The 144,179-nt window shown below is 45.7% G+C and overlaps 1 pseudogene; it reads left to right on the plus strand.

The window, feature by feature from the left end:
* Positions 1-18,847: 18,847 nt before the first annotated feature.
* LOC138844808 (small ribosomal subunit protein uS5 pseudogene) lies at positions 18,848-85,385 on the plus strand (annotated as a pseudogene).
* The last annotated feature ends 58,794 nt before the right edge of the window (positions 85,386-144,179 follow it).

Genomic DNA, 144,179 nt, shown 5'->3' on the forward strand with positions numbered 1-144,179 from the left:
AAATGCTAATTTTACCAGAAAGTAGAAAAAATCTTTAGAAACCAAAACTAAGAAAATGCTGGAATTTAAAGTGGTCAGGGCTAAAAAAGGGAATGATTTAATGAAATTAACAACTAATTTAAAGAAAGACAAGTTAAAGCTAAATTACTGGACACAGATAATATTAGTCTGGGTGGGATTTATTTAAGTTAAAGTCTGCTAAAACCCTGGATTGTTCAAGAGGTAGGTATTGAGGAAGGTAAGATTTTACATTTCATGTGTATGTTACAGTTTCAGAGTAATCACCAAAACAGTAGGAACTGAGTGCAAAGCTTTCATATTAGTAAAGAAAAAGAAAGAAAAAAACTCAATTAATCCACAAGTGGATAAAAAGGAATAATAATAATGACAATAAAACAAAAGAAAGCAAACATAGAAAATACAAAATAAAATCAGTATTAACTCACTATTGATCCCAATAACTGTGACTGGAGTGTATGACACATTTAAAAGATAAGTCCTGAGATTTAAAAATAGTCCAGCCACTTTTGCTTACGAGAGATGCACTTAAAATAAAGTCGACTCCACCTGTGAGAGAGAGCATGCAGTGTTTGGCTTATTTCATGCAACCTGACGCCTTCCAGTTCCAGCTGCACGGCTGCTGTGTAGGGAAGTGGAAGAGAGGAGCCGACGAGCTCCAAGCACAAGAAACGACAAGGAATTGGAAATGCTCACTGCTCGGTTTGGTCAGTTTATGCTGAACACCTGTGTTGTAATATTGCCTGGTGCCCCATCAAAATGCGCAAGTATTAGGTGCTAAGAAAAACCTTTAGAAAATTAGCAAGCTTGAAAGAAAATAGAGTTGAAAGTAAAAGAGCAGGGAAAGCTATTCCAGGTAAACATTAACCATCTATAGAGGAAGCTGTCTCAGACACAATAGATTTTCAGCCAAAGCATTAATGAAGACAAAAAAGATGACAACATAATGGTAGAAAGTTCAAATTATGAGGACAATGGTGAAATTCAAACCTTGGAAGCCCACCATAAAATAACCTCATAATATATGAAAAAAAAGTGAACCGAAGGACATGGAAGAATAAATGAATTGATCATGATGGTGAGAGATTTTAACACACTTCTCTCAATAACAGGGAAAGTGAGTTTGCAGCTCAGCAAGGATGTGGAAGCCGTGAACAACGCCGTTAGCAAGCTGCCTGTAACTCAGGCAGATGGAGCCCTGTATCCAACTGCAGGAGTGCATTATGGGAGAACTGACCTCATACTAGGTCAGCACGGCTCGCTCAGAGCTTTGTGCAGCAGTGGAACTGTTCTACAGTTGGAATCTAATACGGAAGGCACCGACACATAGCCAGTGAGCAACGGAAATATGTCAGTCAATGGAGAAGCTGAGTTTTGCATTTATTTAATATTCATTAATTTACAAACATTAATTTAAATAGCCATTGTGTCTAGTAGTTAACGTATTGAACAGGGCAATATTGAACCACAAGAACAACTTCCAGCACATTTTTGTTTATTGTTTTAAAGATTTATTTATTTATTTGAAAGTCAGGGTTACACAGAGAAAGAAGGAGAGGCAGAGAGAGAGAGAGGGAGAGAGAGAGAGAGGTCTTCCATCCGCCGGTTCACTCCCTGAACGGCCCTATCCAAAGCCAGGATCCAGGAGTTTCTTCTGGGTCTCCTATGTGGGTGCAGTAGCCCAAGGACTTGGGCCATCTTGTACTGCTTTCCCAGGCCATAGCAGAGAGCCGGATCGGAAGTGGAGCAGCCGGGACTCGAACAGGCGCCCACATGGGATACCGGCCTGCAGGCAGCTACAACACAGTGCCGGCTGCAGCATGTTTTTAAAGATAAGATCATGTTCTCTGACTTATAATAAAACCGAAGTTCAAAATCAGCATGAAAAGATTGCTACGTATCTCATCCGTTTGGAAATTAAGATCACCCTGAAATACTTCAGCGTGAAAAGAGGAAAACAGATTGGAAACTCGAATGTACATGGAATTGATCAATAAGAAAAGTGCTGCCTGTCAGAACTTGCGTTACCTGTAGACACGCTGGTGGGGAAATGTGAGGCCTTAGGTACTCATTCACGGGTGGACGTGTAGCCTCGTGTTCGAGCTGTTGGCTGCGGTGCCTGGCTTTGAGCTGTGGCTTTGCTCTGGGTTTCAGCTTCCTGCTAATGAGTGAAGGTGAAGGTGAAGGTGGTTGTGGCCAGGCCGCCTGCCTGGGAGACCTGCAGGGAGGTCCTGGCTCCCAGCTTCAGCCCGGTGCAGCCCTGGCTGACGCAGGCACTCGGGGAGGGAGTGAACCGGTGCATGGAAGCGCCTCCTGTCTCTCTGTCTCTGTCTCTTTGTGTGTGTGTGTGTCTCTCTCTGCTTCTCAAATACACTTTAAAAACAAAATACGTGTACAAGAAAAAAACCAAAGACTACAAATTAATGGCCCAAGTCATAACCTAAGTGATTCTAGGTAAATTAGATGAAACCAATTAAATGAAAACAAACTAAATTCCCAAAAGGAAAATATTAAAAGATAAAAATAATTTAAATAGGAGATGAAAATATAACAGAGAATGAGCAAAATGAACATTTTTTATTTGAATGGATTAATCATATTAATAAACTTATGGCAATTCGATCCAATAAAAAAGATGGTTCAGCTTAACCATGGTCAAAGCGCGGCTGCATATCCGTTCATGGTTAAAATCCCTGTCATGAGGCGGTGCGGTGGCGTAGCGGGCTAAGCCTCTGCCTGCAGCACCAGCATCCCACATGGGCACCAATTCTAGTCCCGGCTGCTTCACTTCTGATCCAGCTCTCTGCTGTGGCTTGGGAGGGCAGTAGAAAATGGCCCAAGTGCTTGGGCCCCTGCACCCACATGGGAGACCCGGAAGAAGCTCCTGGCTCCTGGCTTTGGATAAGCCCAGCTCTGGCCGTTGCGGCCAACTGGGGAATGAACCAGTGGGTGGAAGACCTCTCTCTCCGTCTCTCCCTCTCTTTGTCTGTAACTCTACCTCTCAAATAAAATAAAATAAAGTCTTTAAAAAACTCTGTCATGACATTTTGAGATTCAATAATTGGTTACAGCCCTTGTCTCTACTGTAGAGCAGCAGTGTTTTTTTCTTCATACTATTTGCTGAATCCTTACTTAGTGTAGGGTTAATCTTATGAGTATAAAATAAACTGGAAATAGATCTTTGTAAATATTAAGAGTGGGCATAGGAGAGGGAGAAGGAGGAAGGTGGGAACGTGGGCAGGAGGGAGAGTAGGGTGGGAAGTATCACTGTGTTCCTAAAAATGTATATATGAAATATATCAAAATTTCACATGTAATAATAATAATAAATTTCATATATAAATTTGTATATATGAAAAACATGAAATTTACATACCTTAAATTAAAAAAATCTCTGTCATGAGATACAGGTATGAATTACTGTGTACTGCTTTTAAAAACTTGGGAAAATGGGCAAATTACTAGAAGCATCTAATTTGTAGAAATTGACTTAAGAAAAATGGAAAACATAAATTATTCTATGACCACTAAAGATGGGAATCAGTACTTTAAAAAATTTTCCCCTTTCTAGGTGGGTTCTAACATGTGATGGATGGTTTTGGTCTCACACAACATATCCCATCACACACACACACACACACACACACAAATGTTCTCCCACTCATTCAATGAAGCATGTATAACATTGATATCACAACCAGACGAGGACAGTTCAAAAGAGGAAAACGTCAATCAAATTAGTGTAACTCAGAAATAATGAACAAAAAATCAGGCATGCTGGATCTGGTGATGTAACAGTAGTAGTAATACATCTAGGCCCAATTATCCCAGGAAATAGAAGCATAGCTCAATATTAGACAATCTATTCATGCAATCTGCTGCACTCACTGATTAGAGCAGAGAAACATATGATAACTTCAACAGATGTAGGAAAACCATGTGAAGATCAGGCATTCATGCATGGTGAACTTTTAACAGCTAGAGATAAGAGGCTACTTTCTCACTCAGAGTATCAATGAAGAAGCTATTACAGGGACAAGAGTTTGGTCAAACGGTGAAGACACCAGTGTCCCACACAGGAGTGCCTGGGTTTGATATCTGGCTTGGGCTCCTGACTCTGGTTTCCTGCTAACATGGACACTAGCAGGCACCAGTGATGTCTCTAGGGGTTGGGTTCCTGTCCCACATGACATATGGGACACTAGGTTTGCCTGCCTGGCTCCTGGCTTTGGCTTAGGCCCAGTCCTGGCCATTGCAGGCATTTGGGGAGTGAACCCAGGGCATGGGGGCTGCCCCTTGCCCCTCAAAGTCTCTGGCAAAGATGAATAAAACATTAGTTCTGTCTTCATAAAGCTCTCCATCAAGGGGCGATCGAAGCAGAAGTTGATACAGCCATGAATCACAAAATCATTTTTTTTTTTTTTGACAGGCAGAGTGGATAGTGAGAGAGAGAGACAGAGAGAAAGGTCTTCCTTTGCCGTTGGTTCACCCTCCAATGGCCGCCGCGGCCGGCGCACTGCGGCCGGGGCACCGCGCTGATCAGATGGCAGGAGCCAGGAGCCAGGTGCTTTTCCTGGTCTCCCATGGGGTGCAGGGCCCAAGCACCTGGGCCATCCTCCACTGCACTCCCGGGCCACAGCAGAGAGCTGGCCTGGAAGAGGGGCAACCGGGACAGAATCTGGCGCCCCGACCGGGACTAGAACCTGGTGTGCCGGCGCCGCTAGGCGGAGGATTAGCCTAGTGAGCCGCGGCGCCGGCTCACAAAATCATTTTTAAAGTTCTTCTAACCAAGGAAAAAAATGAAGGTAACACCAATAAGTTGGACCATCATATTGTAGCTGCTTGTTCTATAACAATACTGCTCAATAACAGTTCAACCTTCCTACTCATATTGCAACATTTTGTCTGTACTTATCTCCTACAGGAGAGTTTTTGGATCTTCCATTACAATCAAGCTGTACTGTGGGAATGCCAGTCACTTTGTCTGCAACACATTTTGGTCCAGTTTTTCTGTTTTTCATTCTGGGGTGGATTTGGACTTGACTTTAGAACATTAGCATGTATGTTCTTTGTGTTGCTAACTAGCACAGGTTCAGGCACACCGTCTGAGCACATCGTGGCTTCACCCAGAGAGTAAGGAGGCGCGTGAATGGGGAGAGAAATGGGATAAAGATTAAGAATGGGGTAGAAGGGAATTCAAGAGCAGAGGAGTCGGGGATTTACTGTGACCTTTATTTAGCAGTAACAAACTTGGTAGTGTCATGTTCTTTTGTTTAATTGATAAATACGAATGCCAAACTCTCTACTCCGATGGCTCAGTTTCAGTTCATTCTTGGGTACACCATCCTCAGAAATATAAATAAGCCTTAGAGTTGAGTCTTTTGAGCACACTAGTTGATAATCAAATTCTTAAGCTTTTTTGAATAGCTTTTAAAAACATCATATTAAGTCACTTAACTGTTTTTGCCCCCCAAAAGTGTCAGTCTTTCATTGATTTGGGCACACACACACGAAGTTCTTCACCATGGAGTTTGAGAAACTCATCAAAAGGTGCCGAGAAGTGCTATTCATAAAAGGACACTCTAACAAGTGAAGAGAGAAGCAACACAATGGAAAAAGATGTTTGCGGCACGTGTCACTGACAAAGATCTAGCATCCAAAATCAAGAACTCATTCACAACTATCAGAAAAATGGAAAAAAAAAGGCCTTGAAGAGACACTTCATATAAAAATAAAATCAAACGTGCTATACACATGCATACCCTTTCACCCCGTTACTCATCAGGGAGGTGAAAATGAAAACCACACACACAGTCACCAGATTGGCAAGACGCTTAAGGGCGTCACAAGTCCAAATGTTGATAGGGATCCTGACCTCTCAAGCGTCTCTCACTCATTGGAGTGAACGTCGGTTCAACGACTGGGGAAAACTTGTTGGCAGAACCCGCCAAAGTCGAAGATATACGTGTCGTACAATCCGGCCATTCCTAAGGATACAACAGAGCTGCGTTTCCTATGTGGGCCATAGGCTACGTCCACGGATATCCGTGGGACCGTTATTGATAACAGCCTCCAAATGAAAACAACCCGGATGTCTAGAACGGTCTCACACAACGCAAGACCCTCCAGCTGTCATTCTCAAAGCATAGACTGTGGGCCATCAGCTTCAGTATCATCGGGGAACTTGAATGACAAGCGGATGCTTCAGTCCCAGGGAATCAGAAATTCCGGGGGTGGGGGGTGTGGGAGGCTCAGCACTTACAAATGCCTTCAGATGACTGATGTGCGTTAACCGCTGAGAATAGAATTTCTTTCTACAGGGATTAAAGAAATGAATGAGCGATAGCTTTGGCCACCAACGTGAATGAGTCTCACACACACACACACACTGTGGTCCTAGGGTTTTTCATGGTTCTCTTAAGGGATCAGGAGAACAATTCAGGGGACTAACTCTTTGGAAAATCCAGAAATGTCCCCGTATGGGATAATCCTCATTTGGAGAGTCAGCCTCACCTCGGGACCAAAGCTATCATGACAGGGAGCCGAGACTGGGATGTAGGGGAGTTGGTTTCAGAGAAACGTTCATGAAGTCCATTGTCAAGGCTGGGGCTGAAATCACAGCATCGTTGGGGGGTCTTTGACCTAGGGTCACCCAGGCCTGCGGGTGGTTCACGAGAGTAAGCTTTGCTGCTGGAATGTCCTGCCTGAGTGCACAGGTTTATGGGGGCCAGAGACTGGCAGAGGTGCAGGGTTGGCAGGGTGGGCTCGGCTTACCCTCGGCTCTGGGTCTCTCTGCTGCTTCCAGTCATTGCTCGGGTGCCGCTGCTAAGAGGACTTGGCCCAGATCAGAGCTGTTGGAAAATTTCTTCATGGTTGGTTGCTGTTCTTGGCTGTGTACCCTGGTGTTGCCTTCGCTGAGGCCATGGGAGTTCTTAAAGTTCTTGCTCCCTTCACTTGCATCACATTTTCTCCAAGCATTTCTTGAAATTTAACAGTATTCCTTTTTTTTTTAAATAAAGGATTTATGTAATTATTTTGACAGGTTCATAGTCCCTTCCTTCTCCAAGCTCCAGGTGCCGACCAGCTATTGGCCACTATTCGCTACTTCTCCCTTTTCTAAATTGGGACATTCTCCCTCCACTGGCTTCTCACCCCTTCCACGTTGTAAAAATACGCCTGTCCTCTCGTCTCCTCCATCCCTTAGTTAAAATTATGCTACAGCCTCCCAGTAGACTTTAATAAGATCCAAATTTCTTAATGGGGTGTGGGATGGGACCTAGACCCTGCCCACTGCTTCAGCCTTCTCTGCTACTTCCTTTCCCCTAGTTCAAGCCACGCTGACCCTTCTGTCCTTTCTCAAGTTGGAACACACTCATTCTCACTCCACGGCCTTTACCTTGGGTCATGTTTTCCGTTGGAATTTCTCCCTCCACACCCCGGATGAACACATGCTACTGTCCTTCATTTGTGTCTCTGCTCAGATGTCACCTCCTATGTTATCTAAAATAGCACCTCCTCCCACCTCTTGCCTCCAGCTCCTTACACTGCAGTATTTTCTTTCTAGCATCTACTATCCAAACGTCATTCATTCTCAAGTTCTCATTGCAAGATGATGAAGGTGTTGGCAGGAATATAAGGCCAGGGAAGCAACGTGTATCAGAAACATTGGCTGGGTCATATTCTTTCAACAAAACATTTGCAGGTCCAGCTCCATACCAGGGGCCAGAGTTAGACATGGTCCTTACTTCATGAAGCCCAGAGTCTAGTGCAATGAGAGGTATTTTCTAGAAAGCTTGGGACCACAGGAAGTGGTGTGTCTTGTGGGTATGGGAGACCATAGAGGAAGTTTCATCATTTGGTGAGTGATTATATTTGGGGAAGAGGGATATGGAAATTTGGGAATCAACATGTAGGTTCTGAGCTGGCAGGACTGTGGAACCAACCCTCCAGGACCAGAGGAGGGCTGGCTCTCCCATGACAACCCCCAGTGTTTTCAAAACTCCCCGGCCAGAATCCAAGGTGGTTGTTGGTGTGCCCAGGACACAAACGATGATCAGTCAACACAAGGAAGGCACAAAGAAAACCTGTGCTTGTGATGAGCTCTGAAGAGGGAGAGAGGCAGGCTATCTCCTGGGATGGGCGGGATTGCTGCATCCCAGGGGCTCTTGGGTTTCCTGACCACTTGTGTTCCTTTTTCTGTGCTTGTCAGCCCTGGCCTCCCAGCACCCAGCAGCCAGACCCTTCTCCAGGAAGTCCCAGAGCTGAGCTAGGAGTTAACCAGGAGGACATAGAATGGCCGATGCTCTTGAGCGTTGACTTTCCTTACTTTTCAAGCTACAGGTGCTTTATTCTGCTGGATGCTTCTGCATTGTATCAGTTAGTTTCTGGAAGCTGAAAGTTTCGTATAACACAGGGCTCTTGTCGTGGGAGAAGGGTGCACCCTACTCGGTACTGGGCATGCACACATAACTGAGCTCTACCCAGAACCTGGTGTGCTGTTTGCTGAGGCCTTGGTCCACAGCAGCCTTGTAGGTGCATTGTGGGTAAACAGGACAACATGCAAATCCCACCTCTCCCTCACCCCTGCATTTCACCCATTTTTAACAAAGTCAGGCAAACTGGAGCAGGAATTTCAACACACAATTCAGGCTCAGTATATGGTTCTTTCTAAACACAATGACCATTTCTGGGGATGGCTTGAGTCAAAAGTTTGTTTTCCCGATGAATGGCTAAGAAACTTTACATCCTAACCAAGATGATAGTCTCAGGAAATATTAGCATGCAGTATGCTCCTCAATTAAGCATAAAATCCAAGAGAGACAGATGCTCACGAAACAGTTTCATTTTATCCACATCAGCCATTTATAGCCTAGCTTCATAAAGAACAAACTATGTTTCCTGCCTGCTAAGAAGGTGTGCAGCATGGCTTCTCAGTACTACCTTGCTAAGGAGTGTGCCAGATGACTTAGCATTCTCAGGCTCACTTTTTCCGACTGCAATGTCCTGTGCCGTAGAGTTTATATTTTAGCCTAAATGTGTATTCTAGATTTTTGCTTCTGTGACATTTAACGTTCAGTTTAACTACTTTACTTACCCATTCACAATAAGTGGCTAATGATCTTAAAGCAGAGTCAGTTTTAGTTTCAGACATACGTGGAGTCTTCAAAAAGTTTACAGCAAATGTGTACCAGGAAAAAATATGCACAGATTTAAAAAAAACTGCACCAAGAATAAACTTAACCTCCTAAGTCAACTTTCCACCAACTTTTTGAGATATGCTTATATGTTAGTTATGATATATGCTTCATATAGCTTTCTTTTTTTTTAAAAAAAAGATTTATTTATTTATTTTAAAGTCAGAGTTACACAGAGAGAGGCAGAGAGAGAGAGAGAGAGAGAGAGAGAGAGAGAGAGGTCTTCCACCCACTGGTTCACTCCCCAATTGGCTGCAATGGCCAGAGCTGTGCTGATCCAAAGCTAGGAGCCAGGAGCTTCTTCCAGGTCTCCCACATGGGTGCAGGGGCCCAAGTACTTGGGCCATCTTCTACTGCTTTCCCAGGCCACAGCAGAGAGCTGGATTGGAAGTGGAGCAGCTGGGATTCGAACTGTCACCCACATTTGGTGCTGGCACTGCAGGCAGTGGCTTTACCCACTACGCCATAGTGCGAGCCCCTGTTTTCTGAAAACACACATGTTTACTAGGGCACAATCTGCAGAATAAAGTTCCATTAGGACAGCTAAATATTGGTTTGAAAGCTAAATATTGGTTCCCTTGAGTTTATAAGAGGACACAAAAGCTACAGAGGGCAGTAACCACCTGTTTATTTAGTTTCAAAAGTACCTGCTTTGATGGAGAGGCAACTTGGCAGTTTTCCAGGAATGAATAAGTTGGAACATGTGAGAAGGAGGAAGTAGTAATATGGTCATCTTTTTTTAAAGTGTTTATTCTTTTTTTATTCATTTGAAAGGCAGAGAGCGAGTGAGAGCGAGCCAGATAGCTCTTTCTTCTGGTGGTTCATTCCTCAAATGCCTGTAACATCCAGGACTGGGCCAGACCGCAGCTCGCCTGGGAGGGTCCGTGCTTTAGCTTTCAGTCCACGGACACTCACCACGTACATCTTCACGCAGCGTGTGCTGTTCTCCTGCCCAGCGTCAGCAGTGACTTCACTGTGATCTCAGCACCAAGTTCCTGCTCTTTAGAGCACTGTTCCCCTAGGACGTGGTCCCAACCTTGTGTTTCATCCTTGTCCTCCATCCCACAATTTCCTGAAAGTAACGGACTTCGCTCCTAAGCTCTGCTCTTACCTCCCTCAACCTCGGGCCACTCCTCCTTCTTAGCACCCTTCTCCCTGCTCAGCTTGTTAAAGTCTCACTCGTTTGCGGGGTGAGTCCTGGCTCAGCGGGCTAAAGCCCGGCTTGGGGTGCCGGTGTCCCCTGTGGGAGTGCCTGTTTGAGTCCTGGCTACTCCGCTTCTGATCCAGCTCCTTGCTAACGCACCTGGGAGGCAGCAGATCATGGTCCAAGCACTTGGATTTCTACCACTCACAGAAGGCATCTGAATGGAGTTTCTGGCTCAGCCTGACAGTTTTTTTTTTTTTTTTAATTTTTTTTAATTTATTTGAAAGTCAGAGTTACACAGAGAGAGAAGGAGAGGTAGAGAGAGAGAGGTCTTCCATTCGCTGGTTCACTCCCCAATTGGCTGCAATGGCTGGAGCTGTGCCGATCCGAAGCCAGGAGCCAGAAGCTTCCTCCAGGTCTCCCACATGGGGGAAGGGGCCCAAGGACTTGGACCATCTTCTACTGCTTTCCCAGGCCACAGCAGAGAGCTGGATTGGAAGTGGAGCAGCCGGGACTCGAACCGGTGTCCATATGGGATATTGGCACTGCAGGCGGCGGCTTTACTCTGTATGCCACAGCACTGGCCCCAGCCCAGCCCTGACAGTTTTAAGAGTGTAATGATTTTTCCTACCCTACCCTCTCGCCTCCCTCACTCCTACCCTTCATCCTCCTTCTTTTCTTATTTTTCTTCTAATTTTTACAATGACCTACTTCCAGTTTTCTTTATACTCCCAAGATTATCCCACCACTAAACAAAGAATTCAGTATGTGGTAAGTAAACCGCTGTTCCTCAAGTATAGACAATAAATAATAATCAAATTTTAAATGCCAATTTCACTCCTACGCATTACATTTTTTGTACTCTATTAGTTCTCTGTTTCTCATTCTCTATCCCTCTCTCTGTCATGCTGCCTTCCAAGCAAACAAATAAATAAACACTAAGGTCTTCATCATCCCTCAAGTTTTTTTTTTTTTTTTTTTTTTTTTGACAAGCAGAGTGGACAGTGAGACAGAGAGACAGACAGAGAGAAAGGTCTTCCTTTTGCCGTTGGTTCACCCTCCAATGGCCACCGCGGCTGGCGCACGGCGCTGATTCGATGGCAGGAGCCAGGTACTTATCCTGGTCTCCCATGGGGTGCAGGGCCCAAGCACTTGGGCCATCCTCCACTGCACTCCCGGGCCACAGCAGAGAGCTGGCCTGGAAGAGTGGCAACTGGGACAGAATCCGGCGCCCCAACTGGGACTAGAACCCGGTGTGCCGGTGCTGCAAGGCGGAGGATTAGCCTAGTGAGCCGCGGCACCTGTGAAATAACCAGGTTTCCTTCAGCCTCCCTGCTCCAACCTCTACCCCAAGAAGCTTTGCCTCGTGTGTGCCTCCATGGTTCTTTTTTGCTCTTAGTGACTTTGATCTTTGTTGAGTTCTTCCTGCCTTTATCTTAGCCGCTTGGGGGAAAGGATGAACTGTCAGTCATCCTGGTGTCCCCACAGATCCTGGCCACCCTGTCCTACCCACAGTGGGGGCTCAGTTACCAGTGTTGCAAAATGAGGAGCCGACAAGTCTGTGTTTTCAAGGCATGGTCCTACTCTGGATATTTTTCCCTCAGCAGTACTATCGCCCAGTGTGTCAGTACAAGGACACATTTCAATGCAGCGGTCTTAATTATAGAAGTGGGTTTTGTGGGGGGTCCAGCGTTGTGTGGCAGGGTTAAGCTTCTACTTATAACACCAGCATCCTGTATCCGAGTGCCAGTTCACGTCCTGGTTACTCCATTCCTGATCCAGCTCCCTGCTGATGCACTTGGGAGACAACAGATGATGGCTCAAATGCTTGGGCCTCTGCCACCCACGTGGGAGACCTGGTTGGAATTCCTGGCTCCTGGCTTTGGCCTGGACCAGCCCCAATTGTTGTGGCCATTTAGGGAGTGAACGGGCTAATGGAAGATCTCTCTCTCTCTTTCTCTCTCTGTTGGTCTGCCTTTCAGTTAAATATATCCTTAAAAAAAGTGAGTTTTTTTGAAAACAGGAAAGGGTAAAGTCTGGGCAACATGACCCAATAAAGTATTGTATGTTGCTGCTAGCCTACTTTTTATTTTCCATTTTAATTTATTTGTTTTCTCAGAGGGGAAAATGTGAGTTTGAGGCCAGTTTCCCTCCTTTGAAATGTGCCAAAAATGACCAATTTGGGATTATGTTACAGTTCTCTTGAATCTATGCAATAAATTCTCTCTGGAAAGTCCTAAAATCCAGACTTTAATATGATCCATGGACTGTTGTTCATTACAATAAAAATACTGAAGTCATTACTGTATGACTATATATCTCCAGTTACTATATAATTATATATTATAATGGAAAAGTGTCACTCCCAGTTTTTTTTCCAATGTATCTTGAATTAGAACAGTGTGAGATATAATTTCGATGTAAGTAAAAATAGATTTTAAAGTCCATTTGACAAAAGCTAAAAATGATTCTTCTCCATCGTAGCAATGGGAAAGCTGTAATTGAAGTCAGATCAGCAGATGGGAGCCGCGTGTCCAGCATGTGTGGATCCTGAGTATGTTTTTAGCATGTGATCCGAGGCCGTGGCTCCAGACTTCAGAGAACAATACATAATTCATTACCGTCCTCGTTTTCCCAGAAACCATGTTTTTGAAGCTTTTCCTTGGGCCTGGGGCTGTCTTAGCTGTTTCAGAATTTGGATGCGCAGATTGAGTGATAATTTTAGGCTTCTAAAATCAGTCTATGTCCCCTCAGTCACATGATGTCATAGGCAGCTGGTGTTGCCTTGGCAACTTGACAGAAGAAAAGTGCTGCTTTTGGTAAAACTTCGGGTCATGTGACCCAGCACTGTAGCTAGGGAAGACGACACAAAATTAATACCTGACTTCGCCACCAAAACAAACCCAGATTCGCATAAGAAAAAAACAAATCCCGAACTCAAAGTCTCCTGTGAGTTAATCACCCATCTTGCCGTCATCTGAAAGCCAAGTTGGTTTGACTTTGTCATTTCCACATGCGCCTCTCCCTGGCATACTCGGAGACTTGCTCTTTCTGTCCCCTCCTGCTCCCCGCCCTGACCCAGGAAAGTGCGTGTGTTTCCAAGAAGATAGCAAGCCCAGGAGACGTGACACAGCCAATGAACACAGAGGACTTTGCACTATCCAATCTCCATCCCCGGCTTCTAGCGCCCGTTGCGGTGTGGGGCTCACCATGGCCACCACGTGGCTCTGACACGCTGGGAGAGCGAGCTGGATCTTCCTCCTGGGTAAGACCCCACTCCTCCCAGGCAGGGAGCATAACCCTCAGGAAATCGTGGTGTCCTTCAACACGTGAGTAAATTCGTCATCTCTAGAGTGCAAGTATCCAACAATCATTGCTTAGACACTCACTTTACATAACCGTTTGAAAAGCAAATTAATTTAGTTTTTAAAAACTGACTATAAGCAGCACATTTTAAGAGACTATTTGAAAACAGAAAGTAGTACGCAGAACCAGGGTGGGTGTTCTGGCACAGAGGGTTAAGTGGCTGCTTGGGACACATGGGTTTTATATTGGAGCGCCTGAACTTGAGTCCGGCCTCTGCTTCCAATCCGCCTTCCTGCTAACGAGCATCCTGGGAGGCCATTGATAATGGCCAAGTCCTTTGGTCCCTGACACTTCTGTAGGACACTTGGATGGTATTCCTGGCTCCTGGCTCCAGCTTGGCCCAACCTCAGCCATTGCAGGAATTCGAGGAGTGAGCCAGCAGATGGAAGACCTCTCTCTTTGTCTCTCTCTATATATTTCATTGTCACTCTGCTTTCCAAAAAACAATTACATAATACTTTTTAAAAATATAAAGCAACAGATGTAGCATAATTCTAGCATTCAGGGACTATCACTGTACATTTTAGATAATTTTCTTTCATTTAAAAAAAGATTATTTATTTGAGAGGTAGAGTTTCAGACAGAGGGAGAGACAAGAGAGAAAGGTCTTCTATCTGCTGGTTCACTCCTCAGGTGGCGGCAAGGGCCACAGCTGCGCTGATCTGAAGCCAGGAACCAGGATCCTCTTCTGGGTCTCCCATGTGATGCGTGGGTCCAAGCACCTGGGCCATCTTCTACTGCTTTCCCAGGTCACAGCAGAGAGCTGGACAGAAGAGCAGCCGGGACACGAACCAGCGCCCATATGGGATGCTGGCGCCACAGGCAGAGGCTTAACCACAGCACCGGACCCTCCTCTCATTCTTAAACACGGCTCCACTTAAACAAATTATAACATATATTTCTTTCTTTCTTTCTTTTTTTTTTTTTGGACAAGCGGAGTTAGACAGTGAGAGAGAGAGCGACAGAGAAAGGTCTTCCTTCTGTTGGTTCACCCCCCAAATGGCTGCTACGGCCAGCGTGCTGTGCCAATCCGAAGCCAGGAGCCAGGTGCTTCTCCTGGTCTCCCATGGGGTGCAGGGCCCAGGCATTTGGGCCATCCTCCACTGCACTCCCGGGCCATAGCAGAGAGCTGGACTGGAAGAGGAGCAACCGGGACAGAACCGGCGCCCCAACCGGGACTAGAACTGGGGGTGCCAGCGCTGCAGGCGGAGGATTAGCCTAGTGAGCCGCGGTGCCAGCCATAATGTATATTTCAATTTAACAAGTGGTATGAGGGGAAATAAATACAAGAGTACTTCCAAAAGTTATTTTGGTGCAAAATTTTTGAAATCCATGTGTAGGTTTGTCAAAATGTGCATTTTTCAAAAAAAAATCTTTATACATATGAATATAATTTTTGCACCAAAGCAAAATTATTAATTTTCTTTTATTATTAGTTTTAATGATGATTTATTTGAAAGAATTACAGAGAGAGAGGGTGGGAGAGAAAGAGAGACAGAATCTTCCATCCAGTGGTTCAGTCTCCAAATAGCTGTAAAGGCCAGGGCTGGGCCAGGTCAGAGCCAGGAGCCAGGAACTCCATCCAGTTCTCCTGTATGGATGGCAGGGGTAGAGGCACTTGGGCCATCCTCTGCTGCTTTCCCAGGCTCATTAGCAGGGAGCTGGATTGGAAACAAAATAGTCTGGGCTTGAATCAATGCTTCCATATGGTATGCTGGCTAAATGTACTGTGTCACAATGCTGGCCCCCAAACAAAAGAATTTCTGATTTTATTTTCCAAGAATTCTTCGAAGCACCATCACATCTATGTCATCTACATATAGATAGATAATTACTGTTCCTCATTCACAGACAACCGTTTCTCCATGGCACCCACAAATGTGCTTATCTTTTTCGCCACCTTATACAACAAATAATTTAAAATGCTTTAAATGGACCTTTTCATGATTATTTTTAAAAATTTAGCCATTTCCATATTGCTTGGCTTTTCTAATATTGTGCTATTACAAGAACATGGGAAAAACTTTTCATTGACAGTAGAGTGTCAGATATGTGAATATACCATCACAATTTATAAAAAAATTAAGACCCAAAATGTATTTAAAAATTGCTTTCTCAGAAAAATTGTATCATTTGCTCCTTCACTGGTAGTAGGTAAAAGTGCCAATTAAAAACATGCAAAGTACGGAGTATGTTACTTTTATTATTGCTATTTATTTGTTTGAAGAGGCAGAGAGAGAGAGAGAGAAAGAGTGAGAAAGTTCCCATTCTCTGGTTCATTCTCCAAAATGCTTGCAAAGACCAGGGCTGGGCTGGGGCCAGAGCCAGGAGCCAAAACTCTCACCGTAGGTCTCCCACACGGGTGGCAGGAATCTACTTGGAGCATCATTTCCCAGGTGTGCATTGGCAGGAAGCTGGATTCAGGAGCTGGAGCCGGGAATCAAACGAAGGTACTCCAGCTGGAGCCTGGCCATCTTAACTGCAGGGCTGAACACTCACTCATGAAAACTCCCATTTAAACCTGTTCTTATCATCCTTGAAACATGAGATGTTTTAAAGTTAATTTAACACCTAGTGCCCAGATCCTGGTGTGTAGTACTGTTTTCCAACTGAATGAACCAGGGCTCCTTAGAAAAAGGGCTGATTCTAGACGGAGGCAGGAAATAGGAATGTATTTTGGGACTTTCCAAAGCCCAGGGAAAATGCAATTAAAGGATTTGCTTAGGAGCAGAGGTTTAGACTGACCATTAAGCTGCCTGCATCCCATTTCAGAGTAGCTGGGTTCAATTCCTGCCTCAGGCTCCTGACTCCAGTTCCCTGCCATTGCAAGTCCGGGGAGGCAGTGACGATAACTCAAGTTGCTGTGTTGCCTCCCATCTTGGAAACCCTGACTGTATTCCTAGCTGCTGGCTTTGGCCCTGGCCCAGGGTTGTCCACAGTGGGCATTTGGGGCGTGAACAAGTGGGCTGCAGCTCTGTCTTTCCATCTGTTCCTCTCATTCTGATCTTCACATGTAAAAATTTAATGAAAGGTAAGTTTCTTTTGGTACAAAAAATTTTGGAACCCTTGCATATTTTTTTTTTCACAGTAGGGTCAAAAAGTAAGGGGGTGCTCAATAAAAACCCCCAAAATTCCAAAAGTAATGGAATTGTGTCAGTGTCACTGGAATCAAATAAAAGAGTTCCCTTTGGCCGAAGTGGGGACAATTTGATCAGCACAATACATATAATAGTATTGAATAATAACCCAAAGATTGAAATCAATATTGATGTGCCATACAGATGTAAATAATTCCCAGATAAACAAATAAATGCGAGAGAACAGGCAAGTCCCCCATGCAGAAGAATTCCAAGTAATTCACCTAGACACTTTGGGCTCCCCTTGAGTAGGGGGAGAGTGACCTCCTGCTCCTTCAACATGAGCTGCACATGGTGACTTCCTTCCAAAGAGTATGGTAAGGAAATGAGGAATAAACAGTAGATTTAGGAATTGACCCATCAGCATAGTGCATTAAGCTACTGTTTGCCACAAAGGCATCTCATTTTGGAGCGCTGGTTCAAGTCCCAGCTACTCCGCTTTTGATCCAATTTCCTGTTTACGTTCCTGGGAAGGCAGCAGATGATGGCCCAAGTGTTTGGGCCCTTGCCACTCATGTGGGAGACCATGATGGAGTTCCTGGCTTCTGGCTTCAGCCTGGCTAGATCTGGTCGTTGAGACTATTTGGGGAGTGAACCAATGAATGGATTATCTCTCTCTCTCAGTTTCTCTGCCTTCAAAATAAATAAATATATATTTTTATTCTCTTATTTTAGTTTATTTCTTTAAAGATTTACTTTTATTTATTTGAAAGGCACAATTATAGAGAGGGATAGAGAGAGAGAGAGAGAGAGAGAGAGAGGAGATCTTCTATCCACTGGTTCACTCCCCAAATGACCCCTATGGCCAGGGTGGGCCAGGCTGAAGCCAGGATCCAGGAGCTTCATCTGGGTCTCCTAATGGGTGCAGAGGCCCAAGGAGTTGGGAGCTGGCTTGGAAGTGGAGCAGCTGGGACATGAACTTGTACCCATGTGGGATGTCAGCATTGTAGGCGGTGGCTTAAGCTGTTATGCCACAATGCCGGCACCATGAATATATATTTTTAAAAAGAGAAATTTGACAGTGGAACAACCTAGTTAAGATCAACAGTGATAAGTTGATTTCATGTCACAACTTGGCCTGATGTGATAAGAATGGCACTTGACATCTGTGATCTTCCCCAAAATATAGCTCCCTTTTAATTCTGAGAATGACATCAGACAAATCCAAAAGGAAGAACTTTCTATGAAATACTTTTTTAAAACAACAACACATTTCTTTTTATTTATTTATTTATTTATTTATTTATTTATTTTTAAAGATTTATTACTTTATTTGAAAGTCAGAATTATACAGAGAAAGGAGAGGCAGAGAGAGAGAGAGAGAGAGGTCTTCCATTCAATGGTTCACTCCCCAGTTGGCCGCAATGGCTGGAGCTGTTGCCGATCCAAAGCCAGGAGCTCAGAGGTTCCTCTGGGTCTCCCATGTGGGTGCAGGAGACCAAGGACTTGGGCCATCTTCTACTGCTTTCCCAGGCCATAGCAGAGAGCTGGATCGGAAGAGGAGCAGCCGGGTCTCGAACTGGTGCCCATATGGGATGCTGGTGCTGCAGGCCAGGGCGTCAACCCGCTGCGCCATAGCACCAGCCCCTTTATTTTATTTATTTGAAAGACAGAGTCACGGAGAGAAGTAGAGCCGGCCAGAGCTGCGCCCATCCAAAGCCAGGAGCCAGGAGCTTCTTCCGGGTCTCCTATGTGGGTGCAGGGGTCCAAGGACTTGGGCCATCTTCTACTGTTTCCCAGGCCACAGCAGGGAGCTGGATTGGAATTGAAGCAGCCGGGACCAGAACCAGCGTCCATATGGGATGCCGACACGGCAGGCAGCAGCTTTACCTGCCACGCCTCAGCGCCGTGCCCTGTCAAGGAACTACATTTGATGGGGAAAGAAGGGAAAGAAGCCACTAAGTCGGTAAATACAAAAATTTCAGATAAAGAAAGCAAAATAGAGTTAGATAGACAGAGAATGCCTACAGCGAGGGAGTTTGGGGAAGATGTCTGGAGACTTCGGCACAAAGGAGCTGGTGGTCGGGCACTGGGGTCAGAGCGCCCAGGCACAGCTCGTGGTGCTGAAGGGAGAAGCAGTTGATCAAGCATTGCTCACCACAGGTAAGGACTGGGACAGTGGCTCTGCGGATGGAGGGCAGGGAATGACAGAGGCAGTACGGAGGCTGAGCTACAGGAAATACAAAGACCAGGAGCATCTCCGGAGTTTTGGCTATACTTACTGGGTTGATGAATTTACCATTTACTGTGAGATTGAGTAGATTTGGGGGGCCATATCAAATGTGAGCTGCCAAAGGCACGTTTGGATGTGTGCTGTGGTTATTGACCTTCAGACAACATCAAAATAAGAGAACTGGATGGGGGCTGGCACTGTGATGTAGTGGGCTAAGCCTCCGCCTGCAGCACCGGCATCCCATATGGGCGCTGGTACGAGTCCCAGCTGCTCCTCTTCTGATCCAGTTCTCTGCTCATGTGCCCGGGAAAGCAGTGAAAGATGGCCCAAGTGCTTGGACCCCTACACTCGTGTGAGAGAGCGGGATGAAGCTCCTGGCTTTGGATTGGCCCAGCCCTGGCCGTTGGGAACATGTGGGGAGTGAACCAGCAGATGTAACATTCCTCTCTCTCTCTACCTCTGCCTCTCCCTCTGTGTAACTGTGTCTTCCAGATAAATAAATCCTGCAAAAATATTATAAAAAAAAGAGAAATGGATGAAATTGCTGAGGGAGGTTTCATAGATACAGAAGAAAAAGAGGAGCAGAATCAAGTCTCAGTTTTAAAAGTTTTACAGTTTCAGGTTTTTGAACAGAATTTTCTGTGTGATAGGGAATATAATATAATATATTATATTATATATAATAAACTATATATAAACAATATATAATACATTAAATATAATGTATATAATATAATATTATATATAATATTATATATATTAGAAATAACTTTAATTGAGGAAGTGAGAAGTCTAAGCACTAAAAACTATAAACCATTGAAGAAAGAAATTGAAGCAGATACAAATGAATAGAAACATATCCTATTGTCATGGATCAGAGGATTTTTTTTTTTTGACAGGCAGAGTGGACAGTGAGAGAGAGACAGAGAGAAAGGTCTTCCTTTTGCCGTTGGTTCACCCTCCAATGGCCGCCGCGGCCGGCGCACTGCAGTCGGCGCACCGCGCTGATCCGAAGGCAGGAGCCAGGTGCTTCTCCTGGTCTCCCATGGGGTGCAGGGCCCAAGCACTTGGGCCATCCTCCACTGCACTCCCTGGCCACAGCAGAGAGCTGGCCTGGAAGAGGGGCAACCAGGACAGAATCCGGCGCCCTGACCAGGACTAGAACCTGATGTGCCGGTGCTGCAAGGCGGAGGATTAGCCTAGTGAGCTGCGGCGCCGGCCAGGAAAACAATCTTAAAATGCACATGGAACAAAAGGCCCAAAACAGCTACAAAAAAGCAGAGGCATCACACTTTCTGGTTCAGTTATTTAATTAATAATTAATAGTATTTAATTAATAATTCAATAATTTAATTAATAATTATATAATTCGTATATAATATGTATAAATTATATATTGTTTATATATAGTTTATTATATATATTATATTATATATTATATTATATTCCCTATCACACAGAAAATTCTGTTCAAAAATCTGAAACTGTAATATAATATATTATATATAATATATATAATATAATATAATATATAATATTATAATGGAATATATTATACATAATATATGTTATATTACATTATGTATTACATAATATATAATGTAATATAATATACAATTATATTATTAATTTATATTAAATATATAATTATATGCTATATATAATTATATATTATGGCATATTATATAATTATAAATATTATATATTATATAGTATACTATATAATGTATTTTATATTTTATAATTTAAATATAATATTATATATTATTATATAACATGTATTGTATTATATACTATATAATATATTAATATAATATATAGTTTAAATTATATATTATATATACTACATATATAATATTACACATTATATTATATTATATATATTCCCCCAGATATCATTTGTTGAAGAGGCTTTTCTTCTTTTCCCATTGTGTATTCTTGGCAACTTTGTTGACAATTAGTTGACCTTATATGTGTGGATTCACTCCTAGGAATTCTATTCAGTTCTGTTGGTTTAAGTATCTGCTCTTATGCCAGCATTACATGCTTTCGAACACTATGGTTTTATAATTTACCTTAAAACCAGAAAGTGTGATGCCTCTGCTTTTTTGTAGCTGTTTTGGGCCTTTTGTTCCATGTGCATTTTAAGATTGTTTTCCTATTTTTATGAAAAATGCCATTGAAATTTTGGTAGAGAAAATGTAGATTGAGGTAATATGAGTGTTTTGGCAATATTAATCCTCTGATCCATGACAATAGGATATGTTTCTATTCATTTGTGTCTGCTTCAATTTCTTTCTTCAATGGTTTATAGTTTTTAGTGTCTAGACTTCTCACTTCCTCAATGAAAGTTATTCCTAAGGTGTTCTGTTATCTTTGATACTATTGTAATTGGTAATTGCTTTCTTAATTTTTTGCAATAGTTTGTTATTTTTGTACAAAAATGCAACTGACTTTTGTAGGTTGGCTGTCTTCCTTACTTTTCCCAGGCACATCAGCAGGAAGTTGGATTGGAAGCAGAACACCTAGGTCTTGAACCAGTGCTCTGATCTGGGATGCTGGCATCACTAATGATGGCTTGATTCACTGTGTTACAATGTTGGTCTTCCCTTAGTATTTTCTTACACTAATGCCCTAAGAATCAGACTCTTGAATTAGAGTTTGAGAACAATTTTAGAGGTTTTTAGGTATACTCGAATAATCAAAGTGCTCTTTAGACAGGTATGTCAGCTGTGCATGAGAGCCTCGGTTTCCTCAGAGTCACCAGCAATGAATATTATTACTCTTTTTCATTTTATCAAGCTAATAAGGAAATATTAACTCACTTTTAATTTTAATTTACCTTGATCACTAGTAAAATTTATGAATAATAAATGGGTTTGATATTATAATTTATCCTTTGATCATACTTCTTTTAGGTGTTCATTTAAACTATTTTCATATACATTGCAAATATTTTCTGTTTTTTTATAATTATGACAGCACATTGTTTTTCTTAATGTGAAAAAAATCTTAAAATTTCTGTGTTTAAATCTCTCCTTTAGGTGTCAGGCTTTCAAAGAGTTTTTCTGCCCCAAGATTACATAAATACCTATAGTTGATTCTGATTTTCATTTAAAACATTTACATGATTTTTAAATGATCTGTATTATAAAGAAAGGATTTATTAAAGTATAATATAATATCTCAGTTTACATGAAGTTGTTTTTACCTCTGTTTTAAATTTGTTTCCATTCTGTATTTTTATTTTGGTGCTTCTTGTTCTATTGTCTGATCATTTTTCTACTGGATTTTCCGAATTTAAAATATTGGAAAGCATTTTAAAGAGCTTAAGATTCAGATAATAAATTTGTTCTCCATAAGCAATTACAAACTCATACTTTTTTTTTGGCTCTGTGTTTTGTTTCTTTATTAAGTAGTTTTATTGTTGGATCTTTTATATCATTTGAAATATATAAAATTCTATTTCTATTATTGATTACATTTAAACATGTAAAAATCTTTATATTTCACAAATTATCACACTTGAGGGATGTAGTCTCACTTGATTTCAGAGAGAAATTTATAAACTTTTTTGTCAATTAGTCATAATTTCCTTCAATTGAGTGGAACCAATGACAATGTAATATCTAAATATTTCCTTTGTGGTTATAAGATAATAATTACATTCATTTAGACTCTAAGCCATTTCTTCTCAACAGTTTATTCCTGCACAGGAATAATTATGCAGACTGCAATGCAAATAATTATACATTACACATTACCACAGATCAGGAAAAACATATGGTATTTGCCTTTTTGGGACTGGTTTATTTCACTAAGAATAATGATTTCCAGTTGCATCCATTTTGTTGTGAAAAACAGAGTTTCATTCTTTTTACATCTGAGTAATATTCCCTCGTGTATATATACCACATTCTTTTTTCCGTCAAGGTTGGTGTGCATCTGGGTTGATTCCGTATCTTAGCTGCTGTGAATTGAGCTGCAATAAACATGGAGGTATAGAGGACTCTTTCATATGCTGACTTCCTTTAGGTTGGGTAAAGTTCCAGGAGTGGGATGGATGGGCCGTATGGTAGATGTATTTTTAGCTTTCTGAGGAATCTCTATTTTGTCTTCCATAGTAGCTGCACCAGTTTACTTTCCCAACAACCATGGATTTGGGAACCTTCCCCCCCACATCAATGTGGTACAATGAGAAGGCGAGAAGGTCATGCCAAGATGGCTGCTGACAACAGAAACTGCCTGGCAACAGGCTGTGATTGGATGGTTTCAGAAACTGCCTGGCAATAGAGCCTGACTGGCAACAGGCTGTGATTGGATGGCTTTGGAAACTGCCTGGCAACAGGCTGTGATTGGTTAGGGCATAGACCGCCCCTTGACTGGATTGGTTGCCTTGGCTATATAAGCAGCTGTAGCAACTGAAATAAAGGAATCTGTAGGATGCTTGCCTCAGGCCTGCTTTCACCCGACTCCTGGGGTCTGTGTGGTGACTCCCTGCCTCATGCCCCCACCACACTCTTCCTCTCAGAAACAAATCCACAACAACACCAGTGTTTATTGTTTTTTGATTTCTGTATGAGAGCCATTCTAACTGGGCTGAGGTGATACATAATTGTGATTCTGATTTGCATTTCCCTGATGGCTAGTGAATCTGAACATTTTTTATATGTCTTCTGGCCATTTGAATTTCATCCCTTGAAAAATGCCTGTTCATTTCCTTTGCCCATTTCTTAACTGAATTGTTTGTTTTGCAATTGTTGAGTTTCTTGAGCTCTTTGTAGATTCTGGATATTAATCCTTTATCAGTTGCATAGCTTGTAAACATTTCCTCCCATTCTGTTGGTTTCCTTTTCACTTTGTTGTGTGTTTCCTTTACAGTGCAGAAGCTTCTCAGCTTGATGTAATCCCATTTGTCTATTTTGACTTTCAATGCCTGTGCTTCTGTTTTTTTCCCCAAGAAGTCTTTGCCTATGCCAATGTCTTGCAGAGTTTCCCCATTGTTCTCTCTAGTAATTTGATAGTATTAGATCATAGATTTATATCCTTGATCCATTTTGAGTTGATTTTTGTATAAAGTGTAAGATGGGGGTCTTGTTTCATACTTCTGTGTGTGGAGATCCAATGTCTCCAGCACCATTTGTTGAAGGGACTGTCCTTTCTCTAGATATTGGTTTTTCCTTCTTTGTCAAAGATTAGTTGGTTGTAGATGTGTGGATTGATTTCTGGAGATTCTATTCTGTTCCATTGGTCTACATGTTTATTTCTGTACAGTGTCAGGCTGTTTTGATTATAATTGCCCTATAATATGCATTGAAATCTGGTGTTGTGATGCCTCTTGCTTTGTTTTTATTGTTTCAGATTGCTTTAGCTATTTGGGATCTCTTTTGTTTCCATATGAATTTTTTTTTTTTTTGACAGGCAGAGTGGACAGTGAGAGAGAGAGGAGAGAGACAGAGAGAGAAAGGTCTTCCTTTGCCGTTGGTTCACCCTCCAATGGCCGCCGCTGCAGCCGGCGCACCGCGCTGATCCTGGCAGGAGCCAGGAGCCAGGTGCTTTTCCTGGTCTCCCATGGGGTGCAGGGCCCAAGCACCTGGGCCATCCTCCACTGCACTCCCTGGCCATAGCAGAGAGCTGGCCTGGAAGAGGGGCAACCGGGACAGAATCCGGCGCCCCGACCGGGACTAGAACCCAGGGTGCCGGCGCCGCAAGGTGGAGGATTAGCCTATTGAGCCACGGCGCCGGCTTCCATATGAATTTTAGTATCATTTTTTCTAGATCTGAGAAGAATGTCATTGGTCGTTTGATTGGGATCACATTGAATCCATAAATCGCTTTCAGTATTGTGGACATTTTGATGATATTAATTCTTCCAACCCATGAACATGGAAGATTTTTCCATTTTTTGTGTCTTCTTCTATTTCTTTTTAAAAAGTTTTATAATTTTCATCATAGAGATTTTTTTACCTCTTAGGTTAAATTTATTCCAAGGTATTTAAAATTTTTTGTAGCTATTGTGAATGAGATTGATCTTACAAGTTCTTTCTCAGCCATTGTGTATACAATGTGTATACAAAGGCTGTTGATTTTTGTGTGTTGATTTAGAAATTTAAAAACATTGACTTTACTGCATTCTATTCCCACTTCTTAATCTTTCTTTAAAAATATCTGAAATTTCTCACTTTTTTAAAAAAAAGATTTATCTTCATTTATTTGAAAGTAGAGTTACGGAGAGAAGGTGAGACACAGAGACACAGAGAGAAAGAGAGACAGAGAGATCTGCTCTCCACTGGTTCACCTCCCCCCCAAAATAGCTGCAAAGGTGCGGGCTCCCCCAAGCGGAAATCCCTTCTGGGTCTTCCACATGGGTGACAGGGTTCCAAGCACTTGGGCCATTCTGCTGCTTTCTCAGATACGTAGGCAGGGAGCTGGATTGGAAGTGAAGTGGCCAGGACTTGAACTGGTGTCAACACAGGGTACCAGTGTTGAGGGCTGTGGCTTAATCTCCTGTGCCACAATGCTGGCCCCTGAAATTTCTCTTTTAAAAATGATTTATTTAGATATTAGGATTAGAGAAAGAAAGAGAAAGGAGAGAGGAGAGAGAGGGAGGGAGGGAGGGAGGGAGGGAAAAGAGAAAGAGCGAGAACACGCACTTCCATCCTCAAAAGCCTGCAGCAGCCAGGGTGGGGCCAGGCTGAATCCAGGAATCAGGAACTCCATCCAGGTCTCCCGTGGGAGTGGCAGGGGACCAAGTCCTTGGGCCATCATCAGCTGCTTCCCAAGAGCATTTGCAGGGAGCTGGAATGGAAGCAGAGTAGCCGGGATTGGAACTGACACCCTGACAAGGGATGTGGGTGTCCCAAGTGGTGACTTAACCCACTGTGCCACAACACCCATCTTGCCATGTCCTGATTATTATTATCCAGCTGCTATTTTTGTACAATATTTTTCCCCCAGAAATTTTTTTGTTCTTTGCCTTTTAATTTAGATTCATGACAAGTGTTTAGTCTTTCTTTGGTCTGTGTGATTTTGGGGTTCACTGTCATTTCTTTTTTTTTTTATTTTCGACAGGCAGAGTGGACAGTGAGAGAGAGAGACAGAGAGAAAGGTCTTCCTTTGCTGTTGGTTCACCCTCCAATGGCCGCTGCGGCCGGTGCACTGCGGCCAGCGCACCGCGCTGATCCGATGGCAGGAGCCAGGAGCCAGGTGCTTTTCCTGGTCTCCCATGGGGTGCAGGGCCCAAGCACTTGGGCCATCCTCCACTGCACTCCCTGGCCACAGCAGAGAGCTGGCCTGGAAGAGGGGCAACCGGGACAGAATTTGGCACCCCGACCGGGACTAGAACCCGGTGTGCCGGTGCTGCAAGGCGGAGGATGAGCCTATTGAGCCGTGGTGCCGGCTGCCATTTTGTTTTTATAGCAGGGCTTTCCTGAACCTCAGATTTCACATTCATTTCTCAGTCAGCAGGAAAACACTGGAGAGGCTGTATTCACGGTGGCCTCGCTGGAGCCCTTAACTGTCCCAGGCAGTTTTCTATCCCTTTGACAGCTGACAAACGTAATCCTTGCGTCACATCCCTTACCCTTAGAGCTCTGTGGCTGTTCATCTTTGTCTTTGGCATTTAAAGATGCAAAGAAGAGAGAAGAACCGTTGACTTTGTTTCTGTTCCTTTTAAGAAAACTCGTCTCTCTTTGCTTGTCTTCTTGGATTATTTTCTTTATTTCTGGCATCGAATTTTTTTTCCTGATTATCTCTGGTGTCGGTTCCCAAGTAACTTTAGTCTGAAATGTGGTGGGATGGACCTCTCCCATCCACCCATATTTGGTGCCCTTTTATGCGAAATCCAGTTGCCCTTGTGACTTTCTTGTCCGAAGACAGGACTAAAGCAGATAGGTGCCCTTCCAGGGGGAAGTTGGGGACGGACGCTTTTTTTTTTTTTTTTTTTTTGACAGGCAGAGTGGACAGTGAGAGAGAGAGAGAGAGAGAGAAAGGTCTTCCTTTGCCGTTGGTTCACCCTCCAATGGCTGCCGCGGCCGGCGCACCGCACTGATCCGATGGCAGGAGCCAGGAGCCAGGTGCTTCTCCTGGTCTCCCATGGGGTTCAGGGCCCAAGCACCTGGGCCATCCTCCACTGCACTCCCTGGCCACAGCAGAGGGCTGGCCTGGAAGAGGGGCAACCGGGACAGAATCCGGCGCCCCGACCGGGACTAGAACCCGGTGTGCCGGCGCCGCTAGGCGGAGGATTAGCCTAGTGAGCCGCGGCGCCGGCCGGGACGGACGCTTTCTTAGCTGTGCTCTCTCTGCCACGGTGGCTGCAAATTTCCCAAGCAGGTGCAGTTTTATCTTTCCTTGCTGTAGGCCACGGTGATTTGGAGGCATTTGCCACCACCGTGTGACCAGGCTGATTGTGAGGTACAGGTGTGACGGACTTGCAGATCCAACTGACACTCAGAGCAGTTCTTCTTGGACTCACGCTTAGCCATTACTGGGGACCTTCCTCTCCAGACTTTGGTTTGTATGGGAATGAGCTTAACAAAATTTGCCACATTCAGAATAAAAACTGAGAATTTGCAGGCACTGATTAATTCACCCAATATAATAATATACCCGTTATATCTTAACAGAAACAGGAGACTTTTATGAAAATAGCTAATTAGCCCCCCTAAAAAATTGAGTGAGAAGAATACTTCATATGTTTGCAATCTCTGTAAGAAAGATTAGGTAAACAAACTGAAATTCTCTCGTCTGCTTCTTCCACTTTGTGGCATTGTCTTGTTTTGATGAACATAGATGAAGAAAATCGTTAGCAGCTACAGAGTTTTAAGGGTAAATCCAGCACCAGACAGCTATATAATTAGAGACAGAGGGTTGTCTTTTAAAAGTCTGTCTGGATAATGAGGACATTTTTCTTCCATATTGCATCAAAACTTGGCAAGTGGTGAGTTGCTATGTGGTTATGAAGTCATATTCATGGTCTGTTTGTTCCATGCTGCAGTATGATCCCTTGGCCTTGGGGCAGGCAGGTATATAGCACAGTGGTTAGGAGGTAGCTTGGGGCCTCCGCATTCCACACTGGAGTGTCCGAGTTGGCATCCCAGCTCCACTCCTGATTCTAGCTTCTTGCTAGTGCTGGAATCACCTGGAAGGCAGCAGGCACTGGCCTGAGTGATTAGTTCTCTGCTGGCCACATGGGAGGACTGGACTGAATTCCAATCTCTCTGCTTCAGTGTGGCTCAGGTCCAGCTGTTACTGGCATTCAAGGAGTGAACCAATGGGTGGGAGATCTCTGTCTCTCTTTGCCCTTCAAGTAAATGATATAAATAAATAAATAAATTTATAAAACTAAATCAATTGGCTGTCTTGCCACTTGAATGGCTCCTTTGTGACATCATGTATTAATCATTTGGAAAACATTGATTGGCTTAGTTTTGTAACTCTTCCAAATCTAGCACATCTCATTGTACTATATGAAAGAAATCACATTAGTTAATAGGGCCAATGGTTTTTTCATTCGAAAAATACTTTATGTATTGGAAAACTGTCAGATTCTTGTTGCTAAATACACATTTTCAAAATTTTACTTTCCATTTAGTAGCCCAAATGTTATCCTTGACAGCAAATGCTGCCACTTATCCTTAAAGTGACTGGTTCCTGTTGCTCATATTTGAGAAAAATTTCTGCCTCATGACCACAGTTTATCAGTTACTCATTCAGTAAAAATGCTGATTCATGAAAAATGTGGCTAGCTCCCCTAAAGCTATCTTGACGTAACAACTAAATTTTGCTGTGTCATAGGGTTTTATGCTTATCTGTTTAACAGTTTTTCCCAGATTTAGCAATTTTACCCCAAAATAAATATTATCTTGCAGCGCTTCTGCAGGCCGGGTATCCAGGGTCAGTTTAACTGGGTTGATCTGGCATGGAACTTATCATAAAACTGTGGTCAGGATGTTGGATGGTGCTGCTGTCATCCGAAGGCGTGACTGAGGCCGGAAGACTCACTTCCAAGATGGCTGAGCCACAGGGCTGGCAAGGTGGTGCAAGGAACTGGGAGTAGGTTTCAGCTCCTCTCCATAGGGCCTGCTTCACAGGGCTTTCCAAGTGTCTCTGTGACACGGCACTTGGCTTCCCGAAGACAAAGAGATCTAGAGGGGCATGAGATTTTTTTAAAGATTTATTTATTTATTTGAGAGTCAGAGTTACACAGAGAGAGGAGAGGCAGAGAGAGAGAGAGAGCGAGAGAGAGAGAGAGAGAGAGAGGTCTTCCATCCAATGGTTCACTCCCCAATTGGCCGCAATGGCCAGAGCTGTGCCGATCCGAAGCCTGGAGCCAGGAGCTTCCTCCAGGTCTCCCACATAGGTGCAGGGGTCCAGGGACTTGGGCCATCTTCCACTGCTTTCCCAGGCCATAGCAGAGAGCTGGATTGGAAGTGTAGCAGCCAGGTCTCGAACCGGCGCCCATATGGGATGCTGGCACTTAAGGCCAGGGCGTTAACCCGCTGCACCACAGCGTCGGCCCCAAGAGATTTTTTTTTTATGATGTAGCCATGGAAGTCACACAGCATTATTTCTGTGATATCTCGTTGGTTCCACAAGTGATGACTGGTTAGGCAGGGGTAAGACTACCCGAGAGTGTGAATTCTAGGAGAAGAGGCTCACAGGGAATGTCTTGGAGGTTGCCTACATGGTGAATTTATCACACTGAAGATGAAAGTACAAGTGAAGAGAGATTTTAAATTCATGCATAGCTTTTTCATATTATACTTTTTCCACATATTGTGAAAAAGATTTTTGGGACCAACATATTTTTTTCAGCAAAAACTTTAAAAAATTTTTTATTTGAGAGGTAGAGAGATGGAGTGAGATGAGAGAGAGAGAGAGAGAGAGAGCTCTCCATATGCTCGCTCATGCCTACAATGGCCAGAGCCTGGGCCAGGCTGAAGTCAGGAGTCAGACACACGTCATCCAGGTCTTCTGTGTGGGAGACAGAAACCGGATTCCACCAGCCACGACTGCTGTCTCCCAGGATCTACTTTGGCCAGAAGCTGGAGTCAGAAGCCGGAGCCAGAAATCAAACCCGGGTACTCAGTGTGGGATGCAGGTGTCTTAACTGCTAGGCTGAACACCTGACCCCAGTTCAGACTTTTCATTCCATTTTCCCTGAACTTTCTTGTACATTTTTTAAAAGATGCTGTAAAAATCCATTTGGTGTTTCAGCAAGGGCATTCTTAAGTCAAATTAATATTTTTAGAAACAAAATACTTGGAGGTGACAAATATAGTGACCACGGCCACAGTTTGGTACCACTCCCTTGATCTGAGCTGTGGTGCTAAGGTATTTACCAGTCATTGCCCCTGGGCGATCAGCGCAGATACCAACACAAGGTCAGCGCGGAACGATGCCGCTGTCCTGGTAGGAAAGTGGCTGTGAGTCTGTGAACTCACGGAAGGTGTCTGAGATCCCCGAACTTTTGCAGAACTCACGCAGAGCATCCCTGATGGGTCCCCGAGGGCACGTTTCCTGTTTCCTGTGGTGTGTTAGCCCGAGTCTCCATGCATGTTCAGACATTTCTATGGGTATGTCCCAGCACGGTCCTTTTATACATCGTTTTCCCTTTTATCATTTTTCGTCTACTCATCACTTTCCTTTAAACCTGAGAGTGATTATCTAGTTGTTTTCCACGTAACTGACTGCATTTTCTGCACCATCAACTTTGGCATTTACCATCTGCAAGGAGAATCTTCACTCCTTTTAGGTGTTTTTTCCTCCTGCCTTCCGTTAATCCTTACTCTATCTCTTGTCATTGTTTCTCCTCCTTCAGCTCTGCTTTGCTGAAACAGGGTCCTCACTGGTCCCTGAGAAGCTGTACCAACTGGGTCTACACGAAAATACCTGGCCATGCACTTTTGGGGTTATTCCTCCCTCCCCAGCAAGCTCTACTTAGGGAACTGCTCCAGCTCAGGGGGTGCTATGGCGGTCACTTTATTATGGCTGCCTTGAAAATGTATCTGCCTTGCTGCCCAGTCTTTTTTTATTTATCTAATTTATTTTTTATGTATTTGAGAGGTAGAGATAGACATAGAGATAGAGAGATATAGATAGATAGATAGATAGATAAATAGATAGATGGGTGGATAGATAGATGAATAGATAGATAGATGGATAAATAGATGGATAGATAGATGGATAAATAGATGGATAGATAGATAGATGAATAGATAGATGGATAGATAGATAGATAGATAGATGGATAGATAGGATATGAATGAGCTCTCATCTGCTGGATTACTCCCTAGCTGTCTGTAATGCGCAAAACTAAAGCTGGCAGCTAGGAGCACGTTCCAGGTCTCCCTCGTGAGTGGCAGGAACCCAATCTCTTGGGCCGTCACCAATGCCTCCCTAAGTCTGCTAGCAGGAAGCTGGAGTCAGGAGTCGGGGCTGGGTAAAAAACCCAGAGACCTCATTTGGGACACAGTGTGTTGGCCGCTAGGCCAAATGCTTGCCCCTTGCTGCTCAGTCTTGAGTTTTGGAGAGACACTGTGTCTTTGAATCAGGCAATGGGAGACGTAATACTCACTTGCATTTTTTCCAAGTTGGGCCACTTCATGAGGGATGGCCAGGGTTTTTGATGAAGTAGAGCGTGGAGCTGCTTTTCCCAGTTCACCTTCCTCTGCCTTGCAGTTATCAGAAATCCCTTCTGTATTTTGGCACTAGTGTGTCTGCTAGACCTTGGTTTTTGGTGGAATTTTATACATTTATTTAGCAAAGTCATAGCAGGGATGAAAACTACAGGGCTAACATTTTGTTTCCAAGATTTTTGCTCCTGAAGGCACTTGAAAGATTATGAGGATTTATTTGGGTTATAAAAGCAGCATAAAACAATCACAGCATATTTTAAAATAGATTGGAGGTTTAAGGGAGGCCCCAATCATAAGCTCATAGCATAATCTCTTCTAACTCTTCAGGGTATTCCATTTCTATTGTTTTCTTTGGTGCCAGCTTTTAAAATGGAATTGTAATTATTGTGCACATGCAATGTTGATTTTCAATAGAAGTGTAACTTCTAGGGGTACAACAACTGCTCATAGTTTTCAAACCTTTGAACAAGTCTTGATAACTCATGATAAAATCTACAGAATATTGGAATAAAATTTGTTCATTTGTTCAAATATTAATTGTGGGTATGGGCAGTATGGTTACTAGTTAATTTTCTTCTTTATGTATTTTTATAGTGTTTGAAATTTTCACAAAATTAATGGGTTACTTAAAAACTGCTTATTTGATATATATACAGAGAGAGAGAGAGAGAGAGAGAGATTTAGAGAGAGAGAGAGAGGAACACGGCTCCTATCTGCTAGTTCGCTTCCTAAATTCCAGCAATGGTGCACAGGGCTGGCCCAGGGCTAGGCCAGGCTGACGCTAGGCACCAGGAACCCAATCCAAGTCTCCCAGGTGGGTGTCAGAGACCCAACTCCTTGAGCCATCACCTGCTGCCTCCAGGCTGTGCATGGGCAGGGTGCTGGAACGAGCTAGGGCTCCAGTCCAGGCTCTCTGATACAAGATGACAGGAACCTGAGTGGTGTCTTTACCACTGGATCAGATGCCTGCTTCCCAATTACTTTGTTAGAATTACACAAGGAACACACAGAAACATGTTAGTTGTAAAGAAATCCAACAGATGGATTAATGGATGGATAGATAGATAGAAAGATAGATAGGATATGAATGAGCTCTCATCTGCTGGATTACTCCCCAGCTGTCTGTAATGAAAAGCTGTCTAGAAAGAAAATCGACTGCTTCACTTCCAATCCTCTTTTTAGTCTTCTTGCCTGTGACAGCCATGGTTGAGTTGGTGTGAATCCTTCCAAGTCATTTTCTACTGTGGTGATACTCTTAAGGGAGAGAGGTATGTCTGTTTAAACACCTTACTGGACTGCCCCTTAATTTATGTTCCTTTGTTGACACGTCTTGGGAAGCTTTCGTGTGAGTACCTGTGCATCCAGTCCGCCTCATCCTCCCTCAGCATTAGGTCATTGTCCGTAACAGGGCCACAGCATAACTTGTCAACGATTCCCTTGGCAATTGCATTTTTTTTATTATTTATTTATTTATTTATTTTTGACAGGCAGAGTGGACAGTGAGAGAGAGACAGAGAGAAAGGTCTTCCTTTTGCTGTTGGTTCACCCTCCAATGGCCGTCACGGCCGGCACGCTGCGGCTGGTGTACCGCGCTGATCCAAAGGCAGGAGCCAAGTGCTTCCTCTTGGTCTCCCATGGGGTGCAGGGCCCAAGCACCTGGGCCATCCTCCACTGCACTCCCGGGCCACAGCAGAGAGCTGGCCTGGAAGAGGGGCAACCGGGACAGAATCTGGCGCCCCGACCGGGACTAGAACCCTGTGTGCCGGTGCCGCAAGGCGGAGGATTAGCCTAGTGAGCCGCGGCGCCGGCGGCAATTGCATTTGATTTTCTCCGTGGTTGTGCTATTACCAAGGCTGCTGCCGTGGACATCATCTTTGACCACGAATCATTTTGCGTGGGTGTAAATATTTTTCTGAGCTCAGTCTCTTGAGTATAAAAGGTGGTTCAAAGGGCAGGCGCGCTTCAACAGCTGGAAATTGTGCAGTCTTGCTATTGGGGTTGCAAGAATGGGCCCCCGGGCTCTCATTCCAGCCCTTGGCAGAAAGCCGTGCTGCTCCCCAGTGTGGTAGCCTGTGTAATGAAAACAATATTAGGAGCCGTAGATCACACTTTCGGTACCCACTGAAGGATGGAAGAAGCTGCCTCGAGGACGTGCTGGTGTCCCTTGGCCTCAGCCCACTGAGGACGCTGCTAAGGCCCCCAGCACAGCTTAGGCTCTGATGGACACCGCCGGCGGGGCCGAACTCGGGCACTCCTCCAAATGCATTGGCCTGAGAGAGACGGGTTCTTCCTCTTTATGCTTGCAGAGCTGCTCAGACAGATCAAGAGCGTGGCAGGCAATCAGGGCGCAGAAGAAGGAGGCAGGGGCCGTCTGTGCTGTCGTGTTCACAGCTCTTCTCCGAGCTGATGTGTGATAGAGAGCCATGACTTTGTGAGCGCTACAGTCGGCTTGTCCGCTACGAGGCAATGCTTGGCACAGGGCTTGGCCTTAATCTTTTCCTTCTTTTAAGCACATGATAGAGGCTGAAGCACTTTTGAGTAGTGAGGAGTGTTAGTCTTAACAGTTGAGAAAGGCTTGTCCCTGCTCCACCTCGCCACAAACCCAGCTGGGAGTCTCCGCTGCTTTCCGCTTTGATTCCGTCCTGGGCTGTCATCAAGAAGGGACAGCCCGGGGCCGGCGCCGCAGCTCACTAGGCTAATCCTCCACCTTGCGGCGCTGGCACACCAGGTTCTAGTCCCGGTCGGGGCGCCGGATTCTGTCCCGGTTGCCCCTCTTCCAGGCCAGCTCTCTGCTGTGGCCAGGGAGTGCAGTGGAGGATGGCCCAAGTGCTTGGGCCCTGCACCCGCATGGGAGACCAGGAGAAGCACCTGCCTCCTGCCTTCGGATCAGCGCGGTGTGCTGGCCGCAGCAGCCATTGGAGGGTGAACCAACAGGAGGAAGACCTTTCTCTCTGTCTCTCTCTCTCTCTCACTGTCCACTCTGCCTGTCCAAAAAAAAAAAAAAAAAAAAAAAAGAAAAAGAAAGAAGGAACAGCTCGGGAAGGTGCTGGGAGGGTTAAGACACTTGGGACACCCACATTTTGCCCAACGCCCGTTCGAGTTACAGCTCCTCTACTTCCCTTCCACCTTCATGCTGATCGTGAACCCTGGGAGACGTCAGATGATGGCTCAAGACTGGGGTCCCTGCCACGCACAGAGGAGATGTGAATTGTTTCCCAGCTCCTGGATCTGACCCTGGGCCCAGAGTCGGTGGTTGGAGTTAGTGTTTCTCTCTCTGTATCTGTATCTGTATCTGTATCTATATCTATAGATCTATCTATCTATCTATCTATCTATCTATTAACAGAGAGCTGGGTCAGAAGTGGAGCAGCTGGGACTGGAACGGGCACTCAGACATGGGATGCCGGCATTGCAAGGGGTGCATTAACTTGTCGCTCCACAATCTGGCCCCTCTTTCATGCTTTCTGCTGTTTGTCCTATGCGCAGGTGTATCTTGTAAAATAAGAATTTGAAAACTTGCTCTAAGGTCACGATCACTGGCATATTAGGAGGCACAACACTGTGCAAACGATGAACTCCCGTGCAGCAGGTAGAAGATGGATGGATTCAAGGTGAAAGGGACAGTCTGTGTAGGACGAGAAATACCTGCTGACCTCTATTGATTCAATTATCTATTTAGTGATCTTCATTTTCTTTGAACGCCTCTCTCTCTCTCTCTCTCTCACACACACACACACACACACACAGAGTCTTTCACTTACTGTTTCATTTCCCATCCATGACAGCTAAGGTTCGTCAGGTTAAAGCCGTGAGCCCCAGCCTCAGCCCCTCTCCCCCATGGTGGCGTTGTCACTTCAGCCATTCTCGCTGCCTCGCTGTGTCTGCTCTGGCAGGAGTCTGGAGTAGGGAGATGGAACGAGGAATTGAACCCAGGCACTCTGATTTGGGAAGTGGGCTTTTTAATGGGCCTCTTAACCATTAGGCCAAGAACTTGTCTCTCTCTCTCTTTAAATAACTTTGTTGAGAGGTAACTCACACGCCATGAAATTCACCCTTTAAATATGTTCCGTTCGGTGGTTTGCAAAAAGTATCCATACTGAGTTCTGCAAATATCGTCAGTACCTAACATTGTCATCACCCGAAGAAAAAGCTTCGCATGATAAACAGTTAGTCCTCATTCAAACCTCTTCATCCTTCCCCCAGTCCCTGACAGCTGTCAATCTGCCTTCTACCTTGATGGATTTCCTATTCCGGACAATTCATTTACACGCAATCATCCCACAGGTGATGTGGCCTTTCCTGTCTCGCTTCCTTAAGACATTTGCACAATGTTTTCAAGGTTCTGCCCTGCTGTAGCATGTATTAGCATCTCATTTCATTTCTTTTTATGCTTGAATAGTATTCCATTGCATGGATATACTCATTTTTATCAGTTCGGCAGCGGGGTGCAGATTTGGATGGTTCCACTCTTTTAGCTATTATGAATAATGCTATTATGAATATGCAGTGGCAGGTTGCCAGTAAGATACATATTTTTCTTTTGAATATTGCTTCTGGTCTGAACATTTTTTTTTTTTTTTGCTTTTCCCAAAACTCGTAGTTGAAAGCTGGTAGTCAGTTATGGCTTTTGGAGGTGAGGCCTTGGAGAAGAAATGGGGTCATGAGCGCACAGCCTTTGTGAATGGGATTATTTCCCTTGTAGGGAGGTCCCAGAGGGGCAGGCAGTGTGACACAGCAGGTGAAGCCACCCAGCCCGTACTGCAGTGCAGGTTGGAGTCATGGTCTCTCTGCTTCCGATCCTGTTCCATGCTGATGTACCTGAGAGGCAGCAGAAGACGTGCATAGGCCCCTGCCACTCCTGTGGGAGATCCCGATGGGGTTCTGGCTTCTGGCTTTGGTCTGGTGCAGCCCCAGCTGTTGTGGGCATTTGGGGAATGAATCTGCAGATGGAGTATTTCTCTGTCTCTCTCTCTCTCTCTCTCTCTCAAGCAGAATAAAATAAATAGGCACTAAGAAAAAAGAGGTCCCAGAGAGCTGGCTCATCCCTTTCGTCTTGTGAGGCCACAGCACAGAGACTTGTCTATGAACCTGGAAATGGGCCCTCACCAGAGACTGCTTTTTGCCAGTGCCTTGATTTTGGACTTTCCTACCTTCCGAACTGCGCGAAGGTGAATTCCTGTTATTTATAAGCTAACCAGTTTATGATATTTTGTTGTGGCAGCCTAAAGGGGCTAAGAGAGAGAGATATCCCTTCAGTGGAACTGTTGGTCAAGTGGTGACTCTACGTAGCTGATTTTCAAGGGGCTACACCATTTTTCTTTGTCTCCAGCAATGTGTGGGGATTCTAATTTCTCTCCCTCCTCACGGACAGCTGTTGTTGTCTGTCTTTTTGTTGTCATTCTAGTGGGTGTGAAGTATTTCTTATGTGGCCTTGAGCTGCATGTTCCTCTTGACTGATGATGTATGCTTATGGGCCATTTTATATTTCTGGTGAAGAAATATCTCAGTATTCAAATCTCCAATCATTGGCTTATATTAAAAATGGATCTCGTTAACTTTTTATTGTTTAATTGAAAGCTTTCATTATATGTTCCTGGTCATAGTCATTTTGTAGTTATTTTTGAATATTTTCTTTGATTCTATGGGTTATTTTTTCACTATATTAATTATGTCCCATGTAGCACAACATTTTTAAATTTTGTTGAAGATAAATTTATCTGTTTTCCCCCACTTCGGTCTCTTGTGCTTTGCATGTCTTATCCAAGGATCCTATGTCTAATCCAAGATTAGGAAAGTTTGTTCCTGTTTTCTTCTAAGAATTCTATAGTTTTAGCCCTTACATTCAAGCCTATGATTAACTTAGATTTAATTTTTGTATATGGTGTGAGGTAGGGGTCCATATTTACTTGAATATGGATATAAAATTTTCCCTGGAGCATCTGTTGAAAACACTATTTTTTCCCAATGAATTGGCTCAGCACCTATGTCAAAAACCAGTAGACCTAAGGTAGGAGATTGTTTCTGGACTCTGTTTTATTCCACTGTCTTATATGTCTACCTTTCTGCCAGCATTGCTTGGTCTTGATTACTTTGCAGTAGATATCCACGTGAGGAACTAACTGGGAGCCCTCTAACTTTTTTTGCTTGGAAAACAGATTTGACTTTTCTGAATTCCTTGTATTTGCATATGAATGGCAGGGATAGTTTTTCAATTTCTGAACAAAGGCAGCTGGGCTTTCCACAGCGCTTTATTCTCTTTAAATAAGATGTGCTGCTGCATTGTTTGGATCTTTTTCTTCTAACAAACATATTTCACCAAATCGCTGTTGCTTTGACAAAGTGTGGCTTTGTTGTCATATTTTATGTTAATTCTGTTTTAGTGATTTTTGAAAAGAAAAAAGCATTTTATTGTACATTCTTTGTGAGTAAAATTTTTTTATTTTATTTTATTTTATTTATTATTGCATTGAGTAAAATTTTTTATTTTTATTTTTGTTTTATTTTATTTATTATTGCATTGAGTAAAATTTATTTTATTTTATTTATTATTGCATTGTGTTTGTATTTTTCCCTCACAATTCTGAAGATTTATATTTGTGTTCTGGTGATTATTTTGCAATGATAACGTTGAATTCTTATTTCTATAGTAATATTTTTAAAAAATATTTATTTATTTATTTGAAAGTCAGAGTTACATAGAGAGAGGAGAGGCAGAGAAAGAGAGAGAGGCCTTCCATCCGCTGGTTCACTCCCCAACTGGCCGCAACGGCCAGAGCTGTGCCGATCCAAAGTCAGGAGCCAGAAGCTTCCTCTGGGTCTCCCACACGGGTACAGAGGCCCAAGGACTTGGGCCATCCTCTAATGCTTTCCCAGGCCACAGCAGAGAGCTGGATTGGAAGTGGACCTGCCGGGTCTCGAACTGGCGCCCATATGAGGATGTGGCGCTTCAGGCCAGGGCATTAACCCGCTGCGCCACAGCCCCAGCCCCCTATAGTAATATTAAAATTTGTGTTTTACTCTGTATTTTCCACCCACTCCTCCATTTAACTTCTTTGAATATATATATATATATGTATATATATATATAGTTTACTTTTGTAGCTTTTCGTATCTATTAGCACTATTCATTTTCAAGTTTATAGATGATGAGAAAACATATTATATAATCTTCTATATTTTTCTCTGCTTCCACTCTTGTTGAATTATTATTCTTTTATTACACAGAGAGAGAAAGAAAGAGACTTAGAGGGCTCCCGTGATTGGTTCACTCCACAAATGTGCAGTGGCTGAACTGGACTGGGCCAAACCTGGGAAAAATCCAGGTCTTCCCTGTCGGTAGCAGGGAATCAGTCTCGTGAGACTCTCAGAGTCTAGGGCAGCTTGAAGCTAGACGGGAGCCGCAGCCTGGTTGAGAACCAGAGGCTCTGATATGGGGTGGGGGACTCCCACTGGCTGAGCGCAGATGCTCACCCTTGACTTGTATTTCGTATTTTCAGGGTGTACACCACTCACCACTCACATTTATCTATGTAGCTTTGATCTCTGTATTTTCTTTATTTGTAGTCCAACAGTTAAATGGATAAAATGCCCAATGCCTGTTGTTTCAGTTCAGCTTCTCTCTTTATCACTTGATTTGGTAAGTTTGCTCTGCAGGGGTTTCTCAGGAGGGCCTACAGCTTTCGCACGTGACAGTTTGGCTGAGGTCAGAATTCTCCAGTCACACATCGTTCCTTGAGAACCTGCACAGGCTCTGTCCTACTGCTTTCTTCTTGGGTTGAATCTCCCTGCAGAGAGATCTCAAGTCATTTGATTTTTTTTATAAGATGTTGAACATCTTTCTTTCACCTTTTTTTTTCTTTTAAAGATTTATTTATTTATTTGAAACTCAGAGTTACAGAGACACAGGGAAAGATCTTTCATCTCCTGGGTCACTCCCTATTGGCCAGGGCTGGAGCTGGGCCAGGCCAAAGCTAGGAGCCAGGAGCTTCTTCCTGGTTTCCCACATGCGCCGTGGGGGCCCAGGTACTTGGACCATCTCCTTATGCTTTTCCCAGGCCATTAGCAGAGAGCGGGATTGGAAGTGGAGCAGCTGGGACTGGAACAAATACCCATATGGGATGCAGACGCTGCAGGCAGTGTCCTCACCTGCTATGCCACTATGGCGGCCCCAAGTTTCTTGATTCTTTAAATCTCGTCCTAGTGTGACTTCAAAAAGTGTGTGGGGAAAATGGAATTAAAAGAGAAATGCATTTTGTGAAAGTATTTTTGAAATTCAGGCCTAGTTTTTTCACAATGTATATTTTCTTTTTTTAAAAATTATTTTATTTCTTTGAAAGAGAGTTACAGAGAGAGGTAGAGCCAGAGAGAGAGAGGTCTTCCATCTGCTGGTTCATTCCCCAAGTGACCAGAATGGCCAGAGTTGAGCTGATCTGAAGCTAGGAGCCAGGAGCTTCTTCTGGGTCTCCCACATGGGTGCAGGGGCCCAAGGACTTGGGCCATCTTCTACTGCTTTCCCAGGCCATAGCAGAGAGCTGGATTGGAAGAGGAGCAGCCAGGTCTCGAACCGGTGCCCATATGGGATACCGGCAATGTAGGCTGGGGCTTTAATCCACTATGCCACAGCACCGGCCCCAATGATGTGCATTTTTAAAAAATTTATTTATTTTATTTGAAAGTCAGAGTTACACAGAGAGAAGAGAGAGAGAGAGAGAGAGAGAGGTGTCTTCCATCAGATGGTTCACTCCCCAGATGGCCGCAACAGCCGGAGCTGTGCTGATCTGAAGCCAGGAACCAGGAGCCAGGAGCTTCTTCCGGGTCTCCCGCATGGATGCAGGGGCCCAAGGACTTGGGTCATCCTCTACTTGTTTCCCAGGCCATAGTAGGGAGCTGGATAGGAAGTGGAACAGCTGGGACTCGAACCGGCGCCCATATGGGGTGCTGGCACTTCAGGCCAGGGCATTAATCCACTGTGCCACAGCTCTGGCCTCTGATGTATATTTTCAGTGACCTTTTCCAAGTCCCTTGGTATGCATGGGCTTCAAATACTTTTATACCAAAATCAACTTATCTTTTAATTCCATTTTCTGTGGACTTTTGGAAGGATACTCCTATAGGTAACGTGATCTTTTTATTAAAACAACAAAAATGATCACTTGTCTATGAAAGGAGGGAATTTTACTACAATAGGTATTGACATTGATTTTTTTTGTTAGCTCACACCTTCCTATTGACTACCAGGAAAGAATGTGCCTTTCCAATTCGTGAATTCAAAGTTTCTCCTATTTTTTGGATAATTCTCTAGAAGTGTATTGAAAAACACATCATTTTAAATCCACTTCAGCTCTCCTCCCTGTGCCAATTATTATTATGTTGTATATGCTATGTCTATTTCTCAGTTAAAATGTAAAAAAAAACCTTTTTTCTAAACACTTGGATTGTTTTTATTTCCCCTAATGAATTCTTTTTCCCCGTCTTGTGTTTTGCACCCATTACTATGTTTCCATCAATTCCCCTTCTCCCTTGCATGGCTTTCAGTGTAGACTTTGGGCAATGGTTTATCTGTTTTACTTCTTTCTGAGTTGTCCCAGTTAACAGATCACGCCCTTAGATGATTTTTTTCCCAGAGCTTCTCTAGCTCTTTGTTTCTGCTTTGTGGTCCTGTTTGAAATTATGATTGTTTAAAGTTTTGACAAGTGTGTGACCCTATCCTTGATTCTAATTTTGATTAGCTTGTGGCAACACTTTTTCTACTGAATATTTTTTCTCAGTTGTCTTTCCAGTTTCTTTGTCCATTTTTTTCTTGTGGTGTTTTTGTAGAAATTTAAGAAATTTTTCTACTTAATGTTGAATATAGTGAGTTTTCCCTGCACCAGCTGATTTTAGGAAACTTAAGTGGGGAAGGATCAGGATGGTGTTTCAGGCTAGCAAGATTTCCTCCAGTCCTAATTACTCAGGATGAATTTTTAAAAAAAGATTTGTAAAGCGTACTTGAAAGGCAGGGTTATAGAGGGAGAAGGAGAGAACACAGAGAGGTCTTCCATCTGCTGTGCGTTCTCCAAATGGCCACAATGGCTGGGGTCGAGCCAGGCTGCAGCCAGGAGCTTGGAGCTCCATCTGGGTCTCCCACATGGGTGGCAGGGTCCTAGCCACTTGGACCATCTTCTGCTGCCCTCCCAAGCCTGTTAGCAGGAAAATGGATTCTAAGTGGAGCAGCCAGGACTCTAACTGGCACCCTAATACAGGATGTCATTGTTGCTAGCAGAGGCTTAACTCTATGCACCACAATGCTAGTACCTGGGTGAATTATTTTATGACTCAAGCTGCTACCTGGTCAACAGAACTTGGCAGAAATAGGGCTGCTTGTAATACAGATTTTTATTCCTCAACAATAAATTATTTTCTTCAAATATGGGGAGTATGTGTGTGTGTGTCCAAACTTTGGACATCACATGCATGTTTATACTTTCTTTGTTGTTTTGGGTGATTTCAAAGAGATCAAAGGTGCAAGGCTATTGTTGCTCTGGTATTTAAAATTTAGATGTCTAGAACATGCATGTATGTCAGTAGCTTTTCTCTCTCGAACGTGCACACTGGACGGTAAGGATTTTATCTAGTGTCCTATGAATCCTTTGCTTTGTACATCGTATCCAAACTGCTAAATGTTTGTTTTACCATCATGTAAATACAGAGGACGCATGGAGCTGAGTGAGTACACTTTTGCTCTAGCTGACTCGTCCAGTGCTACTTGAACGCTCCGTCATCTTTAAGTAAGTTCCTCTGCTGTCACTTGCCCGTGTCATGCCGCACAGAGCTCCTCATTGGGAAACGGCCTCGTTGCAAATCAGTTTCTGCTCTTTGGAGCTGACGCTTCCACTGCCTATTTGTTTTCTGGTTCACTGCCTCCTAACGGATTTATTTCTTAATTGGCAGGCACCAGGACATCCCGTTGAGCCTTTGTGTTAGTGCCTTAGGGAGGGTCACCTTTTTCTCAGTTACACTCCTAGGCCACTCAAAGCGAATGTCAGGTGCACCATGTCCTGTGTAACACGCAGTTGAGGATTTCTAATATTGTCTTTCAGTTTGGTGTCATAACAAAGACACCAACAGGTGGAAATTTCATTTTACTTACAGGCGTGTAGGTTGATAGTGGAAAATTGATTACGTTAGAAGACACTGGGACCAGCTGGAATCAGAGTCCCTCCCTGGGACCCAGTTCAGAAGGCAGCATCCGTTTCGGGGGTGTGGTGTTTAGTCTCCCTGTTGCGGATGGAAACAAGGCACAGGACACTAGGCGAGTCTTTGCTAAGTTAATGATTGAATGTCATCAAGGAGCCATCAAAACTGCACGGAATGACTTCCAGCAGCCAGACCGACAACCTGCTCCTAGGCAAGTCGGAAGACGGTCTCCGCTTGTGAAAATTTAAAGGCAGAACAAATTTGAACTCATGCTTCCATGGAATCACCAAGATGATCTTAAAGCAGCTTAGAATATTACAGCTCAAGGGACTTTGGAAGACTTTGATTTATTTTATTCAAGAGATACAAAGACACACACACACAGACAGACAGACAGAGAGACAGAGAGAGACACAGACAGAGACAGAGACAGAGAGCTCTCTGCTGGTTCATCGCCCACGTGCTTGCAACTTTCCAGCTAGACCAGGCCAAAGCTGGGAGCTGGGGTCGCCAACCCGAATTACCACCTGGGTGGCAGGGACTAAACACTTGAGCCATCACCTGCTGCTCCCTGGGTCTGCATTTGGTAAGAAGCTGCATTTAGGAGATGGTGCCTGGTAACAAACTCAGGTACGACCGTAGGGCACACCGCACCGTAACAGCTAGGACAAAAGCCTGCCTTCGACTTTCATTCTCAAAATGAAGTGCAGAGCTTGGAAAAGTAAACACGATTGTGGGGAAGGACTTGCCCAAGGCCTCCCAGCAGAGGTACAGACACCTTTGTCTGAAGCTGCAAGTTAGCCTGAGTGCAAATAAAATATGGTTACCATTTGCATCTCTCAATTCCTTCTCCTTGAATACAATCCCTTGTTTGCTTTCTGGATGTAAATGCTTTCAGGTGGGTTTTAAAAATAGCACTTTGGTAGTTAAGCCTAAGACAAAAAGAGGACTGTACTTCTTTAAATCTCCAGTTTGGCCTCCTCTTCAAACCATGTTCACCCCCCACCCTCCGCCAAGCAATGTCGAGGGTACCATTCAAGAGCATTGCTTCCCTTCTGCACTGAAAATGCCAAATTTACAATAGACCCCAAAGGCTTGGTTGAGAATGAGTTCATGGAATGTTCATATTACTGTGACCCTATAGCTCCTTCCCCTCACTGCTGGAAATTTACACAGGGTCCAGGTCTGCCTCTCTTAACTGGGGCATTTGGTGATCATGTATTCATAACTTCATCTTTATTGGTGTCAGCCCATCTTTTTATTGCCCTGCCATGGTTTTTATTAACAGCAAAGTGCATGTGTTTATTTACACGTAGGCAGGAAATAAGCCGAAGCTTCCTGGTGGTCAGGGTCTCGCCCCAACTCCCCCACTCTGCTTATCTTCATTAGACTCAACACAGATCTGAAGCTTGCACTTCTTTCCTTTTCAAAAAGAGGAATTTCTGGAAAGCACACAAGTAGAATCCTGCGATTATAAAATGAAGACGAAACTCAATTTGTGATGCTTCTAGTTTATGAACTTTTTTTCCGAACAAAAAATTGTGTTTTGATGATTGACACATGGACAATATGCAGCAGCCATGAACTGCTATGCATGAAATAAATTTGTTCAGCAGCATTTTATAATAAGAGGAGTTAGTACTTCTCATATAATTAAATAACATGGCCTCTTCCGTATTAAAGTCTGTAGAGAAGCAAAAAGGTAGCCACAGTCAATTAAAACGGGAACAATGCAATTACTATTTTAAAATGCAACACAACACCAGTGCCTGGTATGGAGACAATGCTAACCAAACTTCAATAGCCGTGCTTGCTTCTTATATGCATTTTCTCATTTTTAACCTCCCTTTTGTAACTTATATGGATCTCTCTATGTGAAGTTCAAACACTGCTCTTGAAGTAAGCTGAGACTCATTAATAAGCAAGCAGGAGTTCTGAGAGATGAAGACAATATGCTCTATCCATTTTTAAAAATGGCCTTTTGAGAGACTAAGGAAGTGACGAGATTTCTCTCGGATCACGAGACTAGTGAGTGGCCACGCTGGGCCTGGACGCACACTACAGACATCAGGCTAGAGCTCTTTGTGCTGTCTCTGCTGGCGGGCGCTCGGTTTTCTCCTCCAGCTTTGCTCATTGCTATCGTGAATCTGGCAGCCAGCTTCTTCTCAGGTTTATGGGCTTCATCACTTGACTTGTGGTGTTAGACACCCACACAACATGCTGAAGACATGGCTGGGTATGCAAAGGAGAAAATAGATCATCTTTCAGATGACTGTAAAGGACAGAATCAGGACAATTGGTTGGGCTTCTGAGTGTTCCAATTCATTAAATATGCATCCATTTATCTAACCATTCTTCCACTCATCCACCTACACATCTACCGAAATAAATCCAACTATCCGTCCATCAGTCCATTCACCCATACTCCCACTCAGTGACATATCCATCTACCCATCTATCCATTCATCCATCCACCCCATCCATCCATTCACCCCCCAACCACCCACCCTATGATACTATTCATTCATTCACCCAAGCATCCCTTGAAACAGCCATCCATCCATCAACTTTTCTATCCATCATCCATCCATCCATCCATCCATCCATCCAACCAGCCAGCCACCCCATCCATCTACTCACCCATCAACCTGTCCCATCCTTCCATTCATCTACCCACCCATCCCATGAAACATGCAACCATCCAGCAACCCATTCATCCATCTATCCATCCAGTCAGCCAGCCACCCCATCCAACCACTCACCCACCCACCCTCCTTGAAATATCTATCAATCCAGCTACCCATCCATCCATTTATCCATCCATCTGAGACATCATTTTCAGGCCTGATGCTAGTTAAAGGATGATAGAATAGTGAACAGAAAGACAAGGTTGTGGCCTTCAAGGTTGGTCCACTTAAGAAAGGACATAGACATTCATCAGACAGCGCAGAAATGCCTGTGACATTATGGAAGGGATTAGCGGTGTGAAGAAAGGAAGACACCATTCTGCGACATGGAGTTTTCCTTGGAAAAAAACTTGATGTGAGTCTGAAGAATGAATGGGTGTGAACTTGGTAAGGTCGGGGTGGGGGTGGGGCTCAGGTGCATTCTCAGCAGAGGGAAGAGCACAAGGAAGAGGAGGAAGGAAGTTGAGCTGAGTGAACAGTGTGATCGGAGCCCAGGGACAGGAAGGGAGGGTGAGTTGTGTACCTGTCATACTGGAGAGAGGAAGGGGAGTGGCCCCGAGAAGCTGTGTAGCCTGTCATCTGGAATTTGACTTTTGCTTTAAAAGCAATGGGAAGATTTTCAACCCTTTAAAGGGGGGTTTAATCAATAAGATTCACATTTGGAAAGGGTCATTTTGGCTGCCACATGGAAAAGGCATTGGCAATAAGCAGGGAGGGAAATAAGAATATGGGTAAGGCATTGTAAGCATTTCAACAAAAAATAATAGAAGCTGAAATAGGGAGTGAAAACGCAGATCCAGAGAGTGGAGAGAATCAGCTTCTACTGAGATGCAAGCAGGACCAGAACTTGATGATGAGTTGATTAGGAGGTTACAAAGGGACACGCCAGTGACCTCTCCCTCGCTCTGGCGTTACAACCGTGTAGGCTGTGAATCCACCACTTGCTAAGAGGAGAACGAACCTAACTTCTCAGTGCCCTCATTTCTTTATTTGTAATAAAGAGCCAATAAAGCACCAATTCCCTGAATTGTTGTGCAAAGTAAGAGATTTATGGAAATCGCTCGTAATATACGTAGCACAGTATTTTTTTTTTTTTTTTGACAGGCAGAGTGGACAGTGAGAAAGAGACAGAAAGAAAGGTCTTCCTTCCGTTGGCTCACCCCACAATGGCCGCTGCGGCCGACGTGCTGTGGCTGGTGCACCGTGCTGATCCGAAGCCAGGAGCCAGGGGCCTCCCCTGGTCTCCCACGCGGGTGCAGGGCCCAAAGACTCGGACCATCCTCCACTGCTTTCCCGAGCCACAGCAGAGAGCTGGCCTGGAAGAGGAGCAACCGGGACAGAATCCGGCGCCCTGACCGGGACTAGAACCCGGGGTGCCGGCACCGCAGGCGGAGGATTAGCCTAGTGAGCCATGGCGCCGGCCCAGTAGCACAGTACTTTCAATATGGCAAATAGAAAGTGTATGTTTGCTATCATCATTATTATTTTTGAAATTCGCTGAGGGAGGGAAAATCAGCAGAGAACCAAGTTTGAAGGGTTGATATTACATTCAGTTTTAGACTCGCTGGACGCAGATTCTCTCAAATGTCCAAGTGGAGATTTAACGTGTTTAATCAGCACACTCCTGAGCTCTGAGCGGTGCTCTGACATTCTGGATGGTCAGGATACCGTGTGCATTGAGACCGCTCAGGGATGGAGAGCCGGGGTCAGAGAGCTGGAGCCTGGAATTGAAACTTTGAGGGAAAGTAAAATAAGCATGAATAGGAACAGGAGTGAGCAAAGAAGTAGGAAAGGCAGAGCTGTGGGCTTCGGAAGATTAGGACAGCTATTGACGGCAGCGGGGCAGGTGACTGTAACACAAGGAAGACTCACCAGCACTGCAGGCCACCGGGGAACGTGAACTCCATGGTGTCCCTGGATTGTTGGAGCGGTGGGCTCATAACCGACTCTAGGGGGTTGGAGAGTGAAGGGAAGATGGGGAAACGGAGAAGCCTTGTTGTGTTGGAGAGGAGACATAACTCATCCAATCCTCCCTGAGTGATGGAGGAATTTACGGCCCCCGGCTCGGTTCCTCTCACTTATTATTATTATTTTTTTTTTTGACAGGCAGAGTGGACAGTGAGAGAGGGAGAGACAGAGAGAAAGGTCTTCCTTTGCCGTTGGTTCACCCTCCAATGGCCGCTGCGGCCAGCGCACCGCGCTGATCCGAAGGCAGGAGCCAGGTGCTTCTCCTGGTCTCCCATGGGGTGCAGGGCCCAAGCACTTGGGTCATCCTCCACTGCACTCCCGGGCCACAGCAGAGAGCTGGTCTGGAAGAGGGGCAGCCGGGACAGAATCCGGCGCCCTGACCGGGACTAGAACCCGGTGTGCCAGTGCCGCAAGGCGGAGGATTAGCCTAGTGAGCTGCGGCGCCGGCCCCTCTCAGTTATTTTTAAATTCATAGTGTGCTCTTGTGCCTTACGAGTGACATTGGCTTACAGCTGAAGAATTCTCACGAGGAGTCGTCTCCCCCCAGCCTGGGAGTCCAGGAGACTTAAAAAGACGGTAACCAAAGAAAACCAACTGGAACCCAACCACTTCCTGACGAGTGTAGGACTGCCCTGGAGATTCTCGCATGTCCTGTGCTTCTTCTACCCTGGACAATCTGCCTCCTGTGCTATCCCTGCTGTTGGTCACAGGGCCCCTCAAGCTGAGAAGGCATGTTTTTTCTTACAGGACTTGGCCCGAACGCTCCTGCCCTGGTAATATTCGCCTGGATAGCCTGTTCTTAGAACTACAGCTTCCCAGGGTTGAGCCTCTATTGAAACTGGTGTAAGTGGGTTCCCATGTGGCCCCCATCTTTCTACAGTAGAGGTGGAAAGAATTAAATGCCCCCTAGAATAATACAACTGAGAACACTGCCGTTGTTTTCTTAGTCTCTTGCAAAACCTCAAAAGATTGGGCTTGGTGAAAGGAGGGGGTTATTCTTAATGCATAGCAACACTTCTTCCAAGTTCTCTCTCTCTCCTGTCTCCTGCATTAAGTGTCCTCCACATGGATACAGCTGTTCCCCTTAAGACAAGGCTTGGCCCTGAACTCTCACGGACATCCTATCTCTTCTGTTGCTCCCCCATTACTTCCCCAAGCCACACCCTATCCCACGCCGGCTTCCTGACCCTCCAGCTGCCAGAGGTCCCTGGACAAGTGTAGCCTATCCCCCATTGGAACCGCCTTTCTCTCCAGAATCCACTATTGTCGCTCCACTTCCAGGTTCCGATCAAGGGAATATTCAATATTTTCTTCAGTAAGTTCATGGGAGAATGTGTATGATAAATGAAATACATGGATTTCAGAACACGTTTGCATCAAAATCAACTTATAATTCCATTTTTCCATGAGCTGTTTATGAAATGGGCTCCTCCATATGGGGCTTTTTAACCGATTCTCTTAAAGACCCCATTTGCTGCTTGCAATGGCCTTGACAATGTGTATGGCAGCATCTGTCTCAGGTGTCGGGAAGAATACTCGAGTTTAAGAAGGGATGGAGAACAGAGATTTTATTCACACGCTGCTGTTGTTTGTTTTGGGGTCAACATGGGCCCATAGCAAAAGTTGGATTTAGGCTCCTGGGATTTGATCGCTGATGTACCAAGTGGTGGTAGAGATTACATAGAAAACAGAGGGAGAGCTTGGGACTGGGCCTAACTGGCACCAGCAGTCTGGAATTCTGCATGGGATCCCATGACTCCTGCCCACTATGAAGGTGGCCCTTGTTGCAAGGTTAGCCTTCAAGTGAAGATCAGCAGGCAGTGCCACCCAGGTCCACCTCGCCCTCCCAGTGTCCTGGCCAATGCAGACAGCCCTAAGGCCCTTCTCCCCTTCTGAATGCCACACAGGAACCATTCAGCAAAGCTCCCTGTTCTCTCCCCTCTGACCAATCAACATCTAATTCCTCCATCTACCTCTTCTGTGTGTCCAAGATCGCACTGGGTTTATTACTACCTGGCCACCCTTGCTGGGTGTCAAGTGTGTTGCTAAGTACTGAAGCTCATTAAATTCATTTTAACAAGCTTAGGAAGTAGCCACCATAATGACCCAAATCCTACTGATAGGAAAAATGGAGGCACGGGGAGGGTACGTAGTTGGTGCAGCATCACTCGGTTAGTAAGCAAACGCTGGAGCCAGCATGGGAATCAAGACGCAGGAGACACGTGAAATGGACACGCAAGGGCCGTCTCAAAGGGATGAAGCTTTGCAAGGTCCTGGGCACCTGTGTTTTGCTCCATAGCAATTACAGACTGAAAAAAAAAAAAAAAAAACCAAACCCTCAGGCTCACAGGGCTTCCTTGACTCGTTCAAGGTCACAGGAGGAGTTGGGGATCACCTGGGCTAAACTAGTGGCCGGCATTAGCTTCGTGGGTCCCTCCGCCCTAGTTAGCCCTTGCTCTACAGAATATTTAAATGAAACCATTCAGCCAAATGCCACAAAAACTCAGAGCTTGTTTCCCAAGTTGTAAGGACAAATTGCAGCGGGCCCCACAGCGCCTGTAATTACTGTGGTCACCAACCGTAAACACGCCGTTAGGTTTTGTCAGTGCACACAGGCAGCCCCGCTCAGACACACTTGGATTCTTTTCATATGTAAAGAATTTTCTGGGACTTCATGCCGCCAGAATGTCAGAAGAGTTAATGGCAGATGTGGTTGTAGAAATGTTCTGTATTTTTAGACAACCTTTAATTAAAACACTTTGTATGTCTCAAAGACCAAATCATATGTTGCCACTTGCAGGCTGTCAGAAGGGGGGGAAAAAAGTAGACAAAGCTTCTAAAAGCAGCTTTGCTTATTTTTATCTGAGATGGAGTGAGGGAGCTTTTGCAGGGACAAAGCGATCTCTTGCTACAAAATTATATGAATTTCGTACATGGGGCAGATATGCCAGTCGTGGGACGCATTCTGATAACTTGCAGAGTCAGTGCAACCTGGGAGGTCAGTCTGAGGACAGTGAGCCCAGCCTGCCTGTCGTACAGACCTTGTGACCTGTGTGATGTGACGGATACATGTCACAGTTGATACAATTGCTGATGGGTGCTCCCGGCACCAAAGCACAAAGTGCTTTGCAAGCCTGCACCGGTGCAGATAACGGGTTTACTGTAGCTGCTTGGGAGCTGCTGTGTTAGAAGGCAAAGATCGTGTTTTGATGGCCCAGGAATATGCACGATAGAATTTCTTGCCGCCACTGCTTTCCCGATCCCCGGCTCCTTTTGTGGTGGCTGCAAAGGATGCTCCTCCATCCTTAAGAGGTGGAGTCTGGCTCCCCTCCCTGCCGTGTGGGCTGCGCTCAGTGACTCATACTGAATGAATCGGCCGGAGCGGAAGCCACGGTGTGCAGTTCCGGAGACGAGGTCGAAACAGGCGTGGGCTCTTCCGGCTTGCTGCTGCCTTCGGACCACCTGCTCTGGGAGAAGCCAGCGGCCACGTCATGAGGACACCCGCAGAGCCCTTGGGAGAGGCCAAGTCCTCCTGCTAACAACACTTGAGCGAGTTCAAGAACCCAGTCAAGGGGCCGGCGCTGTGGCATAGTGGGCAAACCCTCTACCTGTGGCACCAGCATCCCATATGGCTAGCGCTATGGTGCAGGGAGGTAAAGCCCTGGCCTGAAGCACTGGCATCCGATATGGGTGCCGGTTCGAGTCCCAGCTGTTCCACTTCCTATCCAGCTCTCTGCTATGGCCTGGGAAAGCAGTAGAAGATGGCCCAAGTCCGTGGGCCCCTGCACCCACATGGGAGACCTGGAGGAAGCTGTTGGCTTCTGGCTTCAGATTGGCCCAGTTCTGGCCGTTGCAGCCATTTGGAGAGTGAACCAGGGAATGGACGACCTCTCTCCCTGTCTCTGTCTGTAACTCTACCTGTCAAATAAATAAATAAAATATTAAAAAAAAAAACAGTCAAGTCTTCAGATAAATGCCTATCCCTGAGCCTGACTCCCGGAACTTGTGAGACCATGAGTGTTTGTGAGTTTCAGTCGCTAAGCTTTGGAGTAATTTGGGGTTCAGCACCCCAACTTGTCTCCTACCCTTCCTTTAGCTTGGCCTCCTAACCTTACGCCCTACCTGTTCATGGTGCCTTCAGTGAAACAGTGCTCCTGATGGGTGGGTAGGGGTGCAAGGTTGTAGTCCCAGCCCTCGGTGGGAATCATTTATTTAAAACTGTGACTTGGGGTTTATTTTAGGAATTTCTGTCATGTACCTCTGGCAGCCTCCGGGCCTCCACCTTCTGTCTTCACGCTGCTCGTTGGATCAGAGAGACGAATGCTGTGCACATCACATCACAGGTGCACAAAACATTCCGGTCCTTGATTTTTCCCTAGCTGTCTTTATAACGCAGGTCTGCTGGTGTATTGCGGGGCCATGACGCTTGTCCTTGGTTTACTGGTGTCATGTGGTCCTTCTCCACCTGAGCTGCAGGCTTCCCAAGGTCCCTGGGAAGCATCCTTCTGAGTCAGACCCCAACCCTCAAAACATGTGATGTTCTGTTCCCCAAGATAAACTGGAGAGGCACTCCTCAGGCTGGGGCCTCCGGGTGTCCCAGGGAGACGGCCGCTGGGCGCCTTGCCAACACAGCACAGGTATGGTGAGGCTTGGTCACTTACGCGTGAGTGATTCACCTGTTCTTTGTGAATGTGTAACTGAAAGCCCACTCAGCTGCTCCTATTTCCAAACAAGCTTCGAAGACTAAATTGGAAGTCATGGTTCCTAATTAGCCAGTTTTCCATTTAAGACCTATAAGTATTAATACTAGAATGTGTAGCCGATTGGCTCATTGGAGCCCTAGCAAGCTTAAAGAAGCCTTGTTATAGGTGGTGTTTGCTTGCAGGGCATTCGGGCTGAGGGAGCCGACCTGCCCCGGGATGCTGCATCAAGACCAGAAGAGGCCGGCAGCTCACTAGGCTAATCCTCCACCTGCGGCGCTGGCACACTGGGTTCTAGTCCCGGTCAGGGCGCCGGATTCTGTCCCGGTTGCCCCTCTTCCAGGCCAGCTCTCTGCTGTGGCCAGGGAGTGCAGTGGAGGATGGCCCAGGTGCTTGGGCCCTGCACCCCATGGGAGACCAGGAGAAGCACCTGGCTCCTGCCTCTGGATCAGTGCGGTGCGCCAGCCGCAGCGGCCATTGGAGGGTGAACCAACGGCAAAGGAAGACCTTTCTCTCTGTCTCTCTCACTATCCACTCTGCCTGTCAAAAAAAAAAAAAAAAAAAAAAAAAAGACCGGAAGAAATCTCAGTGAAAATGCAAAAGCGGGAAGCCAGGCAACAAGGGAAGGGGTGGAGTGTGGCAAACAGTGGGGTTTTGATCAACTGGTTGGGATTTAGAATGATCAAGGGAGTGGGAAGAAAGATGGAAGAACAGAGAGGCTGGGAGACGGTGGTGAAGGGTTGTAAGAGCTACGCTAAGGGGGTCTGATGCAATTGTAGAGGTATTTGGAAACTATGAAGGGCCTTTGCACAGGGGAGCCAAGCTACCTCTACAACAGTAAGCAGAGAGGTGGGGGTGGAAGGCTTAGGGAGTGGCCCTGAGAAGCGGGAGAAGGTACTAGCAAATACGACGACTTGACGACTCGTAAGTTGTAATAGAAGACTTGCAAGCTACTGGCTGGGTGACTGGGCCCCTCGCAGGTGTCATTAATAGAAACAGAGGAAATAGAAACCAAAGAGACTCTGGGGTCAGGGAGGGTTCAGCCTTGAAGTCAGCGAGTTTGTGACACCAGTGAGGCACTGGGGTGGAGACTGCCTAGCAGGCTCTTGGAAAATCAGGATCAGGCCAAAGGCAGCCAGGGAATGGGGATGCAGGAGTTATTCATGGGGGCAAGTGTTGTGGTGTGGTGGCTAAACGTCACAGCCTGTGACGCTGACATCCTTATGGGCACCAGTTCGAGTCCCGGCTGCTCCACTTCCTATCCAGCTCTCTGCTGTGGCCTGGGAAATCAGTAGAAGATGGCCCAGGTCTTTGGGTTCCTGCACCCACGTGGGAGACCTGGAAGAAGCTCCTGGCTCCTTGCTTTGGATTAGCACAGCTCTGGCCATTGTGGCCAATTGGAGAGTGAACCAGCAGATGGAAGACCTCTCTCTCTCTCTCTCTCTCTCTGCCTCTCCTTCTCTCTCTGTGTAACTCTGCCTTTCAAATAAATAAATAAATAAATAAATCTTTTTTTTTTAAGATAGATGTCATCATGTCCTTTTACAGATCAACAGGGAGAGGCTCAGAGCGACTCAGTAACACTGGCAGAGGACAACGGAGCTACCACTCAAGTTTTGGTCCACAGGAGGCCAACAGTTCTCATTCTCTACACCCAGCATTCTATAAACTAAAAATAGGTTTGAAACCACAAAAAAGGAAAGAGAAAAACTCAGAATAAATAGCCTTTTGAATTGTGTATTTGCAGCAGCATAGGTTTTATATTTGTGTTTGTCATGATCATGGGCTAGGCCAACTGGGAAAAGACTAATGTTGTCTAAAGGCCTGTGGCCAGCACTGTGGTGCAGCAGGTTAAGCCTCTGCCTGTGACGCCAGCATCCCATATGGGCGGGCACTGTTTAAAGTCCCGGTTGTTCCACTTCTGATCCAGCTCCGTGCTAATGTGCCCGGGAAAGCAGCAGATGATGGCCCAAGTGTTTGGAAGACCTGGAGGAAAATCCTGGCTCCTGGATCTGACCTGGCATAGCCTCGGCTCTTGAGGCCATTTGGGAAGTGTACCGGCAGATAAAAGAGTCTCTGTCTAATTCTGCTTTTCAAATATAAAAAAAACCTTTTTTTTCAACTTTTATTTAATAAATACAAATTTCCAAAGTACAACTTTTGAATTATAGCGGCTTTTCCCCCCCAATCTCCCTCCCACCCGCAATCATCCCATTTCCCACTCCTTCTCCCATCCCATTCTTCATCAAGATTCTTTTTCAATTATCTTTGTATACAGAAGATCAACTTAGTTTATACTAAGTAGAGATTTCAACAGACTGCACCCACACAGACACACAAAGCATAAAGTACTGTTTGAGTAGTAGTTTTACTGTTAATTCAAATAGTACAACACATTAAGGACAGAGATCCTACATGGGGAGTAAGTGCACAGTGACTCCTGTTGTTGATTTAACAATTGACACTCTTATTTATGATGTCAGTAATCACTTGAGGCTCTTGTCATGAGCTGCCTGGCTATGGAAGCCTCTTGAGTTCACCAACTCTGATCTTATTTAGACAAGGCCATATTCAAAGTGGAAGCTCTCTCCTCCCTTCAGAGAAAGGTACCTCCTTCTTTGATTGTCCATTCTTTCCACTGGGATCTCACTCACAGAGATCTTTCATTTAGGTAATTTTCTTTTTTCTTGGATATCCAGGCCTGTGAAACACTAATTAGATTTTTAGCCAGATCCGAATGACTTAAGGACTGATTCTGAGGCCAGAGTGCTATTTAGGGCATTTGCCATTCTATGAGTCTGCTGTGTATCCTGCTTCCCATGTAGGACCATTCTCTCCTTTTTAATTCTATCAATTGTTATTTGCAGACACTGGTCTTATTTATGTAATCCCTTTGAGACTTATCCTACCTTTTTGATCAATTATGAACTTAAGCTGATCAATTTTTTTTTTGACAGGCAGAGTTACACAGTGTGAGAGAGAGACAGAGAGAAAGGTCTTCCTTCCGTTGGTTCACCCCTCAAATGGCTGCTATAGCCGGCGCGCTGTGCTGATCCGATGCCAGGAGACAGGTGCCTCCTCCTGGTTTCCCATGGGGTGCAGGGCCCAAGCACTTGGGCCATCCTCCACTGCACTCCCGGGCCACAGCAGAGAGCTGGCCTGGAAGAGGGGCAACTGGGACAGAATCTGGGGCCACAACCGGGACTAGAACCTGGCGTGCCGGCGCCGCAGGTGGAAGATTAGCCTAGTGAGCCGTGGCGCCGGCCAAACTGATCAATTTAACAAGTAAGATGGCATTGGTACGTGCCGCCTTGATGTGATTGAGTTGGAATCCCCTGGCACGTTTCTAGCTCTACCATTAGGGGTAAGTCCGAGTGAACATGTGCCGAGCTGTACATCTCCTCCTTCTCTTATTCCCTCTCTTATATTTATTTTTTATTTTATTTTATTTATTTGTTTTTTCGACAGGCAGAGTGCACCGTGAGAGAGACAGAGAGAAAGGTCCTCCCTTGCCGCCGGTCCACCCTCCAATGGCTGCCGCGGCTGGCGCGCCGCGGCCGGCGCACCACACTGATCCGATGGCAGGAGCCAGGTACCTATCCTGGTCTCCCATGGGGTGCAGGGCCCAAGCACTTGGGCCATCCTCCACTGCACTCCCTGGCCACAGCAGAGAGCTGGCCTAGAAGAGGGGCAACCGGGACAGAATCGAGCGCCGGCCCCACTCTTATATTTAACAAGGATCACTTTTCAGTTAATTTTAAATGCCTAAGAATACTTGTGTGTTAATTAAAGAGTTCAACCAATGGTACTAAGTAGAACAAAAAAAAATACTAAAAGGAATAAAATAGTTAATTGTTCCTTGACAGTCAGGACAAGGGCTGATCAAGACATTGTTTTCTCATAGTGTTCATTTCACTTTACAGGTTTCCTTTTAAGTGCTCAGTTAGTTGTCACTGATCAGGGAGAACATTGGATATTTGTCCCTTTGGGACTGGCTTAATTCACTCATATGATGTTTTCCAGATTCCTCCATTGTGTTGAGAATGACCGGGTTTCATTTTTTTTACTGCTGTATAGTATTCTATAGAATACATATCCCGTAATTTCTTCATCCAGTCTACTGTTGATGGGCATTTGGGTTGGTTCCAGGTCTTAGCTATTGTGAATTGAGCTGCAATAAACATTGAGGTGCAGACAGCTTTTTTGTTTGCCAATTTAATTTCCTTTGAGTAAACTCTAAGGAGTGGGATGGCTGGGTTGTATGGTAGGGTTATATTCAGGTTTCTGAGGAATCTCCAAACTGTCTTCCATAGTGGCATAGTTTGCATTCCCACCAACAGTGGGTTAGTGTCCCTTTTTCCCCACATCCTCTCCAGCATCTGTTGTTAGTTGATTTCTGTATGTGAGCCATTCTCACCGGGGTGAGGTGAAACCTCATTGTGGTTTTGATTTGCATTTCCCTGATGCAAACATTTTTTCATCTGTCTGTTGGCCATTTGGATTTCCTCTTTTGAAAAATGTCTATTGAAGTCCTTGGCCCATCTCTTAAGTGGGTTGTTTGTTTCGTTGTTGTGGAGTTTCTTGATCTCTTTGTAGATTTTGGTTATTAATCTTTTATTGGCTGCACAATTTGTAAATTTTTTTCCCATTCTGTTGGTTGCCTCTTCACTTTCCTGACTATTTCTTTTGCAGTACAGAAATTTCTCAATTTGTTGAAATCCCAATTGTTAATTTTGACTTTGACTGCCTGTGCCTCCAGGGTCTTTTCCAAGAAGTCTTTGCCTGTGCCTATATCTTGCAGGGTTTCTCCAATGTTCTCTAATAATTTGATGGTGTTGGGTCACAGATTTAGATCTTTAATCCATGTTGAGTGGATTTTTGTGTAAGGTGTAAGCTAGGGGTCTTGCTTCATGGAAATCCAGTTTTCCCAGCACCATTTATTGAATAGACTGTCTTTACTCCAGGAATTGTTTTTAGATCCCTGATCAAATATAAGTTGGCTGTAGATGTTTGGATTGATTTCTGGTGTTTCAATTCTGTTCCATTGGTCTATCCATCTGTTTCTGTACCAGTACCATGCTGTTTTGATTACAACTGCCCTGTAGTATGTCCTGAAATCTGGTATTGTGATGCCTCTGGCTTTGTTTTTGTTGTACAAGATTGCTTTAGCTATTCGAGGTCTCCTGTGTCTCCATATAAATTTCAGAATCATTTTTTCCAGATCTGAGAAGAATGTCTTTGGTATTTTGATTGGTATCACATTAAGTCTGTAAATTGCTTTTGGGAGAATGGACATGTTGATGATATTGATTCTTCCAATCCATGAGCATGGAAGATTTTTCCATTTTTTGGTATCCTCTTCTATTTCTTTCTTTAAGACTTTGTAATTCTCATCGTAGAGATCTTTAACGTCCTTGGTTAAGTTTATTCCAAGGTATTTGATTGTTTTTGTAGCTATTGTGAATGGGATTGATCTTAGCAGTTCTTTCTCAGCCGTGGCATTGCCTGTGTATACAAAGACTGTTGATTTTTGTGCATTGATTTTTATATCCTGCTACTTTGCCAAACTCTTCTATGAGTTCCAATAGAAGACCATAAACTCTGTAGTGTTCAGATATGAATGATTTTGAATCCTGACTTTACCACTTACTAACCATGTTCATGAAACTACCCACATCATAGCTTTCTTGTGTGAGAATGGTGATCCCAATCCATCTTGCAAGATTCTGCGATAGCAGATAACTTCTATGAATGCAGCGTGTATTGCAGTAGCTAGCATGTATTAGTTGCTCAGTGAAACATTCTCTCTCCTTTTCCCCCTTCCCAATATCAGATTGTTCAGAAGTCAAAGTGTTTCCTCCTTATTTAGGTGGCTCCTCAGCAAGGTTCAGGGTAGACACTAGCAGTGAAAATGGATGGAAAAAGACAGAAGTATTTTAAGAAAAGATTTACTTATTTATCTGAGAGGCAGAGTTACAGAGAGAGAGAGAGAGGCCTTTCATCTGCTAGTTCACTCCCTAGATGGTTGCAGCAGCCAGCGCTGGGCCAGGCCATAGCCAGGGCTTCATCCGGGCCTCCCGCCTGGGTGGCAAGGGCCCAAACATGTGGGCCATTCGTCAGCTTAACTGGCACTCATATGGGATGCCGGCCTCACAGGCGGTGGCTATACCCACTACTCATGGCAGCGACCCCTGTATGTGAGTTTTAAAACCCGTCTTTTTATCTGGAGAACTCACATCTTATTTCATTTAGCAGCTATAGTTTGACACTGTATTTTGTTGCAAACATGCTACCTCGAGATCTGTGCTGGCTTGAAATTTTAAGGGTCTAGGGGTGATTTTCTGTCCCTTAAGCAATGCTCTGCAACATATGAGGGTCTTTAAAAAAGTTTGGGAAATATGCAGGTAAAAGATAATTTTAGGAGTACATGTTTAACCCAAGGGGCAAGACACCTGTGTCCTACTTTGGAGCACCTGGGTTTCATTCCCAGCTCTGTCTTCTGACTCCAGTTGCCTCTCTCTACAGAGCCTGGGAGGCAGCAGTAATGGCTCAAGTAGTCCAGCTCCTGCCAGTCATGTAGGAGATCCTGGATGGGATTCCTGGCTCCTGACTCTGGTCCTGGGCCAGGCTTGGCTATTGTGGGCTTTGGGAATGCAAACCAGCAGGGAAGGAAGGAATCTCTCTCTCTCTCTCTCTCTCTCTCTCTCTCCCCGCTGTCTTCACTCAAGTGAAGTGAAGGTAATAAAAATTTCCAAAAAGAAAAGTTTACTTTTGTGCAAAAAAATGTTTGCAATCTCTGCATAGTTTATTTATAATACTCATTTTTTTATGAACTTTGCGAAGACTACTGGTAGGCATGAATTTCAAAGATTTCTGGCACCCAAATAAACGTATCTTTTAATTCCATTTGTCACGAGTTTTCTAAAGCCCCCTCAACGTTGTCCCTTCCGCAGGGCACATGGCTTCCACCTGCAGCAGCTGTTAGGAAGGGATCCTCAGCTGGAGAGCGAGGTGGAGACTTGACCGTGGTCGGGATCCAAGATTAGACAACACTGTTGTTTCCATCACGTCCCTAGCTCTAGCTCCTACCTGGGCTTCTGTGATGGCACAGGCAGCCCCACACCACCACTCGTGTCCCACAAGGGGACGCGTTTGCTTCCCCTGAAGGCTGAGTTCCAGGCACCTCTGAGGTTTGAAAAGGGCTCATTGTGTTTGCGGGCTGTTCTTCATCTCAGCACCTGCCTTCCAGCAAAGAGGTGGGCGGTGTAGCACCTGCAGGTGGGGGATGGCGGGAGAGGGGAGGGGATGCAATGCTTGGTGGCCATTGCCTGGGACTTGTTCTGCCGGTGACATCAGGAAGACGTTGGGACTTCTCAATGTTTTCACAACCACTGGATTCCAAGCAATAAAATGTTCTCCAAGAATCTCATAATATCTCCTGCCAAAAAAAGCCCAAATAGGAAAAAAGCACAGACATCAAGAGTAGAAGGAAGTGAAGTAATTTAATCAGATGTCAGAGGAATGAGGGATTTTCATTATATATGGTTTTAATAAAAAAAAAAAAAGATATCCTATTGGAATGTGAATTTTAAGTGTCAAGCCAACAAAACCTAAAGAATTTTTCACTCATTCTCCTTTCTTAGAAAAAAAGTTAGGCAGTTGTATCAATATATATGGTTTTGATTTAAATGGTGTTTGGTTCTAAATTTGCTGCATAAGGGTACTTCAAAGAGTTCAGGGAAAATGGAATTAAAAGATAAGTTTATTTCAGTGTAGAAAAGTTTTTTGAAATCCATACTATTTTTTTTTAACAAAATGCATTGTCCAGAAACTTTTTTGAATGGGTTTCACTTTTTTTTTTCTTTTTTGCACCAAAACAAACTTCTCTTTCAATTCTACGTTCCCTGACTTTTGGAAGGGACCGCTGTCGACTTCTTCCATAAATCTTTTCATTTTTCTTCCTTCTTCTGTCTCTGTCTTGGTTGCATGGGCACTTTGCCCATGGGGGCCAGCTTCTACAGCTCAGCAAGACAAAGAGAAGGTGGGAGAAGGAAGAACCCGGACGACCTCAGGGAAGAGACTTTCTGCGGAGAGGCTGATGGGGGTCCATCCCACCCCAGAAATGGGCTTTATCCCTGTTCGCTTCTCTTCCTTATTTTTTCTGGTGAGCACCAAAGCAATCGCCCCTGCGGGGCCGGTGCGGCGGGGCAGGGAGCCCAGTCTGCCTCTGGCTCACTCTTACCGCAGGGCTGTAGACTTTACATCAGTGTGGCTAGCGGCCGGCGACCTTGGGCAAGTGGCCAGCGGGGCCCGACTACCTCCCTGGGTCTTGGTCTTTTCAGCTGTAGCTTGCTGATTCGGAGCCTGGGAGTCAGCTGTCTCTGTAAGTGAAAAGCAGGCAGGGCCGGCGCCACGGCTCACTAGGCTAATCCTCTGCCTTGCGGCTCTGGCACACCGGGTTCTAGTCCCGGTCGGGGTGCCGGATTCTGTCCCGGTTGCCCCTTTTCCAGGCCAGCTCTCTGCTGTGGCCAGGGAGTGCAGTGGAGGATGGCCCAAGTCCTTGGGCCCTGCACCCCACGGGAGACCAGGAGAAGCACCTGGCTCCTGCCTTCGGATAGGCCACGGCGGCCATTGGAGGGTGAACCAACGGCAAAAGGATGACCTTTCTCTCTGTCTCTCTCTCTCTCACTCTCCACTCTGCCTGTTCAAAAAAAAAAAAAAAAAAAAAAAAAAAAAAAAAAAAAAGGCGGGCGTGGACATAATAATGTTGTCAGGGGTTGCTTTCCTTGTCTTCCAGAAGACATGGAGCCCCTAACCCCCAGTGCACATGATTACATGAGGATGAGGTCATCCGGGTGGGCTCTGATCCAACATGACCAGTATTCTGAAGGAAAGGAAAGAGAATTTGGACTCACACAGATAGGACAAGAGAGATTGGCACTGTGAATGCACAGAGAGAAGCCACTTACACACCAAGGAATCGGTGAGGCCAGCAGAGGCTGGGAGAGGGGCTCCCCACACAGCGCTCAGGGGAAGCCATCCCTACTGGCGCGATCAGACTTGTAACCTCCAGCAGTGAATGACAGCCAATGGACTTCCCTGGGTGAAGCCCAGGTGAGTGTGAGTGGCGCTTTGTTACAGTTGCTCGCAGGAAACCAACACAATGGCTCCATTGAGTGAGTCGGAGGGATGAGTGGGAGTCCCCAGGTGAATAAGGTGGAAAAACACTTGAGAGAGCGTTGAGCGGTTAAGGGCAGAGAGGGTATCCACGCTCCAGCACCGAGGTGGAGTTGGTGAGGTCAGAGCCACAGAATGCCTTGAGGGTGTGGTGGGAGGCAAGGGGCAGGTGCAGCAGGCTTGAGCCAGGTAATAGAAAGCACTTTATTCTGAGGATGATTGGAGGCAACTCGGGAGTTTCTGTGGAGGGAGGAGAGAAGTGGGGCACAGGACCCACGTTACGATGTTTTAGAAAGAGCACATTTGAGGGAGTTCTGATTGGACTAGAAAGAGGGTAGGAAAGAGAGACTGGAGACGGGTGCTGTTATTTGGAGGTGGTTTGCTATACAGGAGGGAGATGACAGGGGCCTATAGAAGGCACTGGCAGAGGTCCTGGAGGGAGGGAGGGAAAGTGAACGGGAACCATGGATTCACAGAATTGGGGAACTGAGATTGGGGGTCAGATTTCTAGCTTGGGATCTGAAGGGAAGCCCTGCCAATCGGTAAAGAAAGGCAAACGCGTTGTGGGAGAACAGGGAACACATTGAGTGTCGTCTACGCAGGTGGAGTTCCTGGTGCCTTTGGGACCCTGGGAAAGAGAGAGTTGTCACCCAAAGGTCTGGAATTCAGAGGGAAGGTTCAGATTGGGGATTTACACATAGAGGTGGCAATTAAAGCCAGACATGTGGATACCTCAACCAGAGAAAACACAGAGAGTGAAAGCAGGGGGGAGCCGAGGACGGATCCCTGATGAATAACAATTTAGAAGAGGTGGGTGGAGCTGGGGATGGGGCTAAGACCCTGGACCAGGCAGAGACCAGAGAAGAAGTTACGTGGAAATGTCATGAATATGAGGGCACCTCAAAAATTCATGGCCAGCGGAACTAACAGATCAGTTTGTTTTGGTACCAAAAAAAATGGGAAATCCACAAATACAAGGAGACTTCAAATAATTTGTGGAACATGCATATGAAGAAAAAAACTACGCATGGATTTGGAAAGTTTTTGCACCAAAAAAAGCTTCATTTTAAATTCCATTTCCATAAATTTTTTTGGAGTATCCCTCACATATATATGTATATATAAATTATTATATTATATATACAATATATATTTAGTATAATATATACAATAATTCAATTGTTATTCATCCATTAAAAGTAAAATTTTCTATGCCAGAAATATATATTTTAGAAAACTTAAAAATATGAAAATGAATAATGGGAAATATGGGGAAGGGAGGGAGAGAGAGAGAGAGGGAAAGAGACACAGAGAGAGAGAGTGCGAGAGAGCAAATACAACCAGAAATCCCCAAAGGTGAAAGACTGGCAGGTGCGGCTGAATTGGATACGCAGGAGGGTGCTGGTGGTTGGAATGAGGGCGATTCCAGAATGAAGTGAGGACAGCCGTGAACTAGGAGAGCTGAGGGAGAGAGACAGGAGACCACGGAGCGGGTTGTGCAGGTTACAGTCTCTGGAGATGTGACTGCACGGGAAAAAGAAGAAAGAAGGCAATCCCAGGAGAGGGAGTCCCGGGGGAAGGGCATGTGCAGAAGAACAGTCCAGAAGCTCGGAGGACGTGCGTCGGCCCCCTCCACGTTGGCTTGCCCAGTTATGTCAAGGACATCAACTCCCTCTCCCTACTTTTGACCATGACATTGCTTCAGCAAGTTTCCCTTTCTGTCTCCTGGGACATCAAGGGGTGCAGAAGGCACCATATGGCATGGAACGTCTTTTGACTTTTGGGGCCCCCATCCCCCAAACTTACTGCATCGTATGGAGTGATTGCTCATATTAGAAGCAGCTTGAATGCCCAGGGCCAGGCTGCCGTCTTTCCTGGGAAAGGATGAAGCCCCTGGTGACCAGCAGGCACTTTGTAGATAATTATAGAGCTACAATGTAGCTGCCAGATTCTTGCTTTCTAAGAGAGCTGCATTGTGTTTGCTGAGTCCTTGACTGTGCGGGGTGGTGGCGCGTGGATACTGCCTGCACAGTGCACCAGCTCCTGGATGACAGGGTTTGTATAGCACGAGGACTGACCTTGCAAAACAGAGACTCCAAATGCCAAGTTTTGACTTTTTCAGTCACCCCCCCTCCCCGATGAATTATAACAATAGCAGACAATTCGTTTCAGAGTTTGATAGCATTAGCCTTAGGAGGGGAGCTGCATTGTCTCATCCCCATATCCTTCCTCTTGCTTCCTCAACTTTCCAATGAAAGAGTGAAATCAATCACTTATTGAAAGCCTACAATTCATTGAATGCCATACTAAGTGCATTTGCATGCGCTGTCTCCTTTGTCGTACCACGTTTGCTTTTGATGTCTCTTCCTCATTATATTTTTTTTTTTTCTGATGAAGTGGTGTCTCAGAGACACTGAGGACTTGGAAGTGAGAGAGCTGGGGTTCCAGCCCAGCTCAGACTCTGTGCTTTCTCCTTCCCAGTGCTTGCTCAGCAGCCTGTGTGTCAAGTTCAGTGCAAGGTTTAGGAAAGGGATTGGCACGCGTGCCTCACGTTGCAGAGCCACAGAGCGAGCTCTGCAGAACCTTCTGCTTTCGTTCGAAGCACTCGGAGGAGATCCCCGGCTCTGTGCATTTCAGGGACACGTTGGGTGGTACCTGTTGCAAATCTTGCAGAAATTCTGATAAAGGGAGGATTTGGGTGAGCTGTGATGACTTCTTGCAAGAGGTGGAACTCAAACTGGCCTTTGGAGGCTGGAGAGAGGGAGAAGGCAAACAGACCATCTTACAGCAGAGGAACATAATTGGCAAATCCAAAGTGAGGCGCAGCAAAAGTTTTCTGCAAGATGTGGAGGAGACTGGCTCGGCCACGGTGAAATGCAACTGTGACTGGAGCTGGGCTACAGTTAGGTCAGCAATCACTGGCTTTAATGCCAAATGGTAGGCAATGGGGGGCTTGTGTAGAACTCAAGCAGGCAGCATTTTCCCAGCATCCATCTGTGCATCCCCCAAGCACTGAACAGGGCCTGTTTATAAGTCTCTGTGTGGAGGGTGGGGATGAAACACAGCCTAAGAGACAGCAATTCTCAGAAGACTGACAGCAAGGAAACCGAAGGGGAAAGTTCCAAAGACAAGACCAAGCATTTTTTTAAAAAAAGATTTATTTATTTATTTGAGAGTCAGAGTTATAGAGAGGCAGAGGCAGGGAGAGAGAGAGAGAGTGAGAGTGAGAGAAAGAGAGAGAGAGAGGTCTTCCATCTGTTGGTTCATTCCCCAGTTGGTTGCAACAGCCGCAGTTGCACCAATCTGAAGCCAGGAGCCAGGAGCTTCTTCCAGGTCTCCCATGCGGGTGGAGGGACCCAAGCACTTGGGCCATCTTCTACTGCTTTCCCAGGCCACAGCAGAGAGCTGGATTAGAAGAGGAGCAGCCAGGACTTGAACTGGTGCCCATATGGGACGCTGACACTGCAGGCGGCGGCTTTACCCGCTCCGCCACAGCGCTGGCCCCATGATGAAGCATTTTTTTGTCTGTCTATTGTACTTTGACCTCCACTTTTAGGGTCTGCCTCCAATGCCACCTCCTCCCGCAGACCCTCAGCCCACCCCGACGGCTGTGGTTTCTTCATCCTTCAAGGACAGCTACTTCAGAACACGTCCCAGCTCCCAGCTGTTCAGCTGAGCTTTGAACTCAGAGAAGACGAAAGACGTGAACAATTTGCACATCTGTGTTTCCAGGAAATGATTTTTGGAGTGTTTGTCAGGCACTGTGCTAGCTGCCAGAGGTATGCATAGATTTTTGTTGGACTGAATTGATAGAGAGAGAGAGAGAGAGCTGGAGGGATGGAAACTCCACCCTTCCTCAGCATCCCATGGATTTGTGATCACTGCTAGACAAGAGAGAGAGGAGCCTTTTAGGGTTAGGGCCACCGAGGAGGCCTAGGAGCACTGGGGCGTGAGATAATACTTGGAGCCATTGCTGCCTCTTGCGCTAGGTGTGGTCAGGAGAGCATTCTATGGAGGAGCCCTCGGGCCACGCTTGGAGGCATCAACGCTTGGCTCTTTGGGAGGCATTCACAGTTCTGTTTTTTTCACTCCCCTTTCTTGTGCACAGGTACCCAAGGCCCCTTGCCTGCTGTGAGCCAGCTCGTTGGAGCGTGGTGCCTGCAAAGTAGAGATGAGCCGGTTACTTTAGTCCTGTCAAGTTTACGGCGCTGCCCTTGGCTCCTCGCAATGCTCTACTGGTTTTGAAAGCATCTGTGAGCGGCCTTGCCTTCGATGCCTCCTGGTCTCTGCATTTATTCTTAGCTGACACACTGATCAATTCTTGTTTAATGCCTCAAAAATACTAGACGTGCCTCTGCAGAGGAGATGCAACGGGGCACAATATCATCCCTCGGGGGGCGTCTTGCTCATCATGAAGTGTTTTGCCTCAGTTTCTTTGGCCATTTACCGGTGTCTGTTGAAATAATCAAGGAAAGAAGCGAACTTCTCAGTCACCAACCATCTGTCCAAGCTATGGATTCCGAGAGGCAACACGGGATTGGAATTTGCTGCCATGCGTGGGCTGAATGCCTCCACAAATTACCATGACCCCGTGCTCTGTCCTGTGTTTGCATGGACCAACATGCATGTTGAACTACAGGGCGCAAACCTCACTTGAGTTTGAGTGCCAGACCGTGTGCATGCATGCTTCTGAAAAGTGGCTAATCCTGCAGATCTCAGGTTAGCAGGGACATAGGCGCTCCCTTGTTGAATGAATACATTAACTCAGGGCGCATTATAAAGCCCCTTTATCTGACTATGGCACCTGTCACCAGGTGTCCTCAATTTGCTTAATTGAAAATTTTTTTTGAGGTCATTTGTTTTCCTTTCGAGGGTTAAAGCCTTGGCACAATTTTCCTTTCTTGTTCACATCTGCGGAGGTGGTTGGGATGCCTGCACATGAACACCGCACGCTCTGTTTTCAAGTCTCAGGTGATTTCCCCCCTGGGGCATCTACAGTTACTTCTTAAGGTCTTGTAGCTCACTGGAAAATGCACATGGACTCCCACTAATAAAATTTTCTTCCAGCTATATATTTTCCTAAATGACATCATCTCATTAAGCACTAGAATCCCTCAAGCTTGGATTCCTCCCAAAGATTGTGGGAAGTTTGTGCCTGGTTCCATGAAATGAGCTCTTATTCTGTGAGTCTAAAAATAGTTGCTGCACACCACAGAAGCCTATTGCTCATGACTTAGATGGACGCCTTTCTCTTGTGTTCAGCAGCTATTAGGGGATGAGGTGGGAAAGGGCTTTGCAATCAGCTGGGCACAAAATCGAGTCCCTGACAGACAAAGCAGTTTGCTCACAGCTCCCAGATCTGACTTGGCTGGACTCCCTGCTATGGAGGACGAAATGTCCAGCTCGGTTGCTTGGCAGATAGGGAGGAGGAAGCCTGAGGACCTGGATGAAAATTTTAGCTGTGTTGACCTCGGAGAATCTCAGCGTGTCCTTGTTATGCTCCGTACTAGTTGTAGACTCCAGAACAAGTAAGTGACATAATCTATGCAAAGCCATTAATGGAATATCTGGTATATTGTCAGTGATTGGGAGGTATCATTCTTATGATTTTATAAAGCATTTCTTTATTTGAAAGGCAGAGCGAGGAGAAAGAAAGAGAGAGGGGGTTGGGGAGAGAGACTTTTTCCATCTGCTGGTTCATTCCCCAAATGACTGGAACAGCCTGGGCTGGGCCAGGTCAAAGCTTTGGGAGAGTAGAACTCCATCCAGGTCTCACATGTCGGGGGCAGGGGTCCACATACTTGAGCCATCACCTGCTGTCCCTCAGGGCGTACATTAGCACAAAGCTGTGTCTGAAGCATTGCAGGTAGGACTCCATTGTACTCTGATATGGGGTGTGGGTTTCCAAGTACCCAGCTTAACCTGCTGTGCTACAACACCTATTCCCTTCTTCCCGTTTCTGTTCATAAAAGCCATCAGTGTAGGATATTTATATTACGAGGATGAAGTGATCTGGGGATCATAAATAAGAACTTGGGAATTGGATAGAAAGACAGAGCTCCCATACACTGGTTCATTCCGCAAATGCCTACAACTGCCACAGGCTCAGTACAGCTCCCCCGTAGAGGAGGTAGGAGCCCTATCATTGGTGCCTTCCAGGTCTGCAATGCAGGAAATTGCAGCCAGGAGCTGTAGCCAACTGTCTACATTCAGGCATTCAGGCATCCTAAGTGGCATGGCAAGTGCTGGGCCAAAGACCCGCCCCCATCCTGCTATTTTGAACTGGCAGAACACGCTTGAAGGTGCCTCACACGCAAAACATCTGATCCTGCAATTAGGGCAAGGTGCCACTAGGTGGCAGTGGTTTCATAGTCATGGTTCTATGGTTACAGCTACCAAATCTGTGATCAAAGGAGAGGTAACTGGAGCAACTTCCTGTCCGTATCCGTGTTAAAGTAAACCTCATCAGCACCCACCTCACACCCACATTTACTAATTGACAGGACTTCGACGTCAGATACGCTTGGGTTGGAAATCCTCCTTCTGCTTCTCGCATCAACACGAGGGGTGCACGTTCTTGTGCAACCAAGTCCCAGATCAATCAATCAAATATTGCCAGCATTCCGGGTGCCTTCCGTGCGTCGGCTGACTCGTCACCTCTCCTCGCCTTCGCACGAGATAACATTCTTCTAACTTCTTTCATCACGGATTTGTGTTTCCGTATTTTTTATTTATTATGCATGAAATCATACAGCGGGCGCTTTGGGGTGTTTGTCTTCTTTTGCTTCATATTGTGCTTTTGAGACTCATCCGGGTTGCTGTGTGGGTCAGTAGTGGGTTCACTTTCCCCTGGAGTGTAGTATCCTATTGCATAATGATATCACTATTTATTTATCCAGTCTGATACTGACGGACATTTGGCTTATTTCTCATTTTGGGTCATTAAAATAATGATACTTGAAATAGTCTCGTAGCATGTTTTGGTGCATATATGTCTGTGCTTTTGTGTGCATACGTAGGAATAGAACTTATGGGTAGGCATTCAGACAACATTAGCACGTACTAGCAGTTTTCTGAAGTAATTGTACCTCTCAGTCTATACTTCCATGAGGTGTCTATGAGAATTTCAGTGCTCAACATCTTTGCCAGTAAGTACAGTTGTTACCTAACATTTTTTTTTTTATGTCCTAAGTGGCATGGCAAGTGCTAGGACAAAGACTAGAGTGATATATCATTGTAGAGTGATATCTCATTGTGTTGTTTTAAGATATTGATTTGAAAGGCAGAGTTATAGAGAGGCAGAGGCAGAGAGAGAGAGAGAGAGAGAGAGAGAGGTCTTCTATCCACTGGTTCACTCTCTAAATGGCTGCGATGGCTGGACTGAGCTGATCCAAAGCCAGGAGCAAGGAGCTTCTTTTGGGTTCCCCACGTGAGTGCAGGGGCCCAAGCACTTGGCCATCTTCTACTGCTTTCCCAGGCCATAGCAGAGAACTGGATCAGAAGTGGAGCAGCCGGGACTAGAACCGGGGCCCATATGGGATGCCAGCAACACAGGCGGAGGATTAACAGACTGTGCCACAGTGCTAGCCTCTCATTGTGTTTTTAATGATCATTGCTCCCTGATGACTAATAATGTGGAGAACATTTTTGCATATGTATTGGCCATTTGGATATGCTCTTTTGTGAAGTCCTTGTTCACGGCTGTTGCCTAGAGTTGAACAGGTTCCTGTTGTCTCTCTTTTAACAGCTAGTAGTTAGAGCTACTTTATACACTGAATGAAAATGCTCTTCTCCCACTTAATGGCTTGCCTTTCAATGTCTTCATGGCATCTTTTGATAAGTCAGGAAATCAATATAATTAAGTTCAATTTGTCAGTCTTTTCCTTTGTGTATGTATGTTTGTGTGCCTTATAATAAATATTAGCTTATGTTTCTTCTCACATTAGGCTATGAAGACTTTGTGTTCTTCTCTGTTATTGAGTTGAGGCTTCATTAGTTTTACCTATTACATTTGACTGTACTGTCCATGTGGAACTGATTTTTTCCTGGTTAACAATGAACGTTCACATATCTTTATTTTTCTGAGTAGCAAATTGACCCAGGAGCATTATTGAAAAGATCAACATTTCCCCACTGTGCTATAATATTGACTTTGTTGTAATTCATGGGAACATAAATATTCACGTATTTCTAGACTCTTCATTCAGTTTCCTGAATTCCTTTTCTCGTCTTGTGCCAGGACTACATAGTCTGGATTTCTGAAGCTTTATGATAAGTTGTAATATTTAAATATCTAAAGGGTGAGTCATTTAAATTTGTTCTTTGTTATCCAATTTGTTTTTGATTGTGTTTGACTTTTTGCATTTCCATATAAATTTTAGGTTCAATTTGTCAATTTCTACACAAAGATATGCTTTAGTTTCATTAAGATTTATACAGAATCTATAGATTAATTTGTGTGAACTGACACTTTGAGACATGGAGTGTTCAAATCCATGGATATAGTATATTCTTCCAATTGTGGTCCATCTGAAATTCCTCTCAGTAACCCTTGTTGTCTTCTATGTGCAGGTCATTCATTCTTTCTTTTTTTTAAAGATTTATTAATTTATTTGAAAGGCAGATTATAGAGAAAGAGGGATGGAGAGACTGAGAAGAAGATAGATAGATAGATAGATAGAGAGCTGCCATCCACTGTTTCACTTCCCAAATGGCCACAACAGCTGGAGCTGGACTGGTCAGAAGCCAGGATCCAGGAGCTTCTTCCTGGTCTCCAATGCAGGTACAGGGGCCCAAGCACTTGGGCTGTCTTCCACTGCCTTCCCAGGCCATAGCAGAGAGCTGGATCAGAAGTGGAGCATCTGGGACACACACTGGTGCCCATATGGGATCCTGGTGTCGCAGGCCACGGCTTTACCTGCTATGCCACAGCGCTTGCCCCATCTACAGGTCTTTCACTTCTTATCTATAGATTATTTAAGTGTGGTGTCATGTATGCATATTGATAATTATTTCCAATACTTTTCTCAATTCTTTGAACATTTTTTATGGCTTTGTTTTATTTACTAGAATCTCCAGTACAGTGTTGAGTAGAAATGTTGTTAGTAGTTCCTGTCTCATTTCCAAATTCAGGTGATGGGTTTCAATATTTCACCGTTAAGTATGCTTAGTGTATATCTATTTTATAGATTCCCTTTATCAGATTAAATGCACTTCTTCTTATTCCCAATTTGCTAAAAGTTGTAAGAAATCATGAATGCGTGACAGATTTCTCGATTTTATTGAAAAAATGGTTTTCTCCACTTTTATGCTAATCTGAGTATCAATCTAGATAAGTATTTAAATATTAAACAAACACATTCTTGGGGTAGATCCAACTTGATTAGTTCTCATGAATTTTCCTTTTAACTGGATTTAATTTGCTAGCATTTTGATTTTGATTTTTACACCCGTTCGTGAAGGAGATCGAAATATACCTTTTATTTTGTGTTATTTGTGTTTTCAGTTTTGGAATCAAGGACGTGCTGGATAAAGAGCAAAAGAGTCAGAAAATTTCCCCAATTTTTCTTTTTCTTTTTCTTTTCTTCTTCTTCTTCTTCTTTTTTTTTTTTTTTGACAGGCAGAGTGGACAGTGAGAGAGACAGAGAGAAAGGTCTTCCTTTGCCGTTGGTTCACCCTCCAATGGCCGCCGCGGCTGGCGCACCGCGCTGATCCGAAGCCAGGAGCCAGGTGCTTCTCCTGGTCTCCCATGCGGGTGCAGGGCCCAAGCACCTGGGCCATCCTCCACTGCACTCCCTGGCCACAGCAGAGAGCTGGCCTGGAAGAGGAGTAACTGGGACAGAACCCGGTGCCCCGACCGGGACTAGAACCCGGTGTGCCGGCGCCGCTAGGTGGAGGATTAGCCTAGTGAGCTGCGGCGCCAGCCCCACATTTTTCTTGTGCATTTTTTGGAAAAATTTGTGTAAGTTTCTGGAGGAAACTGTCTAAATATTGGGAAGAATTTACTATTGGGGCTATCTGAGATTAGAGGGCTTCTTTGGGGGATGTTTCAATTTCTTCCCTAGACATAAGAATATCCTAACTTTCTCTGCTTCCTAATGGCAGTTGTGATACGGTTTTTTTTTTTTTTTTTTCTGGAAGAATCTGAAATTTTCATTGACAGCTGTGGCTTTCCATGCACCAGCACCCGCTGTACCACCGAGAGCACCGTGAGGCCGCGGTTTTACAAAGCACACTCTGCGACGTGCTCTGATTTTCTTCCAAGCTTCCTCCAAGCACGTTTCACGTTGTCACTTTTCTACTTGTTTTCTCTCGAGGCTCACCTACCCCAAGCAGATTCCACTCTGCAAGAGGTGTCCAGGGTTCGGCATGTTCATGAGGTTCTGCTCAAAAGTGTTCCCTGGTTGTGCAGCCTCACCTTGCTTGGCAACTTTTTCTGTTACACCAAGTAGCAGCCCGAACAATGAACAGACTCAGTGGAAGTAATGACAATGCCAACAGCCATGTCCAAGTTCAGGCGGGTGGAAGTGATGACAACTGTGTCCACAGTACTGCATGTCTGAAAATGATTTCACGATGCCATTAATTCCAGTGTTAGAGTTGTTATGTCGTTAAAAAAATACCACGGACGAGACGAGAAATGGAGTGACACCAATCAGTCTTGTTTCTCGTGTGAAATTTTTATCTCTTCTTATGTTTGGGAAGCATTTCTTACTGGCTTGATTTCGTTTTGACACATATTTTATACTGCTTGAGTGTAATGTAAAGCTGTAATTTGTTTTGAATGATCATCTGATTTGTTTTCTTGCGTAGAGAACAAGGGTTCTTCAAAAAGCTCATTGGAAAATGGAATTAAAAGGTAAGTTTGTTTTGATGCAAAAATTATGAAATCCGTGCATACAAAGGGGCTTCAAAAAGTTCATGCTTTTAATCAAAACTTATTTTTGTAAAAAAAAAAAAAGAAAAAAGTTCATGGAGAAGGCATAGTATGAAAAACTATGCATGGATTTCTACTTTTTATTGGCCCAGAATAACTTTAGTTTTATTCCTTGTGAATTAAAAAGTCTTTAGAAATTTATTTGAGAGGCCAAAGAGAGAGTGATAGAGAGAGGGAGAGAAGAGACCGAGCTCCCATTTGCTGGTTCACTCCCCAAATGCCTGCAACGGAATGGGGACAGGGAACTCAATCCAGGCAGGAACACAGCTACTTGGGGCATCAGTGCTGCCTTGCAGAGTCTGCGAATGCAGGAAGCAGGGATCAGCACCTGGGAACTGGACCCAGGGACTCTGATGTGGGACACGGATCTCTTATCTGGAGCTTGCCAGGAGGCCCAGCAACTGGGCCACCATGAACTTTCTGAAGAACTCTTGTGTGTCATGAACTGAAAGATGGCTGTCTCTTTCATGTTCTTAAGATAACCATCCTTTTTTTAAAAAAAATTTATTTATTTTATTTGAGAGTTAGAGTTACAGACAGTGAGAGGGAGAGGGGGAGGGGGAGCGAGAGAGAGAGAGAGAGAGAGAGTGAGGTCTTCTATCCGATGGTTCATTCCCCAGATGGCAGCAACTGCCTGAGCTGTGCTGATCTGAAGCCAGGAGCTGGGAGCTTCTTCCAGGTGAACCGGCACCCGTATGGGATGCTGGCAGTGCCGGCAGTGGGTTTTACCTGCTACACCACAGCACTGGCCCCTGTTCATGGTTCTTGAAACTGGAAGTTACCAAGTAGGATCAGCCTCCGTGTGAGGTTGCCCAAGTCACTCAACAGTTTCTCAAGGATTCAGCCACTGCCTTCATTTCTGCTCAACGTGGCAAGTCAACGTTAGTACCAGGATGCCCTCCCTCTTGTGACAAAGTTTCTGTCACAATTTTAGGCTTAGGCACGTCATGGCGCTAAAGAGACAGCATCTCCGTCAGTATTTTTCTCTTCCTCCCCAGAGCTTTCAGCAACACTTCCCTCACATCTCACTGGGTCACCTGCTTCTTTGGAATCCATCCAGGGGCTGGGACGCTTTCCCCAGGCGCCGATTAGCCGAGGTCGACTTCCTGATTAACCCCTGTGTCAAGGGCGATGACGTGGTCCTGACTGGATCAGACCAGTGGAGACCCACCCAGGGCACGTGGCTTTCTGCGGGGGAATCACTGCATTTGCACAAAAACCTGGAGCTCTCAGGATGGGAACGGAGGGAGTGTGGATGGAGCTCCCAAGAGCCTCTTGCAGTCCCACACACCAAGGAGAATGGAGTCCTGAGAGGAGATGAAACTGATGACCTTTAAGTGCTGCCCTGGAACATTCCGGAAGCTCTCTGATGTTAACTTTTATTAAATTTCTTATGTGTCCATCCCTTGAGTCTTTTGCCACCCCTACATTGTGCACACAAACACACATGCATATGCACTAACACACAAGCCCTCTACTGTCGCCGGCATGCCCAGGGGGCCTAATTTCCTTCTAGTTCTACCAGTTGTTCCTAATAACTTCAGGGAAGGTTGCAGGTTTGACTGGTGGCCTGACATGTGAAAATCACCATGCGAGGTTGTGGAAACTAGAAATTTACCCTCCCCCTCTTTCCCATAGGGGTGATTATGAGAACATAGCAGGGAATTCAAATTTCCAATAGACTTCGAAACCAGAAATATTACTTAATAACATACTAGAAGCCAGAAGGAACTTCTGCTCCAAGGAACTTAGAGAGAAAGCCCCAAGGAACAAAGGAAGGGCCCATGGGGGCAGGGGGAGGGGGAGAGGTCATAGGAATTATTTCTTTTTATATAAATATATTCTTTTCCTCTGCCTCCCCCTCGACCCCAGATTCTGAGCTACAGTTCCCAAGGATGCTAACCAAAAGTTGAGAATTGGAGAAAATGGGGGATGCATTCAAACAGGAGACTTTTCTCAGTCACTGTTTTTGACGAGGAAATAAATGTACACTGCTTCTAATTAAAGAAGGGTTAGCGTACGTTAGGCACTGCGATCATGGGGAAGCTGGCTGGGAACAGCAGAGGTGGGTAGTCCAGCAGGAGGCGGACAGGCAGGGACGAGGACCAAAGCAAAACCACAGACACTTTTATGAGCAAATATCAAGTCTGAGATCTCGCCCTGATCAAAGGACTGAACGTGGAAGACAGAAAACACAAGGCCCAAGAGGTAGAGGAATACCATTCTTTTGGGGAAAAAATTATTAGAGCAAACAGCAGCAACTTTGAGAAACTGTCTCACTTGAACTCAATAAACTTGCGGAAGCTAAGGATGAGATGAGGACACAACAGACTTTGATGAAAAGGGAGGTTGTTATGATAAGCAAAGCTTTTAAGTGAACTGAAATTTAATGACCTTTTAAATGGTTGATAGCAGAGCTAGACACAAAGGTTCACACAGATCCACAGCGTACTGCATTCCTTTTCGATGTATGTGGTTGCCAGAGTTATTTCACATCCTGCATTCCTCCCACCTTCGGACAGATGTTTTTAGTAGTTCAAAATTTATTTTGAAAAATGTACATTTAGCTTCTTTAAGTGAAAAGAAAATTATAAGTTAGCTGCATTTTTTTTTCTTTCCTATTTTGGGTTTTCCAAGAGACCTATACCATTCATGAATACTGACTGTGCTATCAGAATTGATTCAAATGTTTATCAATTTGACTTCTTTTCAAAGACTTGGCTTGTGTTGCCAATTCAATGTAGGATTTACTCTTTTTAAAGCTACAGGTGTATACCTGGAGTAGGCATTCAGCTTTAGAAAGTGTGGGATGATCAGATAAACAAAATATGAGGGTTCCTGAAAGCAAAAGTAAAAGTTTATTTTGGTGGAAAAGTTTTTGGAAATCCAGCCCAGGGTTTTTTTTTTTTTTTTCCATGAAACACATTTTACAGAAACTTTATCAGGACTTATTGTACTTTGTATTAAAATGGATCCTAAGGGCTGGCACTGTGGCACAGCAGATTAAGCCATTGTTGGCCTCCCATAGCTAAGTGCTGGTTTGAGTCCCAGCTGCTCCACTTCCCGTCCAGCTTCCTGCTAATGCACTTGGGAAGGCAGCAGAACATGGCCCAAGCATCTGGGTCCCTGTCACCCACGTGGGAGATGAGGATGGACTTCCTGGTTCCTGATTTTGGCCTGGTCCAGCCTGGGCTGTTGTGGCCATTTGGGGGCTCTCCAATGGATGGAAGATCTCTCCCTCTCTCTATCTCGCCTCCTCTCTCTGTTGCTCTGCCTTTAAAATCAATCAATCAATCTTTGTTTTAAAGGAAACTGTCATTGTAAAAATAACAAATTTGGCTTTATTCTGAGAAATAAAGGGAAACAACTGGATGGTGAGCAGAGGAGTGACGTGAATCGCCTTATGCCATGAAGGAATCACCTCTTGGCTAAGGATCAGGGAAAGAGGCTGTAGCTTCTTAAATAATAGAAGGAAGGAAATGAAAAGAAACAGGGAAGGAGGAGATGCACAGTAGATTAACAGTAAGATTAAATGAGTACGCATACGCACAAGCACTTGACACTACAACAAGCACAAATGGACTAAATTCTATAGTTGGAAGACAAATATTGCCAGGAAGGGTTAAAAAATTCATCTGCATTTCTTTTTTAAAAAGTTTTTATTTAATGAATTCATTTTTCATAGGTACAACTTTAGGAATATAGTGGCTCTTGCCCTCATACCCACCCTACCTACCCTCCTACCCCAACTCCCATCCCACCCACCTCTCCCATCTCCTTCTTCATTATGGTTCATTTTTAGTTTGACTTTATATACAGAGGACCAACTCCATGTTAAGCATAGACTTCAATGGTTTGCACAGATGCCCACACACAACATATAGAGTACAATTTGGGAACAAAATTTGCAGTCGATTCTCATAGCACGACTCATTAGGAACACAGGTGCTACATGGGGAGTAAGTGCACAGTGACTTCTGTTGTTCCTTTAACAATTAACACTCTGGTTTATGAGGTCAGTGATCACCCAAGGCTCTCGCCATGGGCAGCCAAGGCTACGGAAGCCTTTTGTGACCATAGACTTCATTGGTATTTGGACATGGCCATATGCAAAGTGGATGTTCTCTCCTCCCTTCAGAGACAAGTACCTCCTTCTCTGATGGCCCTTTCTTTCCTCTGAGGTCTCACAGAGATCCTCTGTGTAGGATATTTTTTGCCACAGAGTCTTGACTTTCCATGCCTGAGATGCTCTCACAGGCCTTTCAGTCAGACCAGGCAGCTTTAAGGGTTGATTCTGAGGTCAGAGTGTTACTTACAGTGAATGTCATTCTAGGAGTCTGCTGTGTGGACTGCTTCCCAGATTGGACATTCCTTCCTTTTTAATTCTGACTATGATAATTACCAGGCACCTGATGTTATTTATATGATCACTTTTACACTTAAACCTAGCTGTATGTTGACTTTAACATTTAATATGATCATTTTAATCATTAAGATGGCATTTATACCACCGATTTTAATGGGTTTGGGGTCCCATGACAAGTTTTTAGGCTGTACCCTTAGAAGTAAGTCTGTGGGACTGTACATCTGCATCTCCTTCATAAGACACATGCTTTAAACAGAAGGGTGAATAGAATCAAAAAAAGATATCGATAGCTAACAGAAGATGACAAGATAAACTTTGAAATAAAACTATCACTAAAGGTAAGGAAAGTCATGGAGAGTAAGGTTGCCTCCTCAAGAGAGAGACAACCATTCAGGTGGCCTCATAGCTTTGCAGACGGGACAGGCACATCCATGTGAGGCCTCGAGGAACCCCACAAATGCTCTCAAGGGGTATGGCCAAGTGTTGTCCTAACCTCTGCAGCAAGTCCCTGCCCCACACCTTTTCATGAACGAATGCCTTAGAGACCATTGTAATCCTAATGGAAAAAATGAAAGTGGATGCAGCCATCATTCCACATCAGAGATCAGTCCCAAGTGAACTGAAGACCGAAAAGACTTTCAAAGAACAATGTACGCCAATATCTGTGTCCTTTGGGAATAAAGTAGGGCTTCTGTGAACTTAAAAATCACAAGCCAAAAACTTGCTTCATTGAAAGGAAGCACTTTAATTTCTGTATGTGATTGAAATTTTCTAAAGCAAGATATTGAAATGAATGACTTTCTGTTATAAGTCAAAAAAGAATAAAAATAGGTCATAAGTTGAATGTTTATTTAGCAAATTAAATGATAAAGGATTGATATACAAAATACCTAATAAAGAAAATCAAGAAAAAGGATAAAAATTCTAAGAGAAAATAAGTAAAAGACATAGAGTAATAATATAAGCAGAAAACACAAATGGACCATAAGCCTACACTTAATTTCATTAGTAATCAGTGAAGAACCATTAAAACCACAATCAGAAAAACTTGTCACATCCACATCATCGGCAAATTTGAAAAATTGGACAAGTCTGTTGGCCAGGAAGCGATACAACTGTGCCTCTACACTTCCTGCTGGTGGGAAATGGGAAAATAATTGGCATCATTTATTGAAGTCAAACATGTGCAAATCTTATGGTTTAGACTGTTTTCTCCAAAGCCCGCATCCTGAGTAACTTTTTTTTAAGATTTATTTATTTATTTGAAAGTCAGAGTTACACAGAGAGAGGAGAGGCAGAAAGAGAGAGGTCTTCATCTTTTGGTTCACTCTCCAGTTGGCTACAATGGCCGGAGCTGTGCCAATCTGAAGCCAGGAGCCACGAGCTTCTTCTAGGTCTTCCAATGCAGGTGCAGGGGCCCAAGGACTTGGGTCATCTTCCACTGCTTTCCCAGCCCATAGCAGAGAGCTGGATTGGAAGTGGAGCAGCCGGGACTAGAACTGGCGCCCATGTAGGATGCTGGTGCTTCAGGCCAGGGCGTTAACCCGGTATGCCACCACGCTGGCCCCCTGAGTAACTCTTGCACCCTTGCATGAGAAGATGGGTTCAAGATTGTTTATAGCAGGTGCTCCGCAAACTTCATCTGTAGAGGGGCGAATGGTGACTGTTATTTGTGTATTGTCCAACACCTACTCAATTCTGCCACCACAGCCGGGAGCAGCCACTGGACAAGACACAAAGGAACATGGCTGCGTTCCAATCAAAACTTTGTTGCCAACACTGACATTTGAATTTCCTGTATTCACATCCCATGCAATAGTATACTTCTTATTTTCCCCCCAACTATTTAGAAAATGCAAAACCATTCCTATGTGGGACCATGCAGAATCAGGTGAATTTGGCCTGCAAGTCATTGTTTCTCAAACTCTGGTTTATAATAATAAAAAAAAAAGTGACAAAGGAAAAGAAACAAAAAACAGTACTATAGTATACTATTGTCCATCAACAAAGAACTAAATAAAATATGACATAAACAACAGATAGTTTACAGGAGCAAAAAAATGAATGAAATTCCCACATTAACATGAATGGGACACAAAAAGGAAATGATCTACTAGAAAAGTAATCCTACATCAGTTCAAGTCCTCTAAGAAGTGGGCACCAAGAAAGAATTGAACGTGTAGGGTTTTCTTTAGGGAAAATGTCTGTGTGGAAGAAGAAGGAGTGGGACCTGGAGGGAGCCAGGAGAAGCCATCAGACTGTGGTGGAAGTCTCAAGCCAGATGACAGACAGGGAGAGAGCTTGGGGGGGAGCAGCCCACACTCTCCTGCAGCCCGAGACAGGTGGTTCAAGGAGTCCGTGAGACGAGGTTGGCCCACAAAGGGTCGTCTCCCGGGGACAAGGCTGCCTTAGTGTCCTCAGTACCACAAGGCAATGCCAGTGAGCAGCACGCAGCAGACAAGGTCTTGGTGCTAATGCTGTGCGTGTCAGAGTGAGCGGCTCAGCTCTTGGCCATGGAGGGAAGTCTGCAAGGCCCACTTTGACCGCCACCATCATCACGCACGTTCTGCATTCCATTCGCATGAAGTCCTAAAACAAGAAGCAAAAGAAGTCTTTGTTTTTGGATTTACACACAACTACTAAAGCATAACAGTAGGTAAAAAGATGGTCAGCTTGAACCCAGGGTCGTGGTTCACATTGTGGAGAAGAGTGAGGAAGGGAGGGAGGATGTTGTATACCATGGCTTGGCATAGGCAGTGACAATATACCTTCTAAAAACCAGGTAGAGGTCGTATGGGTGTGTATCTCACTTGTATTCATGAAGCTGCACATAGATTTTTTTGTGTACATTTTTATATGTGTGATGCAGTGTCCGGTAATTCTTATTGAGAAATATTACTTGTGTATCTATCTGGTGTGTGCAAATATTCAATATTCAAATATGTTACAAGTGTGATGGCCCTGGACTTGGCTGTTGTGAACCGTAGGGATTAGGTATAGAAAGCAGCCTGCTGGAAGCTCAATAAATCGTAGCTCTTTTTGCTCTTTCAGAACAAGTCTTCAGCATTTGTCTTTATTTCTTCAAATTCTTCCAGGAAACGGATCCTCTGTTTTTACGGAAAAAGTCAGTTGGTGGAATCCATTGCCCCCTCGAAGAACAGCTTCCCCATTTTTCTCCTCCCTGAAATCATCGTGGGTGTGGCCGGCATGGGGTGATTCTGCCACCTTCCTCATCAGGAATCCCAGGAGTAATGGAACCTGGCAAGGATGCGTCAGCCTCACTTGGTAAAACACTCAGAGATGTGTGAATCAGACCTGCCCCAAGATCCCCTTCCTCTGCGATTCAGAAGCCTACTTCGTATTCTCACAGCTTCTCGTCTTCAACCAGTTTAACTCTGGGTTTTCACAGAGTAGCTGTGCACCTGGTCTATCAGTTCCGACTCAGCTGGAGAGAAAAATCAGGTAGAAACCTGATTATGTAGAGGCAGGAATTTCCATTCTTACTGCATTCTTTTCCGTCGGTAATTGATTTGAATTTTAACAAGTGGCATTTTTGCTACTTTTTCTTGAGACTTATGGGTATATATGGCTGCACGATGCTTCTAACATCAAATCATCATTGCATTCTTGGAACGTTGTTAACTTGGTTAGGAATTTGTCTTCCTTTAATAGAATTGCTAGTGTTGTATTCAAGACTTTTTCCTTATTTTCATAACCCAAATTAGACTATAATTTTTGTGTGTGTAAAGGGAGGATATCTGTGTGATGGTTATTTATAAACAAGTAAGGATACTTTCCATATATTTCCTCTCTCTGTATCTGGTATGTTTGGAAGGATCTAACCAATAAAACCATCCATTCAGGCCCTCATGTCTTCTTATAAATGTAACCTTTGATGTCTCTAGGACTAGTTCCTTAACTATTCTGTCTTTCAAGATTTTTCATACATAATATAAATTACTAAAGATGTATTTTTCTCAAAGTCCATCTTTTCACGTTATTTTCTTAATTGTACCAAAAAATTTAAAAATTTTATTTCTTCTCTCATCAAAAAAATTGAAGAGAGGGATTAGATTGATTTAATAATTTCCATAGCTTGTTATCTTTTACTTGTTACTGTTTAGCTTAGTAATATTCTTTCCTTCTGTTTTCTTTATAAACAAGATGGCTTTTGTATAGAAATCTACTGTTTTTTCTTCTTAAAGTTTTTTTTTTTTTGACAGGCAGAGTGGACAGTGAGAGAGAGAGACAGAGAGAAAGGTCTTCCTTTTTCCGTTGGTTCACCCCCAAATGGCTGCTGCGACCGGCGCGCCGCGCTGATCCGAAGGCAGGAGCCAGGTGCTTCTCCTGGTCTCCCATGTGGGCTCAAGGCCCAAGGACCTGGGCCATCCTCCACTGCCCTCCTGAGCCACAGCAGAGAGCTGGACTGGAAGAGGAGCAACCGGGACAGAACCCGGCGCCCCGACTGGGACTAGAACCCGGTGTGCTGGCACCGCAAGGGAAGGATTAGCCTATTGAGCAGGTAGAGTCACAGAGACAGAGAGAGAGAGACAGAGGGAGAGAGAGACAGAGGGAGAGAGAGACAGAGGGAGAGAGAGACAGAGGGAGAGACAGAGACAGAGAGAAAGGTCTTCCATCTGCTGGTTCACACCCCAGATGGTTACAATGGCCAGAGCTGAACCATTCCGGAGCCAGGAGCTGGAAGCTTCTTCTGGGTCTCCCATGTGAATGCAGGGGCCCAAGTACTCAGGTCATTTTCCATTGCTTTCTCAGGCCATAGCAGAGAGATGGATTGGAAAAGGATCAGCCAGGACAAGAACTGGTGCCCATTTAGGATGCTGGTGCTGCAGGCAGAGGCTTAGCGCACTACTCCACAGCGCTGACCCCCGATAGTCTCCTAGTGAAGTCTTTGGGTTCCCCTATATATAGGATCACATCATCTGCAAACAAGGATACTTGGACTTCCCCTTTGCCAATTTATATCTGTGGGGAGCAACTCGGACTAGACTGTTACTGGAATTAAGACTTATTCTATGCATCTGCTCTCCCACAATATGGCGCTGAGAAGGGAGTAACAGCTTCTACACAGCTGCCTCTCGCCAATTTGATTGACTGAGCTGCAGGAGCTGATCTTGCTCCTGATTGGAGGAGAGCAGCGTACTCGGCGTGTGGGCAGCAGAGTTGGGATTGGTGGAAGAGGACTATAAAGGAGGAGAGAGACAACATGCACCAGGAACATCTATCTGAAGAAACATCTGAGCAGCCCCCGAGAGAGCCGACTGGCGGTGTGCCGCTCCCCTGCGGAAGTGGGGAATGTGGCAGGGGGAGCCGCCCCTCCACGGAGGTGGAAGGGACAGTAGCCAACCCGGGAAGAACCAGCAGCAAACCCGGGGAGGGCCAAGCAGACAAAAGAATAGCGCAGGGTCCTGTGTCGTTCCTCCATGAAGAGGGGGAGCGACAATATCCCATTGATTCCTTTTTCTTGCCTAATGGCTCCGGCTAAAACTTCCAGAACTGAATTGAACGACAGTGGTGAAAGTGGACCTCCTTGTCTGGTGCTGGGTCTTAGTGGAAATGCTTCCGGCTTTTGTCTGTCCAGTATGATGCTGGCTGTGGGTTTGTCACATGTTGCTCTGATTGTGTTAAGGAATGCTCCTTTTATACACAATTTGTTTAAGGTTTTTTTTTTTTTTAATCATGAAAGGGTGTTGTATTTTAACAAATGCTTTCTCTGCATCTATCGAGATAATCATACGGTTTTTATTTTTCAATTTGTTAATGTGATGTATCATATTTATTGATTTGTGTATGTTGAACCATCCTTACATAACCAGGATCAATTTTTTTAAAAGATTTATTTATTTTATTTGAAAGGCAGAGTTACTGAGAAAGAGAGAGAAAGAGAGAGAAAGAGAAGTCTTCTATCCACTGGTTCACTCCCCAAATGGCTGCAACAGCTGGAGCTGGGGTGGACTGAAGCCAGGAGCCAGGAGCTTCTTCTCTGTCTCCCACATGGATGCAGGGGCCCAAGAACTTGGGCCAACTTCTGCTGCTTTCCCACAGGCATTAGCAGGGAGCTGGATCAGAAGTGGAACAGCTGGGACTTGAACTGGCACCTATACGGGATGCCAGAATTGCAGACTGAGACTTAACCTGCTATGCCACAATGCCGGCCCCAGGGACACATTTTTAAATAAAATATTTTTAAAAATGTATAATGTTATTATCCAAATTCTCTCTATTCTAATGTAGTTTTAGTTGTTTAATTGTTCAGGAAACTACTGAAGTCATCCTTTCCCTCTGAGCCTTAAAATCTTTTCTTCTTGCGTCTCTTATATCGAAATCTCTTGCTGCACATGCCAATCACATGTTACTCATTGCACAAATACTCCTGACCGCTGTGTATGTCGTGGGCTTGACCTCCCATCGCTTGTAATGCTTCTATACTTTCACTTTTAATCACATAAAATTATTATTCCTATAGGAGCCTTTCATTACTGAATTTTCCTTTTTTATTTGTTTCCACTTATTAGCCCAACATTTTGACTTTATTCTCCCCATTTTTTGTTTCCTGCTTTTTTCCTTTCTTAGATGTTTCCTTTATAAATAGCATGTGATGAAATTTTAAAGCTTTTAGCCAGTGCACTACATATACAAGGCACTATGCGATTTTCTTTTTAATTTTTTAATTTTTTGACAGGCAGAGTGGACAGTGAGAGAGAGAGACAGAGAGAAAGGTCTTCCTTTGCCGTTGGTTCACCCTCCAATGGCCGCCGCGGCCAGCACGCTGCAGCCGGCGCACCGCGCTGATCCGATGGCAGGAGCCAGGTACTCATCCTGGTCTCCCATGGGGTGCAGGGCCCAAGCACTTGGGCCATCCTCCACTGCACTCCCTGGCCACAGCAGAGAGCTGGCCTGGAAGAGCGGCAACCGGGACAGAATCCGGCGCCCCGACTGGGACTAGAACCCGGTGTGCCGGCGCTGCAAGGCGGAGGTTTAGCCTAGTGAGCTGCATACATCGTATAATATTCAAATTGAGGTAGACAAATCTCTCTCCTCAAACACATGCTGTTTCCTTATGGTGAAAGCATTCAAAATCCTATATCCTAAGTATTAAAAAATATACAGTATCTTGTTATCAATGGTCACTCTACTTTGCAATAAACAGCAAGATTTCTTTCTCCTAATTATAACTTAGTACCCATTCACCAACATTTGGCATACAAGATTTTGATTTTTTCAGCCCTATTCGGAGATCAATTTTCATTTTATTTGAATACCTTAGCTACCTAATCTTAAATCTTACGGTTTCACACAATGTTGTATTGATTGTGTCTTCTGTGTGATATGAAAATTTGCCATTTTCGGAGGGAGCATTTGGGGTAGCAGCTTAGATGCGCACATCTTACATAGGAGTGTCTGGGTTTGATTCCAGCTCTGGTTCTGGACTCCTGCTTCCTGCTAATGCAGATCCTGGGGGGGCAGTGGTGATGGCTCAAGCAACTGCATTGCTGCCACTCACACGGGAGACCTGGGTTGAGTGCCCAGCTTTACCCTTGGTCCAGACCTGGCCATTGTGAGCATTTAGCAAATAAATTAATGGATAGGAGGGCTCTCCTCTCTCTCTCTCTCTCTCCCTCATATAAATAAATAAGAAAAAAATAAAATTGCCAATTTTTACGAATTTATGCTTATGATCACCCCTGAATATTATACTTAAAACTTGAAAAGTCTTATCTTTAAGTCTCATACTTAAAGACTTGTTAATCATTTTTTGAATATATTTTGCTAATGTTAACATCAAAAGTAAAATGTCATTTTCCACCCTTTTGTAAGATGATATTGTGAACTCACTTAGCGCCCTGTGACTCTTGTGTGCCCTCTTCTCAACTCTGCTAATAATATTTGAGATTTTAAAAAAATGATGTAACAGAGAGAGCACCAGAGGGCGGAGGCCCCGGGGTTCCTGGAATGGGAGCTGCGGCGGCTCCCTCAAGGCTTCTGCAGGTGCACCCGTGGGGGTCGTGGGCGAGACCTCGGAGCTCGCGAAGGCTCGAAGGCGAGGCCGACAGAGGAGCGAGAGGCTCCCTGTCACCAAGCTGGGCCGCCTGGTCAATGATATGAAGGTCAAGGCCCTGGAGGAGGTCTACCTGCTCTCCCTGCCCATCAGGGAGTCTGAGATAGTTGCCTTTTTCCTGGGGACGTGTTTCAGGCCAGTGCACAGACAGCCGCACGCGGACTGGCCATAGGACCAGGTTCAAGGCATCTGTTCCCGTGGGGATGACAAAGACCAACTGGGCCTGAGCATAAAGTACTCCAGCGAGGCGGCCACCGCCATCCGAGGGGCCATCCTCCTGGCCAAGCTGCCCACTGTGTCCGTGCAGAGAGGCTACCCCGGGAACAAGATGAACAAACCCCCCACCGTGCCTTGCAAGATGGCCGGACGCTGGGGCTCTGTGCTGGTGTGCCTGGTTCCTGCTCCCAGGGGCGCTGGCATCGTCTCCGACCCTCGTCCCCAAGAAGCCCCCTGTCCCCTAGCTGCCGAGTGCTACGGCTCAGCCCAGGGCTGCACTGCCACCCTGGGCAACCTCGCCAAGGCCACCTTCCACGCTGTCTCCAAGACCTACAGCTCTCCGACCCCCAAGCTCTGGAGAGAGGACTGAGTTCACCAAGTCTCCCTCGCAGGAGTTGGGGGACTCACAATAGCGCGTCTACGCAGAGCACCCCGGCTCCAGCTGTGGCTACAACATAGGCTTTCACATAAGAAGCATCAAGGGAATTAAGCCTGTGTACAGAAATGAAATTATAATCATTATGCCATATTTGTTCTGTTGGCAGAGAATCCATAAAACAACTCCATTTAGCTATCTTTATCTTCCTAGTTAAAACTCTGCAACAATTTCTTTCTTTCTTTCTTTCTTTCTTTCTTTCTTTCTTTCTTTCTTTCTTTCTTTCTTTCTTTCTTTCTTTCTTTCTTTCGACAGGCAGAGTGGACAGTGAGAGAGAGAGACAGAGAGAAAGGTCTTCCTTTACCGTTGGTTCACCCTCCAATGGCTGCCGCAGCCGGTGCGCTGCAGCCAGCCCACTGTGCTGATCTGATGGCAGGAGCCAGGTGCTTCTCCTGGTCTCCCATGGGGTGCAGGGCCCAAGCACTTGGGCCATCCTCCACTGCACTTCCCTGGTCACAGCAGAGAGCTGGCCTGGAAGAGGGGCAACCGGGACAGAATCCGGCGCCCTGACCGGGACTAGAACCCCAGGTGCCGGCGCCACAAGGCGGAGGATTAGCCTGTTGAGCCGCAGCGCCGGCTCTGCGACAATTTCATTTTTACTTATTTTGATGGATTTCTTGACCGGTTTAAATGTTTTGTGGGATATTTCTGAGAGGGTCCACAAGTATTACCCATCATGAGACACTTCCGCCTCCCCTACCTTCTCTCAAAAGAGACAAAAAAGAAAGAGCAGCATGTCTGCCTTCATTGATGACTAGTTTTGTTCATAGAAAATTTGGGAGCTAAAACATTTTTCAATTAAAATGCTACTTTGACAAAGTTTAGTGCTAACTTGATTGTAAATAAAACAGGTGCTATGGTTGTTTTCTGTCCCTGTATGGATAACTAGAGATACAGAGTTAGAGGTAGAAGTAGCTATATATATATAGCTATATATATATAGCCCTGGAGGAGGTCTACCTGCTCTCCCTGCCCATCAGGGAGTCTGAGATAGTTGCCTTTTTCTTTGGGGAAATATATATATTTGACAGGTAGAGTTATAGACAGTGAGAGAGAGAGACAGAGAGAAAGGTCTTCCTTCCATTGGTTCACTCCCCAAATGGCTGCTACAGCCACCGCTGTGCTGATCCAAAGCCAGGAGCCAGGTGTTTCTTCCTGGTCTCCCATGCAGGTGCAGGGTCCAAGCACTTGGGCCATCCTCCACTGCCCTCCTGGGCCACAGAAGAGAGCTGGACTGGAAGAGGAGCAACCAGGACTAGTACCCGGCGCCCCAACTGGGACTAGAACCTGGGGTGCCAGTGCCGCAGGTGGAGGATTAGCCAAATTGGCCATGGCACCGGCCAAGGTAGCTATATTTCTTCATACAAAGGTATCTCAACACAAGATGGTTTTGGTCTCCTCTTGGCTTTTGTGTGACTGATCGCCCTTGGAAGGTATTTCCAACTTCCATAGAAGTTTTCCTCTATGTCTTTGCCAGTATTGTTCTCTTCCCGGGGTCAGTCCCTGAGTCAGAGCTTCTAACTGCCTACCATTTGCTTCAGCACCACCCAGGGCTCCTTGTCTTCTTTTCTGTTTTTATTTCTTTATAATTCTGAATTTTGAAAGCCTGTCTCAATTAGATTCCACACTGGGAGTTTTCTAATGGTTTGAGTCCTAGAAACAATTTCAGGCAAAACCCCAGATGCCTAAATTATAAAGAATTCTTTTAGAATAGGCAGGAAAGCTGCTGTGTGTTGCAATGGTGGCACGGAGACCTTGGCCTCTCTCTTTAAATCCCATTTTACACCTACTACAGTCTCCAGGACACCCTCTCGTGGCTCTACAGTGCTCATTTTGAAAACCCCTGAATTTCTGATTAGGTCTTTTGTAGCTGTTTCTTTACTACTTCTAGTGTTGATTTTGATTCTATGATTTCATCTTTTTAAAGATTTATTTATTTGACAGGCAGAACAATAGAGAGATAGGGAAAGAGAAAGAGAGAGAGAGAGAGAGAGAAAGAGAAAGAGAGATATTTTATCCATTTTCATCCATTGGTGCACCCCTCAAATGGTCACAGCAGCCTGGTCTGGGCAGGACAAAAAGTTAGGAGTCAGGAACTCCACTCTAGTCTCCCACAGGAGTGGCAGCGGCCCAAATACTTAGACCATCTTCTGCTGGCTTCCCAGGAGCACCAGCAGGAAGCTGGATGGGAAGTGGAGCAGCCGGGACTTGAACCTGCACTCTGATATGGGATTGGCTCACTGTGCCCCAGTGCAGGCCCCCGAAGCCAAAGCTCCCATGCCAGCACATTGGGTGTGCATGACTGGGCTGGTTTGTCTTCTTTGCCCCCCTCTTCCTTGCTAGGTCCGGTCTATGTGCCCTCACCCCCTTGGTTTTTCCCGACACCCAGAACCTGTATCCTTGCATTTCAGCCATGTTTTCAGTTCTCTGCTCATCTGTCACCTCCGTTTTGAGTTTTCCTTGTGGTCCCACATAAAACAGCAGCCACTTGCGCTCTTCAACCCCCTCCTGAGCGCCTGTCACCTCCGATATGAGATGTATTCTTTTCATTTATTCTTCATGTGTGTGTCTTATCTACCAGGAAGTGCAGAGTCTATGCTTTTGTAGTTTATTCCTGTATCCCTAGTGTTTCCGGTACTGTCTTGCATATATGGTAGGGACTTAGCCTTAGCATTTGTAGAGTGAATGAATGAATCACTTGTCTATAAATGAATTGAGCCTACAGTGAGGGATTCACAGGCTTAATGGCCCTGGGGATGTGAGAAGCAGCTCAGATCTGCGCAAGTGTAGACCTTAAGCTGTCTTTATGGATTTCCCTGTCCGGTGGCTGGTGTGGTCATATACCTGGATCTTTGCCCAGAGTCCACTCAGGCGCGACTGAGTCACGTGGTAGGTTGGGGACTTGCATAAGCACCCAAGGCTGAAGACAACGATCTGAGTCATTTTCCTGAAGCCTCTTTGTTCCCCTGGTAGCCTCCTACTATCTAATGCCCTTCCAACCTGTCCAACCAGGGGCCTTCTCTGGGGCACACAGAGCTTTCAGATTCCTTTCACAGTTGGAGAAATCGAAGACCAGACAACTCTTCTGCTCCGTGTTTCTTTTCATTTCCATACCACGTTGGATGTTTTGGGGCTAAATGGGGGACTTTTCCTAGATCTGTAGCCTTTCTCAAACTACATCTGGGGAGACAGATGATTAGCCATAGTGTTGTTCTGCACGTGGCCAAAGACTTTGGAAATCTACCCTAGTTTTCACCTCAAGGGAAGTGATCAAAGCTCTGGTGTCCTGGACTCACCTCCATCCATCTTTCCCAATTTCCAGTGGGATAGAAGGGGTGGGCTATCCCCTTTTCCTTGTGGCAAAAGTTTGCTTGACTTCATATTGGCACTCCCACATCCATAGTTCATAGTAAAATCCTGTTGTATACATGTTGGCCAGGCTTGCTTCTGATATGTGAGCAAAAGCTGTTATGTTTATCTTCCTTCTCTCCCCAAACACACCTCCCATTTTTTTATTTTTAAAAGATTTATTTGAAAGGCAGGGTTAGAAGAAGAGAGAGGGAGAGTGAGAGAGCTTTTCAATCCATCGGTTCACTCCCTCAATGGCTGCCACAGCTGGGACTGGGCCAGGCTGAAGTTGGGAGCCTGGATTCCATTCAGGTCTCTGACATGAATGGCAGGGGCCCAAACACTTGGCCATCTTCTTCTGCTTTCCCAGGCCATAGCAGAGAGCTGGATTGGCGGTGGAGCAGCCGGGTCTAGAACCAGTGCCCGTATGGGATGTGGGCTTCACAGGGGGGCAGCTTCACATGCTGTGCCGCAATGCCAGCCAATTTTATTAATTTTTTTAAAAGTTGGCTTTCAAAACCATTGTTCTGCCATAGAATTGAATATTATGTAAATTTTTTTGCATTCCTTATGATCAATAAGTACGAATTGACACATACGCATGAGGAGAAAACGGGTGCAGTAACCCAGGATTGCAGGGTCTAACTTCATGGCGTGAAACAGCAGCGTTTGATTTCTATCTGCTCCAACTGCTGTTTTGATTAATTAGTGGGGCCTAAAATTGCCACAATGGCTTTAGCATGATTGACATGTCCCTGAACTGTGATAGGCGGGCTCGGCAGATACTGGTTGCTCTTTTGATGTTTCTAGAAATCTCCCCAAATGATGCCACATTTTGAAGAGAAGGTGGTATCTCCATCCAACGTGAGCTGCTTGGCTGCACAGTGGTTGTGCTACTGCTGAACAATTGGCTGGTATTATTCTTTGTCGTTCCACTTTAGTTCCTTGAGAGAAGACACCAGAACTCATATCTCCTTGTGTCCATTGGTGCCCAGGCCAATTCATTCCGTGTTGCTTATCTGTTATCTGCCAGAGACCTGCTAGGGACCGGGAGCATGAGCTGGAATAAGCATCGCCTCCTTCTGGATGGAGACAGGTACTGTACCCAAGTCCAACGGTGAGCCAACACAAAGGCAGCCAGAGACACATCGTGGAAATGTGACTGTTAGGCTGTGCTTTAAAAAAGTTAGCAATAATTATATATATTTATAGGGTACGGTGTGACATTTCGACACAGGGATACGATGAACAGTAATTGAATCAGGGTCATTAACATTTATCCCTCTTTGTCATTAATTTAGAAAAGGAGCCTTGGAGCCTCTCTCTGCCATTTGCTCAGAAAATATGTAATAGGCTATGGTGAACTGTAGCCATCCCACTCTGCTGCCTACACTGGGAACTTGTCCCCTCTGTCTAACTCTAAATTGGTACCCATGATCCAACTCTTTCTATCCTCCCCTTCCCTACCAGCCTCTATTCTTGTTCATATTTTTTTGTTTTTTATTAGTTTTCACATATGATGGAGAACATGCCTCATTTGTCTTATATGTCTGGCTTATTTCATTTAACGTAATGTCCCTTTGGAGGATGAGAGGTGTTTACCAGGTGGACTTTCCAAGGAGAGGAAGCTGTGTGGACAAAGCCCTGGGATGTGAAAGAGACACAGACTCAGGGAATGGCAAGCAGCTCACTGTAGTCGGGGTGTGGGTGAAGCCTTGGAGAAAAGCAACAGGATGCAGGGCACTGATGGGCCAGATAGCAGCAATAGTCCTAGCACCATCTTAGGCAGGGGCGGTTTAGGATCAACTTTGCTTTCCAGAAAGGTCTTCATAGCCTGGAGGTTGGAAGGGATCAAGATTGGAGGGAGGAAGACCACTTGAAAGGTTATGAGAGATGAGGTGAGTGCAGCAGAGAACTAAAGGGTGTGGAATCCGTGATGCAGGTGCCTGTGATTCCATGGAAAATGCTTGATTGATGGGAAGGATGGAGCAGGAATAACCGAGCACCCAGTGGGGGCGGGGGATTCTGATCAGCTCTGAGTACGCAGCTTCACGTCTGATCTTAAAACCATTGCTATTCCACTTGACAAAGAGGAAAACTGAGGGCCCAGAGAAGTTGAGGTGTTCACCCAGCATCACCCAACTAGTGAGTTGTCCAGGTGGGAGTCAAACAGCTCAACAGTGAATCCCTTTAGCTCCTGAACCGATGAACCCTCAGAGAATAAACACTGGCAGAATGGGGGAAGTAGCCTCTAGTTACAACACTTCCAGTTAATGAAATCCAGGTTAAGAGTGGCAAAGATATGAAGAAACAGCCCTGTGAAAGGATATGGGTTAGGCGTTCACAGAGTTGAGTCTAATACCAGAAAATCTTCTGTTCCCTACACATATAACGTAAAAAGCACCAGCTGAAGGATTTTAAGGTGTACAGTTGAGTAGAATTCACATAGTTTTAAATCATCACCACCATCCACGCCCACAGTTCACCTTGCAGAGCTGAAACTCTGCTCCCATTAGACAACTCCCCGTTGTGCCTGCCCCCAGCCACCACCGCTGGTGTCTGTCTTGGTCAACTGCACTTTCCTTGGTAATTGAAATCATACAGTAGTTGTCTTTTTGTTGCTGACTGATTTCATTTTGTATAATGTTCTTTCAAGCTGTATTCCTGTTGTAGCCTAGGTCAGATTTTTATTTCTTTTTCAGGCTGAGTAATATTCCCCTTTGTGTATATACCACACTGGGATTACCTATTCATTTGTTGATGGACACTTGGGTTGCTGCCACCTTTTGGATATTGTGAACAGTACAGCTGTGAACCCGATGCACAGGTTATCTCTCCAAGATCCGCATTTCCATTCTTTTGGGTACATACCCAGAAGTGGGGTTGCAAGATCATCTAGCCATGATATTTTGAATTTCTTGAGGTTTCTAGTTTCCTTTGTGATTTCTTCTTTGAGTTGTTGAAGAGTATGGTGATTAATTTACACAAAATTTTCAATTTCCTTAATATTATGGACTTTCAACTTCAAATTGTTGTGGCCAGAGAAGACATTTTGTACAGTATCTATCTTTATAACTCTGTTGAGATTTCATCTGTGGCCTGACAGACGGTCCATCTTGGAGAGTGTCCCACATGCCCTTGAGAAGACCATGTATTCATTCAATTGCTGGTGGGTCGTTTTCTGTGTATATCTGTTAAAGCTAGTTGCTTTGTGTTGTACAATCCTTACTCTATACTTATTTTCTATCCTAGCCATTCTATTGAAACCTCTAATTATTATTGGAGAATTGCTTATTTCTCTCTTTAATGTTGCCAGCTTTTCTTCAGATATTTTTATGGTATGCTATTAGACATTTAAATGTTTACAATTGTTATATTGTGTTGTACTGAAATTTTTGGTAATATATAATGTTCTTCTTTGTCTCTTATAATCTTTTAAAAATATTTTAAAATTTGAGAGGGAGAGATAGAGATATGGAGATAGAGATAGAAAGAGAGAGAGAGAGATAGAGATAGAGATGGAGAGAGAGAGAGAAGAGAGACAGGAGAGAGATTGAGATTCTACCTACTGTTTCACTCCACCAAACAGCCAGGGCTGCCAAAGCTTGGAGCTGGGAACTTGATCTAGGTCTCCTACATGAGTGGCAGGAACTCAGTTACATGGGCCATTGCTGCTACCTCCCAAAGTCTACACTAGCAGGAAGCTGGAGTCAGGAGCTGAGGCAGGTACTGAACAGAAGCATGTCAGCGTGGGATGTGGGCATCTTAACTGTTAGGCCAAATGACTGCCCTTCTTGAGATCTTTTTTGATTCAAAGTCTGTTTTGTTATAAATATGTCCATCCCTGGTATTATTATGTCCACCCCTTTTGGGTTTCATCTTCAGGGAATATCTGTTTTCTGACCTTTTGCCTTCCAGTTATTTGTGTTTTTGAATGGAAAGTGAGTCTTTTGTAGATAGCAGTTAATTGGATCATGTTTTTAAAAATTCATTCTACCATCCTTTGTGTCACAGCAAAGAAAATGTCTAAAAAATCAACTGTAATAAAGTAATTTCAGCACAAAAAATTCATTCTGCCATTCTCTGCCAGTTGGCTGGAAAATTTAATCAATTTACTTTTTTTTTTTTTTTTGACAGGCAGAGTGGATAGTGAGAGAGAGAGAGAGAGACAGAGAGAAAGGTCTTCCTTTTGCCGTTGGTTCACCCTCCAATGGCCGCCGCGGCCGGCGCGCTGCGGCCGGCGCACCGCACTGATCCGATGGCAGGAGCCAGGAGCCAGGTGCTTTTCCTGGTCTCCCCATGGGGTGCAGGGCCCAAGCACCTGGGCCATCCTCCACTGCACTCCCTGGCCACAGCAGAGGGCTGGCCTGGAAGAGGGGCAACCGAGACAGAATCCGGCGCCCCGACCAGGACTAGAACCCGGTGTGCCGGCGCCGCTAGGCGGAGGATTAGCCTAGTGAGCCACAGCGCCGGCCAATCAATTTACTTTTAAAATAAATATAAATAAGGAGGGGCCTAACTACCATTTTGCTATTTGCTTTCTATATGCCATAAGCATTTATTTGAACTTCATTACCTTTATTATTTTCTTTTGTATTTTGTTGACTTTTTATAGCAAAATGTTTGAATTCACTTATTATTTTCTTTTATCTGTATTCTATAATATTTTCTTTGTGATTACCGTGGATTACATATAAATTTTAAAATTGTGGCAATAATTTGAATTTGTACCAACTTAACTTCATAGTGTAAAAAAATCTGGACCCATATATAGATTCACCCTTAACTCTTCCAGTTACTGGAAGTTACTCTCTGAAACTGTAAACTAATAACTGTTCTTTAAATTCATCAGTTCCTCACATTATTTAGGAAACAAAATGTAGAATTACAAACCAAACCTATAGTAATCCTAGCTTTTAGACTAATATTTTTTAATGTTTTAGTCTCTTATCTCACGTTGAAATAAAAAGCAGTTACAAACTGTTATAATAATAATTGATTTTATAGTTGCCTATATGCCCTTACCTTTACTGAAATCATTGTTTTCTTCACATGACTACAAGTTCATTTTTTGTGTTCTTTTTAACTGCCTTCAGCATGAGTTCCAGTGTAGAACTAGTGGCATTGAACTCCCTCAGCTTCTGTATATCTGGGAATGTCTTTATTTTCCTTTTTTTTTTTTCAAATGTAGTATTCTTGGTTGACAGTTATTTTTTTTTCTAGCACTTTTAATATAGTGGCACACTGCCTTTAAACCTTCAAAGTTTCTGATAGGAAATCTGCAGATGAGCTTATGCAGGACCCTTTTTTTTTTGATAATTTCTTCTCTCTTGCAGCTTTCAAGATTCTCTTTTTGGCTTTTCTTTTGACAGTTTGATTATATTATGTCTTGGTGTGGTCCTGTTTGAATTTATCCTAGTTAGAGCTTGTTGATATTCTTAATATTTATATTCCTATCTCTCATCAAACTTGGGTAGTTTTCAGTCATTATTTCCTCAAAATCTCTCTGTCCTCCAACCCCCGTTCTCTTTCTTACAGTGCCAAGGGTCATCTGCTTTATGGTGTCTCACAGATCACTTCATCTCTGTTCCCTTTTCTTCAGCCTTTTTTTGGTCTTTTGTTCAGATTCAATAATTTGTCTTCTCTTCAAATTCACTGATTCTTTCTTCTGCTTGCTCCAATCTGCCTTTGAATCCCTCTAGTGAGCTTTCCAGTTCAGTTCTTGGACTCTTCAGCTCTAGAATTTGTTTTTAAGTTTTAATCTTTTCATCAATTTTCCATCCTGTCTATACATTGTTTTATTGACTGTCCACCTGTGTTACTTTAGTTCTTTGATCATCCTTAGCACAGTTGTTGAGAAGTCATTGCTAGGAGGTCTTCCATTTGAGGTTTTCCATCTGGTCTTTATATTGGGACAGTTTCTGTTTGTTTATTTTATTTGTTTTTTTGAATAGGCCATACTTTCTCTCTGTGCCTTGTGACTTTTTTGGGGGGTTGAGAATGAGCTTTTTTTTTTTTTAATAATTCCCTAATTCATTTTTTTCTTTCATTTCTTTTTTTAAACTTATTTTTTAAGGAATATGAATGCGAATTTCACAAGTACAACTTTAGGAATATAGTTATTCCTCCCACCATACCCACCCTCCCACCCACACTCCTGCCCCTCCTCCTCCTCCCTCTCCCCTTCCCAGTCCCATTCTCCATTAAGATTCATTTTCAATTAACTTTATACACAGAAGACCAACTCTATACTAAGTAAAGATTTCAACAATTTGCATACACACATACAAGAAAAAAAACCTGAGAACTAGTTTTACAGTTAATGCTCATAATACAACTCTTTGAGGACAGAGGTCCTGTATGGGGAGTTAGTGCACAGTGCCTCCTGTTGTTAATTTAACAATTCACACTCTTATGTATGACGTCATTGACTACCTAAGGCTCTTACCATGAGCTGCCTAGGCTATGAAAGCCTTTTGACTCCACAGACTTTGTCAGTATTTGAACAAGGCCATAAGCAAGGTGGAAGTCCTCTCCTCCCTTTAGAGAAAAGTACATCCTTCTTTGATGGCCACTTCTTTCCACTGGGATCTTACTCACAGAGATCCTTCATGTAGAATATTTATTGCCACAGTGTCTTGGCTTTCCATGCCTGAAATGCTCTCATTAGCTTTTCAGCCAGACCAGGAAGACTTAAGGGCTGATTCTGAGGTCAGAATGCTACTTAAAGTGATTGTCATTCTATGAGTCTGCTGTGTGGACTGCTTCTCATGTTGGAACAGAGAATGAACACTTTTTTAATAATGCAGCAACTCTGGCACATTCTTACCTCCTTTGGAGTTGGTTGGTTTTGTTTTGTTTTTCATTTTCCTGCCTGTGTGATAAGGATCAGCATGAGATAGAAATTTAAAATCCTCTCATGTTTTCTTTTTTTTCTGAGCCTGTGCCTTTCCCTACTTATGAATTGTAACTTTCTAATTTCTATTAAATATGCAGTAGCTTTTGAATGTCTTAGTCTTTTGTGTCTGACTCTCCAAAGGCAAGAAAGAGAAAAACGAGTGGGAGAAAAGGACACTAGCCCTTTAAAACCTCTGGAAGTTACTTCAGTTACAGGAGGAGGAACTTTTAACAATGAGGGTACAGCAATGGCTGCCCTCCTCCATCTTTGCACCTCTGTGATAGGAAGCAATAATCATCAAGAACAGAGATCCCTGATTTTTGAGCACAAGATCCTTGTTACTCATCCTGACTCCTGATAACTGAGTGTTACCTTCTCTTAGAGTACATGACCTATGGGACTTGTGTCTGAGTAACGGTAGCCACTGCAGAGCTAAGAACTGAAACTGAAGGAAGCTGACTATAATTTGCCATGCAAGCCTTCCTCTGCAAGTTGCAAGCTTCAGTGAACTCCAACAGTCCAAAATAATTACAGCAGTCAGATTCTTCCAGTGCAATTGTTGTCTGGGTGGGAGACAGATTCTTGGATCTTCCTACCCTATCATGTTCTCAGAATCTGAAAAATCTATTTTGATGTAATTTCGTTCATCAACTTTTGATTCCCATGTGGAAGGAAATGGTGTGGCCATGAGTAGAGAGCTGGGAAGCGTAACACATTTCAGAAGAGGATGCCTGAAGGGTTAATGATATTTAACTTAATCTATGGGCATAACTGACGTTTCACTCTAGCTCGTCTGAAGCTGTGCACAGATAATTAAAGAAATTTTTGATTTGTAGCCATAAAAGCAACTGAGATGAAAGACATTATGGCTGATTTCAATGGCTATTGTGAAAGTATCCCTTTTCAAAACCTATGATAGTTTCCAACAGAATTTTACACATTTCCGAATGCATGTTTTTCCTTCCTCTTCTTTACAGTCATTATGTTTAAAATCTAACTCTGAATTCTTAAAAAAGTCAGTGTGCCAATTCCCTCAGATCACACGTATATATATTTTTTGAAGTTTCTAATCAGAGCAGAGCTGCTAACACAGCTTTTGTATTTTTGGTTGTGGAAATCAGCCACACCTCTGTACATGGTTCCGCTCTCCATCGACAGAGATGCAGTGTGGACTCTCTGCTGCCAGGGAAGCATCTGCCAGTGCTTTTGTGTTTTGAGCTCAGCCAACTTGGCTCATTAGCCACAGAAAGAAGGCTTTGAGACTCAAGGTGGCTTTAAAACCTTTGTACCTTATAAAATCCAATTACTACTTAGAGTGAATGGTGGTGTTAAATATAGTTGTTCCTCTATAAAAGGTATAAAAGCATCCCTTAATTGGAATTGAATGCAGACTCCAAAAAAAAAAAAAATTGCATCTTGAGTAGAGGGAAAAAAAAGAAGCTCATGAAATTAGCTTCCTGAGTTTCTCCAGTCTGTTGAAGTTTGTTTATATTTATAGCAACTGTTGCATATGTATACGAAAGCACATGAAAAAATTCATGGAAAATAAAGTAAGAAATGTTTATTTTAGTGCAAAAATTTGAAATCCGCGTGTGTGAGGGGTGTTCAAAAATTTGTGGAAAATGCAAAATTTGAAAAATTTCAAAAATGTTTTGCACCAGAACCCATTTATTTTTAATTTCACTTTCTACAATTGCCTGACAGGACCTCCATTTTTGCAAACATGCCTATATATATTGACCTATATATATATATATATATATATATATATATATATATTGTTTATGTGGCTCGGAGAAGGGATGTTTCTTATGGGGTTGCGATGTGCTGCTTTCTGGAAGTTTCCAATCAGAGCAGAGCTGCTAACACAGTTCTAGATTTTGTATTTTGTGCCTCTGTGAATGTTTACGGGTCTAACTTAGACTCTGAATGTGACGTGGGCTCTCTGTGGAGCTGGTGGGGAGCTTCCACGTGACAAAGGCCCAGGTTCCCTTTTGGGGCAGGGTGGTTATACCAAACCACTTATATGGCCTGTTTTCCTGCGTGATCTTCTCTCCTCCGGCTTTCCTGCACGTTGGATGCTGTTTCTAAGAATGCTGGCTGGAGCGTCCGTGCCTGTGTTGCTAGGTGGATGGTGTTTACTGGGCTGCACATCTTCCTGGTGATGTCATCTCATTTTAGGCTGCGGGAGCTGGAAATGAGGCACCAGACTCTCGGGCGGGGAGCAGGTGTCAGCGAATCTGCTGGCTCAGATTCTGAAACGCAGCTCACAGCCGTGCTGAGAGGGACTTTACGGTGGCCAGGAAAGCTCAGAGAGGCACAAACCCCAACGCAGGCAGCACCTGGGACTTAGCAGAATGAGGCTGAGACTCCAAATCTGAAACCAGGTGATGCTGAAGCAGAGGAAGAGGGCGTGGTTGGCTTCTTTTGAATGCATTTTTTTTTTTAAGATTTACTTATTTGAAAGTCAGAGTTACACAGAGAGAGGAGAGGCAGAGAGGGAGAGAGAGAGGTCTTCTATCCGATGGTTCACTCTCCAATTGGCCGCAACAGCTGGAGCTGTGTCCATCTGAAGCCAAGAGCCAGGAGCATAATCCAGGTCTCCCACGCGGATGCAGGGGCCCAAGGACTTGGGCCATCTTCCACTGCTTTCCCAGGCCATGGCAGAGAGCTGGATCGGAAGTGGACCAGCCGGGTCTCGAACTGGCGCCCATATGGGATGCTGGCGCTTCAGGCCAAGGCATTAACCCACTGTGCCACAGCGCTGGCCTTGCATTTTTTTTTTCTTACTATGAGTTGACACACCACGTGCAGTTAGTTGGTCACCCGTTTTGACAAGCGTATTAGTGGGGGTTCCCTCTCCCTCCCAAGGGTCACCTAGCACCCCCCTCCCCACTCCTGTGATTCCTCCTGAGTGTTATCATTTTTTAAAATAACGTGAATGTTAAAGGAAACAAAAGAGAAAACAGAATCGCTTATGAGCTTCAGTTTTCCATTCTTCTTTCTTTGTAGAAACCGTTACAAAAAGAAAACTCACGGAATCCTTTAATCTCCCTGTAAAATGATGCAGGTTCATCCGAGAGCGTTTACAAACAATGACGCGGTGGGAGGCAATGGCGTTTGCCTGTCGTGATGACGGTGGAAGCCGGCCTGGCTCTGACTCGCAGACCGCTTCGCTCCTGGGACTTTGCACGGATTCAGTGTCTCTGCATTGGGGGGCAGGGGCCGCGGTGGCCCCGTGGAACAGCAGGCCATGTGCCACTCAACTTCCTTTGCTTTCATTTTTTTCCTCAGTATGTGATTTATCTTAACTTTATTAGCTCCTTTTTTTTTTTTTTTTTTTTGGACAGGCAGAGAGAGACAGAGACAAAGGTCTTCCTTTTGCCGTTGGTTCACCCTCCAATGGCCGCTGCAGCTGGCCTGCTGCGGCCGGCGCACCGCGCTGATCCGATGGCAGGAGCCAGGTGCTTCTCCTGGTCTCCCATGGGGTGCAGGGCCCAAGCACTTGGGCCATCCTCCACTGCACTCCCTTGCCACAGCAGAGAGCTGGCCTGAAAGAGGGGCAACCGGGACAGAATCCGGCGCCCCGACCGGGACTAGAACCCTGGGTGCCGGCGCCGCAAGGCGGAGGATTAGCCTAGTGAGCCGCGGCACCAGCCTTCCTTTTTTTTTTTTTTTTTTTTTTTTTAAGGTTTATTTATTTACTTGAGAGGCAGAGTTACAGATAGAGAGGGAAAGAGAGAGACAGATGTCTTCCATCCGTTACTTCACTCCCTAGATGGCCACAACGGCTGGAGCTGGGGCAGACTGGAGCCAGGAGCCAGGAGCTTCTTCCGGGTCTCCCACGCGGGTGCAGGGGCCCAAAGACGTGGGCCATCTACTACTGCTTTCCCAGCAGCAGCAGCAGGGAGCTGGGCACAGGTTCGAGTCCCAGCTGCTCCACTTCCCATCCAGCTCCCTGCTAATGCCCATAGGAAAGCAGCAGATGATGGCCCAAGTCCTTGGGCCCCTGCACCCACATGGGAGACCCGGAAGAAGATCCTGGCTCCTGACTTCACTCTGCCCCAGCTCCAGCTGTTGTGGCCATTTGGGGAGTGAACCAGTGAATGGAAGCTTCTCTCTCTCTCTCTCTCTGCTTTTCTCTCTGTAACTCCATTTTTCAAATACATAAAGAAATGTTAAAAAAAAAAAAAAGAATCATCGGACAGAGGCTGAAACCCAGGCTCTGACGAGGGGTGTGGCATCGCAACAGTGTTTGAACTGCTGCACCAAATGTACACAGCATTTTACTGGATCCTGTCACTACTGGCTGTCTTGGTCCATTTGTGCTACTGTAACAGAATCCCACAGACTGGCACAATGACAGCAGAGATTAATTCATTGGTTCAGTTCTGGGATCTGGGAAGCTGGAAACCAAGGTGCTAGCGTTGGGTAAGGTCCTTCTTGCTGCACCACCAGTGCATAAAGACGGAGAAGGAAGCCTATTTCCAAAGTCCGTTATATTAAGACATTCAACTCACCCAGAGGGTGGGGATCTTAAAGGACCTCCTCCCAACACTGTACACTAGCAATTAAATTTCGACATCTGGGTCATAACACTAGCTTTTCGGTGGCTGGTTTTGGACTTAGAATAGCAATCTTATGCTATGGAAATAATCACTGTTCCGGCTCTTCCTTTCTCCCAGGAATATCTTTTCCACCTTATTTCCTTTATGTTTCCCTGGAAGTTGGAGAGAGTGGTGACGGTGCATCTACTGGGAAGCACCCGCGCTAACGTGATGGGAGGTAAGGAAGGCTGAACTTGGTGACTGTTGATGTAGAAATGGAAGCAGCCAACGCTGTGGTAAAGCCGCCGCCTGCAGTGCCGGCATCCCATATGGGCACCGGTTTGAGTCCCAGCTGTTCCACTTCCGATCCAGCTCTCTGCTATTTTCTGGGAAAGCAGTGGAAGATGGCCCAGGTGCTTGGGCCCCTGCACCTGCGTGGGAGACCTGGAAGAAGCTCCTGGCTCCTGGCTTCAGAACAGCTCAGTTCTGGCTGTGGCAGCCATTTGGGGAATAAACTGGTGGATGGAAGACTTTCTCTCTCTCTGCCTTTCAAATGAATAAATAAATCTTAAAAAAAATGAAAGCAGCCAAATGACTTGCTCAGCTTGGAGGTCAGTCCAGTGGACATAGGGATCCAGAGAGGGAGGCAAGGAAAGTGATTCTCATGGTCTAAGTAGGTGCCTGGGGGTGGAGCAGAGCTGTTGGGAGGAAAGAATGAGTTCCTGCCTCATTTTTAGAGAGGCGGAGCTGACGGCCACGGGGACACCAGGGTGCAGAGGTGATTACAGATATCCGGGTAACTACAAATGAGGGCGAATCCGTATTCTCGATAAGCAGCTGCTCCCTCTGAAACCACGTGGGTGTGCCACCCCTGGGTTGGTAGTGGGCAGGGCAGGCATCTAGGAGTGCAGAGGACACGTGCAGGCAACATCTTGGCTGTGGAGAAGAGAGGGGGGTTCTTTGAGCTCGCTTGGAGCTGGTGTCTCTCAGCCAATGAGCAGATGGCAGATGTGTGCGCTGGCCAAATCCCCACCTTGCCAGCCCAGGGAGTGATTTCCAGGCTTTAGATTCTGGACACGAGCTGGTCGGTGAGGATGATGGTAAGATTTGCCGTGTATGAGCTGGTATTTCTTATGTGCAAATATCCATGTTTTTTACGTTGTAAGAAATAAGGGTCTTTATGTCAGGTGCAGGGAAGGGTCATAGGTCATAGCAGCGGCGGGTATGTGTGGGGGGATAGAATCGATTGATTAAGCCCCCAGTGTATTTGGAGAGAGAAGGAAACAGAACTTAAATACTGTAGAAAACTGGCCCCATCCCCCAGATGTCAGCGACTGATTTGTCTGCCCGGCTGTGTGTGGATCCTCAGACTGTCATCACCCCGATGCGACTCCTGTAGATCAAAGAGCCATGTACAGCCATGTCACAGCCCTCCGTGCTGACTTCCAGGGTCCCCGGCTGGGGTTCTGCACCTCATTACCCAGATTAATGAGGACAGATGGGCTTCTGTGTCATCAGGCCAGCATTGCTGCCGGTCTGATTTGGTCGCCAGGTGGAATAGCTCCGTAATGAATAATTACAAATATAGCAACCAATTCTGGCTTCGAGAGATCAACAGCCGTGTGGAAATCAGAAGGGGCTGTGTTATTGGGCATGAGGTTTGCCTGGGGCTGGGAGGCCGGTTCTAGGGGAGTAGGCTTCAGTTCCAGTTACCTCCCTGACAGGTGTCAAGAGGAAACACTGTAAGGCATCAGCCTCACTTGCTCTCAGCATCTCCCCCATCCTTCTCCGCTCAGCAATCCAGGTGCACCCACGGCATGCTCACCCTCAAAGGTAGAAGCTAAAAAAGAACTTAGATAAAGGACACCCAACCGGAGTTTCCTAGAAGGAATTATTTCCCATGTTCCACTGCACCGTGGGGCGACTTCAGTTCACCATGATGCATTGTCAGCTGGGCGACGAACTGAGAGAGGACCTACAAGCCTCCAAGATGGCTCAGTGGTAAAGAGATGGGCGTGCCCATGGCCCTGCTTGGAGCTGCACCTGCCACCTAGGCAGACGGGAATTCCACGCAGTAGCCCGTCACTATGGACAATGGCTGCTTGTCATCCAAATTTGCCAGGGTAACTACCCCTGCACTGGTTCATAAAGACAAGAGGCACTCTCCAAGAAGCAGGCACCTGCACGGGTTTACCACCCATCCGTGGAGCCCAGGGGAGGCCTGCAAGACTGGGCTGGGGGGAGGAGATAAAAGGGTGCTAGGTGGGCCAGGGCTGCCGGCCCGTCTGCACAGGCTCACAGGAACCCACGATGATAGAACTTTCCCTTCAGGACTGAGGTCTCTGGGGCTGGCCTTGTGGTGCAGTGGGTTAACTGCCCCCTGCAACACTGGCATCCCATGTTGGAGCACGGGTTCAAGTCCCAGCTGCTCTGCTTTTGATCCAGCTCCCTGCTAATGCACCTACCTGATGGCTCAAGTGTGTGGGCCACGGGAACCCATGTGAGATCTGGATGAAGCGCCTGGCTCCAGCCTGGCCCAGTCTTGGCTGTTGTGGTCATCTGGAGAATAGACCAGTGGACAGAAGATTCTCTCTCTTCCTCTTTCTTTCTCTCTCTCCCTTTCTAATAAAAAAATAAATCTCTAAGAAGTAAAATAGAGCTGAATAGAATGGAATGTCCAGAAGTTATTGTATCCACCGAAGATGTAACCCTGGTTATACCTTTCCTGCTGGCTTGCCAGTAATCTCTTCAGATGTTTCCTTTTTGCTGTAAATTTCTCTTTACACTTAAGGTGACTTCTCCCCATGCAAACACATTCTTTTTGCTCACTGCAGTATCAAATTTACAATGCACTTATTTTTTTCTGCCATGCAATTGGTATGTGCTCATGTGTAAGGACCTTGAAAGTGGGCTTTTATTTTATTTTTTCGTTTCTTGATTTGGGGTTAGGGGTGAGGAGAGAGCGCTCGCACTTTCCTGAAAGTCCGCAGTGGCAAGATCTGGGCTTTGGGATCAGATCCAGAAGCCGGGCGCTCAGTCCTGGTTTCCCACGTAGGTGGCAGGGCCATCGCCTGCTATTTCCCGGGGATTGCATTTGCGAGAAGCTGGAATTGGAAGCCGGAGGCAGGCATTGGACTCAGGCCCTCTGATATGAACACAGGTATCTCTAATTCTAGGCTCTACAGCCACTCCTGGATTTATTATTATTGCTATTATTATTTTGAAAAAAGATTTATTTATTTGAAAGTGGGACAGAGAGAGAGAGGGAGAGACAGAGCGTTCTTGCATCGGCTGGTTCACTCCTCACGTGGCTGCTATGGCTGGGCTGAGCCAGGCCAACCCAGGAGCTAGAGACCCCATCCAGGTCTCCCACGTGGGTGCAGGGGCCCAGGTGCATTAGCGGGGAGCTGCATTGGAAGTGAAGCACCTGGGACATGAACCGGCGCTCTGGTGGGAGATGTGGTGTCGCGAGTGATGGCTTAACCTCCTGGGCTGCAATGCTGGCCCCATTCCCGGGTTTTTACATGAAAAAATGCACTATGGAGAGCAGTAGGATCCATTCCTTCAGGTAATTTTTCAAAAAGTTTCTGTGTTTGAATGCTCATAGCGGCTTAATTCATAATAACCAAAAACACGCGAAAACTTAAAGACCCTTCAAGTGGTGAACGGATGCATAAAATGTGCAATGTCCATACAGTGGATTCCAATTTGGCAACAAAGACATCGTGGATATTAACATGGAATGCAGCATGAATGAACCTTGAAGACATGCCGCGACACGGAAGTCTCTGTATTGTACCATGTCGAGAACACACTCACCTGCGGAGACACAAAGTGGAAGAATTATTGGTTGCTGGGGAATGAGAAGAAGGGAAATGCAGTGACTACATACGGGGTTCCTTTCTGGGGTGCTGAGAATGTTCTAGAATTGAATGTGGCAATCTACTCTGGGAGTACATTTTGAATTGCCTGCTTTAAAGCAGCAAATTCTATGTCACGTGAATCACATCTCAATTAAACAGGTGTGTGTGTGTTTAAATCTTTGGATTCTTCCCCTGTAACATAGAGAAGACACTATAAACAGTGGTGATCTTTGGCAAAGAGGAGCAGTAGAGGAAGAGAGATACTTTTTTTTCCCCAAATCATCCATTTTTCTTTCTTTTTTTTATTTGACAGGTAGAGTTATAGACAGTGAGAGAGACAGAGAGAAAGGTCTTCCTTCTGTTGGTTCACCCCCCAAATGGCCGCTACGGCCGGTGCTGCACTGATCCGAAGCCAGGAGTCAGGTGCTTCTCTTGGTCTCCCATGTAGGTGCAAGGCCCAAGCGCCCGGGCCATCCTCCACTGCCTTCCTGGGCCACAGCAGAGAGCTGGCCTGGAAGAGGGGCAACCGGAACAGAATCCGGCGTCCCGACCAGGACTAGAACCCGGGGTGCCAGTGCCGCAGGCGGAGGATTAGCCTAGTGAGCCGCGGCGCCAGCCGAGAGATACTTTTTGTATCGTATATAAAGTGTTATCTAAATGTTTCTTTGTTTTTATTTATTTGAAAGGCAGAGCTAGAGCGACAGTGAGAGTGAGAGCGCGCGCGAGAGAGACACAGGTGTATTTTATCTGTTGGTTTACTCTCTGATGCCTGCAACACCACACCAGAGCCAGGAGCCAGGAACTCCATGTAGGTCTCTCCCATGAGTGGCAGGGACTCAGTACTTGAGCCATGGTTTGCTGTCTCCCAGGTGTGTCCGCAGGAAGCTAGATCCGAAGCAGAGGTAGAGGTAAGACTCGATCACTCTGATACGGTACACAGGTGTCCCACGTGGTGGGTGACTTAACCCGCTGTGCCACAACACCCACCCCTGGCTAAATTTTAAAGTCAGTTGCTTCTATCCTTTTATTCATACAGAGTAGAGTATAAACTGTCTACACCACTTCCTTAGTACTGTGCATAATAAGTTTTAGGGAAGAATTTGTTTCTTGTCTGTTCTTCCTCCTTTGAGTGTGATTAAGGATAGAGGTGCAGGCGGCTTGCACAAATCATCAAGGACAAAAGCTGAAGACTGCGGGCAGTGGGTAAAGATACACTGATTCTTAAAAACAAGTTTCCTTGCATCAGAGCTTTTACTGACAATGAAATAAAGAGCAACCTACAGGAAAAGACTGTTTTTCAGTTGTGCTGAATGAACATTCATTATCTCTTGTGACCCAGACATGATGCTAGTAAATTCTTTGCATGCATCATTTGATATCCAGCATATCTGATATCAAGTAAGCATCATAAGTGCTCACTGACATGGCCTCCTTAACAGGGATCCAGAAGCTGGTGGACCCAGGATTGGCTCAGTAGCTCCGAGGTCTCCTCAGGGACCCAGTTCCTTTTGGTCTTTCCATTCTGCCTTCTGGAATGCTGAGCAGCCTCATGGCTGCAAGGTGGCTGCCAAAACTCCAGCATCAAATCTCCACAGGACAGCATCCCAAGCAGAAAAAAAGTGGAAGAAGGGCCAGGGGGAAACTATTTTCTTTTTTGGAAGTTCTCATCATTGGTTATGGACAAGCACTTTCCCAAGAAGGCTCCAGTAGACTTCCCCTTTGTAGAATTGCAACATATGCCTTTCACCCCAGTAGTTTTTGACCAGGGGAATGTGAGTGTTTTTGACCAACTGTGACCTGTGTTTTGCAACTGGGCACAAATCTGATGTTCTGTTGGGAGGGAGGGGCAGTGGGAGCGTCTCCTCATCTCCACTTCGTCATGTTGGGTAGGGTTGTTGACTCCAATTTGTAGATGAGTGAACTGGTGAGAGGGTGAATTGCCCAAGTTCATGGGTGTCAACTTGACTGGGCCGTAGGATGCCCAGATATGTGTTCCTGGGTGTGTCCGTGAGGGTGTTTTCTCAAAGACACTAGCGTTTGGATTGGTGGACCAGCAGGGCAGACGGCCCTCCCCAGCGCGTGTGGGCATCGCTCAGGCCGCGGAGGGCCTGCCTGGAACAGCTCGGGGCTGAGTGCTTGAGCTAGGAGACAAATGCCCACCCGCCCCCAGCACTCCTGGGCCTCAGGACTTCTGACCGCCACCAGCTTTGCCAGGACTTCGGCTCACAAAAGATCCACTGGTCTGCGTGGCTGGCCATAATTCCACACCACACGCGGGGTGGCAGAGAAGCCATGGTTTACAAGCTGCAAAGTCCAAGATGCACACTTCGGAAGCTTTGATGTCAGCTGGGGGCCCGCACCCTACCTCTTCTCATGTGGGAAAACCCACACGAGCAAGACCCCACATAGACTAAAAACGTCCTCCCATGAGGCACCGATCCTTCCCATGAGGCTCCGCCCTCAGGCCCTGGTCACCTCCTGTAGCCCCACCTCCTCCTGCCCTTAGCTTGGGGGTTAGGATTTCAGTGGGTGGATTTGGGGGGGACTTCTTAGCCTCCATGACAACATGAGCCAATGTCGTGTCTCAGGAGAACCGTCAGCGAGACAGCTCGCAGTTCTCCAAGCAGCTGGGACGCAGCTACCCGCTGCCTAACTCCAGTTGTCAGCTCTGATATTAGGGTGTTTTCCTGGAAAACCCACATGAGCAAGACCCCACATAGACTAAAACCAGAGAGTTCTAAGAGCTCATAACATCAACACTACAGGGGCCGGCACTGTGGCATAGCAGGTACAGCCGCCACCTGCAGTGCTGGCATCCCATATAGGCACCGGTTCGAGTCCCGTCTGGTCCACTTCTGATCCAGCTCTCTGCTGTGGCCTGGGAAAGCAGTGGAAGATGGCTCAAGTCCTTGGGCCCCCGCACCCACGTGGGAGACCTGGAAGAAGCTCCTGGCTCCTGGCTTCAGATGGGCCAAGCTCTGGCTGTTGTGGCCATTCAAGGAGTGAACCAGCCGATAGAAGACCTCTCTCTCTGTCTCTCCCTCTCTCTGTAACTCTGCTTCTCAGATAAATAAATAAAATCTTAAAAAAAAAAAGACACAGTGGTATTAGAGAGCCTGGGGTCCATCCCCAGCTCCAGCTCCTGACTCCAGTGTCCTGCCATTGCAGTCCCTGGGAGGCAGCCACAGTGATTCAAGTAATTGGGCTCCCGCCTCCCATGTGGGAGACACCGGGCCTCGCAGCTCCTCCATCTCTGTCTTCCCAGGCCTCCAAAGGGTTGAGAAATAAACTATGGTTGTTTAAAAGCCACCCCTTGCATGGCTAATTGGGTTCCAGCCAGATGAACCACACATGCATTTCGTGTGCAAACCGAGCTCACAGCAGTACTGTTTGCAGGCGCTGTGTTACTCTGTGCAGTGACCCACTCGGGGCCCCGGCAACCCAGGGAGGCAGGTGGCACTGCCTTCACTTTGCACACGAGGGAACTCAAGCTCATGGGCCAAGATCAGATGCTCAGAGCAGGTCTGACCGAGGCCACCAAAGCCTTGCTTTCCCCTGACACAGGAAAGGGGCTGCTAGCAGGGGCTCCTGTCCTCACCCAGGCTTCCACCCTGAATCCTGCAGTCCACGGGCAGGGCTTCTGGTCCTGGTATGAGGCTGCCCACAGCTGCAGCTGGGAGCGGGCTGCCAGGCCGGGCTCCTGGCTCCCTGGAAAGCCTCCAGCTGGTTCTGTCCTCCCTAGCTTCTCTGTGGACAGCTTGACGGTGGACGGCAGAGGGTGAGGCATCAGGGCCGTGGGCTTGCAGCCAGCATCTGGCCAGCTGTGGTCCATCAGCCGGAATGTCACCCGAGCCTCCTCCCGCCCAGTGCCTGGGGTGTCCAGGAGCAGAGGCTGTGCCAGCTGCTGGCTAGGGGCCAGAGGGAGGCTGATGTGGGCCAGGCTGCTCCAGCAGGGCCCCCACACCTGGCGCCTGGAGTCACAGCCTGCTGGGAGTTGTCACAGAGTGATAAGAGGCCACAGCTGGGGGGATTTTGAGAGCCTGCATGGCCCAGGGGTTTGTAAACCCAGTAACAGGAGGAGCTCTCTTCCAGGGAAATTCATCTCCCTGATCTGGCTGCTGGAGAGCAGAAACATTGAGGACCGAGGTTGATGGGAGGCAGGGCCCAGAGCCCAGGCGCTCTGACTCCCAGTGCGGCCCACTGAGGGGGTGCGTGGAGCCCACTGGGGCCAAGAGAGCTCCGTGTGCATCCAGAGACACCTCGGGGAAGCTCTGCCCAGTCACTCTGAGATGACTTCTGCAGAAGGTGGTGTTGCCAGAGGTTTGAGCCCACACCTGAGAATTCCCACCATGAGCTAGAAGGCTGGATTTCAGTGGGGTCAGCTGCATGCCCCCCTGCACAGGCTGGGAACCGGGGGTGTCTGGGCAGGAGTTTCTTCCAGACTCATGCATGGAAGAGCACAAAACCAGCTTCTTTGGCTCTGGTTACACGGTCTTGGGACTTGAGAAAAAGATGACAGGCGGTCCCCAACGCGTGGACTGGGCTCCCTCATAATTGAGAGTTTGTTCCTGCCTCTAAAGGACAGGGGGATTTAGCATAAGGGACAGCCCCTGCTGGGCAAGGCAAAAGGGACAGCAGAGGCCCCGGCTGGGTGGGGGTCACATCCTCCTAGGAATGTTTTTCCGCTGTGCCTCCCAGAGGAGAGACTGGACTTCATCAACGCCCTGGACGGCGGCAGGCTTCAGGACCATGCTGGTGTTGTGTGGAGCCCTGTTTGCCCAGCCCTCTCGACTGGGTTATTCTGATTCCTAGTGCGTGCTCACGTGGTGGATTCAGCCAGGCCACCACCAGGCTGTTTGGGATGCTGTGGACTTTGGGCAGCTGGAGGGCTGGCTTTTCCTCATGCTCAAGACTGTCAACTAGGTAAACTCAGACAGGTCAACCTTGGCGATCCTTGAATGCCTTCATGAAGCAGGTGTCTGCCTGAGTGTGTTACCTGCCTGGTCTTTGAGGCCACACGGTGAAAACTTCATGCACAAGGTAGGCTTTTCACACTACCTTCTCCTTTTAGCCATTACGGTGCAATGCATGGTGCACCTGCTTCTACATTTCCCCAGCTGCCTCTAATGAACTAGAAGAGGGTGGTGCCAGCAAACATGGACCCCTCCAGGTCCCCCTCAGCTCGCTCCTGCTGTGTGACCTTGGGCAAGGAACAACCTCACGCTCACGTCTACCCAGGAGATAATGAGAACAGGTACCCGAAATGCTTCGCACAGTGCCCGGCACACAGCAGACAGTCACCTACCCATGCTAGTGCAAGGCACGCAATGAGGTAACTGGAGAAGCAGGGTCCATGGCTGGAAGCCAGGTAGCCAGTACAGGGAAAAGCAGGAAGTTGGCTCACCCTTAAAAACAGGGCAAACGAGAAATAGCCATGCTTCTCTGAGCTTAAGCATGGGTTTCTATACTTACACGAATCCCCCTAGCCCTTAAGAGCTTAGGAGCCAACCTGGTGAGGATGGTAACCCAGATGCCCAGTGATGCTGGGCAGGAGGAGGTGAAGGCAGAGGAGGGAGGCTGGCAGAGAGGCCAGCAGCACGTCTGTTCCCCCCAGGGCTCACTTTGAGAAAGTCACCTGCTGTGTCTGCAGGGACCTGGAGCAGACTCACTCCCCAGGGGCTGGGCCAGCACACGGATGTTTGGGCAGAAGTCATAGGGGGCTGTTGTGGTTGGATAGAAGATGGGATAGTGGGCTTTGGGCGGCGATAGCAGGAAATACGGTCCAGGAGGGGACAGCGGTGCAGTCGTGTATGAGGTATTTTCTGTGTGTGTGTGAGACAGTGAGAGGGCGCGAGCCCAGTCACTAACCCGGATGTATCCTCGCCACTCCTGTCCTCCCTCACTGTCCATGGGGAGTGCCATCGGTGCCTTGGGGCAAGTCTCTGCTGCACCAGCCCTTTGCAATACCCAGTGCTGGCTACCTCTGACAACGCCGGTGAGGATGTCGAGACGGACACCAATAACAACGGCAACCTCTGATTGTATTCTCTTTCTGAACCTGGTACCTTGGCGCTCTTGTTTAATTCTCACCACAACCTGACAGGCAGGTAATGTGATTGTTCCCAGGTGAGAAAGGTGTGGCTCTTCGCCCAAGGTCACCCAGGTCCCTGCTCTCCTCTTGGCTGTGTCCTGCCCCCTTAGCCCCTGAAGAATGGAGGTTGCCAGCCCATGCTCACTCCTTTCAGCAGGTGGTTCTTAGGCTCCTCGTTGGCATCAGATGGAGCCTGAGTGCCCAGTTCATCCTGGGATTCTGCCTGGCAGAAGATGGGCAGCCCTTCCTTTGTCCTTTAGTCTTGCTGTGTTTCCCTTTTTCTTTTGATCTTCCTTGGTCACCTCTTGGTTCTTCCGTGGGAGCCTCTTGCAGCCTGTACTCACTTTATGTGTTGGATGCAAGTTATTTACAAAGCCCAGGTCTCCTCCCTTGCTGGGCTGGCCCCAGGCTCATCATCACAGCAGGGTCCCAGTTGGACTTAATTACCCTCACCAAGACCTTCCTGCACAAATCACCCAAGAACGATCTTGGTAATTTCTTCCAAACCATGAGTTATCTATTTGCCTGCTTTTTAAATTTTTCTCTCCCTGATGGTCAAGGGATTGGGAGGGGCAGGGGAGGCAGAGTTCATTCATGCAAATTTATTTACCATGTCTCAGATCCTTTTCTCCCAAGGGGCCTTCGAAATTCCAGCAGAACATGTGTAGCTCCCCATCACCCATCTTGGAGGACACTGGCGCCATGCTGGGGGGTCAGAGACGGGACAAGCCGCTCCCAGAAGGAGCTGAGCGAGCAGTGATCAGGAGTGGAACAGGTGTGGGGTTCAGGGCCGACATCCCCATGGAGTCCAGTAGGCTCAGGGCCCAGGGCCCACCCTGCGTGTGGGAGCCTGTGGGGATGTCTTCATTTCCTTTACAGTCCGGAGAAAGCAGATACAATCAAAGCTGGATTACGCCGTCTTTGTATGAACAGGGCTGTAAAAGACAGTGATTGATATTGTTTTATGGCAGAAGGAGCCCAGTGAAGTCAGAAGTGCTGGGGGCCCAGGGAGCCCCAGTACCACCCACCTGCCTCTGTCCTTGCCAAGGCCACGCCCCTTCCCCTCTTCAGGTCCCTCTAACTCCCCCTCATCTCTCCTTCCCTCTTAGGAGTCCATGGTGAACCCCCAAACAGGAAGTGTCCATCTCTAAGGAGCAGCCTGGCTGACCCCACACAGGACTCTGAACCGTGCGGCTGCCTCGCTTCTCTCCATCGTCTTAGGAGCTGCTCAGCCTCACTGTGAACCGCCTCGCTGCTTCTATACCAATAAAAAGACAAAAACAAAAAAATCCTCACCAAATGATAGAAAAGGGAGGGGATGCTGCAAAAACTCAGATGTCACAGCCTCCAACCCAGTCTTCAGCTGTGGAATATTTACTTAAAAAAATGCAGGAAAGTGGCTGGCGCCGCGGCTCACTAGGCTAATCCTCCGCCATGCGGCGCTGGCACACCGGGTTCTAGTCCCGGTCGGGGTGCCGGATTCTGTCCCGGTTGCCCCTCTTCCAGGCCAGCTCTCTGCTGTGGCCAGGGAGTGCAGCGCAGGATGGCCCAAGTGCTTGGGCCCTGCACCCCATGGGAGACCAGGAGAAGCACCTGGCTCCTGCCTTTGGATCAGCGCGGGGCGCTGCCAGCGGCGGCCATTGGAGGGTGAACCAACGGCAAAGGAAGACCTTTCTCTCTGTCTCTCTCTCTCACTGTCCACTCTGCCTGTCAAAAAAAAAAAAATACATGAAAGCATTTGCAAAGAGAGAGGTTGAGAAAGAGAGAGAGAGAGAGAGAGAGACTGGCTCTCGGAGATCCTGTAAGGTTTTGGCACATGGCGGCTCCCTGTAGCTGCTGATCCAACTCAGGTGTGCTGAGAACGGGGGCCTTCCCACAGCCAGGGGGGCTTGTGTGTGGCAGGGCCCATCTTGTCCGCTGAGGTTCCTGGTCCTTTTTTTTTGTAAGATTTATTTTATTAATCTGAAAGGCAGAGTGACACACACACACACACAGACACACACACACACAGACACACACAGACACACACAGGAGAGAGAGATCTTCCATCTACTGGTGCACTCCCCAAGTGGCTGCAAAGGTCAGGGCTGAGCCAGGCTTAAGCCAGGAGGCCAGAATTCCATCCAGGTCTCCCATGTGGGCCATCTGCTGCTGCGTTCCCGCCCCCACTAGCCAGGAGCTGGATGGGAAGTGGAGCAGCTGGGGCTTGAGCGTCACGGCTGTGGGGCCCCACGACGGTACCTTTTCCACATGCATTTTCCTAGACCATACTTGAGAAACGTCGCGTGTCTTGGTTGCAAGAATTTGTGGCTGCCCCTTAGCAGCCGCAGGTCGTAGCCTAGCGAAATGGGTTTAAGGGCAGGGCAAATGCAGAGGTCTCACTCACCGCGTATTTTGCTTCTGCTTGAGAGAAAACTTGCAGGAAAGTCCCCGGCCCTTCCCTCCCTCTCCTCCCCCTTGGCCCCTCCCCTTGCTTATCTCCTTCCTGCCCTGGACTCCTGGGTCCCCCAGTTCCAACAGGAAGCTTGCACCCCGCACAGTCTTGGGCAGGCTAGCGCTCAGTGTGAAAGGAGGAGGAGCCAACAATCCCTTTAAAGCCCCAGAGGAATGTTTTCAATTACACTTCCCTTGACTCTTCCAGGTTCCGGCTTAGCAGGCTGATGGCAGCTGCTGTAGCCCTCAGCCAAGCAGAGACAGAGGCTAGGAGCCGGTGACAGCAGAGGGGAACTTGCTCACAAACATAAAAGATGCTTTCGTAAAAATGTCATTACGCAGATACCTACAGAAAGGAACAAAAACATGTACAATTCCACCACACATGGCAGCAGTCTGCGGTGTGCCTTTGTTGAGCATTAATGCTTGGGTCCAGGATCATCAAAAAGTTTGTGGGAAAATGAAACTAAAAGGTAAGTTAGGGGTTGTCCTTGTGGTGCAGCTGGTTCGAGTCCTGTCTGCTTCTGGGACTTCCGATCCTGTTCCCTGCCTGGGAAAGCAGTGGAAGATGGCCCAAGTGCTCTGGCCCCTGTACCCACGTGGGAGACCTGGAAGAAGCTCCCGGCTCCTGGCTTCAGCCTGGTCCAGTCCGACACTGCAGTCATTTGGGGAGTGAACTAGTGGATGGAAAATCTCTCTCTCTCTGTCTCTCCCTCTCTCTCTCTCTCTCTTAACTCTGCCTCTCAATAAATAAACAGTTTTTTTTTTTACATGATAAGTTAATTTTTGTGCAATCAGACTTGAAAAGCAGGCATTGTTTTTTCATTAAAAACTTCATGGAAAATGTGTGTTACAAAAATCTACACATGGATTTTGAAAAATTTTTTGCACTAAAATTAACCGATTTTTTTCATTCTATTTCCATGCACTTTGTGAATCACCTCACATAAGCACATGTACACACGTACATATCTAGATACTCACGTATCTTTCCTCCTGTAAACTTTGAATGTATGGAAGTGAAAGCATATTTAATACGAATTTCTCATCTGTTTTTCATCATTCTTTTCTTTCTCTCTTTTTTCATTTTGCAGTCAAGGTTTTTCTGTTATAAAATCTTCTATATCATGTTGTCATCCCTACAAGTTATTCCTGCCATTGGATATGCAGTAATGAATTTAATACCCTCACACTGCACCCTGTTTGGGCTTGGTTTATTTCCCATTGCCTCGCTATCATCAAGGTGCAGAACCATTTGCATATGCAACCCTGGGGTTGGATTTGTGTGTAGGGGAGAAGGATGGGAAAGGGCGGAGAGCTCTCTGTGTTCAGCTCCTGCTTGTCACTCTCCCTCCTGTTCAGGAGGGAGCCAAGAGGCTCTGCTGTGCCTTTGTGCCTGGGGCCTCAAGGGTTTCTTTCTTCCTGGCTTTTGTTTGAGTCAATCTCAGTTTATTGCGGGGATTATGCAAAGAACAAGGGTGGAGAGGCTTTGTGTGAGGGGAGCCCGTGGAGTCATAAAAGGAAGTGGAGAGAGAGTGTGGAAGGACGCCAGTTTACCCCTAAGGATGCCCCCTGGGGTGGCAGGACCTGCTGGAGTTGTGGCGAGCTGACCCTGGGCACCGGCTCTCAGCCTTGACACACAGTCCAGTCTTGAAGCCAGACACGGAAGCACTGGGCACTGTCTCCAAGAGGCCATGCCGGCTTGATGAAGGGAGCCCTCAGTGCCTACTGCGAAGCTGGGAATTAAGCTTCCTGGATTCCTCTCGGGTGGGGTGGGGGGTGCTAGGGCAGAGAGTGGAGGCTCCTAAAAGGACCAAGACTCTCCCCCTCACCCTCTTCTGAGTAGGATAGGGTGGGGATGCTGTTGTGGGGTGTCTCGGTAGGTGGTTTAGCTCTGCAAACCCATAGTGCTATCCCTCTACCTGTCAATCAAAACACCCTTCCTGGGGTGCACCTTCTTTATCCGGGACCTAAGTGGGTACTCAATGAAAATACACAGCTTCTTATTGAACCTGTGGAGGTGTCATGACATTCCCAGGGGGCTTCACGCCTGTGGAGGGACCACCCTCTCCCTCATAAAAGAGGCCAAAAACCAGGGCGAGCCCTCTCTTTAGCCACTACATAGGTGCGCACTCTCTCTCTCCTGTCCCCCACCCCTTCTCCCTTTGGGCAAACCTCTGGCCACTGCCCACTCATAATGGGTATTTCTCTGTGCAGACGAACCCATGTGCACGCAGATATGTGCATTCACTTTTTATTTTATTTATTTATTTATTTTTATTTTATTTTTTATTTTTATTTAAAGGTTATGACGTATGTTGATATTTCTTGCATATTCACATCTGTACGGTAAGAAACTTGTCCCATGATTGGCATTTCAGTACACATCATAGCACATGCTTGGAAATATTTCATTGAGTTGCCTTCCTAAGAAGTGGGATTGCTTTGTTAAAGGAAATAGATACACCTCTATGTGTGTGTGTGTATGTGTGTGTATAAAGAGATTCCAAAGAGTCCATGGAAAAGGGAATTCAGAGATGATAATTCTACTTTGGCACAAAAAAATCTTGAAATCCATGCACAGTTTAATGTTTCCATGAACTTCCTTGAACTTCTTGTAAGCATGGATTTCAAAATTTGTTTGCACTTATCTTTTAATTCCATTTTTCATAAACTTAAAAAAATTGAGAGGGAGAGAAATAGAGAGAGAGAGGGAGAGAGAGAGAGAAAGAGAGAGAGAGAGAGAGAGAGACAGAGAGAGACAGAGAGCGAGCTCCCATTGCTTGCATCACTTTCCAAATGCCAGTAATGGTTGGGGCTGGGTAGGGGCCGGAGCTGGAGCTGGAGCCAGGAGTGCAATCCCTATCTCCCAGTTCCCTGAGCCATCACCCCTGCTTTCAAGGTCTGCATCAGCGGGAAGCTGGAGTCAGGAGTCAGCATCAGGAATTAAACTCAGGCACGCTGATGTGGGACATGGCTGTTGTAACCTTTAAGCTAAATGATGGCTTCCCCCACAAATGTTTGAAGTACCTTCGTGTGTGTATGTGTGTGTGTGTGTGTGTGTGTTCCAATTCTCATGTATTTTCATTTGAAAAGCAGAGAGACAAAGAGCCAGACAAAGAAGGTCATTGATCTTCTGCTTCACTCCCAAATGCCTACAAAACTGGGATGGGGCCAGGCCAAAGCCAGGAGCCCGGAACTCAGTGTGGGCCTCCTCCATGGGTGGCAGGGATCCCAGTGCTAGAGTGATCACCTGCATTAAGAGGAAGGAGGGATCAGGAATGGAGCCAACACTCAAACACAGGCGCTCTGATGTGGGATGCCGGTGTCTACAGCAGAGTCTTCATTGCTGTGCCAAATATTCATCATCATATGCACATATACACATTTTAAAAACAGAAGTTGTGTTGTGTATATTTAAGGCATGCTTGATGCCAGATACGTATCTAGTATAACGGTTACTGTAGGGGAACAAATGAACCTGTTCGTTTTCCTTCTCCTGTGGCAAGAGAGGCGCTTGTCTACTCATCTAGCAGAAATATTGACTGCACTACACTGTCGTTAACTACAATGCTCATGTGGTCTGAGAGCCCCTTTGACTTGTTCATCCTATGCACTGGCTACGTTCTCTGTTCTAGACAGGCTGTCTTTACAAAAGGCCTTTTAAATTATCCTCAAGAAAGGCGGACTTCGTTTTCAGACTTGTCAGTAGAATCCAGGAGAGCTTGTTCCCCGCCCAGCAATTGCTGGTCCATGTTGGTGTAGGGATCTGGATGAATTGCTGTCTCCAAAGGGGGTGGTTTCCTGATCACATACTGGTTTGTGTTCTGCAAGGAACTCCTTGGGATCCTTTCTCAACCAGGGTTCCCCGGGAGAGTAAGCCCCATGACTGTTTCCAATCACCCTGAGGTCGGTATGTCCCGAGAACCAACTTAGGTATATGGGGAAGATGTTAAAGTGACCCTTACAAGGTTTGCCTGGAGCCAGACTTGTCCCTGGAAGGGATCCTGGCCTGGATTGGGCACTACAGCCTGCCTCTTAGGCCCAGTTCATTGACTAGAGAAGTTGTGGACGTGCAGGAGGCCACGGCCTACTTTGGGAGCTGTCCAGCTTCGGCTGCCATCTTGCTCCTGCAACTTGAAGCCCATGGTGTGTGATCTTGAACTGTTTGCGTGTTCTTTTCATTCCGGTATCTACATTAGTTCATAGTTCCCTTTACAATGTGGAAGAATTTTGGTTTCTTTAATTCAGCACCAGGTGCAAAGCGACCGCATCTGATTTATGTCCTGGTTTCTTTGTTGCCCCATCCTGCACTCCGCTCTTCACACAGGCAGCTACCATGAGTCCACCTCTGGGGTAGGTGCGCATGCTTCCTGTTACTCATTGCCTGGAGTCACTGTCAAGTCCCCTGAGAAGTTTAGCAGTGCTTTGGCTACTCAAAGAGTTTCTGAATCCCATCTTGCACCATTAGGGGTCTAGAAGCACTTGGCTTTTTCACCTCCTCATATTCAAATACCTGAGATCTTTCTGTGCTCTGTGATTTCTGCTTGTAAACCAGCCACCTCTTTCCAGAAGGGCGCTCTTCCTTATTGTATCTTGCCAAATTCAGAAATGCCAACCAACACATAGCTAATGCTTTTCTGTCTGACCCCATCCCTGTCCCCACGGGTCAGTAGGCACACTGTCTGTCTTTCAACTCGCTTGAGATTACAGACTTTGCCAATGTGTTATCTCCATAAAACACAGGCTTCCAGTCAGCCCCATTGCCTCATTGCTGCTGCTACTGCCTGCTAAGCCAATTCTGCTTCCAGTAATCAGCTTTCTACCATGAGGAAGGGCAAGTGCTGAACAAATGGTCTCAGATCCCTATGGCTTAAGGCAATCACGGTTTCTTCTTTGCTCAGGCAAAGACAGCCTGCTCTGTAGGAAAATCTAAAAGAACCGTAATAGTGAAAATACTGTGATACTGAGTCAGGCTAGACAAAACACACGGAGACCAGAATCAGAAGGGCAAATGCAGAAGCATGGGTTTTCATGCGCTCTGGATCAGCTCTTTCTCTAAGCGACCATGCTAGGATCAAGGTTTCCTCCATGATGTGATAACACCACCTACACGCGGCCACCAAGGTTGCAGCAAATGGGAAAGAAAGACAAAGATGGTGCTATTGTCGCTGTTTTTAAGTAGGGCCAGGCCTGGGAGTGTCTTACATCCCTTCCCTCCCCTCCTTGTCAAATGACTCCATCCAGATGTGAAGCAGCTGCGAAGTAGAGGCCACTTAGGAGAGCGCGAACTGGGTGAGGTTAGGATTTAGTCCAGCGCCTACACACAGCAGACATTCAACAGACATTTGATACCTTATGCTTTGAATTTTCCTTCTACATCTACTTATCTTTTTCTTTATTCTTTCTGCTTTTGATGTTCTACTTAAAATCATTTAAACTTGACGCTTATATAAATCTATTTTAATTTTTATACTAAAATATTATAATGGTCCAAAATTTATTTTTAAGGGATGGAGAGGTAGAAGGATTTATCTTTTTTATTTTTCAAATAATTAATCAGTTTTTCCCCAAGATTATATTGAATGGATTATTTTTTGCTGTGCTGTATATGAATGAAACCTTTTGGTTGTATTAAATTCTCAAATATAGTTGGGCTTGTATCTGTGTTTGCTATTCTGTTTCTGGTTTTTGTCTAGGCCAACACTGGCATTTCAACATTTTCACTACTACAGTTACATTAGATTTTTTGAGATTTATTTATTTATTTTAAAGTCAGAGCTATAGACAGAGAAACATAGGCAGAGAGAGAGAGAGAGAGAGAGAGAGAGAGAGAGAGAGAGAGAAAGAGTGTGCAAAAGGTCTTCCATCCTCCGGTTCATTCCCCAAAAGGCCACAACAGGTTGGAGCTGAGCTGACCTGAAGCCAGAAGCCAGGAGCTTCTTCCAGGTCTCCCATGTGGGTGCAGAGGCCCAAGTACTTGGGGCATCTTCTGCTGCTTTCTTGGGCCATTATCAGGGAGCAGAATCAGAAGTAGAACAGCTGGGACTCAAACCGGTGCCGCATATAGGATGCTGGCACCATAGGTGGAAACTTAACCCACCATGCCACAGAGTCAGCCCCATGTGAGATTTCATTTATTTATTTTTTAAAAAGATTTATTTATTTGAAAGTCAGAGTTACACAGTGAGAGGAGAGAGAGAGAGTGAGAGAGAGAGAGAGAGAGAGAGAGGGAGAGAGGTCTTCCATCCACTTGTTCACTCCACAGATGACCGCGATGGCTGGAGCTGCACTGGTCTTAAGCCAGGAGCCAGGAGCTTCTGGGTCTCCCACATGGGTGCCAGGGCCCAAGGACTTTCCCGAGCCATAGCAGAGAGCTGATCATAAATGGAGCAGCCGGGTCTCGAACCGGCGCCCATATGGGATGCCCTCTTTACCCACTATGCTACAGCGCCAACCCCCCGTGTGAGATTTTAGTATCTAGCACAGTATCTCCTTTATTTATTTAATTAAAAACCTCTTGATTTTAAAAGATTTTTTGTTATTTATTTGAAAGGCAGAGTCACAGAGAAAGGATGAGAGAGAGAGAGAGAGAGAGAGAGAGAGTGTGTGTAGGGGGGACAGAGAAAGAGAGAGAGAGAGAGAGACAGAGACATTTTTCATCCATTCGCTGGTTCACTCCCCAGATGGCCACAACGGTTGGGGTGGGAGCAGAGGCGCCAGCACTTGGGCCCATCTCCACTGCTTTTCTCAGATGCATTATCAAGGAGCTGGATGGGATGTGGAGCAGCCAGGACTCAAACCAGCATCCTTAAGGGAAGCCAGCGCCACAGGCAGTGGCTTAACCCGCTACGCCACAACACTGTCCCCTACTTGTATTCTTTATTGTTCAAGATGAATATTAAAGTACTTTTGGACAAATGAAAAAAAAAATGCCTTAGAAATTTGGGTTGAAATATTTGAATATTCATGACTTACTTTGAGGTCAACTGTCATCTTTACATTTTGATTCTTCCTAAAGAGGAATCTGCTACATCTTCTAATTTTTTTCAAGTCTGTAATGCTTTTCTTTAGTCAAGGCTTTCAGCTATTCTTTTTGCATATCAGTTAATTTTTGTTATGACTATTCTTAGGTACTAATATATATATTTTTCTTGCCATTACAGCTTTAGCACTTGTAATGCTATTACCTGATACTGCTGGCCTACAGCAGTACTCCATTTTTTATAGTGCCTTTATTCCCCCATTGGCCATCTTGCTGAACACTCTCATTAATTCTAATTAGCCTCCCAAGTTCATTCTCTGGGTTTCCCTGATAGGCCACCACATCACTTTCCAATAGCAATACCTTGTCTCTTAATTTACAGTATTTTTCTATGACTTTTTCTTGTTTTATATAGAAATGGATAAATAACAGGGCATTGTACCTGTTTGCTCTCTGTTTGACTTATGTCATTCTGCACGTGATTTTACAACACATGTGTCATGGCAGTTCATTGTTGAGGACTTTAATGATAAAAACTTTCAGAGTCAGATCATTCAGGGTTAAAGCCTTAAAATTTTGTTTTCTGAGGTCATTTTCAAAGCTTTTAATGTGTATTATTCTAAATAGGTTACAGTACTCAAAGTTAAGGATGTAAGATGCATTTTTCTAAATTATTTTTATCTTGAAATTCTTTTATAAAAATAAAAATATAAGTAATTTTTAAAAAGCATTTATTTATTTGAAAGACAGAGATACAGAGGGAGAAGGGGAGAGAGAGACAGAGAGACAGACAGAGAGAGACAAAGAGACAGAGAGATCTTCCATCTGCTGGTTCACTCCCCAGTGGTGCACCTTGAGCCAGGCTGGAGCTTTGCCAGGCTGAAGCCAGGGTCCAGGAGCTTCTTTCAGGTCTCTCACATGGGTGCAGGTGCCCAAGCACTTCTGTCATCTTCTACTGCTTTCCCAGAAGCATTAGCAGTGAGCTGGGTTGGAAGTGGAACAGCCAGGACTCGAACCAGCAACCATATGGGATGCCAGCACTGCAGGCAGAGGCTTAACCTTCTATGCCACAATGCCGGCTTCATTATAGCTAATTAGTGAGAGAGAGAGAGAGAGACAGAGACAGAGAGAGAGAGAGATCACATTGTCAGATCCTCTAGTTCGTTCCTCAAATGCCCACACAGCCGGGACTGGGCTGGGCCAAAGTCCAGAGCCAGGAACTCAATCGAGATCTCCTGTGTGGGTGGCAGAACCCAATTACCTGAACCATCATACTCTCTAGGATCTCATGAGCAGAAAGCTAGAATCAGGAGCTGGGGTCAGATATTGAGTCCAGATACTCTGATATGGAATGTGGGAGTCTTAACTGGCATTTTAAAACAAATTATTTACTTGAGAGAGATAGAGAGGTCAGGAGAGAGAGAGAGAGAGAGAGATCCCAAGTGCTGGTTGACTCCCCAAATGCCTCCGAGTGAGACTGGGTCGGGAAGAAGCCAGGAGCTGGGGACTCCCATGTGGCTGGCTGGAACCCAACTCCTTGAGTCATCACCTGCTGTCTCCCTGTCCCCCGGGGTACACATTAGCAGGAAGGTGGCATTGCAAGTGGAGCTGACACTCAAACTCAGGTGCTGTGTTATGGGACACATGAGTCTTAACAATTAGGCTAAATGCCCACCCCCGATTTGGAGGGAAAAGGAGAGCTAGGGAGTGGGGAAGTGTGTGGACAACACATCCACAGAGCGCTTGCTCGGCAGAACATGTGAAAGGACCTCAAAAAATCTTTGGATAAATGGAATGAAGAGATGTGTTTATTTTGGTGCAAAAATATGTACAAGACATGCATAGCTTATCCATAATATTCATTTACACGAACTTCTTGAAGACCCTCTCATGTGCACGTATACCAAAATTTTGGGAGCCAAAAAAAAAAATCTTTTAATTCCATTTCCTATGAACTGTGTTAGTCACCCATGTATCTTTGAAAGCCCTGTCCTAATGTTTTACTTTTTGGATGATGCTGGTTTGACATACTTTGGGTCTTGTTATATTTCTTTGAAAAGTAGAGTTACAGAGAGAAGAGGGGAGGCAAGGGAGAGAAAGAGATCTTCCATATGCTGGTTCACTTCCTTAAATGGCTGCAATGGCCAGGGCCTGGGCTGTGCTGAAGCCTGGAGCCTGGAGCTCCATCCAGGTCTCCCCCATGGATGGCAAATGCTATCTTCTGCTGTTTTCCAGACCCATTAGCAGGGAGCTGAATAGGAAGTGGAGCAGCCAAGACTTGAACCGGGTGGCTTAACCTGCTGCACCACAACATCGGGCCCTGAAAGTATCATTCTATCCCTGCTAACCAAGACCTCTCATCAATTATGGACGCTCCTTCATATTGAATTAACTCTATCAAGATAATCATGTGATTTTTCTCCTTTGAACTGCTCATATAACAGATTCATTTCCTAAAAGCAGATCATCCTTTCATTTTTAGACAAGAACTTATCTTGGCTGTGTATTGTAATTTTGATTTCTGGATACAGTTAGCTTTCTTTCGTGCATTTATATTTGTTAGAGATACTGGCCTGTGGCTGATTAGACAGACTTACCTCTCCAGTCACAGGCACAGAAGAAGGAGGGGCTCCCTTTTCATTGACAGAGTTGATTGCAATAGAAAAGGGAAGAGGTGAGTGGAGACTGCCCAATTCATCAGAGCTCTCACTCCATCTTTGCTAGACAGGGCTGAGTTAAAGGGTAGAGACAGCCTCAGAGCGTTTGTAGCAACAGAATTTACTCCTCATGGGGGAAAACACCAGGAGCAGGAAGAAACACCCCAGTCCCTTCCTTTCTGCTGTGGCCGGTTCCAGTATTGACAGTAAAACACCAAAACTAGCATACAGACCCTGCTTTCTGCACAGGGTATTAGTCAGCTTTCTGTTACCACATGGAAATCCCCAAAGCAGCTAATGTAATAAGAGAGAAAGTGTGTTTAGCTCACCAATTTGGAGGCTCGAGTCTGAGAGCCAGTGACCCCATGGGATTGGCCTTTGAGGGGGAGGGCAGATTGCGATGGCCGAGCACAAGCACAGGGAGGACCACTGGATGAGCCAGGAAGAAGAGAGGGGTGCTGGGCCTCAACTCAGGTTTTTATAACAACCTCTTGTAGGCTCTGAAGTGGTCACGTGGCAGCTGCCTTCCAAGGACACGCCTCCAGTGACCTAATGACCTCCCCTGATGTCCCACCTCCTGATGATTCACCACTTCCCAAAAATGCCACTCTCATGGCCAATTCTTTAACATATGGGCCTTTGGGGGACATTTAATATGGAGCTGTATCTGTAAGAAAGGCATTGGACAAACACAACTTGTAGCCTATTTGTAGGGCCCAGGGCAAGAATACAAACAGGGGTCTAATTCCATATGTCTTTTTTTTTTTTTTTTTTTTGACAGGCAGAGTGGACAGTGAGAGAGAGAGACAGAGAGAAAGGTCTTCCTTTGCTGTTGGTTCACCCTCCAATGGCCGCTGCGGCTGGCGTGCTGCTGCCGGTGCACTGCGCTGATCTGAAGGCAGGAGCCAGGTGCTCCTCCTAGTCTCCCATGGGGTGCAGGGCCCAAGCACTTGGGCCATCCTCCACTGCCTTCCTGGGCCATAGCAGAGAGCTGGCCTGGAAGAGGGGCAACCAGGAAAGAATCCGGCGCCCCGACCGGGGCTAGAACCTGGTGTGCCAGCGCCACTAGGTGGAGGATTAGCCTAGTGAGTCGCGGCACCGGCCTCCATATGTCTCAACATTTGAACATCATTGGAAGTCCAGCTTGCACACTGTGAAATCGATATGCTCTGAAGGTGGAATGTTCCTTCACTCTTCATGACCTACAAGGCCGGGTTATTCAGTTTGAACTTAATCTTGACTCCCTGGATTTTAGTACCCACACCATGGTAGTCAAGAAAATTAGGTCCCCAGACCTTGGCCTGTTTTCCCCTCATCTTTGGGCTTGTTCTGTCCTGTGTGTCTGCATTTGTACATCACAGCCTGTGCCCCCCAGCTCAGTCTACACCAGTCCCAGCCCTGTCCTGTGCACTGTTCACTGCCCAGTGTGATGATTTGCTCTCTGACCCATGGGCACTTGAACAGAGAATTTTGCACTTGTGGGTGCCTGGATCATGGTCAAGAAATGGTGTAGCAGTTCTGAGATGGAGGGGGGCTATGGTCCTGGGAATGCCTGCCATATTGGGGAAGGCATAGCTAGGAGAGGGCCAGTGGGCACATTTAGATCAAGAGTCCCTGTTTCCTGGATTTAGGGATAAAACTGGTTATGGGCTAAGGAAGGAGTAGGGCATAGAGGATGGCTAGTAAATAAACCAGGTTTGAACTTTGATGTTAAGCACCAAGGCTAGGTTGAGTGAGCCTCCACCTAAACATGACAACAAAACTCCTTATTTATAGGGAACTGAAAATAATACAGGTCTCAAAATCATATTTTCTTTTTTTAAAAGATTTATTTATTTAGTTGAAAGTCAGAGTTACAGAGAGAGATAAAGAAAGAGAGAGAGAGAGAGAGAGGTCTTCCATCCACTGGTTCACTCCCCAATTGGCTGCAATGGCTGGAGCTGGGCTGATCTGAAGCCAGGAGCCAGGAGCTTCCTCCAGGTCTCCCACACAGGTGCAAGGGCCTGAGGACTTGGGCCATCTTCTACTGTTTTCCCAGGCCACAGCAGAGAACTGGATTGGAAGTGGAGCAGCCAGGACTCGAACTGGTGCCCATATGGGATGCTGGCACCCCAGGCGGCAGCTTTATCTGCTACATGACAGCGCTGGTCCCCCTATTTTCTCTATGCTGCTCTGCATGTGGGATCTATGGTGGGTATTTAAGGCAGCGTGACTAGATATGAGCCCTCCCTCCCTTCCCTCCTTCCCCTCAGCAGTGTTCCACTGTTCAGGTTGACAGAAGCGGACCTTTGGACAATCCAGAGACAGGGTGTTTGAGCTTTGGCTTTTGTTGTGTGATTTTGGCAAGCCGTCTCTTCTCTCAGAGCCTTGGTTTCCACATTTGCCAAATGGGAGTTGCAGGTGGGAATTCTATAATACTACTAAAAGACATTCCTACAGGGAGTACACAAGGATCGTTGAAATAGAGTCTTCTCTTTCCCTTTCCACTCTCACCTGTGAGGGCTCCCAGCATACTGTTTTATTTAATAATAATAGTAGATATATTTATGTATTTGAAAGTCAGAGTTACACAGAGAAGGAGAGGCAGAGAGAGAGAGAGAGGGAGAGGTCTTCCATCTGCTGGTTCACTCCTCAATTGGCCTCAATGGCCAACATTGTGCTGATCCACAGCCAGGAGCCAGGCGCTTCCTCCAGGTCTCCCACAGGGGTATAGAGGCTCCAGGACTTGGGCCATCTTCCACTGCTTTCCCAGGCAGTGGGAAAAGAGAGCTGGATCAGAAGTGGAGCAGCTGGGACAGAAGTGGAGCAGCTGGGACTTGAATCAGCGCCCGAATGGGATGCTGGCAGGGCAGGCGGTGGCTTTACCCGCTATGCCACAGCGCTGGCCCCATTTGCCTTGGATTTTAACCCAACACCCACAGAGGAACTTCAGACCAATTCCCTCACCTGGACACGTTGCTGTTCACCAGTTCATGTCGGAAATTTCGATTCTCCCAGTCTATTGACTTTAATAGCATCACAGCCCCAGAGATTTGCTGCATTTGTTGAAGAAAAATTGTGCTTCTGTCTGATCCCTGCTCCTTGAGGGTCAGGTCCTTGCTGGCAGAGCCTGGCGCTCAGGGCAAAGGTGTGTTCTTCCTGCACCGTGATGGACAGCCTGGGGATATCATTGTCCAAGGGCTGGGAGGAAACCAGACTTCAGGGACCCTGGCTTTCCTTAGCTTCTCATTATTCTGTTGGAACATGCTAGACTTTCTCCACATACTTATGTAGGGGACACAAAATTTCCTTCTATTCTCCTAGGGTTTAGGTTTGGGTCTAAAAATTAGCGGGAACTAAGACAGATTAATGGCGAAAAGAAAACATGTAAATTTGAGTTTCTATTTTTATGTGTTCACGGAAGTCAGAAAGAAGGTGTTAGTGTTAGCTGTTTTGTTGGTCACAAAAGCTTATATACTTTTTCACCCAAAGATGGATAAAATATGGGGAGCTGACAGGACAAAGGGGCTTGGACTAGAGGCAGTGATTTGTGGGACAGTGACTAGGAAATTTACGGGGGAACTGGCGGTTGATAAGGGTTATTTCAGTAGGTTTGTTTGTACAGGTCCCAGTGGCTGGTGATAAGAATGTCTTTCTCTTCCTGGTAGGCGAAAGGCACCTTTCACGTGGGAAATTTTGTGACCTGCTGTTCAGTACAAAGGGGAGGTCCAGAGCTCGCTTGCTGTCTCTCATGTGCCTTCAGTTAGAAAGAATCACTATGCCAAAGCATCAGGCTTAGGGGTGGCACTGCTCTTCCAATTCCATGCTCCTGGGCAATATCTAATGTGGTCCTAACCTGGGGGTCTAAGGTTATAGGGCAAGTCATGGAAGTGTGTAGGGTACTCTTCAGGGGCCGTGAGGCTGCCATCTCCCTGGGACACCCAGGCAATGGCAGTACTCTTGGCACCTGGGGGGAATTGACTACGGTTTTCTGTAGGATTTGAGAAGTTGGTGGGGACATGGAGGCTGGAGGAATGCAGATACCACATACAGACAAATGGCAACCCCTGCCTTCTTTTTTTTTTTTTAAGATTTATTTATGTATTTGAAAGTCAGAGTTACACAGAGAAGGAGAGGCAGAGAGAGGGGGAGAGAGAGAGGTCTTCCATCCACTGGTTCACTTCCCAGATGGCCACAATGGTCGGAGCTGTGCTGATCCGAAGCCAGGAGCTTCCTTTGGGTCTCCCACATGGGTGCAGGGGCCCAAGGACCTGGATCATCTTCTACTGCTTTCCCAGGCCACAGCAGAGAGCTGGACAGGAACTGGAGCAGCTGGGTCTTGAACCAGCACCCATATGCGATGCCGGCACTGCAGGCGGCAGCTTTACCTGCTATGCCACAGCAGCAGCCCCACTCCTGCCTTCTTGATCACAGACCTTCAAGGTCTATTCAGAGAAGGAAGCTGTTCTTGAAAAACACTTGAAAAAGTCTGTACCTGCATAAATAAAACAACGTCTAGCTGTTCTAGGGCCAGTAGGGTCTGAGTCCGAGACTTTACTCTGCCTTTTCTAACTGGCTGTGTGAACTTGGACCTGTCACTTCCTCTTTTGGAATCTCAGTGGTCTCATCTGTAAAATGGCGGTTGGGGAATTGCTGTGGGAATTTAAATGGGTTTAAAGCACTTTGATGAATGTGTGGAACAATGAAGACCACGCATTGTGGTCCTCGTTAAGCACAAGAGCAAATATGTGTGTCCAGGATTCACAGGCACTAAGAGTTCCTGGTATACGTCCAATGCTGTATACCTTGCAAAATGTTCTCACTGTCACGGCTCCTGCTGAACCTCACAGAAGCCCTGGCATAGGTTCAAAGAGCTTGCGTGGCTCACGTGGAATTACCTAACGAGCAGGGCTGCCACAGGATGCAGAACCAGATGCAGAACCAGAAGATTTGCTGGTGACTTCTCTGCCTCCCCAGTCCCTGGAAGTCAGGATGTCCAGACTGCAAGGATAATTTAATTTCAGCCTGTGTTATTCAGCTGGATGTTTGGAAAAAAAAAAGAAAAAATCCATTTCTCAAGATGATGACAGAAGCCTGTAAAAGCCAGCTGGCAAAATTAGAAAATTATATTTATGTTTCACTACCAATAGTTCTCAGTTTGGGGAGTTCCTCATTCTATAGGATTCATGCATTTGATTTATTCCATCCAATTGACCTTTAGATGCGTCCCTGGTGGTAACTTGTAGAATTTGTGTGATTTCTGTCCCCTAAATTCCTTAGATAGGAGGTGGAGAACCTCCAGGCTCAGTCTGGTCCGGTTATAAACAAGCTTTAAAAACCCAGGTTTTCAGATTCATACTTCATCATAATTATCCCTTGCAAAAATGATTATATCTGCCTCTGACAGCAACTCCCCTGGTTCACAAGGGCACAAGAGCATTCGGGTGGCTGGTACTAGAAGAACTAGGCAAGCTGTCCATCTCATGAGTTCATTCTCCAGTTGGGGACAATGTGACTTAGCAGAGGACTGACTCATGTCTAAGAATTCAGGATTCTCGACTCCCATTTCTTTGTTGTTTCTGCCACAACATGGAGCCCTCTAAGACCTGAGGCAAGAGTTGGGTATAAAAAGTAGGGCAAAGGAGCCCGAGGAACCCTGGAGAGATGCTGGAGGGTTGGGGATGGGCCAGAAAAGAGAGTAGAGAAGGAGGGATGGGAAGCCCTTCGGCACTTGAAATGTTGACCTCAGGGGTCCGGACAAAGATGAGGGCTACTTGGGGTGATAGGTGTCCAAAGTCTTGCCAAGGCATGGGGCAGAAAGATACATTTTTATCCCTTTCTACCAATAGTTATGAATCTCTTAAGAAAAACAAACCAAAAATCTCCCTCCCGTTCACTGCGTGTTTCTTCAGGGTAAATGTCTTGTGTTCGTGATGCAGGGGAGGTCCTAGCCCATTACAAGTACTCAGCAATCCTCACGGATCGAACACAGTGTTTTTCCAAGTCTAATTCACAGTGACCTCTGGTGTGCCTCCCAAGAGAGTGGCAGTTCATATAAATGGGACTGAATAAGCCAAAATGCTTTATAGCCATATGTGTTTATTTGGCTACTGTACAACTGATGGCTTCTATGTTGATTGTTTGAATGTCCCGGAGTAACTGCCCCAGCCAAGATGGTTCTCAACAGTTTTAAGAGTCATAATTTTAAAGAAACTCAATTTTGAGGCTGGCACCACAGCTTACTTGGCTAATCCTCCTCCTGCGGCACCGGCACTGTGGGTTCTAGTCCTGGTTGGCGCGCCGGGTACTAATCCCAGTTGCTCCTCTTCCAGTCCAGCTCTCTGCTGTGGCCCGGGAGGGCAGTGGAGGATGGCCCAAGTGCTTGGGTCCCTGCACCCACATGGGAGACTGGGAGGAAGCACCTGGCTCCTGGCTTTGGATCGACGCAGCACCTGCCATAGCGGCCATTAGGGGAGTGAACCAATGGAAGGAAGACCTTTCTCTCTGTCTCTCTCTGTCTATAACTCTACCTGTCAAATAAAAAAAAAAGAAACTCAATTTTGAAATAAAATCATAATGATTATTATCTGAGTATCTAAACAACCCTGGGAATGCCGCGGGAGCTGTGTTCCTTGTGCACCTGCACGTGTAGACCCCTGTCTGGAAGTTCTTCCTCCCCGGTCATCCTCTCTGGCTCCCTTGCTGAGTAACTTGCCCCGTGTATTCCTGAGATGTTCACTTCCTCTCTTACAAGATGTAACCACTGTGCAATATACACCTTTCTTAAAAGCACTTACATCATAGTATTTTAATTGTTCATTTTAGTTCTGTCTCTGCCATTGATCAAAAGCCCTTTGAGGGCACAACGCTTAGCTACATGTTAACTCAGCGACATTATCAGAGCCTAGCACAGCTCCTAATGTTTAGTGGACATATAATTATGTCAAAGATTTAATGAAGGCAGGGGAAAAGGGACTGATTTTCCCTTTCCATTCTGAGATGTTGTGAAATGAAAACTAAGACGGGAGTCATAAACCTGGTTTAGTCTTTGACAGTTTATCTCTAGGGTTTAGGGACTGTGGCCTGTGCCTTCTTGGCACTATCTTCTTGGTTGCAGACAACAGAATCCTCTCCGCTTACACTAAGAAAGTGAAGAACGTAAGACATATCCATCACTCCCAGTGTAGTTGAGAGAGTGGAAGAAATAGAGTGGAGCTTGAGCTTCTGGGAACCATGCCAAAAACCACACCACTGAACTGAGCCACTGAAGGAGCATTGGTCTCTCTACGTCAGGAAGTCTCCATCACACCCACCAGCTGCAGGATCACACTCCTCTGCACAAGTCAGCCCCTGTAAAGGGAGTGCTTAGAGCCTGGCTGTGCTCCATCTGGGTGGTTCCGGACTCTTCTAGTGCAGCTGGGGTGTGTTTTTAGCTTCAGGGAGGCATCCTGGGAGGAGGTTGGCCTGGGAATTGCATGAAGCAATCCACAACATCCACCACTTAGACCCTCAGAGGGGCAGGCATTTGGTGGGTTAGAGGGTCAGTTGGGACAGCCTCACTCCATGCTACGGTGCACGTTCAATTCCTGGCTCAGGCTGCTGATTCCAGTTTGCTGCAAATGCACACCCTGGGGGGCAGCAGGTGATGGCTCAAGTAATTGGGTCCCCGCCACCCACGTGGGAGACCTGGGTTGAATTTCCAGCTCCCAGCTCCTACCCTGGCCCAGGCCTGGACGGTGCAAATGTTTTGGGAGCGAACCAGCAGATGGGAGTTCTGTTTCTCTCCTTTAACATAAATAAATGAAAAATATTAAAAGTTCATTGAAAATGCCTATCATAGAGAAACTATGTATTTCAAATTTTTTTGCACCAAAACATTATCTTAGAATTCCATTTTCTTTCTTTTTTTTTTTTTGACAGGCAGAGTGGACAGTGAGACAGAGAGAGACAGAGAGAAAGGTCTTCCTTTGCCTTTGGTTCACCTTCCAATGGCTGCTGCGGCCAGCGCACCGCGCTGATCCGATGGCAGGAGCCAGGTGCTTCTCCTGGTCTCCCATGGGGTGCAGGGCCCAAGCACTTGGGCCATCCTCCACTGCACTCCCTGGCCACAGCAGAGAGCTGGCCTGGAAGAGGGGCAACCGGGACAGAATCCGCCGCCCCAACCGGGACTAGAACCCGGTGTGCTGGCGCTGCAAGGCAGAGGATTAGCCTACTGAGCTGCGGCGCCAGCCAGAATTGCATTTTCCATGAACCTTTTGAAGTGTTCATACATAGCATCTCAATGTTTAGCTCTCCTTCACTTCATATTCTTTTTTTAAAAAATCTATAAAATGTGTAGCTTTTCTGCTAGAACAGAGACCAGAGATCTGCTTTATTTCTTAAAGAAGGGAACTGTGGCCTGGAGAGGCGAGCCATGGCTCTCTGGGTCTCCAGGCCTCCATTGTGGTGCCTTTACTGTGTCTCATGTTAAGAAATGATCACAGCGACTTGAGGAACAAAATGCAGGAGTCACAGACACCTTGCTCCCAACCCCTTGCCTCTGAGGCTTTGTGTGGGCTCCTCCAGGTCACAGCCAGGAGAGTCTTTTCTTGGCTTGCCTTGGACTCAGAAATAGTAACTCTGAAAGCCGAATTGTTTAGAAAAAGCAGGGGAGATGTGGACATGCATTTCAGCTTTTGCAGATCAATGGTACTATGAAACCCACATAAAAGAATCACAGTTTCTGGAAATATTAACAAAAGCTTTCAGGCACAAATTATACCCTATGCAATAATATAGTAGAGATTTTAAAACTGAATACTGTCATTGTTATGAGACTACAGTGCCCATACACAAAGTCAGATAGAGTAGGATATTTCCAATTAATACGAGGACTAAAGAATATAGCTTGGGTGCACTGAGTTGAGAAAAAAGTGCCAAATAAATAACACTTCATACCAATAATTGATAAAAGAAATAAAACATTAAATATATAGTTTAAAGCATCAGGATGACATGTAATAATTTTAAGCCTTTTGATTAAAATGCTTTTAATTTTGACTCTGTCTTTAAAAGCTTCAACTTTAAACTGTATAATACATTGCCGTGTTTAGGATTAAAAACTGAAATATGCTCAATGACTCATATATTGTAGCAACCGCCAAATTGTAAGGAATTAACGTGGAAATTTAACCAATTACGGATTTCCTTTGCCCTGTCATTGTGGCATAAAACACCTCCAGAAATCATTTTCTGTTCCTGGGCTTCTTGTCCAAGAAGTGCTTCTGCCTATACAGCTCTGCAGGACATCTTGGAATCCTTAGGAGCTGCCTATCATCTCAGCATAGGCTGATTCTAGAAGCTTCTATACCGTTTACCTAGACCAGAGCTTTGTAAACACGTGAGTGCTGATTGTGTCTTTTGCAGCAGAACCAGCTTTGGTTTGCAAGGAGAGGTTTCACGAGAACTTAAGTGGTTCAGAGCCGAGAGAGCCAAGAGGGGCTTGCAGGTGAGGCTACACTTGGATCTGTGCCCTTGCTCTGCTACTTTTCTCTGTGTCCCTTAGCAAGACAATCAGCCCACAGGGTGTGCTCTTAGGAAAAGCCCTCCATTGCTTTGGGACTATTAGTACTTCCCAGGATGGAAGAGGTAAAGACCCACAAAGTTCAGAGCATAGCGCCTGGCACCTGTGCCAACAATAAGGCCATTAGGTCACCTGTCTTCCTCCAACACTCCATCTTGCCTGCTTCCTCTAATCCTCATTGTAAAAACAAATTTTTCTTTGATTTATTTTAAAGGGGTGGAGAGAGAGAGAGAGAGAGAGAGCGAGAGAGAGAGTGCTTCATCTGCTGGCTCACTCCCCAAATGGACACGACAGACGGGGCTGGGCCAGGATGGAGACTGGAACTCCATCAGGGGCTCCCACGTGGGTGGCAGGGGCCCAAATACTTGGGCTGTCTTCCACTGCTTTCCTAGGTACATTCGCAGGGAGCTGGAAGGGGAAGGGAGCCAAAACTCAAACCAGTGCTCTGATACGGGGTGGCGGCACCGCCGGTGATGGCTTAACCCACTGCACCACAACACCAGCCCCTTCATCCTCGTTTTTAACCCCATCAACTGAATATAACAGCCAATTTGGTTTAAAATTCCGACTCTGATTTTCCTTGTCTATAATTTGCTCACTCCTCTAAGAAGACGTCCCTCCTAGTGTATTCTAGTGTGTTGGACATCTATGGGTTTTGTCTGTCTGGCATTGGAGACCCTGCTTTGGCTGCCTCTGCCTAGGTCTTTGTCTTAACGGTTTGTCAATACCCAGAACCCTTAGCCCCTAGTTGGGCACAGCTGGCTCCCAGGAGGTCGACCAGTTGATTTCTCCTATATGTTTAAATCTTGGAGCCGATGTATTCAGCTGAGGGCCCTTCCACTAAATTTGTGCTACAGCTTCAGTGGCAGGGGCTGTCTCTGTAACTGGCGCTCAGAGTGGCGCAGCCTGAACCCAGCCTCCCGCTCTTGCTGGCTCTGAATGTCAACATCCAGGGGAAAACACCTTCCCCCTGGCCCTGGCCTCTCCACCTTGCCTGGCGGGGACCGCACTCCAGGATACCTGTGGGAGTGGCAACTGCCCGTGGGGTTCTGAGCAGGACAACTCATCCCGAGGCTGCTATTGGTGCTTCCAGAAAAATCCCTCTGCACCCGCCTGTCTTTCTGGCTTTTCCCCGCTGTGTTTATCAACTTCTCTCTCTGTCACCTGCCACTTGGATTCAAGCAACATATTTGAGAGGACTTCACAAAACTCATGCAAAAAAAAAAAAAAAAAAAAAAAAAAAACACCTATAAAGGAGAACAAGTGGTATTTGTCCCTTTGGGATTGGCTTATTTCACTCAACATAATGTTTTCCAAATTCCTAACAGGGACCACTTTTCAGTTAAAATTTAAACACCTAAGAATAATTGTGTGTTAATTACAGAGTTCAACCAATGGTACTAGAACAAAAAAAATACTAAAATGGATTAAGTATTACATTGTACATCAACCGTCAGGACAAGAGCTGATCAAGTCACTGTTTCTCATAGTGTCCATTTCACTTCAACAAGTTTCCCCTTTGGTGCTCAATTAGTTGTCGCTGATCAGGGAGAACATATCATATTTGTCCCTTTGGGACTGGCTTAATTCACTCAGCATGATGTTTTCCAGATTCTTCCATCCTGTTGCAAATGACTGGGTTTCGTTGTTTTTATACTGCTGTATAGTATTCTATAGAGTACATGTCCCATAATTTCTTTATCCAGTCTACTGTTGATGGGCATTTGGGTTGGTTCCAGGTCTTAGCTATTGTGAATTGAGCTGCAATAAACATTAATGTGCAGACTGCTTTTTTGTTTGCCAATTTAATTTCCTTTGGGTAAATTCCAAGGAGTGGTATGGCTGGGTTGTATGGTAGGGTTATATTCAGGTTTCTGAGGAATCTCCAGACTGACTTCCATAGTGGCTTAACCAGTTTGCATTCCCACCAACAGTGGGTTAGTGTCCCTTTTTCCCCACATCCTCTCCAGCATCTATTGTTGGTAGATTTCTGAATGTGAGCCATTCTAACTGGGGTGAAGTGGAACCTCATTGTGGTTTTGATTTGCATTTCCCTGATTGCTAGTGATCTTGAACATTTTTTCATGTGTCTGTTGGCCAATTGGATTTCCTCTCTTGAAAAATGTCTATTTAGATCCTTGGCCCATTTCTTAAGTGGGTTGTTTGTTTTGATGTTGTGGAGTTTCTTGATTTCTTTGTAGATTCTGTTGATCAACCCTTTATCAGTTGCATAGTTTGCAAATATTTTTTCCCTGTAGTATGTCAGTTGTCTCTTCACTTTCCTGACTGTTTCTTTTGCAGTACAGAAACTTCTCAATTTGATGCAATCCCAAATGTTAATTTTGGCTTTGACTGCCTGTGCTTCTGGGGTGTTTTCCAAGAAGTCATTGTCACTACCTATATCTTGCAGGGTTTTTCCAATGCTCTCTAATAATTTGATGGTGTCAGGTTGTAGATTTAAGTCTTTAATCCATGTTGAGTGGATTTTTGTGTAAGGTGAAAGGTAGGGGTCTTGCTTCATGATTCTGCATCTGGAAATCCAATTTTCCCAGCACCATTTATTGAATAGACTGTCCTTACTCCAGGGATTGGTTTTGGATCCTTGATCAAATATGAGTTGGCTGTAGATGTTTGAAATGATTTCTGGTGTTTCAATTCTGTTCCATTGGTCTATCCATCTGTTTCTGTACCAGTACCATGCTGTTTTGATCACAACTGCCCTGTAGTATGTCCTGAAATCTGGTATTGTGATGCCTCCAGCTTTGTTTTTGTTGTACAAGATTGCTTTAGCTATTCGAGGTCTCCTGTGTCTCCATATAAATTTCAGCACCATTTTTTCCAGATCTGAGAAGAAGGTCTTCGGTATCTTGATTGGTATTGCATTGAATCTATAAATTGCTTTTGGGAGAATGGACATTTTGATGATATTGATTCTTCCAATCCATGAGCATGGAAGATTTTTCCATTTCTTGGTATCCTCTTCTATTTCTTTCTTTAAGGTTTTGTAATTTTCATTGTAGAGATCTTTAACGTCCTTGGTTAAGTTTATTCCAAGGTATTTGATTGTTTTTGTAGCTATTGTGAATGGGATTGATCTTAGAAGTTCTTCCTCAGCCATGGCATTGTCTGTGTATACAAAGGCTGTTGATTTTTGTGCATTGATTTTATACCCTGCTACTTTGCCAAACTCTTCTATGAGTTCCAATAGTCTCTTAGTAGAGTTCTTTGGGTCCCCTAAATAAAGAATCATGTCATCTGCAAAGAGGGATAGTTTGAGTTCTTCCTTCCCAATTTGTATCCCTTTAATTTCTTTTTCTTGCCTAATAGCTCTGGCTAGAACTTCCAGAACTATATTGAATAGCAGTGGTGAGAGTGGACATCCCTGTCTGGTACCAGATCTCAGTGGAAATGCTTCCAACTTTTCCCCATTCAATAGGATGTTGGCTGTGGGTTTTTCATAGATTGCTTTGATTGTATTGAGGAATGTTCCTTCCAAACCCAGTTTGCTTAGAGTTTTCATCATGAACGGGTGTTGTATTTTATCAAATGCTTTCTCGGCATCTATTGAGATAATCATATGGTTTTTCTTCTGTAGTCTGTTAATGTGGTGTATCACATTGATTGTTTTGTGCACATTAAACCATCCCTGCATACCAGGGATAAATCCCACTTGGTCTGAGTGGATGATCTTTCTGATGTGTTGTTGCATTCTATTGGCCAGAATTTTATTGAGGATTTTTGCATCTATGTTCATCAGGGATATTGGTCTGTAATTCTCTTTCAGTGCTGCATCTTTTTCTGGCTTAGGAATTAAGGTGATGCTGGCTTCATAGAAAGAATTTGGGAGGACTCCCTCTTAGTATTTTTTGTTTGTTTGTTTGTTCTACTTAATACTTTTGGTTGAATACTGTAATCAATACACAATTCTTCTTATGTGCTGAAACTTAACTGAAAAGTGATCACTGTTAAATATAAGAGTGGGAATAAGAGAGGGAAGAGATGTGCAATTCGGGACATGATCAAGCTGACTTACCTCAAACGGTAGAGTTAAAAACATACCAGGGGATTCGAATTCAATCCCATCGAGGTGGCATGTACCAATGCCACCTCACTAGTCCCAGTGGTCAATTTCTGTTCACAATTGATCATAATGATAGGACTAAGAACCAAAGGGATCACATAAACAAGACTAGTGTCTGCAAATACTAGCTGATGGAATCAAAAAGGGAGAGAACGATCCAACATGGGAAGTGAGATACACAGCAGACCCATAGAATGGCAAATGTCCTAACAGCACTCTGGCCTCATAATCAGCCCTTAAGGCATGCGGATCCGGCTGAAATGCCCATGAGAGTATTTCATGCATGGAAAGCCAAAACACTCTGGGGGGAAAAAAAACCTAAATGAAAGATCTCCGCGAGTGAGATCCCAGTGGAAAGAATGGGTCATCAAAGAAGGAGGTACCTTTCTCTGAAGGGAGGAGAGAACTTCCACTTTGACCATGGCCTTGTCTAAATATGATCAGAGTCAGTGAACTCAGGGGGCTTCCATAGCCTTGGCAGCTCATGACAAGAGCCTAGGGTGATTACTGATGCCATAAACAAGAGTGTCAATTTGTTAAGTCAACAACAGGAGTCACTGTGCACTTACTCCTCATGTAGGATCTTTGTCCTTAGTGTGCTGTACATTGAGATTTAATGCTATAACTAGTACTCCAACAGTATTTTTCACTTTATTTTTCTGTGTGGGAGCAAACTGTTGAAATCTTTACTTCATGTATGCTAAACTGATCTTCCGTATATAAAGAGAATCGAAAATGAATCTTGATGTGAATGGAAGGGGAGAGGGAGTGGATAAGGGGAGGGTTGCAGGTTGGAGGGACGTTATGGGGGGGAAGCCATTGTAATCCATATTCTGTACTTTGGAAATTTATATTCATTAAATAAAAGTTAAAAAAAAAACAGAATTAAAAGATAGGCTTATTTTGTTACAAAAAATTTTTGAAATCCATTTTTTGCAATAAGCATTTTTCATAAAACTTTTGAAGACTTCCCTATTAAAAATATGTATTTTTAGGTAAAACTTTTGAAGACACATTGACATAAACCTAATGAGATCTGTAATTAGAACAATATTTTCCACCATGTCTTTTATCATAAAAAAGTTTTTCATAAAAATTTTTTCATAAAAATTTCCTTGTACTAAAGCCCACAACTTGTAGCCAGTTTTTTTTTTTTTTTAAGATTTATTTCATTTATATGAAAGACGGAGTTACAGAGAGGGGTAGAGACAGAGAGAGAGGTCTTCTGTCCCCTGGTTCACTCCCCAGATGGCCGCAATAGCAGGAGCTGCACCAATCCGAAGCCAGGAACCAGGAGCCAGGAGCTTCTTCCGGGTCTCCCACGCTGGTGCAGGGGCCCAAGGACTTGGGCCATCTTCTACTGCTATCCCAGGCGATAGCAGAGAGCTGGATTAGAAGTGGAGCAGCTGGGACTAGAACCGGCACCCATATGGGATGCTGGTGCTTCAGGCCAGGGCTTTAACCCTCTGTGCCACAACGCCGGACTCTTGTAGCCAGGGTTTTGCTGTGGAACCTCAGGACTCCTTTGTTCTTAGAAATATCCAGCTACGGTGCTGGCATTGTGGTGCAGCTGGTAAAACCATACCTGTGATGTTGGCATCCCATATAGGTGCCGGTTCCACTCCTGGCTGCTCCATCTGTGCTCCAGCTCTGTGCTGTGGCCTGGGAAGGCAGTGGAAGATGGCCCAAGTCCTTGGGTTCCTGTCACACATGTGGATGATGCAGAAGAAGCTCCTGGCTCCTGGCTTTGGACCTGCTCAGCTCCGGTCATTGCGGCCATTTGGGGAGTGAACCAGACGATGGAAGACCTCTCCTCTCTCTTTCTCCGTATCTCCCTCCCTCTTTGCAACTCTGACTTCCAAATAAATAAATAAATATTTATTATGGTGAGTACCATACTCACCAGCCAGCCTCTAGCTCTACTTCATGGTTTGTTATTTGTTTTGTGGATCAACTTTTAGTTTTGAGTTTTAATCTTTTAAAAATTATTTCACTTTACCTGAGAGGGAGAGGGACAGAGAGACAGAGAAAGAAAGATTTCTCTCTCTCTCTTTTTTTTGACAGATAGAGATAGTGAGAGAGAGAGAGAGAGAGAAAGGTTTTCCTTTTGTTGGTTCACCCCCCAAATGGCTACTACGGCCGGCGCTGCGCTGATCCGAATCCAGGAGCCAGGTGCTTCCTCCTGGTCTCTCATGTGGGTGCAGGGCCCCAAGCACCTGGGCCATCCTCGACTGCCCTCTTGGGCCACAGCAGAGAGCTGGAGTGGAAGAGGAGCAACTGGGACTAGAACTGGTGCCCATATGGGATGCCGGCGCCTCAGGCGGAGGATTAGCCAAGTGAGCCATGGCGCCGGTCCCAAGAAAGAAAGATTTCTATTCACTAATCCAATTCTCTAGTGCCCACAACAGCCTGTGTTGGACCAGGCCAAAGCTGAGAGCCTGGAACTCAATCTGGGTCTCCCACTTGATCCAGGTATTCAATTCACCATCTGATGATTCCCGGAGTGTGCATTACCAGGAAAATGGAATTGAAAGAGGAGCCAAGACTTGAACCAGGCACTCTGACACTCTAGGCTCAAGTGATGTTTTAGCTGTCATATCAAATGCCTGCCTGTTTTGGCTTTTTAAAATGAAGGACCATTGTCCATAACTTCCAAAGTGGGATACCTCTGTCCCTGACCTCCACCCATGCCATCCCCTCTCTCTCCATCTAGATGGACTTGGGATGTCCTGCTTGGCCTAAGGACTCCGTGGAGGGAGCATTCATTTGCTGGACTGGATGTGTTTCAAAGTCATTTGGAAAGAGTTTGCTATGGCCTTGCTGGCACAGAAAACACACAACCTATGGTGGGGCATCTTCAAAAGACATCTGCATCATTCCCCTGAAAAAGTGACTTCGTAGCTTGCTTAAAATCAATACCTAAGATATCCATGTACAAGTGAAAGGATTCCAGTGTTTATTATCTTTCCCTGGAGAGACCATTTATCAATACCTGTCCATCATCACTCAGTTGCAAATTCATTTTCTTATTGTTTATTTTCACAGCGAATCAGAGGCTGAAGGCTCAAGCTTATACAACAGGTGCCAGAGGACAGATGAGAAGAAAAGCCAACTTTAGTGAATTACAATAAAATAGCTGGGTCAGCTATTGAGCCCAGCAGGTAAGGTACCGGTTAAGACATCTGTGTCCCATTTTAGAGTTGCCAGGTTTGTTTTCAGCCTGACTCCAGCCTCCTATCAACGCAGACCCTGGGAGGCAACAGTGATGTCTCGAGTAGTTGGGTCCCTGCTTCCCCTGTGGGAAACCTGGATGGAGTTTCTGATTCTTGGCTTCAGCCCTAGCCCACCCCAGCCGCAGCCACAGAATCTGGGAATGAGACCGTAGATGCGAATATCCTCTCTTTATTCTATCTCTCTGCCTCTCAAATAAAAATAAATATAAATAAAGCAGCAGTTTGCAAAAATGTTTACAAGTAGGTTTGTAGAAGATTGCGTGGATTGGTTATTCACAAATCCTGCTTTTCCTTGTCTTTCTCTATTGAAGATGCTGCAAAGTCTGAACTTTTTGCCAGCTTTCTTGCCATTAGGGAGAGTGATGAGATAGATCCCAAGACTCCGTGACTCCACCGAGGCTTTCTATTTTCTCATTTTTTTTTTTGACAGGCAGAGTGGACAGTGAGAGAGAGAGAGAGAGACAGAGAGAAAGGTCTTCCTTTTGCCATTGGTTCACCCTCCAATGGCCACCGCGGCCAGCGCACCACGCTGATCCGATGGCAGGAGCCAGGTGCTTCTCCTGGTCTCCCATGGGGTGCAGGGCACAAACACTTGGGCCATCCTCCACTGCACTCCCTGGCCACAGCAGAGAGCTGGCCTGGAAGAGGAGCAACCGGGACAGAATCCGGCGCCCCGCAGGCGGAGGATTAGCCTAGTGAGCCGCGGCGCTGGCCCTATTTTTTCATTTGTTTCAAGCATGTTCGTAACTGTTTGTTGTTGCATCCTTCCTCATGCTTTCAAATCTTTGTTGGCTAAAATCTCTTTCATTTTGGTGTTGGCATCTATTGGTGATTTTTCTCATTCATTTTGAGATATCCTTGGCTCTTAGGACGATAGGTCACTTTTTGTTTGCATTCTGGATATTTTTGTAATGTAAAACCTTAGATTTCATATAAACTTGTGGTTTTTTTTGAAACATATTTATTTGTGAGGCACATGTACACACACACACACACACACACACTGGGTGGGAAGAGCCAACTCCCACCCACTGGCTTACTCTTCCAATGCTCACAATGGTCTCTGGCTGAAAACTCAATTTTGGTCTCTCACGTGAGTGTCAGGAACCCAATTACATGAGTACTTCTGCCACCCAGGGCACTAGCAGGAAGCTGGTGGCAGGGGCCAGAGCCTGGCATGGAACTCAGGCACTCTGATAAGGAATACAGGCATCGTGGGGCTGGTGTTGTGGCACAGTAGGTGACGGTGCTGTTTGCGACGCTGGGATCCCACATCGGAGCCCCTGGATGAGTCCTAGCTTCCCTTCTCTGGTCCAGTTCCCTGCCAATGCTCCTGAGAACACAGTAGAAGATGTCCCAAAGCCCTGGGCCCCTGCACCCGTGTGGGAGACCCAGAGGAAACTCCTACCTCCTGGCTTTGACCTGGCCCAGCCCCGGTTGTTGCTGCCATTTGGGGAGTGAACCAGAGAATGGAAGACCTCTCTGTGTCTCCTTCTTCCTCGGTAACTCTACCTTTCTAGTAAATATATAAATCTTTAAAAAATAAGATTAGAAAAAGGAAAGACTTAGCTGCTAGAACCCCTTGGCCCTTTGCCCTTCTCCTTTCCTGGTTCATCTGAACTTGAAGCCAATGCTTAGAAATGGCAAGGTCAGCCCTCTTGGGACCAGGAGGGTGAAAGTCAGAGGCAGCAGGTGGCAGAGCGGAAGCATCCAAGACACCCAGGGAGCCACCTCCTGGGTAGCCTGTCAAGTCTTCTTGCACACATATCTGCACACCAAAATGTTTGCCACTGTTCACAACCTGGTTGACCTCCAGATACAAAGTTGAGGAATCCATTGTCTCCTCTTACCTCTCTTGACGCCTTCCCCTATCATAAATTTCTTTGGTTTGTCCATAGGCTCAAGACCAGAGGGACATCTTTGACTTTTGCAAAAATATTCCTGCATTTGCTCTCCGTGCCTTGTTTCTGTTCAAGAGACTATAAGTCGTGGTGGATGGTGTGGAACTAAATATCAACATGCTTCATATCACATAAAAATAAAATTTCAGCTCCAATACCATGAGTAAAAATATTGCTTACCTGTATAGGACTTCAAGGGTTATAAAAATATTTTATAAATATATGTGTATATATATATATATATAACATATGTGTGTGTGTGTATGACTCCCAGTGGTACAGTAGGAGGAAGCCTAGGACTGATGTTGCGGGGGCTCTGAGTTAAGCTGCCACTTGTGATGCTGGTCTTCCATACCAGGAGCACTGGTTTGAGTCCTGGCTCCTCTACTTCCGATATAGCTCCCCTTTAAGACATCCTGGGAATGCAGCCGGAGATGGCCCAAGTGCTTAGGTCTCTGCCACCCACGTGGGAGACCCAGATGGAGTTCAGGGCTCCTGGCTTTGGCCTGGGCCAGCTTTAGCCACGGTGGCCCATTGGGGACTGAACTAGTACGTGGAAGATTACTTGTCAATCTACCTTTCAAATAAATAAATAACTCTTTAAAAAATAAACAAGCCGGCGCTGTGGCTTACTAGGCTAATCCTCCGCCTTGCGGTGCCGGCACACCGGGTTCTAGTCCTGGTCGGGGCTCCGGATTCTGTCCCGGTTGCCCCTCTTCCAGGCCAGCTCTCTGCTGTGGCCAGGGAGTGCAGTGGAGGATGGCCCAGGTGCTTGGGCCCTGCACCCCATGGGAGACCAGGAGAAGCACCTGGCTCCTGCCATCGGATCAGCGCGGTGCACTGGTCGCAGCGCGCTGGCCGCAGTGGCCATTGGAGGATGAACCAACGGCAAAGGAAGACCTTTCTCTCTGTCTCTCTCTCTCACTATCCACTCTGCCTGTCAAAAAAAATAAAAATTAAAAAATTTAAAAAAAATAAACAAATGGTGGAAAACTTGGGTTGCAAACTCTGGCTCCGTATGTGACGGAAAGCAGTGCCCCTCACCACTGGGTGTATTGTCTCCAGGTTTCTATGGTCCTTGGGAGGAGGCATTTGGCCAGACAAAGGAGAATTTTAGATCTAAAGATCGAGTCCTCACCCTGAAAATATGCTTGATCCGTCAGCATTGAGTTGTCATTCAGACCAGGAACATTCAACTTTCTCTGTGAAGGGCCTGAGAGTAAATATTTTGGGCTTATGCAGGCCATATGCTCTCTGCTGCACAGTCTCCTATTTTATTTTCCCCCCAATCCTTCAAGAATGTAGAAATAAGTCTTAGCTCACAGGCTGCATGCAAAGAGGCGTCCAGCTGGATGTGGCTGGGAGCCTGCCAGACCGCTGAGCTATCAGAAGTACTGACCAGCTTTGGGGATGGAGGGCAGGGACCACACTGGGCAGGGGCGTGTGCTCCATCGGGTCCCGGGCCTTCCCTGTCCATCTCTGTGCTGCATGGGCTGCACGCTGTGTAGCGTGCAGTGGGGAAGGGGGTATCTCAAGGTGGTGGTGCCAAGAGTGGACTTGGGCATCCTCACCCATGGCTGTGCCTGCCCCCTACTGGTAAAACCAGATTTAGTAGTATATGATTCCAGCATGTGGACATGTTGACTAATGGTTTCCTGCCTTTCCTTGTTAGGGTGCCTTTCTCAGTTCCCACCAGGATGTGTCCTCTGGGTAGACACCAGTCACAAGAACTAGGCCATCTCCAGGGCGTTGTACGATTTCATGCCCATGGCCATTTGGATATTTATAATACCACCTGCTGGCCGTACACAATTATCAACTTAAAAATCATCCTGCTGTAGATTTATTGAATTCTGAGTCCTGTCTGTGATTGACAAATGATTTTTGTGGGCCTTCAATGGCTCATGGGCTAGATGTTCCCCAGCCCTGTTGTAGAGACAGGCCTTGTGGGCTTGTGTTGCCTGTGGGTGGTCCTTGTCTGCCACTGACTAGCTGGGTAACTGCACAAATCCTGAACTCCCCTTGGCCTCAGCTTACTCATAAAAAGGTCGGGGTGGATCGTCTGTAAACGCTGTCCATTTCGATGCTCTCAGACGAGTGATCACACGGAAAGCACTGTTTCCCCTACAATTGTCAAGGTCAATATCTGGACACCCAGGTTCTCCCTGGCGAGTCCTAAAGATTTGGTGGGACGTTGGATGCCTTAGCTTCTAAGTCTTTTTGCTTTAGGAGAAGAATATTTGGATCTAAAAATGAATGACTAACAGTCCATGTTACTGAGAGTATGTCTGGACATGCAATGCAGAGAATTAAGAAAATATTCAAACAGTTTGCTTTTAATTTTCTGGACAATTCTTGTGCTAGCTGTGTAGTTACTATTTTCCATTTCTCTTATTATGTAAAAGGGGATATGAACTTTATGTCCAGACATGAACTTTTCAAAAAAGAAGCTGAATATGGGATATTTCCATTTCTGAGGGCTGATAAAAGATGGGTAGAATAATCGTAAAATATAAGAAGCTTCTTGGAAAATAATTTAGTAGTATATATTGAATCTTAAAAATGTTGCTATCTCTTGATCCTAACATATTGATCTGTTAACATATTTTTAAGGACATAATCATTACTTCTGATAAGATTATGAGCAAATATGCATGTCATAGCGTTATTTACACAGATAACAGAGACATTTTGAATGTTTAGCCACAGGAAATGGCTAACAAACTATGATACCTCTGTTCTATAGAATATTATGATGCAATGAAAAAACATTAAGCTGTATAAAATCCAGAGATAAAATTTAATGCAACTGATGACAACAGGCAAACATTAACAAGCGAGTGGGTTTGTTTACAACCGTGCAAAAACAGCTAATGTGTTGCCAATTGGTGCACACTCAGGTAACAGGTGTGCAAAAACATTCAGGTAACAGGCGTGTGAAATATTCACAGCAACCCTCAGGCAGGTACCATTCTTCTCATTTTTTGTAGCTTCCCATTTTGTAGGACCCGGGAGCTTAAAAAAATTCAGTTGCTCAAGTTCACAGGGCGAGGAAGTAGCAGAGCTGGGATTGGAACTGTGGTCTCTCTTTGGTTGTACGGTTTCCTACGACTCACTTTAACTCAGTGTGAACATTAATAACCGCAGACTGTAAGGAGGCGTGAGTGAGATCCTTTATCCTTGCTGAAATGGC

This window comes from Oryctolagus cuniculus, chromosome 12 (genome assembly GCF_964237555.1).
Source record: "Oryctolagus cuniculus chromosome 12, mOryCun1.1, whole genome shotgun sequence".
NCBI lineage: Eukaryota > Metazoa > Chordata > Mammalia > Lagomorpha > Leporidae > Oryctolagus > Oryctolagus cuniculus.